We start from the raw sequence: 144,179 nt of genomic DNA on the forward strand, positions 1-144,179 counted from the left end.
CAGTAATAATAGCCCCCATAGATGCCCCCCAATCATGTGCCAGTAATAAGAGCCCCCGCTATCATGTGCCAGTAGCCCCCCTATCATGTGCCAGTAGCCTCCTATCATGTGCCAGTAGCCTCCTATCATGTGCCAGTAGCCTCCTATCATGTGCCAGTAGCCTCCTATCATGTGCCAGTAGCCCCCCTTATGTGCCAGCAGCCCCCCTTATGTCTGTGCCAGCAGCCCCCCTTATGTCTGTGCCAGCAGCCCCCCTTATGTCTGTGCCAGCAGCCCCCCTTATGTCTGTGCCAGTAGCCCCCCTTATGTGCCAGTAGCCTATCATGTGCCAATAGCCCCCCTTATGTGCCAGTAACCCCCCTTATGTGTAAGTAGCCCCCCCTTATATGCCAGTAGCCTATCATGTGCCAGCAGCCCCCCTTATGTCTGTGCCAGCAGCCCCCCTTATGTCTGTGCCAGCAGCCCCCCTTATGTCTGTGCCAGCAGCCCCCTTTATGTCTGTGCCAGCAGCCCCCTTTATGTCTGTGCCAGTATTGTAATTTTTACATATAAAAAAAATATAAACTTATACTTACCTCCTCCAGGATGCGATGCAGGCCTCTTCCGGCCTGTGTCCCTCGCTGGCTCAGGTGCAGGCCCGGTGCTATAATAAGGCAGACCAAGTGGCCGCCTTAGGGCGCTGAGAAGGGAGGGGCGGAAAAATTTAACTTTTACATTTTTTTTTTTTTCATTAATCACTTGCATGCCGCCGGCCTCCTGCGGCTGTTCTCCTCTGTGTGCTGGTCCTCATATACCGTATTCTCTCTGGGCTCCCGAGTCCTGACAAGTTGTTTAAGGACCTTTCCCACTCTGCCAATCAGTGGCCGCAGCTGTGTCACGTGTCAGCCAGGGCAGTGATTTCCCGCTGAGCCAATCACTGGTCTGACACATGACACAGCTGCAGCCACTGATTGGCTGAGTGGGAAAGGTCCTCAAACAACTTGTGTTGGGAGCACAGAGAGAAGATACCAGGACCACACAGAGGAGAAGGGGAGCTGCTGCAGACGGGAACAGGCCCAGGTGAGGAGCATAATTATATTTTTTTTACACAACATTAATAGAGGGGGGAAATGTGCCATGGAGGGGAAAGGGGGGTGATGTGACATGGGGGGGGGGAGAAATGTGCCATGGAGGGGGTTGAAATGTGACATGGGGGGGGAGAAATGTGACACAAAGAGGGTGATGTAAAAAACAGGGGGTGATGTGACATGGAGGGGGAGAAATGTGACATGGAGGGGGAGAAATGTCACATTTCTCCCCCTCCATGTCACATCACCCCCCTATGTCACATTTCTCCCCCTCGATGTCACATCACCCCCCTATGTCACATTTCTCCCCTCCTCCATGCCACATTTCTCATCCCCCTCCATGTCACATTTCAACCCCCTCCATGTCACATTTCAACCCCCTCCATGTCACATTTCTCATCCCCCTCCATGTCACATTTCTCATCTCCCTCCATGTCACATTTCTCATCCCCCTCCATGTCACATTTCTCATCTCCCTCCATGTCACATTTCTCAACCCCCTCCATGTCACATTTCTCAACCCCCTCCATGTCATATTTCTCAACCCCCTCCATGTCACATTTCTCCCCCCTCCATGTCACATTTCAACCCCATCCATGTCACATTTCAACCCCCTCCATGTCACATTTCAACCCCCTCCATGTCACATTTCAACCCCCTCCATGTCACATTTCTCATCCCCCTCCATGTCACATTTCTCATCTCCCTCCATGTCACATTTCTCATCCCCCTCCATGTCACATTTCTCATCTCCCTCCATGTCACATTTCTCAACCCCCTCCATGTCACATTTCTCAACCCCCTCCATGTCACATTTCTCAACCCCCTCCATGTCACATTTCTCCCCCCTCCATGTCACATTTCAACCCCATCCATGTCACATTTCAACCCCCTCCATGTCACATTTCAACCCCCTCCATGTCACATTTCAACCCCCTCCATGTCACATTTCAACCCCCTCCATGTCACATTTCAACCCCCTCCATGTCACATTTCATTCCCCCCATGTCACATTTCAACCCCCTCAACCCCCCTCCTTTTTACATCACCCCCACCGAGTTGGGGGGGGCGCCAAAATGTAGCTTCGCTTGTGTGTGCAAAAATCCTTGCAAAAATCCTTGCACCGGCCCTGCTCAGGTGGCGCGATGACGTCATTGCGCCGCCTGCACCGGCCTCTGATAGGCTGCCAGCACTAGGCCGGCAGCCTATCAGAGGAACAGGGAGGGGACACGCCTCTCCCTGCCCTGCCGCAGCACAGACATTTGTATCGCCGTCCTGAGGAAGGCGATACAGATGAGATGACTATGGAGATGAGCGCTGCGCTTTCACAATGTCTCCCATGCAGAAATAAATGTAGACAATTTTTAATTTATCCAACATCATACACTAAACCTAACTGCTGCTATACACAGGGCCCACCTGACGTTGCCATACACAGGGCCCACCTGACGTTGCCATACACAGGGCCCACCTGACGTTGCCATACACAGGGCCCACCTGACGTTGCCATACACAGCGCCCACCTGACGCTGCCATACACAGCGCCCACCTGAGGCTGCCATACACAGCGCCCACCTGAGGCTGCCATACACAGCGCCCACCTGAGGCTGCCATACACAGCGCCCACCTGAGGCTGCCATACACAGGGCCCACCTGAGGCTGCCATACACAGGGCCCACCTGAGGCTGCCCTACACAGGGCCCACCTGAGGCTGCCCTACACAGGGCCCACCTGACGCTGCCATACACAGACACTACTATATACATATAACATACACACACCTTACTCCTCCCACACACATGGCTGATCACATGACTGTGACATCACCACAGGTCCTGTAACCCCAATAAAGTGCTCCTAGTGAGAGAGATGTCCGTCAGGGGCGAGGCTTCTCGGGAGAGGGGCGGGGCTTCAACTAGGCAGGGGCCCAACGAGGATTTCCCCGTCTCCCCGGTGGGCCAGTCCGAGCCTGGGTACAGGTAAATCCCACGGAAGGCCCCTAGTCTTCCACACCCTGCACAAGTGACACATAAAACAGTAGACTTACTGCACTACATACATATATTCAATGTACAGCACCTCAACCAGCCGATGTTGATATAAAAATCTTGATAGATTATTAAAGAAACTCCCCAGTTTATTATTATAGACATGATCAGAGCTGAGATGACTTCTATGTATAGAGGAAAGCTGCCAGTATCCTCTTTTGCCCAGGACCTATTTTCTCAAAGTTGCTGCAGGGACCCCCGTATTCAATCATCTGGTAGCATCTTGCTGCTGTGTGAGCGGGTAATATTTGAATGTATCCGTATGGTGGGCCCCAAAAATAAATTTTAACTGGTGGCCCCTATGCACCCCAGTCCGACACAGTCTGAGAGAGCAGTCTTAAATATCCAGGAGTGAGGGTTGCAAGGGAGGAGGAAGATGTGAAGAAGCGGGCGGGGGGGGGGGTGCATTAAAAAATGTGGGGCCCAGTGATTTCTAGTTACGTCACTGGCCAGGACAGAGAGAGCGAGAGGGGTTACCATTTATTTTGTCAATGAGGCGTCGTCACGTCGCACTGGCTGGATTCACTTGTTGCAGTAGTGTGCCTCACATGCAAAAAACATGCCGCAAATCTGCACCTGTTTTATCACAAATCGCCATTGTTTTGAGATGTGGTTATTGGCAACTCAGTTTTACAGGTGACATGTTGAAAAGACGTTTCACCTGTAAAAAATCCAAGCGTCTATTACTGCATCTTAAAATATTGCTGCTATTTTTTGTGCCTGCAGCACGCTAGCGCTGGCCCGCCGCCCGTCAGTGCAGTCCCCTGCACAAAGTACTCGCAATCTGTGCTTGAGGAGAGAGGCAATACATGGCTGCTGGAGGTAGAAGACCCACAGATGAAAATAACATATCTGTGGGTTTTACTGCATTACTTATGTTTGTGGTCAATTACATGTTTCCCTTTATATACTGTTTGAATGAAGATCAAATGCTGATATTTCTACAGATGTAGAAATCGGATGCGGACCGAACATATGGTCGCGTGCATCAGTCCTAAGGCATAATGGAAAGATTTGCTCAGGTTCTGTGTTTTGGTCCCAATCTGGACCTCTGTTTGCAAAGGTGCCTGTACACGGTACAGCTCGTATTGCTGATTGCTGGCTTGCCATAGTGATGGGGTGCAGCGGTGGGATGTTTGTTTACATGCAGAAATGAAGGGGCATTAACCACTTCAGGACCCTGCCAGTTTTCACCTTCAGGATACAGCCTAATTTTGCAAATCTGACAAGTGTCACTTGATGTGGCAATAACTTTCAAATGCTTTTATTTATCCAAGCGATTTTGAGAGAGTTGTATTGTGACACTTCACACTGCGAAATTTGGGTCGATATGTTTTACCTTTATTTATTTATAAATAAAAAAAACAGGACATAGGCAACAGGAAATAAATCAATAACAAAAATGAAAGTTGTAATGTGTGATTATTATAGTTGGTTTCGAATGTATTGAAGGTGCTAGCTCCCCCATGTGTCCATTTTATGAATAGACAGGGCTTAAAAGCTTTATGCTCACTTCTGATTGTTTTGTAGGGTTTATTATTCACTTGCGGTCAGGCCAGGATTTGCATCCGTAATACATTCTCTGCTCTGATGATCTTAGCGCTCGACCCTGTGGACTGAAGCATCCATGTTGATAAACTAAGGCTTCAGTCATGGGCGTCCGCAGAAATTTTTCCAGGGGGGGGCATAATTTTATTGACATCCATGCTCTGCTTGTTTCTGAGAATGTAATGAAGGGGAGGGGCAAATTCATTATCACAAAGTACACTGCTCAAAAAAATAAAGGGAACACAAAAATAACACATCCTAGATCTGAGTTAATTAAATATTCTTCTGAAATACTTTGTTCTTTACATAGTTGAATGTGCTGACAACAAAATCACACTAAAATAAAAAAAATGGAAATCAAATTTTTCAACCCATGGAGGTCTGGATTTGGAGTCACACTCAAAATTAAAGTGGAAAAAGACACTACAGGCTGATCCAACTTTGATGTAATGTCCTTAAAACAAGTCAAAATGAGGCTCAGTAGTGTGTGTGGCCTCCACGTGCCTGTATGACCTCCCTACAACGCCTGTGCATGCTCCTGATGAGGTGGCGGACGGTCTCTTGAGGGATCTCCTCCCAGACCTGGACTAAAGCATCTGCCAACTCCTGGACAGTCTGTGGTGCAACGTGACGTTGGTGGATAGAGCGAGACATGATGTCCCAGATGTGCTCAATTGGATTCAGGTCTGGGGAACGGGCGGGCCAGTCCATAGCATAAATGCCTTCGTCTTGCAGGAACTGCTGACACACTCCAGCCACATGAGGTCTAGCATTGTCTTGCATTAGGAGGAACCCAGGGCCAACCGCACCAGCATATGGTCTCACAAGGGGTCTGAGGATCTCATCTCGGTACCTAATGGCAGTCAGGCTACCTCTGGCGAGCACATGGAGGGCTGTGCGGCCCTCCAAAGAAATGCAACCCCACACCATTACTGACCCAATGCCAAACCGGTCATGCTGGAGGATGTTGCAGGCAGCAGAACGTTCTCCACGGCGTCTCCAGACTCTGTCACGTCTGTCACATGTGCTCAGTGTGAACCTGCTTTCATCTGTGAAGAGCACAGGGCGCCAGTGGCGAATTTGCCAGTCTTGGTGTTCTCTGGCAAATGCCAAACATCCTGCACGGTTTTGGGCTGTAAGCACAACCCCCACCTGTGGATGTCGGGCCCTCATATCACCCTCATGGAGTCTGTTTCTGACCATTTGAGCAGACACATGCACATTTGTGGCCTGCTGGAGGTCATTTTGCAGGGCTCTGGCAGTGCTCCTCCTGTTCCTCCTTGCACAAAGGCGGAGGTAGCGGTCCTGCTGCTGGGTTGTTGCCCTCCTACGGCCTCCTCCACATCTCCTGATGTACTGGCCTGTCTCCTGGTAGTGCCTCCATGCTCTGGACACTACGCTGACAGACACAGCAAACCTTCTTGCCACAGCTCGCATTGATGTGCCATCCTGGATAAGCTGCACTACCTGAGCCACTTGTGTGGGTTGTAGACTCCGTCTCATGCTACCACTAGAGTGAAAGCACCGCCAGCATTCAAAAGTGACCAAAACATTAGCCAAGAAGCATAGGAACTGAGAAGTGGTCTGTGATGACCACCTGCAGAACCACTCCTTTATTGGGGGTGTCTTGCTAATTGCCTATAATTTCCACCTGTTGTCTATCCCATTTGCACAACAGCATGTGAAATTGATTGTCACTCAGTGTTGCTTCCTAAGTGGACAGTTTGATTTCACAGAAGTGTGATTGACTTGGAGTTACATTGTGTTGTTTAAGTGTTCCCAGATTATTTTCTGTCCGCCGCCACAAAACAATGGTGCTTATAGAACAGACTACACAGTGTAGCGGTATACTCTATATTGTGTGGCACAGTGTAGGCTATATGTGTATAATATAAACATATTTCACATGAAAACTTACAATTACTTGGCTTGGCCCTTGGGGATCTCGGACACCACTTCAACACTTGGCTGGGGGGCTCAGCGGAGCTGATGTGTTTTATCCTAATGAGAAAGATTTCATAATAAGGATTTGTAGAAGGGGCAGAGGAATAGCAGAGCAGGGAGAGGATGGTGCTGCTACTAGGGGTTCATACTATGTGGGAGTAATAAAGCCCACCATAATGCCCCCCAGTAGAAATAATTCTCCTTATAATGTGACAGTGCAAAAAATACCCACTTGTAATGCCCCCAGTTGAGCTAATGTCCCCCTAGTGCCCCCATAATGTGCCAGTATAAAATACCCCTATATAGTGCCCCCCAGTAAATGCCTCCATAGTGCTCCTCTCCCCCTCCCTCCTAGTGCCCCCCATAATGTACCAGTATAAAATGCCCCAGTAGATGCCCTCAGTGTCCCCCATAATTTGCAAGTATAAAATACCCCTTCTTAGTGCCCCCGTAGATGACCCCATAGTACTCCTCTCCCCCCTTCCTCATAGTACCCACCATAATGTGTCCCAGTATAAAATTCTACTCTACAGAGCCCCCCATATAAAACACCCCTTCTTTGTGGCCTCAGTAGATGCCCCTATAGTGCCCCCAATAATGTGCCAGTAATAACAGCCCCCCTATCATGTGCCAGTAATAACAGCCCCCCCATCATGTGCCAGTAATGACAGCCCCCCATCATGTGCCAGTAATGACAGCCCCCCATCATGTGCCAGTAATGACAGCCCCCCATCATGTGCCAGTAATGACAGCCCCCCATTATGTGCCAGTAATGACAGCCCCCCATTATGTGCCAGTAATGACAGCCCCCATTATGTGCCAGTAGCCAGAGCCCCCATTATGTGCCAGTAGCCACCAGTATTGTACACAAAAAAAAATAAACACTTATACTTACCTCCTTGGCAGCGATGCGATGCAGGCCTCTTCCGGCCTGTGTCCCGCTCTGTACGGCTCAGGCGGGCAGCCTATCAGAGGAAGGGAAAGGGACACACCTCTCCCTCCCCTGCCTCAGCACAGTCATCTGTATCGCTGTCCTGAGGACGGCGATACAGAGGACTATGGAGATGAACACTTCCACAATGGAAGCGTTTATCTCCCTGTGCCCCGCCATCACCTCCCCACTTCTGAGCAGCGGGGGGGGGGAATTGCCCCGTTGCCCCGTTGCCCCCCCTGGATCCGCAAGTGCTGCTGGCCCAGGGGGGGGGGGCACTTGCCCCCCCTTGCCCCTCCCTGCGGACGCCCATGGCTTCAGTGATCTACTCAGGACCTGTCAGAGATCTAGTTGCATGCCTGTCTCTACCATAGGAATTTACATTTATTTCATTCTGTATGCTGCAGTAATACAAATTTTTATTTCAAAATGTACTTTTAAATAATTCAAAATTGCAATAAAATGTATTAGTTTTTCCTAAAATTGTACTTTGTGACGCGAGTGCATCACACCTCCCAACTTTTGAAACTCGCAAAGTGGGACAATATGTGCGGCACACATCTCAGCAGTTTATTTCATACTAGGCAACGCCTCTAACTCCGCCCAAAGCATAATTACTGACCCCCGTCACAACTACAGCTGCTGGGGATCGGTTAGGTAAGTGTAAGTTCCTTTATTTTTTACAGCATGTGGAGCCTCTGGGACAATATGCACCATACCTCCCGGGGGTGCCGGCTGCCCACTGACTTCAGAACGTCCTATCATGATGGCTGAAGACACATAAAATTTAGCATCCTGTCTGAGCCCTGTTAATACATTTGGTGCATCTTCACACTGTCCAGTGAGTGTACACCATCTAAATGTTACATAGGGGTAATACATCTGGCCTAATGTTTCTGCCAGGTGAGCCCTACAATCATAGTGACACACTGTGGCGTACCTTCAAATGTGGCAGACCACGCAACTGCTAATGGGTCAGGGCTGAACCCCTTCATTCTCTGATATGAAAACACTGCATTTTCCATCAGCCACCACTAGAGGAAGCTCAGTGCAATCAGGTGATTACAGTAATTGTATGAACTCCTGTGCACTGAGCTCCCCCTAGTGGTGGCTTTAGGCTGCCAGCTTTGTAGTAGAAGGGAAGCCGGAGATCTTTAAGTGTATTTATACCAGCTGTCTGACATTGAGAAATATGATGTTTAGCATCTGTTCCACGTCTTCTTACACAGAAGTCAGATAAAGTGGATGAGGCCAGGTGTGTCTTTTTTATGTATTTAATATTAATTACAGGTTCTTCAGTTTAATAATAATAAAAATTAACCTAAATTAACCCTTTCAGGACCAAGCCATTTTTCACCTTTCTGCCCAGGCCATTTTTAGCAAATCTGACATGTGTCACTTTATGTGGTAAGAACTTTAAAACGCTTTTACTTATCCAGGCCATTCTGAGACTGTTTTCTCATCTCATATTGTACTTCATGACAGTGGTAAAATTGATTAAAAAAATGTAATCTTTATTTATAAAAAAATACCAAATTTACAAAAAATTTTGAAAAATTAGCAAATTTACAAATTTCAATTTCTCTACTTTTATAATAGATAGTAGTACCTCCAAAAATAGTTACTACTTTACATTCCCCATATGTCTACTTCATGTTGGGATCATTTTGTGAATGCCATTTTATTTTTTGGGGACGTTAGAAGGCTTAGAAGTTTAGAAGCAAATCTTGAAATTCTTCCGAAAATTTCCAAAACCCACTTTTTGAGGAGCAGTTTAGGTCTGAAGTCACTTTGTGAGGATTACATATAGGAAACCACCCATTTTACAAACTACACCCCTCAAGGTATTCAAAACTGATTTTACAAACTTTGTTAACCCTTTAGGTGTTCCACAAGAAATAATGTAAAATGGAGATGACATTTCAGAATTTCACTTTTTTGGCAGATTTTCTATTTTAATCAATTTTTTTCCACTAACAAAGCAAGGGTTAACAACCAAACAAATCTCAATATTTATTGCCCTGTTTCTGTAGTTTACATAAACACCCCATATGTAGTTGTAAACTGTTGAACGGGCACACGGAAGGGTGCAGAATGAAAGGAACGCCACATAGTTTTTGGAAGGCAGATTTCACTAGGATAATTTTAAGCTGCCATGTCACATTTGAAGCCCCCCTAGAGTAGAAACTCCAAACAAATAACCTAATTTTGGAAACTACGGGATAAGGTGTCAGTTTTGTTGGTACTATTTTAGGGTAAATATGATTTTTTTGTTGCTCTATATTACACTTTTTGTGAAGCAAGAAAACAAATAATTGCTGTTTTGGCACCGTTTTTATTATTTGTTATTTACAATGTTCATCTGACAGATTAGATCATGTGGTATTTTTTTAGAGCAGGTTGTTACGGAAACGGTGATACCTAATATGTATACTTTTTTTTATTTATTTATGTTTTACACAATAACAGCATTTTTGAATTTAAAAAAAATCATGTTTCAGTGTCTCCATATTCTTAGAGCCCTAGTTTTTTTTTTTGCCCGATTGTCTTAGGTAGGGGTCTCATATTTTGCGGGATGAGATGACGGCTTGATTGGTACTATTTTGGGTGCGTATGACTTTTTGATCGCTTGGTATTACACTTTTTTGATGTAAGGTGACAAAAGATTGCTTTTTTGACACCGTTTTTATTTTTATTTTTTTACGGTGTTCACCTGAGGGGTTAGGTCATGTATTATTTTTATAGAGCAGGTCGTTAGGGACGTGTAAATACCTAATATGTATCCTTTTTAAATTTATGTAAGTTTTACACAATGATATAATTTTTGAAACAAGAAATCATGTTTAATTGTCTCCATAGTCTGAGAGCCATAGTTTTTTCAGTTTTTGGGCAATTTTTTTTCCAGTTTTTGGGCTATTGTCTTAGGTAGAGTCTCATTTATGCACTATATCAAATATGCACTATTTTGGGGTGCATATGACTTTTTGATCACTTGCTATTACTCTTTTTGTGATGTAAGGTGACAAAAAATTGCTTTTTTGACATCGTTTTTATTCCATGTAGGGTTAGGTCATGTGATATTTTTATAGAGCAGGTCGTTACGGACGTGGCAATACCTAATATGTATACTTTTTTTTATTTATTTAACTTTTACGCAATATCTTTTTTGAAACAAACAAAAAAATCAAGTTTTAGTTTCTCCATAGCCTGAGAGCCTTATTTTTTGAGCGATTGTCTTAGGTAGGGTATCATTTTTGTGGGATGAGATGACGGTTTGATTGGCACTATTTTGGGTGCGTATGACTTATCGCTTGCTATTACACTTTTTGTGATGTAAAGTGACAAAATGGCTTTTTTTACGGTGTTCACCTGGGGGGGTAGGTCATGTGGTATTTTTATAGAGCCGGTTCGATACGGCATGGCGATACCTAATATATCTACTTTTACTTTATTTTGGGAAAAAGACGCTTTTTTTATTTTTTTATCTGAAACTGAAAAAAAAAACTTTACATTTTTTTTTTTTTTTTTCACTTTCTTTTTTTGTCCCACTCTGGGGCTTGAACTTTTGGGGGTCTGATCCCCTTTACAATGCATTACAATACTTCTGTATTGTCATGCATTGGCTGTGAGTGTATTACACACTGTAATACACTTAGGCCTCTTTCATACGGGCGAGATTTCCACGCGGGTGCAATGCGTGAGGTGAACGCATTGCACCCGCACTTAATCCGGACCCATTCATTTCTATGGGGCTGTGCACATGAGCGGTGATTTCCACGCATCACTTGTGCGTTGCGTAAAAAAAAAATCGCAGCAAGCTCTATATTGTGTGCGTTTTTCATGCAACACAGGCCCCATAGAAGTGAATGGGGCTGCGTGAAAATCGCAAGCATCCGCAAGCAAGTGCAGATGCGGTGCGATTTTCACGCATGGTTGCTAGGTGACGATCGGGATGGGTACCCGATCTTTATTATTTTCCCTTATAACATGGTTATAAGGGAAAATAATAGCATTCTTAATACAGAATGCTTAGTAAAATAGGGATGGAGGGGTTAAAAAAATTAAAATAATAATTAAACTCACCTCATCCACTTGTTCGCGCAGCCAAGCTCGTCTTCTTTCTTCTTCTTTGACCTAGGAGGAAAAGGACCTTTGGTGACGTCACTGCGCTCATCACATGGTCCATCCATGTTATAAGGGAAAATAATAAAATCTACACCACACCTAAACCAAACCTTCTGTGAAGAAGTCCGGGTTCAGGTATGGGTACCAAACATGCCGATTTTTCCCACGCGCGTGCAAAACGTATTAAAACGCTTTGCACTCGCATGGAAATATCGCACATTTTCCTGCAACGCACCCGCATCTTTTCCCGCACGTCACCCGCAACGCCCGTGTGAAAGAGGCCTTACAGCCTTCCTGCCTGTGAGATCCAGCGGGCTGGATCTCACAGGCTTTCCCGGAAGGCAGCCACGAAGCCTAAGGAAGGCATCGGGCTGCCTTCAAGTACCCGTCACAGCAATGCAGGGACCCGATGGCTGCTTCCTCCTTGCACGGACATCGCACGTGCCGCGGTCAGTGCTGACCGCAGCCGTGCAGGGGTTAATGCGCTGGCATCAGTGATTTCACCAATGCCGGCGCATACAGCAGGCGTCCGGCTATCAGTGACTGCTGGACCCCTGCTGCGGATCGTTAAGTCACGTCCAGTTGCGCCGTACATGTATGGTGCTGGACGTTAAGGGGTTAATCAGAAATCTGGTGTTCCATTTTGCATTCTGCATTGCTTGGGAGAGCCTGACAGACACTTAGGCCTCTTGCACACGACCGTGCCCGTGCTGCAGGCCGCATACGGCGGTTCTGCAATACACGGGTCACCAGCCGTGTGCATTCCGCATCACGGATGCGGACCCATTCACTTGAATAATTCCGCAAATCCGGAGATGCGGTGTGGAACGGAAGCACGGAATGGAACCCCACGGAAGCACTATGGAGTGCTTCTGTGGTGTTCCGTTCCATGCTTCCATTCCGCAAAAAGATAGAACTTGTTCTATCTTTTTGTGGAACTGACGGATCGCAGCCCCCGATCAAGTGAATGGGTCTGCAATCCGCATGCGGCTGTCCCACGGTCGGTGCCCATGCATTGCGGACCGCAATTTGCGGTCCGCAGCACAGGCACGGAGCCCTTACGTTTGTGTGAAAGAGGCCTTACTCAAAAACTGGGTGGGGCAGAGGGGTCATACTAAGTTTTGCTATGAGATCTATGCATAGCACCCAACTTTTGAAAATTGCAGAGGGACAATATGTGCGGCACGCATCATGGCGTTTTTTTATTTATTTTTTCATATTAGACCACGGCTCTAACTTTGTCCAAAACATAATTACTGACTCCGTCACAACTGCAGAAGCTGGGGATCAGGTGAGGGTAAGGTCCTTTATGTGGAGCCTCTGGAACTTTTTTTTTCCTTGTGCTTCAATATCCATTTAAAGGGAGTCTGTCACCAGCATTTCACTTTTTTAACCTTTACCACTGCTCTCTAGCATGCTTACAGTTAATCAAAACGTTACCTCTTGCATCTTTCCTGCTCTTATAAATCCATCAAAAACGATCTTTATAGATATGCAGATATTGTTGTGTTTTCGCGTCGACAGCCGGCCATGCGCAATAGTTACTGTGATGCCATACAAGGTATGGGCATCGCAGTGCGCATGCGCCGGCCAAAGGAATGAGTGCGCAGACGCGGGATCTCGGCGGAATAACAAGTTGGTAGATAGGCGGTCAGAGGGAAAGGATGGGCGGGCGGAGGGTAGGAAGGGGCGGGGGGAGGCAATGAAAAGGCTGAGCAAGCAGGGCACCTAATAGAGTAACGCTGCCCCTGGGCACTTGCGAGCCCTCATTTGCATATCTTATAAAAATCGTTTTTGATGGATTTATAAGAGCAGGAAAGATGCCAGAGATAACGTTTTGATTAACTGTAAGCATGCTAGGGAGCTGTGGGGAGGGTTAAAAAAGTGAAATGCTGGTGACAGACTCCCTTTAAATATTAGCTCATCGGATTATAGATATTTTAAGGTCCAAATTGCACCAAATAATGAAGTTATGGTCTAATGTACAGGTAGAAACCATGCACATAGTTTAGTAAGGAGGAATTTAGTAAATTAATGCACATTTATGCATTAATTTACCAGGTCAAAAAGAGGGACATTTAAAGGGGTATTCCCATCTCATACTGCAGTGCGCCAGTCCCGCAGGGTGAGCGAATGTGAGGTCACAGGGGTAGTTAACAAACCGAGGGTTGCTCTTGGTACTCACAGTTTTTATTTAACCTGGGCAGGCGTACAGCAGTGATGGAGAGGCTGGCACATGAATCCTCTGGGGCACTCTCTGTGTATAGGGACCAGGCCAGGTGGTAGGTGTGGTGCCCTGGGTGTTGGAAGTTTAATGTGCCGGTGGCAAGATCCCTTATAGTTTGTGACGCCTGTGCCGGTAACGGTGGCACACCGATTTGTTGTAGGAATAATTGAGGTACACGAAGTTGCAGTGAACCAGAACTTCTTTTTACTGAACAGTTCAACTATTTACAGGTTTCAGTTAGTTCCTCATGCACAATGTTGGTCACAGGCAGGCTTTACATAAGTGGCAGGCAAAGTCTTTGCAAGATACTCAGAGGGAATAACACTTACAGATCAGGCTGTACTTTCCTCAGATCCTGTCTGGCTTTCTCCAAAGCCCGTATGCCCTATTGCTGGCTTTATCCTTGGGTAGAGAAAACTTCCTCTGGTATAAATCCTCTTGCTGTAAATATCCTTCTGCCCTTCAGCTTTCTACTTAGCTGGATAAAAGTGGCTCTGCACTGTACTTGATAAGGTGCTAGTTATCTTCAGGAGGAAACCTCTTCTCCTGGGTTAACTTCTGAGCTTTGCTTACTCAGGAACCTCAGGCAGGCTAGACTGAGCTACTTAGCCTCCTGGACTGGACTGAACTACCCTTTCCTTTCTGGGCCTAACTATATATATTAGGGGGTTCCCTAGCTCCCTCTACAGCTTAGGAGGAGAAACTACACCGCTAGCAGGCCTGGTACAGGAGATAATCATGAAATTATACATTACAATGCAATATAAAATACAATAGCAATTTCCCACAGGAGGTGGGGCAACATGACCCTTAGTAGTGCCCACCCTTACGTAGTGGGACAATACAATACAATGGGGGCATATCACTGGGATATGCCCCCATTGTCCACCTCTGGGACCAGCACCTACAAGGAGAATGGAGTGGGGAGAGCTGTGGCTGAAGGACCCCCGGGGTCCGTCCACCACCAAGCGCTGCACCCATACAAGTGAATGGGAGTGCACCGCGCACGCGTGGCCCCTGCTCCCATTCATTCCTATGGGGCAGACGGAAATAGCCGAGCCAGCGCTTGGCTATTTTTGGCGTCTCCATAGAAATGAATGGAGGGCGGCTGCGCATGTGCAGTTCTCCCTCCATTTATTTCCCCACTCCGTTCTCGTTGTAGGAGGGACCCGCACCGATCAGACAATGGGGGCATATCCTAGCGATACATCCCCATTGTATATGATGAAAAAAAACACTTTAAAGAGGGACAGATGGGCTTGGGTCAAAAAGAGGGACTGTCCGGCCAAAAGAGGGGCACATGGCAGGCATGTCTATGTGCGCCCCTGGTGACACATATTTAAATAAATGACAATACTGAAACTCGCTTTAGAACATCAGATATAAGGGCGAGTCCTTGGATGGATTCTACACTCAGATCTATGAGAATGGAAACGAGAACATCGCGGAACTACCGAAGCAGGGGGCCCGTGAGAGTCCGGTACTTGTTTCCGGCCGGACCTATGACTCCTGTGCACGCCTCTAGAGGCCGCTGTTGCGCAGCTGCTGTGCAGGGATGCGATGGAGCGCTGGTCCTGATGTTCGATGCTGTTCAGGATCCCCCTGGACTGGGATTTCGGGGTTCTCTCTAGTGCAGGTTGGCAGGGCGGATCCGGATATCTTTGTGGTAATAATGAGGGGGCGCAGGAGGTATTTGGGGTCCTCTCAGTACAGTAGTCCCGTGCAGCATACTGAGGCTGAACTTCATAGCCAATCACAACTTGTGTACCAGTTCGCCGTGCATCCCATAGACAATGCCACGGTGTAAGCAGCCTGTCACTGGCCAGCTTTTGTGAGACTACAACTCCCAGAATGCCTTGAGCTTTCATTGTCTTCTGGGAGTTGTAGTTACACAGCAGGGATTGCCTTCAGGATGTGTGTGGATGCAGTGCACCCTCCTAGTTGAGGAAAGGTAAGTGCTGGCATGTCATTAGAGCACTGGGGGTACAGTAAGTGTGCGCCAGGGCTTCTGAATGGCTCCTACATCTGCGCCAGGGGTGTTCTCAGGGCTGCGCAAATTCCGGGAGCCTCGGCTCTTAGATACTTATGGCAGGCGGCAATTTTTGTGGATTGTTTTTTTTTTTTTTTTTCTTGTTTTCTATGACGCTTAGGTACCCTAGGTGTCTGTGTCTAGTGGCGGCTCTCTGAACTTTTGCTGATTGTTGAGAGATTGGGAATAATTGATTATATATGTGCAGGTCTATAACTTCTAAAGTTTAGGAATTGCACCCTTAGGGCTCATACACACAACCGTAGCCTGTTTTGTGGTCTGCAGATTGGCAAAACACGGATACCGGCTGTGTGCGTTCCGCAGTTTTCAGAATGGAACATCCTGGCCTCAAGTGTCCACTCACACGTCTGTAAGTGTTTTGCAGATCCGCAAAACACTGACACCAATCATGTGCACATGGCTGACACTATAATAGAAAATGCCTATTCTTGTCCGCTGTTGCGGACACGAATAGGATGGGTTCTATTATTTTTGCGGAGCCGAGGACAGAAAGTTTGTGGCTGCGGAACGGAAGTGCGGATGCGGACAGCACACTGTGTGCTTTCTGCATCTTTTCCAGCCCCATTGCAAATGAATGGGTCCACACCAGTTCCTCATAATTGTGGAACGGATCCGGACCATTCAAACGAACGTCTGAATGGAGCCTTATAGAACTGTCCTATCCCCTTGTCCGTAAAATGGACAATAATAGGCCATGTTCTATCTTTTTGTGGCTGCCACAGAATGGACATATGGATGCGGACAGAACACAGTGTCCATAGAGATTACTACCACCAAGATGCATAACTTTACATTTATCCACATTAAACCTCATTTGCCAAGTTGGTGCCCAATCAGTCAGAGTGTTCAAGTCAGCTTGTAGTTTATGCAGTCTATAAAAGATGTCCACATACTACAAGCTGACGAACACTGAGTGATTGGGCATTAACTTGGCAAATGAGGTTTTAATGTGAATAAATGTAAAGTTATGCATCTTGGTGGTAATAATCTCTGTGCTTCATATGTCCTAGGTGATGTAACACTGGGAGAGTCACTTATAGAGAAGGATTTGGGTGTCCTTGTAGATCGTAGATTAAATAACAGCATGCAATGCCAATCAGCTGCTTCTAAGGCCACCAGGATATTGTCATGCATTAAACAAGGCATGGACTCGCGGGGCAGGGATGTAATATTACCACTGTACAAAGCGTTGGTGCTGCCTCATCTGGAATATTGTTGAGTTCTGGGCACCAGTCCATAGAAAGGACGCACTGCAGCTGGAAAAAGTACAGAGGAGAGCGACTAAACAGATCAGGGGCATGGAGGGTCTTAGTTATGAAGAAAGATTAAAATAATTAAATTTGTTTAGTCTTGAGAAGAGACGTCTAAGGGGGGACATGATTAAAGAGGACCTTTCATGGGTCCAGACATTATAAAATAACTAGCAGGATATGTAGGGCATAGTGCAGGGATGTATTATTGCTTACTAGTTTGTCTGGGCGCCGCTCCGTTCGCCCGCTGTGCCCCCCTGCAGTTTACCCGGCTGGTATGCTAATGAATAGCATCGGTACAGGGAGGAGGAGACTGCCCTGTTTCTCAATGGGCATCTCCTCCCTGGCTGTAGCGCGGTCCTATCACAAAGGAGAGCGTCACAGCCAGGGAGGAAAAAAAACTGCAGGGGGGCACAGTGGGCGAACAGAGCTGCGGACAGACACACTAGTAAGCAATATTACATCCGTGCACCTTGCCCTACATAAACTGCTAGTTATTTCATAATGTCTTGACCCATGGAAGGTCCTCTTTAACCTATAGAAATATATAAATGGGCCATACAAAAAATATGGTGAAAACCTGTTCCATGTAAAATGCCCTCAGAAGACAAGGGGGCACTGCCTCCGACTGGAGAAGAAAAAGTTCAGTCTCTAGAAGCGTCAAAGCTTCTTTACTGTAAGAACTGTGAATCTGTGGAATAGACTTCCTCAGGACGTGGTCACTGCAGGAACAGTGGACAGTTTTAAAAAGAGTGTCGAAATCTGAACCTCACTTCCTTCTGAGATTCACGTCCCCACCTATCCCTTGGTTGAACTTGATGGACTTATGGGGGTCCAATTGGTATGCTCAGACCACCTACCTCTCACTAGAGCAGGGGTCCCATGTCCACTGTTTGAATGGGTCATGTAAAGGCATGAGCGAACCCCTGTTTTAAAGTTCAGCATACAAGGTTCGGGTTATCTAAGAATTCCGTTATGGATTCCACTACCACGGTACGGACCATAACTTTATGGTCCGTGGTAGCGAAATACACAACGGAATTCTTAGATAACCCGAACCTTGTACACAGAACTTGAAAACAGAAGTTTGCTCAACGCTAGTCATGTACACAGCCACCATTCAAACTATATGGGACTACCAGAGCTAGCCAAGCATTGTTCTCCAGTAGCCTTACAGAGATGAATAAAACGAGTCTGAAGGACTCCTGCTTCTCTGTCCTGCTGGAAACTGCAGGAAAAGCTGAAACCACACTAAAGCTTCCTTCACACATATTCTTTATATATATATATATATATATATCTTTTTTTTTTTTTTCTTTATGGGGGTTGTTCCATAATGAAAACTCATACCCTATCCACAGAATAGGTGATGTGTGTCTGATTGGTGGAGGTGTGACTGCTGCGACCCAAGCTCTCCGCTTGACCGGAGTGGCAGACACACATGCACACTGCTGCTCCAGATAGTGTCCTGCTGGTCTGCGATGCCGCTCCACTCCCCACGGGGGCTGTAGTGATCACATGACTGCGGCAGGCAATAACTGGCATCAATGTTCACATGCCGTTCATGTACACATGACTGTTAAAGGGGTTGTATCATCATGTACAATGAGGGCATATCGCTAGGTGGGACCCGCACTTATATCGAGAACGGAGCCTCGCAAGTGAAGGAGGGTGCACTGCGCATGCGCAGCTGCCCTCCATTCATTTTCTATGGGGCCGGCGAAAATAGCTGAGCGCTGGCTCGGCTGTTTCCGTCGGCCCCATAGAAATGAATGGGAGCGGGGGCCGCGCATGTGCGGGAGTTGGCACCCGCTTCTATAAGACAATAGGGACATATCCTAGCGATATGCCCCCATTGTCCTTGATGAGACAACCCCTTTAAGGCCACTGATTGGCTGCAGCAGTCACGTGACCAATGACTAGCACATGACCAGTGCAAGTCCACTGCACCCCAAAATGGTGCCATTACAAACTACAACTTGACCTACAAAATCAAGCCCTCATACAGTTACATTGACGACAAAATAATAAAAAAAAAAGTTACAGCTCTTTGAATACGTTGATGCAAAAAAAAAAAAAATTTAAAAAAAATTTGCCTATAACGGGCATTAAATAACATCTGGCTGCCAAAAAAAAAAAGAAAGCTAACTGTAAAAAAAACATAGTGAAAGACCCCAGAAATGCCCCCTCTCCCCCCAAAAAAGTGTGAAACAATCAGAAAGGGGCAAAACGGGATTGTCTAACTTTGTCTAACTTAGCACACACCTCTATCTAGGCTAATGTGAAACCACTGAAGTGATTGGGCATTTATTGATTTCATTGGGTGCTGGTGGTCCGCCGGGATCAGAAGCTGCCCTCGATATGGCTCTAGCTAATAGATTGGGTGAGAACTTTAATATCATAAAGGTTCTCTGTGACTTCTTCATAGTATCTTTAGGATGTAGATTACTCTCACTAGTCTGTATCACATTTGGTTTTCCTTTTCCACAGATCGGGTGCTCATGGGTCCCAAACCTCAGCATGTTCGTGCAGAAGAGACTGCCGTGTGTGTGGCAGTCAGGGTCCGGCCACTGCTGCCAAAGGAGGTTCTGCACGGTCAGCAGTCCTGCGTCCGTATTGACCCTGATCAGAAGACACTGACGCTTGGCACCAATAGACATTTTCAGTTTCAGGATGTGCTGGATGAAGCCTGCAGCCAGGAGAGTGCTTACAATCGCTGTGTACAGTCATTGCTTGAATCGTTTTTTCAGGGCTTCCATGTTACTGTGGTTGCCTATGGGCAGACTGGGTCAGGGAAGACCTATGCCATTGGAGAAGCGAGTATATGTGAGTATGAAAAGCACTGGTGTAAGGCCTCTTTCACACGAACGATACGGATTGGCTCTGGGTGCGTTCAGTGAAACTCGCACAATTTTGCAAGCAAGTTCAGTCAGTTTTGTCTGCAACTGTGTTCAGTTTTCTTCTGCGCGGGTGCAATGCGCATCAGTATTGTGTTGCGTGAAAAACTCAGCATGTTCTATATTCTGTGTTTTTCACGCAGCCCGGGCCTCATAGAAGTGAATGGGGCTTCAGTGAAAAGCGCATTGCATCCGCAAGCAGGTGCGGATGCGATGCTGCGTTTTTTACTGCTGGTTGCTAAGAGATGTTGTTTGTAAACATTCAGTTTTTTATCACGCGCGTTGCACCCGTGCTGAAAAAACGGACTGAACTTGCTTGCAAAATGGTGAGAGTTTCACTGAACTCATCTGGAGCCAATCCGTATCGTTCGTGTGAAAGAGGCCTAAAGGTTTTGTTCCTACTGGGCATATACATAATTGCTGGTGGAAATTCTGCACCGTTTTACAGCAGCAAAGTGAATGAGACTTAAACCTCATTCACATACAGTACAGGATGAAATCCACAGCATAGCCATTTTATGTGGCTTTATTGCAGATTTGTAAAAACAATATGAGATCCGCTCACCTCTGTCCCCCTCAGAATAGGTGCTCCAATCCAAATTTTGAGTCACCCCTCAAAGAATTTTGGATAAATGTTAAAATAAATGGATTGGTCACTCTTATATGGAAATACAGGATGTTTTATTCATTATACAATTTAAAAAGGAATAAAAATGAATGGATAAAATACATATAATATTCTTTACATAAATATGAATATGAAAGACTGTTGTGCATATATTCAGAGTACTGACCTGTGTCTACTCTTTACCTGGCTATCAATATGTCGCTAAACAGTAGCTCCAGAATGAGTACCAACAGTGTCAAAAAATCTCTCTCTATTTTCACACAGACCACTCAGCCTTAATTGTGCTATGGGCAGACTGGATTGACGAGAGACGTTGGCACAGACAGTATCCTTCTGATAGACTCAAAACAGCAAATATTGCTTCAGTACCATAACATCCAATATTTATAATATAAAGCACACATATGGTGGGACAAAACGTCTTCTTATTCTTTTATAAGTCTGTCCAAAATCCGTTTTTGATACAGAAAACTTTCAAGTCTTGAGGTAAATGATTGGGTATGTAAACTTTTTCACAATAGTTTTTCCAGCAACTTGGCGTGTAGCCAAGGTGACTGATACAGTGTTTTATATCCCCAACAAGCAATATTGAAAGAAACAATTTGGCCGCCACAAATGAATGTTGAATTGTATCCAGCTGCTGTGGTTGTGACCGTAGTACAGGCTGATACTTCAATGGAGGAAGCAGTTCATTCAATTGCTACTTTGAATAGGTAATTCTGTTTGTAATACCCACTGGTTTGTGGGCTTACCTTTGTTCGTGCCGTCGGATGAAATAGGACTTGACTTCGAGCTATTGCTCCGATGCGGTAGCCGGCGTCCCGGCTGTGGAGTCGCTTGCGTCCCACGTGTTCTTCCGCAGATGCTTCGGATTGAATGTCAGAGTCACTAGCTTCTCTCCGTTGGCGCTGGTCAATGACGTATTCGTAGCAGTTTAACACTGGATCCGGAAGGTTTCTTTTCTTTATAGTGCACTTTATAAGAAACGGGGTATTTGTCCAAGGGTATGACGCCAACCATATGTGTGCTTTATATTATAAATATTGGATGTTATGGTACTGAAGCAATATTTGCTGTTTTGAGTCTATCAGAAGGATACTGTCTGTGCCAACGTCTCTCGTCAATCCAGTCTGCCCATAGCACAATTAAGGCTGAGTGGTCTGTGTGAAAATAGAGAGAGATTTTTTGACACTGTTGGTACTCATTCTGGAGCTACTGTTTAGCGACATATTGATAGCCAGGTAAAGAGTAGACACAGGTCAGTACTCTGAATATATGCACAACAGTCTTTCATATTCATATTTGTGTAAAGAATATTATATGTATTTTATCCATTCATTTTTATTCCTTTTTAAATTTTATTGCAGATTTATCGTAGTCCCCGGCAAAATGCTCTGTGGATTTTCTCCACCAAAATGCATCCCATGTGGACGTACCCAGAAAGACTACTTTAGCCTTGTATCACCTAGGTGCTTTTTATTGTCGCTACTAGTTATGTGGGCTGTCACTTACCTACTGCCCATTTCAGCTTCTATCTCAGATGATGAGCAAGGCATTATTCCACGTGCCATGGCGGAAATCTTTAAACTGGTTGATGAAAATGATCTGATTGACTACACAATTCGAGTGTCTTACCTGGAGGTGTATAAAGAGGAGTTCCGAGATCTCCTGGAAGTGCAGACATCTAGTAAAGACATTCTGATAAGAGAGGATGATAAAGGCAATGTTGGTAAGTTGTGACACTCTGATGCACATGATGCCTTTCTTCTGAATATCCAGCTTCCGCCAGCCTCACATCCTTTACCAGGTGTCCGATCGATGGAAGGAGATGTCACTTCCGCAGCCCAGGACCGGGGAGGTGCTGTGGATGGGGCCAGGGCTGGACTGGCCCACCAGAGTACCAGAGGATGAACCCAAGCTCTGACAGTATTGGACCCCTAATAAAACAGGGCCCTTAAGGTCCTATATAAACAGAGGGTGGGCCATCAGAATAATTTCCTCTGGTCGGACTTTAGTCTAACGCTGGATGGGGCCAGGACTATTCCTCTCTCTGGCACATGTGTCAGGGAAATGAATGGTTCTGGCCCTATCCACTGCACCTCCCCCGTCCTGGGCTGCAGAAGTGATGCACACATGAAGCCACATAAAATGTTTGACCAGACTGGAAACCTGGTAAAGGACGTGGTTACCATGAGTAAATAAAAGTTGCGCTATATTTCCGGTGCCACACTTCACTCCCTAATTCATCTCCAGTCTCCCTGATATTCATTTTGTGTCCTGTTCCTAATTTCAGACTTTTCTCATGTGCTCTTGTCCCTCCCAGCATTACATGCTGGATCTATGTGTCCAGGATTCTGCTGTCCACACTAGCTCTCATAGCTTCATTCCAGCACTGATTTCTCATTCTGCTGCTTATGACGGATCTCCCCTGGAGGGAGGCGGGACCAGGGGTAAGGAGCAGGGCGGTGCCACTCTTCACAGGGCAGGAGGGGGAAGTCAGTTAAGAGTGGAACGTTCCTCTGGTGAGAGAGAAAGGAAGACCAGGCAGATGGGCTGGGCGTGGTTTGTCATCAGTGGGCGTCTCTAATTTATCACAAAAGCCTTTAGGCCTCTTTCACACGGGCGAGTATTCCGTGCGGATGCGTTGCGTGAGTTGAACGCATTGCACCGGCACTGAATACCGACCCATTCATTTCTATGGGGCTGTTCACATGAGCGGTGATTTTCACGCATCACTTGTGCGTTGAGTGAAAATTGCAGCATGCTCTATATTCTGCGTTTTTCACGCAACGCAGGCCCCATAGAAGTGAATGGGGTTGCGTGAAAATCGCAAGCATCCGCAAGCAAGTGCGATTTTCACGCACGGTTGCTAGGAGACGATCAGGATGTAGACCCGATCATTATCATTTTCCCTTTATAACTTGGTTATAAGGGAAAATAATAGCATTCTGAATACAGAATGCATAGTAAAATAGCGCTGGAGGGGTTAAAAAAAAAAGAAAAATAATTTAACTCACCTTAGTCCACTTGATCGCGATGCCCGGCATCTCCTTCTGTCTCCTTTACTGAACAGGACCTGTGGTGATCATTCATTACAGGTCAAGGACCTGTGGTGACGTCACTCCGGTCATCACATGATCCATCACATGATCTTTTACCATGGTGATGGATCATGTGATGACCGAAGTGACGTCACCACAGGCAAATGGCTTAAGTCACCAGCTAGATGAAGGACTTAAGGCTGTATCACACCTACCAATTTTTCGGCAGATCATCGCTAACGAGTGTTCGTATGGACGTTTGTAGCGATTATCTTGCAGTATAATACTGACGCTGATTGCACAATGAACGAGCCTTGTTCATCGGGCAATTGTGATTATTATTTTTTTTTTTAAGCACGCTTAAAAATCATTGTTTGCTGGCGGTAAGTCAAGCTGTCTAATCGCGATCTGCTGCCGGCAAACCACTAGACAGCATGGGGACGAGTGATGGCATAACGATCGCTCCTCCCCATGTTGCGGGAAATATCGCTGCATGTAATAACAGAAGTCTCCTCCGCTAGCTAGCAGGCGATTGCTTGCTCAATCCACCTGTGTAATACAGGCTTTACACACAATCTGCAGAAGCACAATAGTAGAAACCTTTATAAAGAATAGAAAGCAAATGAACAATAAAACTTTCAGTACAAGGGTGCCCATAGCCCTAAACTGCACAGATAGGTTGTAGCAAGTAGTGACTAGACATTTAAAGGCATTGTCCTGGCTGCAGTTGTTGACTGACGTTTCCTCACAATAGGTCATCAAAATCAGATCGGTGGGGGTCCGACTCTCAGCCCACCCGCCAGTCAGCTGTTTGTAAGTGTTCCTTCCACTTCTTGTTCACCTGTATGCTGTCTACTTTGCAGTGGCGGTGCAGTGGGATTACAGCTGTTCTCCAACATTCTAGTGAATTGGAGAGGAAGCCGTAATCACAGTGCACTGCCACCACATCGACATGCAGGTAAAATTTGATGATGATGCAGCATGCACATGAGCACCTCGGGCTCTTCAGCTGATTGGTTGAAGTGCACAGAGACAGATCCCCACTGATCTAATATTGATGACCTATCCTTTTAATGATCTTATTGATTACTTATTATTTTAATGATCTTATTATCTTTTGTCATTTGGGAAGCTGTTTGGCACTTTTGCCACTCAGTGCCTGATATCAGACATGTTGGAAAATTTCTTATGATATACCTGGTCATTGTCATCTTTTCACGTTTCTATCAGATATGCATGGGCAGTGTTAAATGACTTTTCTATTTCTTTACCATTGATGGTCCATTCTCAGGATAGGCCATCAATATCGGTCCAACCGATGATCTGTTTCAGAGCATCTCCGGTGCTAGAACAGCACAGCTCCGTCCATTGTGAGTTGGATGCGCCCTTTCACTTTCAGTGGGAGCAGCTTTGCAGTAAAAAGCTCCGTCTACTATGCAATGGACAGAGCTGAGTAGTTTGGGCGCTTACTTCTGACACCCGAGCTACTCTGAAACAGCTGTTCAGCAGGGATACAGGATGTCAGACCCTGGCCAATCAGATATTGAAGACTTATCTTGAGGATAGGCCATCAGTAGTAAAGGAGTGGACAACCTCTTTGATATTGTATGACAAAAAGGATGGGAAACACTATTGGAAGCGGTCAACTCTGCAGCAATACAGCACTGGATTCCTGATGTTGAATTCCTACCTGGGTAACATCTGTAGATATTTGTAGGCTTTCGTTATATTCAATGGGGTTTTATCACAATTGACGTTTACCTATCCACAGGAGAGCTATACTCAACTGTCCCGTCACTCCCATATACGTTGATTGGAGGAGCATTGTGCATAATCCTCGCTATAGTCATGCCTGAACAGGGGGCTCAGGACCTTCCTTCTAGCGGTGTGGAGGGTATCTAGCAATTATATCACCTGTCCTGTGGATAGAGGGTAACATTCAATTGTGGGAAACCCTTTTAAAGTGGTCTTCATGCACTTTCTGTCCCACACTTGAAAAACATGCTGAGGTTATTTATTTGGTTTCTGGAAGTGAATCATCAGTGTGGAAATATATAAAGAAAATGTTGGCCAACACAACTTCTCAGTGGCTAGACCTGCTGAATCAAGGGGCCTGGGTTTCCAGTGTGACCAAAGGCAAGGAGTTTGTGTGTGCCTTCCATATACTGCTAGTCAAAAGTGGTTGTATAACTTTCATTGGGACTTTCACCTTTTTAAAGTCCCCTAAATTCAGTGGAGCAGCTCCCATCCCTTATGTTTCTGGTTCCCACTGGAAGCAGTGACGTTCTGTTCTCCTTGACCACTGCAGCCAATCACTGGCCTCAGTTGGCATGTGTGCAAAAATGGCATGTGGCCACTGAGCCTCTGGATGCTGTTGTAAAAATGACTAATTAAAACAGCATGTGTCAGTGGTTTTCTACAAACTCCTGTGATCTACCAGCACTGGGATCCTTACTGGATGTGGATTTACACCCGGCCCTCTCCCCATTACCATGTTATTATCAGTCATACAACAAGTGGTTATCTAAATACTAGCGACATTTTCTAAGTATAGTTTCATCCCATATTTTGTGTTTCTTTTCTCTAGTGTTGTCTGGAGTGAAGGAGACAGAAGTGGAAGGACTTGATGAAGTGCTTAGTCTACTAGAAATGGGCAACACTGCTAAACATACAGGAGCTACTCAAGTCAATACTCAGTCGAGCCGCTCGCATACAATCTTCACTGTCACAATGGAACAGAGGAGAGTAGTTGGCCGAGTCACCAGAATGACCCTTGGTGAGGATGGTCCTGGTCTAGCAATTGGCCAGGTCCTGTCTTCCAAGTTCCACTTTGTAGACTTGGCTGGTTCTGAACGTATTCTGAAAACGGGCAATACTGGAGAGAGGCTAAAGGAAAGTATTCAGATCAACTCCGGATTGCTAGCCCTGGGTAATGTAATCAGTGCTCTTGGGGACCCCAAGAGGAAGGGGAGCCATATCCCATACAGAGATTCCAAGATCACCAGGTAATAGCAAATGGCTTAATGGTTACAATGTGTGCATGTTTTTTTTTTTTTTTTTTATAATGTTCCTGTATAGCTGGAAAACCTTATCTTTTTTAGAAATCTTTTTTTTTTTTTTTTTTAAATCATTTTTATTGAACATTTTACAGTGTAAATACACGTTTTATCACATTACGTACAAGGATGACATAGAGACATACTGTCCATAGGGCTAATAACAAAAAGGACACCAAACTGTGTGTAGTAAACAAGTTTCAATCCCACCCCCCCCCCACCCCACCCTAACCTGCAAAATACAAAGGCACATTGTTAAACATTTCTATTTAGACGTCGAAACGACAGCCATGGATCCCACAATTTTTCAAATTTCGCTGGGCATCCACGCTTCTGGTACACCATCCGTTCATAACTCAGCATCGTGTCAACGGCACTTAGGAATTCGCCTAGGGTTGGCGGCGCTGTCTGTATCCAATGTAGGGCGATTAACTTCCTAGCGACATATAACATTCTACCTATAGCTATTTTTTGCACCTGACCGGTGGCCAATTCAGAGACACATCCTAACACACACACTTTCGGGTCAGAGGGTATTCGTACTTTGTAAACTTCCTGTGTTGTCTGACGTACCAACTCCCAGTATCTCCCTAACCTCTCGCACGTCCACATCATATGCAACAAATCTGCAGACACCACAGAGCATCTTGGACATTCATCCGTGGGTCTAAACCCTATACGGAACCAAAAAACCGGTGTTTTGTAGACTCTATGGACAATAAACAGCTGCGAGAGTTTACGTCCTTCACTCAAGGAAGAGAGAGGTATCGCCTCCAGTATGTCAGACCATTGGTCATCAGTTAATTCGCCAACATCTTTCTCCCATTTACTTTTAGCCGCAAGCGGATGTGACATTAGAAACTTATCAAGCAACAGCTTGTATATACAGGAAATCATACCTCTCCTCGCCCCCCTGGACAGAATCTGGTGCAATGCAGCATCTCTCCCAGCCACCATAGTCGTACCTTTAAATGTGGAGTTGTATGCGTGTCTCACCTGAAGGTACTTATAAAAGTGAGTTCTAGGCAGTTCATACTTCTCTTGAAATCTGGTAAATGACATGCACTTCTTTTCCTCCAAAAGATGGCCCAACCTTAGAATACCCTTCCTTTTCCATGCCCCAAACTCAGACAGGGAGAGGAATTCCGGCAGCACGGGATTGTCCCACAGTGGAGTGTATTCCGTATTGCCGAAAACCCCCCTCAGGAGCTTGACCTTATTCCACACGGACTGCATCAAGTGTCCCAAATCACCCATCGGACCACTCTTCCCAGCCCCCTTAGTGTCAAGGATCAGCAGTAGGTCATTAGAGGACAAGCAATGCTTAAACAACTGACACGACATCTCACTCGACTCCAGTTCCATCCACCCCTTAAAATGTTGGCATTGTGCAGCCAGGAAGTACACCCAGGGGTTTGGCACTGCAAGGCCCCCTTCTGTTTTAGGATATTGCAACGTTTCAAGCTTAATTCTCGGTTGCCCCTTCCGCCATATGAGCTCCCTGAAAGTAGCATTGATTGGAACAAATTTGGACTTTGACAGCCAGACCGGGGAGTTATGTAGAACATACAGTAGCTGGGGCATCAACACCATTTTAATGAGGTTAGCTCTTCCCGCCACTGACAGGTATAGTTTACACCATGCCTTAGTTTTATTACGAAATTTAATAACCAGCGGGTCAAAGTTAAGGCGCCCAAAGTCTTGGATTCTCGGGGATATATGGATACCCAAATACTTAAAGGTCGCTACACATGGGATACTTCTGTCTCGCACTGTCTGTGATTGCACTTGCCCGTCAAGCAGCATAATCGCCGACTTACTCCAGTTAATAGTCAGACCCGACAGATCCCTGAAGCAATCAATGATTTTCATAGCCGCTTCCAACGATGGACCAGTATCCCCCAGAAAAAGCAAAGTGTCATCTGCATACATCGCCACTTTATTATTAACTGTCCCATATTGGAACCCCCGAATGTCCGTTGATTTACGAATCGCTGCGGCTAATGGCTCAATCGCAACTGCAAATAGCAGAGGCGACAACGGGCACCCCTGTCTAGTACCCCGGCCCAGACTTAACTTGGGGGACACCCCTCCATTCGCCCTGATACATGCTTCGGGTTTAGAGTATAGCACCCGGACCCTGGATATATACTCATCTCCAAATCCCATATACGCCATAACTCTCCACAGGAATCGCCACTCAATGCTGTCAAAGGCCTTGGCCGCATCTAAAGAAAGGATAGCCCTATCTCCAACATTATCAGCTGGAAGTTGAATACTGGCAAACACTCTTCTAATATTAATTGACGTTGATTTCTGAGGCATGAAGCCAGTCTGGTCAGAGTGTATGATAGACAGAATTACTTTAGACAGACGCATGGCCAAGACCTTTGCAAGCAACTTAACATCAGTGGAGAGTAACGATATCGGTCTATATGAGTCAGGGAGAGAGTGATCCTTGTCCGGCTTAGGAATGACTACTATTACCGCCTCCTGCATGGACGGAGGTAGCTCCCCCCTCTCCTTGGAATAATTGAATACCTTCAGAAGTTCCGGGAGCAGCACTTCCGCAAAGGACTTATATACTTCCGCCGGAAGCCCATCCAAACCTGGAGCCTTGTCGTTAGCCATAGCAGCCAATGCCGCCCTCAATTCTTCCAATTCAATCGGCTCCTCTAACCGCATACTGACTTCCCTGGAAAGCTTAGGGAGATTTAATGTGGCTAAAAAGGCGTCAATCTCCTCATCCGAACATGTCACCTTGGAAGCATACAGAGAGGAATAAAAATTATTCAGTATATTCAAAATGTTATCCGTATCACGCCTGAGGACGCCGCCAGCATCTAACAGGCCAGATATACATTGTGACCCTTGCTGCGCTTTTGCGATAACAGAGAGCATATGGCCTACACTCTCACCTTCAGTAAAAAATTGCTGCTTGTAAAACAGTCGTTTCCTCTCTGCTACCTCCAAGAGGTGACACCTCATATCCTCCTGCCTAGTCTTTAAGGTATTGCTTGTTATGATAGAAGGATTTAACACAAAAGCTTCCTCCGCTATCTTCATATTATCATGTTTCTGCCGATCAAGCTCTTTAGATTTAATCCGACTGACTGTTTTAATAAAGGATCCTCTGAGGAAGGCCTTCATCGCTTCCCAGACGACTAACGGAGACGCAGTCCCTTCATTTATACAAAAATATTCCCTAAGGGATTGAAGCATATCGGACGGGTCACCCATCAGTTTTAACCAAAAGGCATTTAGTCGCCAGTATCTAACCCCCGGCCTGGCTGTCACAGAGATATCAAGGGCGATGCTAAATAAGGAGTGGTCAGATAGGGTCCTAGGGAGATATTCTGAGTTCTGTACAAACGGGAACATATGAGCATTTACCAGACCCAGATCTATACGCGACAGGGAGCCATAGGTCGAGGAGCAACACGAGTATTTCCTGTCCAGGGGGTGGGTCTCTCTCCATACATCCATCAGACCTATTTCCCTCAGTATTCTTGCAAACGAGGTTTCACCTGTATTACTACCGCTAGGTGTGATCTGGCATCTATCAAGCGAACTGTCAAGTACATTATTAAAATCTCCCACTATTAACATTGGAAGTTCAGAAAATTCTGCCATAAACTTCATAAGCTTCCTTAAAGGCACCGAGGAAAATGGTGGGGGTATATAGATTGTCGCTAACACCATTCTCATCCCTTGGACCACACAATGCACTCCTATAAACCTTCCCTCCTCATCCACACATACCCTCAGGCATTCAAATATGATATTCTTATGAACTAGGATACTAACCCCCCTGGAATGCGAGGAGAAGACTGAATGCACCGAATAACCCAGCCACGGCTTTTGCATGACATGTATAGATTGTTTGGTCATATGCGTTTCTTGCAAGCATATTATTGCCGGCTGATATCTAGATAGGTAACGGAACAGACCGTGTCTCTTTGTAGCATCCGCCATTCCCCTCACATTCCAGCTAAGTATTCTCGTAACAGGTCCCATAAGAATGCATACATACATAAAAGTACAATTGAGATCCACACCTCTCCACCTCCCAACAGCTGCAAGGAAAAACAATGTTAATCACCAGATTACAGACTCCCATCTCTTCTCTATTTCCCCCGACAAAATATACAAGGACTGTACGTTTCAGCATTTTAAAATTGCCCTCAATAGCACCTTTGACGGTAATAACCCCCGCTAATCCCTTCCCCCCTCCCTCCCCAGACAATAAACATATGCAGCATAATTAGATTCAGTAATGAACTTGGGGCCAACATTGTGAACCCGGCCCAACCGCGCCTGAAGCAGCACAGCCTCCAGCACGATACCGTACGCAGGCACATTAGGAAGGTGGGGAGCAACCTCGGGCGTATGCTCTACCCACAAAATGTCTCCAGCAACCGGCTAAAGACAAAAGAAAATGTCCACAACGGTGGGTGGACAGTCCAGGGGACATCAAAACTTCAATCAGGAGCAGGAATGTCCATCAGTCTCAGGTGTCTGTTGATGGAATCCTAAGGCGACGCTCATTTTGATCCAGCCACTTGACCGCAGCATCCGAGTCCTCAAAGAACACCGCGGATCCAAACGCCACCACCCTGAGCCTGGCCGGGAACATCATGGAGTACTGTACTTGCAAATCTCTCAGCCTCCGTTTAATCTCCACAAAGCGAGCTCTTTTTTTCTGTACATCCGACGAATAGTCAGGGAACAGAGACACCTGAACCCCATTGATTTTTAAATCTGGATGAGACCCTGCAGCCCTCAGTATAGTGTCCCTGTCTCGATAGTGCAGGATTTTAGCCAGTATTGGCCGTGGCGGACGTCCTGGCGGCAAAGGCCTGGTGGGGACCCTATGTGCTCGTTCAACAGCGTAAAGTGCAGAGAGTCCTCTATCACGGAATTTTTCCGCGAGCCATTTCTCAATAAAATCAGTAGCCTCTGGGCCCTCAGATTTCTCAGGAATGCCCACCAGCCTTATATTATTGCGGCGAGAGCGGTTTTCGAGGTCGTCGGTTTTAGCATAGAGCGCCACTATATCCTTTGACGCAGCCCGGCTCTCTCTCTGTAGGGTAACAGCCCCATCTTCCAGATCCGAGACCCTCCTCTCTACTTCTGAGGTGCGTTCAGCCACCTTATGCAGGTCATGACGGATAATGGACATGTCCGCTTTTAGACTTCCAATATTAATATTCATATTCTGGAGGGTGGCGTTACAGCTAGCAATAGCTGCCATCACATCTTTCAAGGTGGGCTCAGGGGCATTGACCACTGGCAGACACTTTTCAGTGCTGCACAGGTTAGCACTCACCCCCCCCCCCCCCTCATGCTGAACTGGGGATTGCTGGTCATCATTACAGGGGCTATCTTGCTCCCCTAAGCCTTCCTCCACTTGTGCCAGGGTGCCCTCTCCTTCTCCCCATACATGGCTGGGGGACTGGTGTGACTTGTGAGCGAAGCGCTCTAGCCGCGCTGCCGCTCCCTGACTCACTGCCGCCCTCAGGTCAGGCCACTCTTCCTCCTCAGCGCCATCTTGGGATCGTGCCTCTCTGTCCTGCCGGCTCTGCGTTTTGCCTCTCTTTGCAGGCATGATGATATTTATTTTCACCGGACCGCTTCCTGGCTATGTCCCCCGCTCCTACGGATGTTTTAAAGGTATATCGCCACCGTTGTAGATGTTTTAGACAGAATTCTTGCCGGAGCTAGTGCGGCGTGCGTCCTACTCCATGCGCCGCTAGGCTCCGCCCCTTTAGAAATCTTTTACCTTATAAAGCTTCATGACTGGAGCTTAATCAGCTTATACTATAATTGGTTCCTTCCTATGAGCATTTTACCTTATAATCTTCCTGGAGAGACTACTTTATGTTGTTATTCCAGAACTCCAGCTATTCCTTCTCTGTGCATCATGACTTTTTACCCTAACCTTTACTGTACGATAATACCCTGTTGTCCTCATCCTTGTGGGCATGCACTGGAGGGCGTGATGAGGAAGGTGATTAACCAGTGCTCGCTTCTGTCTTCAGCCACTTGCCAATCGGAGTGGGTGTATCGTTCAACACATGGCTACCTATTGCTCTCCTTTTTTAAAGGGTCTTCCGGCCCTGAAACTGAAAATCCCCAGACCCCAGGTCCTATTCTGTGCCCCTTAAAATGTTTCCCCCACTGTCTCTGAGGCTACTTTTGGTTAGCGTACCTCTTGGTGAGAGAACGTTATCTGCTAGACATGCCCTTATGGTGCACTGAAAGACATTTTGTCCAGTCAACAGACTTTAAGAGGGGATGTATCATTAGACTGAGAGAAACGGGACATTACATGCCCTGCCATTGTTGTCACCGTGTATGGCAGTGTCAACTGCGGCTTGGAATCATACCTTCTTTAGCGATGTATACAGGTTCTGTTTGGGATTTCACAATAGTTGGGTTCCATAATGGAATCGTCATGGTGAGCGCTTCAATCCTGCCTTTCCTGTGAGGTGACACACTACACCAACTGCTGGTGTGATAATCTGGGGAGCCATGGCATGCGACTGTCACCCCTAGTAGTAATATGAGGGACACTAACAGATCAGCGATGTGGCCACCGGATGTCCTGCACATACAGTACAGACCAAAAGTTTGGACACACCTTCTCATTCAAAGAGTTTTCTTTATTTTCATGACTATGAAGGCATCAAAACTATGAATTGACACATGTGGAATTATATACATAACAAACAAGTGTGAAACAACTGAAAATATGTCATATTCTAGGTTCTTCAAAGTAGCCACCTTTTGCTTTGATTACTGCTTTGCACACTCTTGGCATTCTCTTGATGAGCTTCAAGAGGTAGTCCCCTGAAATGGTTTTCACTTCACAGGTGTGCCCTGTCAGGTTTAATAAGTGGGATTTCTTGCCTTTTATAAATGGGGTTGGGACCATCAGTTGCGTTGAGGAGAAGTCAGGTGGATACGCAGCTGATAGTCCTACTGAATAGACTGTTAGAATTTGTATTATGGCAAGAAAAAAGCAGCTAAGTAAAGAAAAACGAGTGGCCATCATTACTTTAAGAAATGAAGGTCAGTCAGTCAGTCAGCCGAAAAATTGGGAAAACTTTGAAAGTAAGGGCTATTTGACCATGAAGGAGAGTGATGGGGTGCTGGGCCAGATGACCTGGCCTCCACAGTCACCGGACCTGAACCCAATCGAGATGGTTTGGGGTAAGCTGGACCGCAGAGTGAAGGCAAAAAGGCCAACAAGTGCTAAGCATCTCTGGGAACTCCTTCAAGACTGTTGGAAGACCATTTCAGGGGACTACCTCTTGAAGCTCATCAAGAGAATGCCAAGAGTGTGCAAAGCAGTAATCAAAGCAAAATGTGGCTACTTTGAAGAACCTAGAATATGACATATTTTCTGTTGTTTCACACTTGTTTGTTATGTATATAATTCCACATGTGTTAATTCATAGTTTTGATGCCTTCATAGTCATGAAAATAAAGAAAACTCTTTGAATGAGAAGGTGTGTCCAAACTTTTGGTCTGTACTGTATGTGTTGCCTCTCATGGCAAGGTTTCCAGCTGGCATTTTTAGCAGGATAATGCTCACCCACAGATGGCAAGGGTTTCCCAGGAATGTCTCCACCAGATAGCAAAGCTTCCTTGGCCTGCCTGGTCATCAGATTTATCCTCAATTGAGCATTTATGGGCCCAGCTGGGATGTCAGTCTCAGCAACCTATGAGTGTTAAGGATCTAAATACCCAGCAGCAAACATCTATGGGCAAATTTGCTACGGGATACCATACGAAACCTCCATGTCCAACCGTATCTCATCTTGTATCCAGGCTAGAGGCGACACAACAGTGTACTAGAACATCAATTGTAATTTTCCCCAATAAACTTAGCCCTTTGCTCTAATATTGTAATCACTTACATATATTATTACATTCACACACATACAGTTTCATTCCAACAACTCATTTGTGCATTATTATTGTCAATGAATGTACTTACCATCTTGAAGTTGCATGAATTGGCCACTTTGGAACCTAGTCATGTGTATGGCTGAAACGATTACTCGATTGAATCGAGTAATTCGACACAAAAAAATCCTTGATGTGAGGATTCGTTTGTGTCATTTGACCACGGAGAGGGAGTGAAGCGCTTACATGCACTATGACCCAACTCTGTGTGACGGCAATGCAGTGCGCGGAGAAGAAGACGGAGGAGCTGTGGAACGGAGTCCCTACAGGAAAGATAAGTACTGGCTACTCCATGTCCACAACCTCACTGCAAGAAACAGCAAAGTAGGAGTGAGGACGCTGCCATGAGCACACTACAGAGATCTGGGTGACATGGTGTGTGCAAGGGGGATCCGGGCGGCCGGGGACTGCAGGCTATGCGCATTTGCGAGCTTCATTACTGCTGAGCTCAGGGCTTCCAGAGCCCGGACAGAAAAGCATCCTGACTGGGCAGCGGGATTGCGAACTAGCGGCACTAATACTCCGCAGTCATTGGGACGATTAGCAAGAAGCTCAAGAGTCTGGGAAAGGGCACAGTCAGCATGGAGGGGGCGTATGTAATAAACACCGGGGTGTGAGCTGAAGGCTCAGCAATAATAGGAATGGAAACTACTATAGGGAGCCCCTCATAAATCAGTGCTCAGGGGTGAAGTCCTCATCACAGGCGTATTGTGACTGAACCTGAAAGAGAGTGCCTTCATGAACAGAATGCCGGAACTACAGTAAAGACTGACACATGTCAGTGTGACGGTCCCACAGGTGACTGATGTCAGGATATCAAGGAGACTGGCTGAGCGTGGAGGAATCTAACAGCCTCCTTGATTCAGTGTTGATAGGGTTAATGACCACTTCCTTTGTCTCAGCTGTTGCTCAGTGGTCATCACTTCTACCCTTTATAGTCTGACACCACCCTTCTTACTATGCGGTAGATTGCTGCATTTGGTTTTAGAAAGAGCTGGAGTGTGGTTCTCCCTGAGTTCCTGCTCATCCTTCTACAACAGAAGCTAAGTGTCTCACTTTGTTGTATTTTGTCTTTTCCCCTTGGTTATGGTTACTAGCAGTGATGGCCAGTTCGCCGTGTTCGCCCGCGAACACATGCGGGCTGCCATCTTAACTCACAAGTCCGGCGATGCACAGGTAAGCCCTTACCTGTAAGCCCTTACCTGTGCCGCGAGCCAGTCTGAAACAAATGCGGTCACCAGGAGCAGGCAGTTCCGAGAACAGCCCGATGAAGGCCCCCGGCAGTTGTTCTCGGAACTGCCTGCTCCCGGTGACCGCATTTGTTTCAGACCGACTCGCGGCACAGGTAAGGGGTCTTACCTGTGCATCGCTGGACTTGTGAGTTAAGATGGCAGCCCGCATGTGTACGCGGGCGAACGCGGCGAACTGGCCATCACTGGTTACTAGGCCTTAGGGAGACACTTGTTCCTTCATCTCAGCCCTGCCAATATCTTTAGGGCTCCTCAGGGTCTCCAGGGCTTCCAGGTTCCTGTGTATGGGCATTTCTACCTTCAAGGGGTGCCCATACAGGGCCAGGAGTAGGGTTCTTTAGGTGGTGACGCTTTCCCTTCCGTAGCGTTGAGGCCTAGTGGCTTTTCCCTTCCCGCCTGGTTGTTGGTGTGGTGTTTACTCCTTTACTTCATCCATAACATAATCTACCGCCATTTTTTGTTCAGGTCAGTGCAGCTATGGATTCTATGTCTGCACTCGTCAAACAGATGCAGGGGCTGTCTTTTGAGGTAGCAGACCTCCGCGCGACAGTCTTACAGATTCAGAAACCACAGGCGGCTGGTTCCGGTGGTGGGTACCAGGGCTGGTTCCGGTGGTGGGTACCAGGGCTGGTTCCGGTGGTGGGTACCAGGCCTGCCCTGATCCGAAGGTGGCTCTCCTGGACAGATTTTCTGGAGGTAGGGACAATTTCATCCGGTTCAGGGAGTCATGTAAATTATACTTTAAGCTGCAGCCATACTCTTCTGGGACCGAGAGTCAACATGTGGGTATGATAATTTCTTTGCTTAAAGATGACGCGAAGTCGTGGGCTTTTTCTCTGCCGACTGGATCACCGTCCCTCCAGTCGGTAGATGAATTTTTTAGAGCCTTGGGTCTTATTTACGATGATCCGGATCGGATCTTTCAGGCTGAGACCAAGTTGCGTGGTTTACAGCAGGGTGTGCGCTCCGCGGAGATCTATTGCTCTGAATTTAGGAGATGGACTACGGATACGGAGTGGAATGATCCTGCTCTCCGTAGCCAGTTCTGTCAGGGTCTATCTGAGAGGCTGCAGGACGCGTTGGCCTTTCATGAAAAACCTGAGACATTGGAAGCGGCTATGTCTCTTTGCTGTACATCTTGATAGACGCCTGAGGGGGAGATATAGGGGTCCTCACCCTCAAGACGTACTGTCAAACAAGGTGGCAGCTTCCTTTGACACTTATGGTAAAGAGACACCTGTGGTTGTGCCTTGTGATGTGCCTTTGCAGTTGGGGGAAGCTACTCCTGAGACTGCTGGCAAGAGCTTTGGTCCTATGAATGGAGTCTGTTTTTGTTGTGGAAAGAAGGGACATTTTGTAAATATTTGCCCTTACATTCAGCGTCAAGGTGTAAACAAAAAAAAAAAAAAAAGTTTACTATTGGTGGTGTGGGTGGGGAGCCAGAAAACTTACTTTTGTTATTTACTGGTAGTACCCGATTTCTGCCTGCCAAGGTGGCGCTAGAGTCCAAAACGGTGGAAATCAAGGTATTTATCGATAGTGGGGCTGGGGTTAACCTGATTGATGGACAGTTTGTTCGCTTTCATGGGTTAACTACTAGTGCACTAGAGAAAAGCATTTGTCTCTTCAAATGATTCTGCACCTCTTACCCAAAAATGCCTAAAGCTAAGTGTCTTGCTTGTTTGTATTTTGTCTTTTCCCCTTGGTTGTGGTTACTAGGCTTCAAGGAGACGCTTGTTCCTTCATCTTGGAAGGAACGGGTTGTCTCAGCCCTGCCAATATCTTTAGGGCTCCTCAGGGTCTCCAGGAGTTCCAGGTTCCTGTGTATGGGAATTTCTACCTTCAAGGGGAGCCCATACGGTTAGGAGTCAGGGCCCAGGAGTAGGGTTCTTTAGGTGGTGACCTTTTCTGTTCCCTAGCGTTGAGGTCTAGTGGCCCCCCCCCCGATTGTCAGTGTGGTGTTTACTCCTTTACCTCATCCGTGACAATCAGGGTCACCGCTTCTTCTCTGTAATATATGTCACCAAGTCATGCTCTATGGCTGGATGACTTAACTCCTGCTGTCCGGGGCACTCTGGTTCATCACTCGGACTGGCACTTAGGGGGGCAAGCTGATGGCACTTAGGGGGGCAAGCTGATGGCACTTAGGGGGGCAAGGTGATAGCACTAGGGGAACAGAGCTGATGGCACTGGGCTGATCACTCCGGGAACGAAGGGTGTTGGGGACTGATGGCAGGGGGTCTGAGTTTTTATAAAGGAAAACTGTCTTTTAATTTTTTTATTTTTATTAGAGTACTCAATTGTAGAAATAATCGGTAGAATACTCGATTACTAAAATAATAAAATAGTTTACTGCAGCCCTAGTCATGTGACTCTCCTCTTCTGAAAATCTTGTATCCTTTTACACCACATTCTTTACCAGTTTTCCAGCCTGGGCTATAGATGGGATGTCACTTCTGCAGCACAGAGAAGGTGTTATGGATGGGGCCAGAATTTGCACATGCACCAGTGAGATAACTAGTTCTTGCCCCATCCACAGCAAAAGTGAGTTCCTGTCCATATCCCTGGCCGAAGTGGCTAGTCACTGCAGTCACCTGCTGCTTAGGGGACATGTCACCACTGCAGACAGTCATTGACTGCAATAGTGTACATGACCCCTGTCCATGCCGACAGTCTACATGCAGGGGCCGAGGTGCAGTGAAGACAGCAGTATACCTACAACCAAGCATTTGGGAGCAGGTAAGTATGCTTCTCTTCATAGGTCATAGTGGGTGGGTTTTGGGAGGTGGAATATTTAATAAAGGTATCTGAAGTTGGACAGCCCCTTTAAGATGGGTTTGTCGGGGCCCATCAGGTCCCTTAAAAACGTATTTTGCCCTTATTTATTATATCGGTAAGGCCCCTTTCACACGGGCGAGAATTCTGCGCGGGTGCAATGCGTGAGGTGAACGCATTGCACCCGCACTGAATCCAGACCCATTCACTTCAATGGGGCTGTGCAGATCACTTGTGCGTTGCGTGAAAATCGCAGCATGTTCTATAGTCTGCGTTTTTTCATGCAACGCAGGTCCCATAGAAATGAATGGGGCTGTGTTAAAATCGCATAGCATCCACAAGCAAGTGTGGATGTAATGCAATTTTCACGCATGGTTGCTAGGAGATGATGTTAGTAAATTGATCAAAGTCAATTTACTGTATTATTTTGCCTTATAACATGGTTATAAAGGAAAATAATAGCATTCTTAATACAGAATGCTTAGTAAAATGTTGCTTGAGGGGTTAAAAAATAAAAAACATTAACTCACCTCATCCACTTGATCGCGCAGCCGCCATCGTCTTCTTTCTTCTTCTTTGAGGACCTGCTAAAGGACTTTTGACGTAATCGCGCTCACCACATGATGATCGCGGTGACGTCAGTGCAGGTCCTGCTGAATGATCTTCATTCAGCAGGACCTGCGCTGACGTCACCACGCTCACCACGTGATGAGCGAGATTACGTCATCCAAGGTCCTTTGGCACGTCCTGAAAGAAGAAGAAGAAAGAAGACGATGGCGGCTGCGCGATCAAGTGGATGAGGTGAGTTAATGTTTTTTATTTTTTAACCCCTCAAGCAACATTTTACTAAGCATTCTGTATTAAGAATGCGGTTATAAGGGAAAATATTAACATCTACACAACCCCAAATCTGAACTTCAGTGAAGAAGTTCGGGTCTGGGTACCACATTCAGCTCTTTCCACGCGAATGCAATGCATTTTGCACGCGCGTGATAAGAAACCGAACAACGCAATCGCAGTCAAAACTGACTGAAATAGTGTGCGCCCTCGCGCGGGTTTCCTGCAATGCACCCGGGACGCATCCAGAGCAAATCCGGGACACCCGTGTGAAAGAGGCCTAAGGGTTGTCTGTTGTCGTACTCCTCTTTTTCTTTGGCCAAGGTTTCCCTACTTGTAGATATTAGGATCCGTTCAGTTTCTGGTAACAAAGATCTAAAAAAAATATACAGAAATGCAGCAGTGTGAACACATAAACGTAGTCCTGGGTCAATTTTTGACAGCTATGTATATGAATATGTATTAGTGTTCAGTCCCCACATTTACTACACATTCCTGCTTTCATCTCTGTAATCGTTTAATTTCAGAATTTTTGTGTTATACAGTACATTTGGAATTTGAAATGAATGGATCGCATCTCATTTCTCCATAGGATCTTGAAGGATTCCCTTGGAGGAAATGCCAAGACTGTTATGATCTGTTGCATAAGTCCTTCAGCATCAGACTTTGACGAGACTTTGAACACTCTAAACTATGCCAACCGCGCGCAGAATATTAAGAACAAAGCAACGGTCAACTGCAAGAAAGATGCCGAGCGAGTGGAAGACCTGCAGCATCAGATAAAGTCACTGCAACGTGTGCTCGAGCAGAGACACAGATCAGAAACGCGAATACTGAATAGATTTGACCCTTCCAAGTGTGCAGCCCGAAGGTCTACAGAAGATCACGTGTCCCGGCTAATGGCAGAGTGTGCACATTACAGGACTTGTACAGACACAGGTTACCTCCTTCTTATGGAGCTTCTGTCAGAGCGAGGGCTGTCTCCCTCTCAGGCCCAGAGGGTGAGGGACTGGATGTGTTCTGTAGAAGAGGAAAGGAGTGAAGTGACATCAGCTTCAGGTCTAGACAGTGGAATCGAGAGCTCTTCTGTGGAGGAACCCACAAAAGAAACCAGAAGATCAACCAAAGGCAAGGTATGAGTCCAATTATAGTGTCGTCACTAGCATTCATTTTCTAAGCAGTGTGCAACATGTTGACCAACCCAGCACAGCGACAGGTCTCCCTGTTCTCCTACACAGCCGAATATGCTTGTGTTCTCAAGGGCGAGAGGGGAGTCACTGTCAAACACCTGTGGCAGCGATTTATCACCCGTGAGAACAGATGATTGGACATGATGATTCCTTTCCCCGCCATTTGCCATTGATTTAGTTGGGTCACCCATATAGACATTAGATGGTCGGTCCTGCTGAAATTGGTGGGTTTAACCTGTGCTAAAGGGGTTGTCTCACTTCAGCAAATGGCATTGATCATGTAGTCAAAGTTAAAATACAAGGCAGTTACTAACGTATTGTGATTGTCCATATTGCTTCTTTTGCTGGCTAGATTCAATTTTCCATCACATTTACTTCTCGTTTCCACGGTTTACGACCACCGTGCAATTGATCAGTGGTGGCCGTGCTTGAGCACTATACAAAAAAGCGGCAGCCTCTTTGGTGCCCGGAACTGTGAGAACGCACATAGGCGCGCATGCGCAGCAGGTCCTTTTCTAGCCACCCTGAATCTTCGCTGCAGCGGTGGTCATAACCCCTGGAAAGAGCAGTGTATAATGTGATAGCAAAATGTATCCAGCCAGCAAGGAAGGCAATATGGACAATCGCAATACATTAGTAAGTGCCTTCTATTAACTTTCTCTACATGATAAATGCCGTTTGATGGAGTCAGACAACCCCTTTAATCTTATAACCACCAATATCTGGCTGGCTGAGCATTTCTGACTGCACTGCATACCGCTATAAAACCTTGCCCTTTTATTTCACTTTGCAAGTGTTGGAAAAATGTTTGTGGCCTTCTTCACATATGGCAGTTGTGCCCAGTCAGTTGTATTAGGCTAGGAGCCGAACACAAGTGATATTTGTGCACTTCAGTGTACAGGTTTGGCGTCCAGACATAAAAATCTAGCATGCAGGTTTTTTCCGTTATTTGACATCTGATGTGCCGGATGTATGTGAACGAACCCTCCTTTGTTTTCTGCATCACTCTGGAGGGGAACTGAGACGATCTCTTGTTTAAGATGTTAAAATAAGCCTTAGGAACATTTCTGTGTCTGCAGTAATGAGAATTCACAACGAGCACATTTCTAAAATCCAGAAAGCAGGCTGAGCTGATCATTCTGCAGACAGGGTCCCAACCTGAACCTTCTACAGGCCTTAAAATAGAGCTAAATGTTGAATCGGCCACATTCCAACATAGCCTTATCCCCCTTGTAATTGTTAGTATGAAGACCCAGTGAAGTGACTTGGTGTCATGATAACTGCTGTATTAGTATGGGAGCGAGAAGAATGTATATGAAAGCTGCATGCAAGTCATTAGCATCTATAATGTTAGACATCTGTATTCCATTTAAGCGGCTTCCAGCTTAGGCTGGGTACTGGGTCTCCTTAAAGAGACCAGTCCTGTATGGAGACTTACTGGGAGTGCCCCATGTTATGGAGACTTATTGTCAATGGTCCATGGGAAAACGATATGCAAAGAGGTGTCTCTTGAGAGAGAACCATCTCGCTAGTTAAAATCGGACTTTTTTTTTAACAAGTCTTTGGACATGACAAATAGCCAGGCCAGATATCCACCTGTAGACGGCTTGTTTCGGGGTGCTTGCCCTACTCCCTTATTAGTACGGAGTAGGATTCTGGCTGGCTGGGACCCACTTCCAAGTGGTGGCGGAAGTGAGATGAAGATGACACATTACAAATAAGCAGTTTAGTTAACATCCTGATTCCTCTAATTTTGGAACATTTGTCTACCTTGCAGTTATATATGTAGCCTAGTCCTAAAAATGGTAATTCCTTAGTGGGAGAGGCAGGCTGGCTGACCTTATTTCTGAGATTTCGTGACCAGACCATGGGTTTAATGTGATCTGAAAACACTGGATCATAGATCCCTTTGAGGCTGTGAGTTCAGGTCAGTTGAACCTGTGGTCGGGCCGTGACACATCGGAGGAATGTGGATGTATAGTGTGTCCAGAGTCCGGCCTACAGGAGAGGAGAAGGTTGTAAGCAGAAGAGAGATTGCTCTAGGGGCAGGATTGTGAGAATAATGGAGAAATATGTAGAGTAACTAGGTTGTCGTGGACTTTGTAGACGCGTTTTAATACTTTTAACCATTTCTTAAGTAGATTGTAGTCACAATGGCATCTAACAAATCAGATAGATATGTTTGTAGCAGCACAACACAAAGAAAAAAGTCCTTTTTAGTGGTGGTGCCAGCAGTGTTGGGCGCCAGTCTGAAGCTGCCCCTACATCACATGAATTTTGTCAGGAAACCGCAGCACTCACTTGTCTTCAGTTCTTCACAATTTAATCACCAACACAATGCGACGTTTCGACCGGTATGGTCTTTCTTTATGCTTGAGAAAGACCATACTGGTCAAAACGTCGTATTGTGTTGGTGATTAAATTGTGAAGAACTAAAGACAGGTGAGTGCTGCGGTTTTCTGACAAAATTAATGTGATCTAACAGATCAGCTGATGGACGGTAGGAATGGACCTTGAAATGATCATTAAAGGGGTTATCCAACCCCTATAATGCCCGGGCCCCTCATATTAGTCATACTTGCCCCTCTACCCGGCCCCCGCGTCACTTCTGATGCCCGCACGACAGCCAATAGCAGGCCGTGACGAGAACTAGCCTCCCGAGCATCTCATTGCCTTGTTGTAAAGTCTTACTGTAAGGCCTCATGCACACGCCCGTTGTTTTGGTCCGCATCTGAGCCGCCGTTTTGGCGGTTTGGATGCAGACCAATTCACTTCACTGGGGCCGCAAAAGATGTGGACAGCACTCCGTGTGCTGTCCGCATCCGTTGCTCAGTTCCGTGGCCCCGCAAAAAATATATAACATGTCCTATTCTTGTCCGTGCTTGGCGGACAAGAATAGGCATTTATATTAAAGGTGGTCTGTGCTGTTCCGCAAATTGCGGAAGGCACACGGACACCATCCGTGCTTTGTGGATCCGCGATTTGCGGACCGCAAAACACACCACGGTCGCGTGCATGAGGCCTAAGGCGTAGTTCACACTTCAGTGATTGTGAGCCGAAAACAGGAGTGGAAGCTACAGAGAGATGAGATACAATTGTAAGATCTGCACCCGTTCTGTGTTTTGGCTCAGAATAACTGATGAAGACCACTGACTGAATAACTGAAGTAAATGGGGTTCACTAGAACTTGCAGTTGGTTTCAGACTTTCTCCTATGGAGTTAATTCCCATCTCGCCCTGTTGTCTTTGGCTGTTGCAGGAAACCTTACGTTTTGAAAGTGACACCGAGAAGGACAAATGCATTGAAACGTTGAAGAATAAAATCCAGAGGTTGGAGGATGAGAATAGAGACTTCTTGGCTGCTTTGGAAGATGCCATGGAGCAGTACAAAATTCAGGTATCTAGTAGTAACTCATTGCTTGTGCTGCATTAAAGGGGCATTTGTGGCATGTATCGATTTTTGGGGTCCTACTGGCACCAATCCTCCCATTCACACTGTCACTAGAGAGTGTATTTTGAGCACTGTGTACCCCGGTTTCCTACCAGTATATGCTATTCATGTCTGTCAAGAGTAACCCATTTAAAGGGGTTGCCAGAGTTTGGGGAAACCATTTGTGAAGGAAGTGTGAGATTAATCCATTACTTACCTGTTCATTCCCCTGCCTTTCCAGAGTCACCGCTCCATTCTGCCAGCCAGTCTCTGTTTATATGTTTGCAGCAGTGATGTGCCCACAGGACCTCTTCGGGCATCTGCATACTGCTAGGATCAGTCATGTGGGTATATGGCCATGTCACTTCTGCAGTCAAGTAAAGGGAGACCGGGCTGGAAGACAAGAGTAGGAGCAGGAGAATAAACAGGTAAATAATGGTATTTTATCATATCCCCATCCCCTTGGACAACCCCTTTAGGGTACATCCACAAATTTCTGGTACAAAAACCTGCAACAAATCCGTGGCAAAACCGTTGCGGTGTGCAGATTTGGGAGGGGGGGGGATCCGGACAGGCTGTAAATTTAAAATCCACATCGCAGGTCGGTTTAGGCTGTGGACCTTTTTTAGCAGTTTGGGGATTTCCTTAAAATCTGATCCACTTTGCTGGTACTGTAAAACTCTGCAGATTTGCCTTGCTCTCTTCCACCTGGTCTCTTTTGGAGGATTCGATATGATATTATACTGCACCAGTCACTCCAGGTACTGGGTTAAGCATAGTAGAAAATATGAATTTATCCTATGCGCCAAGGGTTTGCCCAGCGGCATTACCTTAAATAGGACATCTATATCGAAATTATGAGCAGACAGTAGAAACACATATAACTTCTATTTTCAGCTTTGTTTTATCAAATGATAAAAATGATATTTGTTTTAATGGCAGCCCATGGAACTGTAGGCTGACCGTGGTATCTGACCGTGGTATGCATTGGGAAATCCTCCCACTGATACCTTCTGGATATGTAAATCCCTGAACTAGGTCATCAGTCCGTTTCCTCTCCTGTGAGTTATAGGAGTGGATAAGTGTGTGGTGTTTTTTCACAGTGCTGACAGTAGTTTTGTTTTTTAGAGTGATAAACTGCAAGAAAGACAAGATGAAATTGCCCAGTTGCAGTCCCATCTGGAGCAGTTGAGGCCTGGTCTATCCGTCACGGCTCTGCTGAAAGATGTACATTTACTGCAGATGGGGGCAAGGCCGAGTACGGCTCCTTTGGTTGCAAAGCCTTCACTCACAACGGGTCAGCATAGATTTCTATACGGCAACTGTTTACCAGCCACGCAGAAGAAGGTATGAAAGAACATTTTCATTTCTTAACACACATTATATGGCAGTTACCTCCTGGAAGAGTCATCAGTTAGTCTTACATGTGCCGCGTTCATATTTTTTGTATGTTTTTAAAGGGGTATTTCCATTTCAAACATTGGTGGCATATCATTAGGATACGTCACCAGACATAGCCGCCATCTCCATAATGGGCCCCCAAAATCAAGGAGAGCACGCCGTGCAAGTGCAGCCACCCTTCATTAACCTCTATGGGAGTTAGAAAACGGCTGAGTGCCGGCTCGGCTATTTACTGTAGTCAAGACCTTATTCACATGTGTGATGACATCTGTGACAAGATGGCCATTTCAGTACATCATTGGGACCATTCCTTTAATTTCTGTTTCTTATTTTTTTATTTTATCAAAGACTTTAAAATATGCATAACAATGTTTCTGTTAAGAAAACCTTAGTCCTTGCCAATTGTCCATATGTCTTGTAAGCCGCCATTTTCATGCATTCTCCATGCACTCTGCTCGGCGTCTTTTTCCTCAGGGCATATTCTCACCAGGGAGCTCCAGCATCCATGACAAGATGGCCAGTGGTTCATCCGTGAAGGATCTGCGTTTGGTCCGGGTGTCCATTTTTCCCTTCAGTGTGTATCCGTATTCCACTGAAAATCGATTTCCAGATCATCTCCTACCAATGATCCATAAGAAACCTCTGACAGAACACTGATGCCATCAGTGGTGTGTCAGTGGTTTTCTCAGACCCATAGACTTCAATGGGTTTGTTTGGTCCGCACCATTAACCAAAATAGTGCACTGACCGTGAATAAACACATTAAAATCAATGGATACATGTGCTGTCCGTGGAGAACACAGGCAACACATGTCCGTGATTTACTGATGTGTGAATAAGGCCTAAGGTAGGATTATTAGACTTTTGATAAAAAGGGCCATGAAGCACAATTTTGGGCAAAGTGCTGTGTTCTCTGAGCTATTTATTTTTATTTTTTTAATTCTCTGGCTCCAGAAACATTTTTGATAAATAAAGCTTTTTTCTATTCAGTCCCCGAATGCACATCAGTACATGGACTGATGTGTCGAGTGTTGTCACTATATTGGTATAGCGGTAGGAGCCACATCTTTCAGACATTAACTGCTTAGTGTCTAAGATGTGAATACCCGGTTAATGATCAAGTAATTGCTGTCTACCTACCAGTAGGGGAAGCTCTGCAGAATTATCCATAGGACTTTGCGCTGAGTTTAAGGCTGGGATCACACCTGAGCGTATTCGATAAGCGCTGTTTACAGGCGTTTTTATTGGACATTTTGGGGCGTTTTTGTATTTTGGAAACGCGCGTCGTACGCGCATTCTTGCTATTGGCCGCAGAGGTGTTACGCGCAACAATACGCCCCAAAGAAGCTCCTGTACTTCTTGGGGCGTAGGGCGTTTTACAGCGCGTTCGTACGCGCTGTAAAACACTCAGATGAGAACCATGCCCATAGGGAAACATTGGTTTTTGCCTGTTGAGCGTTTTACAGCACGTAGGAACGCACTGTAAAACGCTCAGGTGTGAACGCGCTGTAAAATGCCCTACGCCCCAAGAAGTACAGGAGCTTCTTTGGGGCGTATTGTCGCGCGTAACATCTCAGGCAGTTTTTCATTGGATTAATCACACAAACGCGCGTACTACGCGCGTTTCCAAAATACGCCTCAAAACGCCCGATAAAAACGCCTGTAAAAAGCGCTTATTCAATACGCTCAGGTGTGAACCCAGCCTTACTTAAAGGGGTTCTCCAAGAGTATGAAATGTGCCCACATGGAATATACTTATCCCGGTCCCTGCACTGCCACTGCTGCTTCTCCCTGCACATGGATGAAAACATCCGAGGAAAGTTGGAGCAGCCAATGGCAGGCGGGGACGGGGACGAGCCTCCCTAGCATCGCGGGTGACGCTACGAAGGCTTGTCCCCGCCTGCCATTGGCTGCTCAACCCATCCACCCGACCCCGGATTTTTTTCATCTGTGTTCAGGGAGAAGCAGCAGCGGCAGTGCGGGGACCAGGAGCGGAGTCGGGAGCAGGGGGGTAAGTATATTCCATGTGGGGTCCCGGCACATGAGGGGACATTGTATACACCCCTTTAATGTAGGTATCAACCTCTGGCACTCCAGCTGTTCTGAAAATACAACTCCCAGAATGCTCTTTTCACTTCTATGGGAGTTAAAAGAACAGCCAAGCAAGTGTGCATGCTGGGAGTTGTAGTCTCACACAGTGGCAGCTGCAGTCAACTAGAGTATATCATTATGAAGTGTGAAGGGAATTTGAAATTCTGTATGATAGAAACTAAGCTCTGTCCAGTGTAAAGTAATATGAAACATATCAGCACCAGCTCTACGACCCAAACACAACATGATAATAAATGTTGGGTATTCATTTGGTCAGTGTAGACTCCGCTCATGGCAAACAGCTCTTTAGAAAATAAAGAGAGATTACCAGTATTCCAGGACCAGTACGAAAATCTGGCTACTGTCGGGTATTGCGGCCTAGCTCTATTGAAGCGAATGGGGCTTAGCTGCAATACCACACACAACCTGTGGACAGATTGGATAATCACTAGTGTTGAGCGAACTTGTGTTTAAAGTTCGGCATCTAACGTTCGGGTTATCGAAGAATCGCGTTATGGATTCCGCTACCACGGACCATAACGGAATTTAGAATCCATAACGCGATTCTTCAATAACCCGAACTTTAGACGCCGAGCTTAAAACACAAGTTCGCTCAACTCTAATAATCACCTTTACCAGAACGGGATAAATGAAAGGGGTTGTTTGAACTTAGAAAATATGTCGAATGATGTTGATCAACAATACAAGGCAAATCCGTTGGCTGAGAGTTGTACACGTTCTACAGGAAAGCAGCCATGTTTTTCTAATATTTTACAATGATTAGCCATCATGAATCTTTTGCATGGTGACTTAGAAACATAGAATGTGTCGGCAGATAAGAACCATTTGGCCCATCTAGTCTGCCATTTTTTTTCAAGCAGTGCCTCTCACAGGTCTTATTCACTATCTATGTGAATTCTAGTGCCTGGTATTCGTTATGTTTATTCCAGATTTCAGAAAGTGTTGCTTCTTTGTCTAAGGAGCTTACAAGGAATTTTCAATCTGGAACCCAGAAACTGGTGTCCAGCATGGAGGAGGCAGACACAGTGCTGTGCAGACACTTCAGTGAGGACTCTGATCCATCAGGAGAGTCAGAGGAAGAGTCAAAGGAGAATGAGGAGTTTGAGAGGGAAGCTAACAAGTCTCTCCCTTCAAACAGGTAAGCTTTTCCATTTCACGTTTCTTAAGTTTATTTAGGGATATATGTATAAAAGGGGTCTGTCAGCAGTTTTGTTGATGCAAAACTGCTGAAATACATAGGTGCTACAGACAGGAGGCAATACATGCCTCCATCCCTGATTTTAATCACTGTAGTGCTGCAAAAATAAGCTTTATATGCATTAACTCATGTCACCTGCCCCTGCATATGTCAGCAGTTTAGCATAGACAAAACTACTGATGGACTCCCTTTAAAGGGGTCATTTCATTGGATCCTCCAGAAGGCTGTAATGCAGCTCAGATCCATTCCAGGGAATTCAGCTTTTGCTTATATATTATGTGGTGATGTACAGTGATTGCTATTACTTACTTCAGGGCCTGTACTTGGTGGAGGCCTTAACCCCTTAAGGACTCAGCCCTATTTCACCTTAAGGACCAGGTCATTTTTTGCAAATCTGACCAGTGTCACTTTAAGTGCTGATAACATTAAAACGCTTTGACTTATCCAGGCCATTCTGAGACAGTTTTTTCGTCACATATTGTACTTCATGACACTAGTAAAATGAAGTCCAAAAAATCTATTTTTGTTTATAAAAAAATACCAAATTTACCCAAAATTTGTAAATTGCAAATTTCCAAGTTTAAATTTCTCTACTTCTATAATACATAGTAATACCTCCAAAAATAGTTATTACTTTACATTCCCCATATGTCTACTTCATGTTTTGGATCATTTTGGGAATTTATATTTTATTTTTTGGGGATGTTACAAGGCTTAGAAGTTTAGAAGCAAATCTTGAAATTTTTCTGAAAGTTTCAAAAACCCAATTTTTAGGGACCAGTTCAGATCTGAAGTCACTTTGCGAGGCTTACATAATAGAAACCACCCAAAACTGACCCCATTCTAGAAACTACACCCCTCAAGGTATTCAAAACTGATTTTACAAACGTCGTTAACCCTTTAGGTGTTCCACAAGAATAATGGAAAATAGAGATACAATTTCAAAATTTCACTATTTTTGGCAGATTTTCCATTTTAATTTTTTCCAGTTACAAAGCAAGGGTTACTTTAGTTTACAGAAACACCCCATATGTGGTCGTAAACCGCTGTACGGGCACACGGCAGGGCGCAGAAGGAAATGAATGCCATACGTTTTTTGGAAGGCAGGTTTTGCTGGACTGTTTTTTTTGGCACCATGTCCCATTTGAAGCCCCCCTTATGCACCCCTAGAGTAGAAACTCCAAAAAAAAGTTACCCCATTTTAGAAACTACGGGATAGGGTGGCAGTATTGTTGGTACTAGTTTAGGGTACATATGATTTTTGGTTGCTCTATATTACACTTTTTGTGAGGCAAGGTAACAAGAAATAGCTGTTTTGGCACCGTTTTTATTTTTTGTTATTTACAACATTCGTCTGACAGGTTAGATCATGTGATATTTTTATAGACCAGGTTGTCACGGACGCTGCGATACTTAATATGTATACTTTTTTATTTATTTATGTAAGTTTTACACAATGATTTCATTTTTGAAGCAAAAAAATCATGTTTTAGTGTTTCCATAGTCTGAGAGCCATAATTTTTTCAGTTTTTGGGCGATTACCTTGGGTAGGGTATGATTTTTGCGGGATGAGATGACTGTTTTATAGGCACTATTTTGGGGTGCGTTTGACTTTTTGATTGCTTGCTATTACACTTTTTGTGATGTAAGGTGACAAAAAATGGTTTATTTTAGCACAGTTTTTATTTTTTACGGTGTTCATCTGAGGGGTTAGGTCATGTGATATTTTTATAGAGCCGGTCGATAGGGACGCGGCGATACCTAATATGTATACTTTTTTTTAAATTTATGTAAGTTTTACACAATAACAGCTTTTTTAAAACAAAAAAAATTATGTTTTAGTGTCTCCATATTCTGAGCCATGTTTTTTTTATTTTTTGTGCGATTGTCTCAGGTAGGGGCTCATTTTTTGCAGGATGAGGTGACTGTTAGATTGGTACTATTTTGGTGGGCAAACGCCTTTTTGATCGCTTGCTGTTGTACTTTTTGTGATGTAAGGTGACAATTTTTTAATTTTTTATTTAGCACAGTTTTTATTTTATATTTTTTACGGTGTTCATCTGAGGGGTTAGGTCATGTGATATGTTTATAGAGCCGGTCGATACGGACACGGCGATACCTAATATGTATATAACAAAAAATTCCCTATTTTTTACCTTTTTTTTTTTTTTTTAACTTTATTTGGGGAAAATGAAGTTTTTGTTTATTTTTACTTGAAACTTTACATTTCTCGCCCATTCCATTGGGGGACACAGACCATGGGTATAGCTTAGGCCATTACTAGGAGGAGACACTATGCAAATAATAAAAAACAGCTCCTCCTCCACTGGCTATACCCCCATGCTCCAACAGGAGGACCTCAGTTTTAGCTTGGTGTCGGATAAGGAGGTGATACTCCTGCTCATGCAGGGTTGCCCCTGTAGTTTTTTCTTCTCCTGTTTGTTTTTTTTCTAAACAGAGGACGCAGGGTCGCATGGTGCGTCCCTGGTCTCTCAGCGGAGCGAGCGCCGGGGTCGAATGGCCGTCCCCGGCTACCTCCCTTTTCCCCCAGAAGATAAGTGGAACCGGGCTCGACCTGCAGCTCCGGTGGCCTACCAGATCCGGGGTCACCTAGTCCTGCCCTCTATCCAGTGCACTGCCACTTCTTGTGCCAGATGACTGAAGAGGTGACCCCCTGCTGGTCCGGTACAGAGGGTGAAGACTGCAGGACTCAGATAAGTACATCGGCTCTCCTGCAAGCTCCCCCTCCCCCCGTGCGCAAACTGTCACACGGTTCTTTAGGGCTTACCTGTGGATCTGGGAGGGCCGGCTGGTTGAGAGGGAGGAGGGATTCCTTCTTGTTCACTGCATTCTGGCGGTGGGCGCCATTTTCGGAGCCGGGGTCTGCCTTTTTTCATAGTTCCCGCGCACACACGATTTTTTTCCGCACAATTTTTTCCGCGCGATCCGTGACGTGACTGGGGGGCAAAGCCTATCACGTCAGCTCCGGCACTTCCTCTTTGCCTCAGCGCTTCTCTACTCTTGAATGCTACTCCAGCTCCTCACAGGTCACGGTAGGACAGATAGTGTTTCGCAAAGCTGTAGGAGACCCTGACTCCGGGATTGCCGCCATCATGCCGCCAAGACCTGGGGCCCCCAAAAATCTAAAGCGACACCTCAGGTCCCACTGGGATCCTGTAAGGTCTGCTGCTTGCCACTATCGGTTACAGGCTCCTGTGACTCTTGCCTTGCCTTGGGACAGGATCATCCACCTCCTCCTCCCCCTCCACTAAACCAGCCCAGTCCCTCCTCCGCCCCTTCGGAGCCCTCCTGGGCCTCTGCCATAGCTAGGGCGGCCGCGGACTTGGCCCAAGTCTCGCGCGCGGCCATTGGCTTTATAGAACGCATGGCGGCCACTGATCCACCGCCTGTGGTGCCTGTGGTTAGCACCGTTCCACCTCCCGGTGCCCCCCACAGAGGACGCTTGACCGTTAAGAGGCAGCGCACGCAGCAGCATCCCTCCTCGGGTGACTCTGCTTCCCCCCTCTCGCCTGGAGGCGTGTTCAGCCTCTCCCTCTCGCAGGGATTACAGGTCTGAAGGGGAAAGGTCCGGCTCGGACGAGGACACGGACCCGGAACCCTCACCTAAGCTCTCCACCATGGTGGCAGACTTGGTCACGGCGGTACGTGACACCTTTGACATCCAGGGGGAACCTTCTTCTACTAGTAGCCAGGAATTCCCCCTCTTCCATTCCAGAAAACCGGAGGCAGTCACATTCCCCATTCATGGCGAGTTCGCCAAGGTCCTTTCTAAGGCTTGGGAACGCCCTAATCACCGTTTTATTCTGCTACGAGGCGTATGGATACTCTTTATCCTTTCCCGGCAGATAATGTGCAGCAGTGGTCTTCTCCTCCTAAGGTCGACCCGCCGGTGGCCAGATTGGCTAAGAATACGGCAATACCAGTCCTGGACGGGTCCTCCCTACAGGACTCCGTTGACAGACGTTTGGACTCTCTTTCCAAAGCCATATTCTCTCTGGCGGGCACAGGTCTGCGGCCCGCGTTCGCCTCGGCCTGGGTAGCCAGGGCGCTTTCGGTGTGGTTGCAGCGCCATCATCAGGACCTCGCGGAGACACCCTAAACTTCATCCTCCAGATGTCCCAGGCGACAACATTCCTCTGTGAAGCCTCATTGGACGTCAGCACTCTCTTTGCGCGGATTTCGGCCCTCTCGGTCACGCAGCGCAGGGATGTCTGGTTGAAGGTCTGGGACGCCGACGCTTCCTCCAAGCGCTCCCTCACTAACCTCCCCTTTGCAGGCTCCAGGCTCTTCGGTGCTAAGCTGGATGAGATTATCTCTGACGCTATGTGGGGGCAAGAGTACACGCCTGCCCCAATCTAGATCCAAGCGCGCCTTCAGAGCTCGCCCCTCTGGCTCTAGAAACCCGTCCTTTCGACGCTTCTCCTCCTCCAGGTCTGCGACAGCCCCCTCCTCTGGCAGCGCTCAGGACTCAAAAAGCCTTCCTTTAAGCCTCAACCTTCCTGGCGCCCGCGGGCACAATTCCAGGGGAATTCTGCCCGCCCCGCGGTTCCCAAGCAGTCCTCCGCCTGAAGTGGCGCCCCCACCGCTCTGCTCTCCTTTCAGCATGTCTGGAGGGCTCACGTTCAAGACGCCTGGGCCCTGGAAATTGTAACTTCCGGTTGCAAGATAGAATTCGTTTCCAGACCTCTGGAACGTTTCTTTCCTCAAAGAAGGAGGGATCAGTGCGTCCGGTCCTGGACCTAAAGCTGTTAAACAAGTCCCTGTGGGTGCGGAGGTTGCGGATGGAATCCCTCTGCTCAGTTATTGCTTCTCTTCTTCCAGGGGAGTTCCTCGCGTCGGTGGACATCTGGGACGCCTATCTGCATGTCCCTATCGCAGAATCTCACCACAGGTTCCTGCGCTTCGCCATTAGCGACTGTCATTATCAGTTCGTCGCCCTTCCCTTTGGGCTGGCGACAGCCCAGCGGGTATTCACAAAGATCTTGGCGCCGATCATGGCGCTTCTTCGTATCAGGGGCATATCTCTGCTGCCCTACCTGGACGACATTCTCATAAAGGCTCCCTCTCGTCCCCAGGCCGAAGACAGCGTCAGGATCACTGTTCAGACTCTGCAACAGTTCGGCTGGCTGATCAACTTCCCGAAGTCCTCTCTCCAACCTTCCGAGAGGGTGACCTTCCTGGGGATGATTATGGACACTACTGCAGCCCGGGTATTCCTCCCGGATTGCAAGTTTTCACGGATACGGGAGTCGGTGTCTCGCCTTCTGCATTCCCCGTGTCTCTCCATCCGGGAGTGCATGCAGGTTCTGGAGCAGTCCCCTTTGCCATGTTTCACACTCGGCCTCTGCAGCAGGCGATCCTGTCTTTCTGGGACAGGACATCGAAGGGTCTGGACTCTCGGATCCGCCTTCCTTCTCGGGTTCGCATGAACCTCCCGTGGTGGCTGTCTCCTCAGAATCTGACTTCGGGGAAATCCTTCCTCCCAATCTCCTGGACAGTCGTCGCCACCGATACCAGTCTCCTGGGTTAGGGCGGCGTTCTCCGAGCTCGGACGGTTCAGGGGGTGTGGTCAGAAATGGAAGCCCGCCTTCCGATCAACATATTGGAGCTCAGAGCAATTTTCCTCTCTGTCTCATTGGACCCCCCGCCTAACGGGTCTCCCGGTAAGGATCCAGTCGGACAATGCCACAGCCGTGGCCTACATCAATCATCAGGGCGGAACCCGCAGCCGGTGTGTATTACTCATACAGCTTCCGGCCTGTGAGATCCAGGGGGCTGGATCTCACAGGCTCATCACCGGAAGGCAGCGCTGATGCCTAAGGAAGGCATCGCGCTGCCTTCCATGCCATCGGGTCCCCCCACAGCCGCATGGGGACCCGATGGCACCGCCTATCGCCGCCGCAAACCTCAGGTAAAGCCGCAAACCGCAGGTCTGAATTGACCTGCGGTTTGCTGCGATCGCCGATGCAGGGGGGGTCACATGACCCCCCGACGTTGACAGGATGCCTGCTGAATGATTTCAGTGGACATCCTGTTCCGATTAACCCCTGCCGCGCCGCAATGTAGTTTTAAAGTTAGGACGTACCGGTACGTCATGGGTCCTTAAGGACTCGGCAAACATGGCGTACCGGTACGTCCTAAGTCCTTAAGGGGTTAAGGTGACCACCGTCTAAGGCTACTTTCACACTGGCGTTTTGGGCTCTCACAAGCTGTCCAAAACTGATCAGTTTTGCCCTAATGCATTCTGAATGGAAAAGGATCCGCTCAGAATGCATCGGTTTGCCTCCGTTCCGTCTCCATTCCGCTTTGGAGGCAAGCAGCGTTTTGGTGTCCATCTGACGAAACTGAGCCAAGCGGATCCATTCTGACACACAATGTAAGTCAATGGGGACGGATCCGTTTTCTATGACACAATCTGACACAATAGAAAACTGATCCGTCGTCCATTGACTTTCAATGGTGTTCAAGACTGATCCGTCTTGGCTATGTTAAAGATAATACAAACGGATCCATAACTGATCCGCTCCAAACGCGAGTGTGAAAGTAGCCTTAGGCTACTTTCACACTTGCGTTTTGTGCGGATCAGTCTTGGACAAATCAGTTCAGATAATACAACTGTCTGCATCCGTTCAGAACGGATCCGTTTGTATTATTTTTAACATAGCCATGACGGATCCTTCTTGAACACCATTGAAAGTCAATGGAGGACGGATCCGTTTTCGATTGTGTCAGTTTGGCTCAGTTTAATCAGACTGACACCAAAATGCTGCAGGCAGCGTTTTGGTGTCTGTCTCCAAAGTGGAATGGAGACTGATCGGAGGCAAACTGATGCATTCTGAGCGGATCCTTTTCCATTCATCATGCATTAGGGCAAAGCTGATCCGTTTTGGCCCTGAACGGATCTCGCAAACGGAAAGCAAAAACGCCAGTGTGAAAGTAAACTTATGTGTATGAGGGTGTCCTGAATTTTCCCTATGACAGATGTTTGGGAGGCGGGATCAGGATCCAATCCTTTTGTTAGGGGATTTGAGCCGCCGCTAATGTTGTCTGGTCGCATCTTAAAGCTCTATTAACCTGCCCAGTGTTCAGGCAGATGCTTGTTTGCATTGGCCTATTACACTCGTTTATCATGTGATCGGCAGCATGTGGCCCAATTATTGATAACGAGCATCCCCATGCTCGCAAAATAATAACAATATTTATTTATATAGAGGCACCATATTCCGCAGGGCTTTACAATTAATAGGGTTAATGTACAAACCAAAAGACATCACAACATAAGTGGCTAAGGTTACATTCACAATAACGTATTTTTGTTTCCGTGTCCGCTCAGTTTTTTTCTTTTGCGAATAGGATGCAGACCCATTCATTTCAACGGGTCCGCAAAAAATGTAGACCGCACACACGGTTGTGTGAATGTAGCCTAAGAGTCAGGGCCCTGCTTGCAAGAGCTTACAATCTATGAGGTAGTGGGGATGACACAAAAGATAGTTGATTGATATGTGGTAAAGCCATTATTGTACTGAAAGCAGTGGAGTAGGCCGATCTGCTTCGGGTGTGTGGACCGCCAATCAGCTGTCTGAAGAGAAAGCACTTTGTTCTCTTTAAACAGCTGATCGGCTGGGCTGCCATTTGATATTGATGACCTGTCCACAGATCAGCAATCAAAAACACGGTCACGGCAGCATTTCCGGATCCATCTTTATTACTTCCACAATGTGTACTCTTTTTAGTACAAGTAATAAAGATGGAACCGGAGATGCTGCCGCGACCGTGTTTGGACCGCTGAGGATCTGCGGCTGTGGTTGGGCTTGTGCATTTCGGTGAGGTCCGTGGGTGCTACTCTTCAACTTTTTATCTTATACTTTTCTCAGGATAGGTCATCAATGGTGCTGAGCGAAGCGAGCTTCGGATGCGTCATCCAAAGTTGCTTCGTTCAAAACTTCGGAATAATACTGTACAGAGATTCATCTCTGTACAGTATTAGAATGTATGGGCTCCAATGAGCCGAAGTAAGTTATTCACAAAGTTGCGCGTGACTTTGTTGAATAACTTCGGTAATTGAATTTATAAGTGGAAACCACTTTAAACTTTAAACCGAACTCTGCTTCGGTTCCGACTAGTTTTTAATGATATTAGCTGTAGTTTGGGGCCATTGTACTGCTGCAGAATAAATTTGGAGCCAAGATGTTTGGAACAAACTTCCTGCTAAGTTCACTGTTGTTTAGGCTTGAGCGAATCGAGCTTCAGATCATAGATCATAGATCCGAAGTCAATTCGTTCAAAAACTTTGATGTTAATGCTGTTTCTGTACAGCATTAAAATGCATTGGCTGCGTGTAGCCAAACTTTGTCTTGCACAAAGTCACGAAGTGGGCTTTGGTACCGAGGTACCAGCCAGTACCAAAGCCCACTTCGGATTACTATTTTAAAATGTTTTTAAATACGCAAATTGGAATACCGTAGTAATTCACCGAAGTATAGCGCGACTTTGGCCAAGACTAAGTTAGCTCCACGGAGCCAATATATTTTAATACTGTACGGAAATAGCATTAACACTGAAGTTTTTGAACGAATCAACTTTGGATCTATGATCCGAAGCTCTATTCTCTACTGTTGTTTGTTTAATTTTTTTATTTATTTTTATCTTTTGCTTTCACTGTAGGTCTAAAAGGCTGTCCAAAGGGGATGTAAAAAATGTAGCTCGGAGGTATCAAACACCTGCTCAAGACAGTGAGGATGAAGAGGATACCTTGCTAGACAGAAACTCGTCTGGATGTAAGTTAAATTATAGCATTTGCATTAATAACCCTAGTCAAATAAATTGACTATAGACCTACATTTGTCACCAGACACGCACAGGTCCATACGGAGCAGTTCTTCGTTCAGGGGACTCTTTAATAGCATTGGCACAATACAAATTGTCAGCACTTGATGTACTGAACATACGGTAACTAGCTCTTTTCTGACAAACTGTAACATAAATATGGCACTGCATAGGATCTGATCCAGTGATAGGCTCAGCTTGAGAAAGACTCAATCACCTTAAAGGGGTTGTCTCAACTCCAACTTTGATGGCACTACCTACCTGTCCCACCTACCTGCGCTCATCTCGAGAACAAGCTCACTGAAGTGAAGGAGAGTACAGTGCGCTCTCCATTCACTTCTGTGGGACTCTCTAAAACAGCAAAGCGAGCTTGCTTGGCCAATTTTGCAAATCCCATGGAAGTCAGTGGAGAGGGCCTCTCCTTCACTTCTGGGGGCCCCAGAGGTGGGATGCACACCTATCTGACTCTGATGGCATATCCTAGTGATAGACCAACACTTGTAAAGGATTGGTTAACCCCTTTAAAGGGGTAATCTGGTTGTTTGAAGTTAGGAGATAACTATTAGATCGGTGAGGGTCCTACCACTGGGACCCACACCGATCATGAAAATGCCCCCCTACCCTCTGCAGCCCCTGAAATGAACAAAGCAGCCGTTTGTACATGGCCTCTCCATTTATTTCTATAGGAGTTCTGGAAATATCCGAGTCCAGCCCTCGGCTATCTCTGGAACTCCTATAAAAATAAATGGAGCAGCCGCTCTGTTCATTTCAGGGAGCTGCAGTGGGTACGGGGCCCCCGTTCTTGTTATCAGTGGGAGTCCCAGCGGTAGGACCCCCGCCGATCTTATAGTTATTCCCTATCCTGCCGCCTGCTCAAATCATTGAGCAGGCACCTTGGCTGGCACCCCCCCGTGTAGGCGATCGCAGCAAACCGCAGGTCAATTCAGACCTGCGGTTTGATGCGTTTCCAGATTATTCGGGTCTCTGGGAACTCGATAACCAGGAACAGAATGGTCATCGGTGGTGTGGTAATACACCACCAATCACCATCCTTAGATCCTGAGAGGTGATGGTGACATCACCTCTCAGGATCGCTCTCATTGGTCGGCTGGTCGGGCGGTTTATTCAAATTATCGCAGCGCTCCTCTCCTCCTCCTTTTCAGTCCGGAGCCCGAGGAGAGAGGAGCGCTGCATCGTGTCTCAGAGCCAGCACCCCTTCATCTGTTCACAGCCCAGGATCCAGCACCCCATCTGTGCCCCAGCACCCCCAGGTATTTAGGGAAAGGCTAGGGAGAAGTTAGATTAGGCAGGGATATTTAGGAAAAGTTAGTTGAAGAAAAAAAAACTGTTTTGGTTGCATCACCCTAAATTGGGTGTCTGGGGTCTACAGCACAGCAGCACAACTTTTTTGGGGTGCAGGCAGTTTTTTTTTTTTTGGTGTGCGTATGCTGACTGTGGCCCGCACTCTTAGCGTCTGGCCACTGTTAGCGCATCGCACACCCCACCGCTGATAAACTTTTACAGTTGATTAGCGATTTTTTTTTTTTTTAATTCACATTTTTTCCCCTTTTTTAGTTTTTTCTTTTTCTTTTATTTTTTTATCTGTTAGGTTTAGGGTGAGTTCGCGAACACCCGTGCCCCCACACACACCAAAAATAAAGATTTACTTGCACGCACGCACACACACACACACGCAGACACACACTCCCCTATGGCCCACCGGATGTTCTCGGCCGAGGAGGCATACGCCCAGCTTGTCTCCGAGTCCGAGAGTCCCAGTGAGGACGAGGATGACCCCACTTTCCTGTTGTCATCCGCGTCATCATCTAGCGATGATGAGCCCCCAAGGCGGCGGAGCAAGGGGACCGCCATGCTAGGGACCCTGTGGCCCACCCTAGTACGAGCAGCTCTGGGGCTCGTACTAGTTTTCTGGCCCACCAGTTAAATCCACCGGAGCCCCCTGCCGGTGAACTTGTCTGGTGTACCCCAGAGCGTTATGAGCCCGTGATTCCTGATTTTGAAGGCCAACCAGGAATCCAGATTTCCACAGTGGGCTTTACTGAATATGACTTTTTTAGTCTTTTTTTCAGTGACCACTTTGTAAATCTAATGGTGGAGCAAACAAACCTGTATGCCCAACAGTTCGTTGCTCAACACCCGGGCTCCTTTTTGGCTAGGGCCGGTGGCTGGACGCCGGTCAGTGCAGCTGAGATGAGGACGTTTTGGGGCCTCGTGCTGCACATGGGCCTAGTCAAGAAACCTAGTATCAGGCATTACTGGAGTGGGGACGTCCTCTACCAGACCCCACTTTACAGTACGGCCATGACACACTCCCGGTTTGAGGCCATCCAGAAATGCCTGCATTATTCAGATAATGCAGCATGTCCCCCCCCCCCCCCCCCCCTCCCCCTCCCCAAGGTGATCCTGCCTATGACCGCCTGTACAAAATCAAGCCGGTCATCGATCACTTTGGGACCAAATTTGTACAGGCCTATGTACCTGGAAGGGAGGTCGTGGTTGATGAGTCTATCATTGCGTTCAAGGGGACACTCCTTTTCCGCCAGTATGTTCCCTTTAAGCGGGCGAGGTATGGCGTGAAGCTGTACCAACTTTGTGAGAGTACCTCAGGGTACCCTCACAAGTTTCGTGTGTACGAGGGGCGAGATTCCCGTATTCAACCCCCAGAATGTCCCCCCACTCTGGGTGTTAGCGGGAAACTTGTGTGGGACCTTATGTACCCACTGCTAGATAAGGGTTACCACCTGTACGTGGATAACTTTTATACTAGTATCCCCTTGTTCCAGTCCCTGGCCGCCAGATCCACGTCCGCTTGTGGGACCGTGCAGAAAAATCAACGCAGCCTTCCTACCTACCCCTTCCAGGTACCTATCCCCAGGGGTGAGACCTGTGCCCTTACCACTGGAAACCTGTTGCTGGTCAGTTATAAGGACAAGAGGGATGTCCTTTGTACTGTCCACAATTCATGGTAACTGCATCACCCCTGTCCCTGTGCGAGGTACCGCGGCAATGGTCCTCAAGCCCGATTGTATCGTCGACTACAATCGGTATATGGGAGGAGTTTATCTCTGTGATCAAGTCCTCAAGCCATATAACGCTATGCGCAAAACCCGGGCATGGTACAAAAAAGTTGCGGTCTACTTGGTGCAGGTTGCCATGTACAACTCTTTTGTGCTGTCCCGGACCGCTGGCAACACAGGGACATTCCTTCAGTTCTATGAGGCAGTCCTCAAGGCCCTGATCTTTTCTGACCGGGAAAGAGCAGGTCGGAGTACCTCGGGAACTGTAGGCGCCCGGATCGTCTGTGGCCAACCCTTTCCAGGTGTGGTCCCCCATACTGGAAAGAAGGGACGGACCCAAAAAAAGTGCAGAGTGTGTCATAGGAGGGGGATACGGAAGGACACCACTACTCAATGTGACACGTGCCCCGATCATCCGGGCCTCTGCATTATTGGTTGCTTCAGGGAGTACCACACTTCCATGGAGTACTAAATTTATATCCCAATTTAGCCACTGACAATCGGATAAAAAACAGGTTCTCAGACTTAAGACACTAAAACAAAAAAATAAAAAAAAATTTAAAATATTATTTTGTAAAACTAAAATAAAAAAAGTAGACATATTAGGTATCGCCGCGTCCGTAATAATCTGCTCTATAAAAATACCCCCCCAACCCCTCAGATGAACACGGTCAAAAAAATAAAATAAAAACGGTGCAAAAAAAAGGTGTTTTTTTTTTTTTGTCACCTTACATCACAAAAATTGTAATAGCAAGCGATCAAAAAGTCATATGCCCCCCAAAATAGTGCCAATAAAACCGTCCTCTCATCCCGCAAAAAACGAGCCCCTACCTAAGATAATCGGCTAAAAACAAACAAAAAAAATGACACTTAGTCTATGGAGATACTAAAATGTTTTTTTTGTTTATAAAAAGATAATGGTGTAAAACATAATTTTTTTTTTTTTAAAAGACATATTAGGTATCGCCGCGTCCGTAAGAATCTGCTCTATCAAAATACCCCCCCCCTAACCCCTCAGATGAACACGGTAAAAAATAAAAACGGTGCCAAAAAAACAATTTTTGGGCAAATTTTCAATTTAAATCCGTTTTTTTCCAATAACAAAGTAAGGGTTAACAGCCAAACAAAACTTAATATTTATTACCCTGATTCTGCAGTTTACAGAAACACCCCATATGTGGTCATACAGCAGTTTACGACCAAACGGCAGGGTGCAGAAGGAAAGGAATGACGTATGGTTTCTGGAAGGCAGATTTTGATGGCCTTTTTTTTTTTTGCCACCATGTCCCATTTGAAGCCCTGCTGATGCACCCCTAGAGTAAAAACTCCATAAAAGCGACCCCATCTAAGAAACTACACCCCTCAAGGTATCCAAAACTGATTTTACAAACGTCGTTAACCCTTTAGGTGTTCCACAAGAGTTATTGGCAAATGGAGATGAAATTTAAGAATTTCTATTTCTGGTAATCTTGCCTCACAAAAATGTTATATAGATAAACCAAAACTCATATGTACCCTAAAAATAGTCACAACAAAACTGACACCTTATCCCGTAGTTTCCAAAATGGGGTCACTTTTATGGAGTTTCTACTCTTGTGGTGCATCGGGGGGCTTCAAATGGGACATGGTGTAAATAAACCAGTCCAGCAAAATCTGCCTTCCAAAAACCACACGGCGCACCTTTCCCTCTACGCCCTACTGTGTGCCCGTACAGTAGTTTACGGCCACATATGGGGTGTTTCTGCAAACTACAGAATCGGGGCAATAAATATAGCATTTTGTTTGGCTGTTAACCCTTGCTTTGTTACTGGAAAAAATGGATTAAAATGGAACATTTGCCAAAAAAATCTAAATTCTCAAAATGTATCTCCATTTGCCAGTAACTCTTGTGCAACACCTAAAGGGTTAACAAAGTTTGTAAAATCAGTTTTGAATACCTTGAGGGGTGTCGTTTCTAGAATGGCGTCAGTTTTGGGTGGTTTCTATTATATAAGCCTCACAAAGTGACTTCAGACCTGAACTGGTCCCTAAAAATTGGGTTTTTGAATATTTCTGAAAAATGTAAAGATTTGCTTCTAAACTTCTAAGCCTTGTAACGTCCCCAAAAACTAAAGTCATTCCCAAAATGATCCAAACATGAAGTAGAAATATGGGAAATGTAAAGTAATAACTATTTTTGGAGGTATTATTATGTATTATAGAAGTAGAGAAATTGAAACTTGGAAATTTGCAATTTTTTTTCAATTTTTTGTAAATTTGGTATTTTTTTATAAATAAAAATTATTTTTTTTTACTCCATTTTACCAGTGTCATGAAGTACAATATGTAATGAAAAAACAATCTCAGAATGGCCTGGATAAGTCAAAGCGTTTTAAAGTGACACTGGTCAGATTTGCAAAAAATGGCCTGGTCCTTAAGGTGAAATAAGGAGTTAAGCCACATTCTTATCAGTAAGATGAGAACTAAGTTTTAATGTGTGCTTATATTGTCAGAGAGCAGAGATGAGGAGCCCTTCAGCTCCCCAAATGACGGAAAAGACAGAAAATCCACAGGCAGCTGGTAGAGCATCTCAGCTATGTACATAAAAAAGGATTCCATATTTTTAACAAAATTGAAAAAATGACTTTTTAGCTCAAAATTTAGCTCAAGTACAATGCAATAATAAATAAATAAGTCCCCAATAGGGCTGAAGTAAACGATTATTTTAGAAATAGAGTATTCTATCGATAATTTTTTACAATTAATCGAGTAATCTAATAAGAAAAAATTAATTGACTGTTCACCTTTATAAAAACTCATCAGATACCCTGCCATCAGTACCCAACACCCTTTGTTCCCCCCTGTGCGATCAGCTCAAGTGCATCATTTCCCAGTGCCATCAGCTCTGTTCCCCCAGTCCCATCAGCACCACTATCCCTCTGTGCCATTAGCTCTGTTCCCCCAGTGCCTTCAGCTCTCCCACACCCCAGTGCCACCAGCTTGCACTCCCAGTGCCACCATCTCCCCCTCCTAGCCATGACACCAGTGACTACTTGCCTTTCCTGCAGGGACGCCGCTCCACAGTTCCTCCATCTTCTTCTCTGCGTGCTGCACTGACGTCACACAGCATCTGGTCATAGTGCACGCTTACGTGCACTATAACCTGACGATGTGTCAGGAAGAAGGTGCGGGCCAGCGGGTAACCACGGAGCGGTAAGTAGTAGCAAGCGCTTCACTCCAGCTCCGTGGTCACATGACAAACGAATCCTCGATGCAAATCATGGAGGATTTTTTTGTGTCGAATTACTCCATTCAATCAAGTAATCGTTTCAGCCCTAGTCCCCAAAGGTGTACATAGCCATTAAGGGTTGAAATGTTGCTTGCCTGTATGCTTTTCAGGGGAAACATAAAGAAGGAAATGGAAGTTGTCGGTGTAACTTTTTTCTTTTACAATACTGTACTGATAGACAAGATGTTACTTGCAAATTGAAGCGAATAGTTGTGTCAACCTCTTTGTGATTCACAGCTCAAGCTAAGATAGAACACTATGTACCAAGAGAGAGTTCTAGTCCAGGAAAGGACTCCAAGTGGAGACTGCGTCAAGCTGAGCAGAAGATCCGGGAGCTGGCTATCAACATCCGCATGAAAGAAGAGCTTATTAAAGAGCTGGTAAAAACTGGTGAGATTTGGACTGCTTTGATCTCAGTTGTTAAACACTTTTTAAATGCACTCAGGCAAGAACAGCACGTCCCTCTAATATTGAGCTGTCAATTCTGTATATTCTTAAATGCAAGATTGACTATGCATTTCATATTTAACTTGCAGATATCCGTCCAAAAAGTAGTCACTCTATGGAATTACACCTTATGGCTAGGTCTGCTGGGTTTCTGTGTAGCGCAAGCGGCTCAACTAATCCTCTGTTGCTATTGTTTGTCCTGATAAGTGCTCAATTTCTACACATTTGGAAAGGAATGAAATTGATATCTGTTAAAAAAAGATGCTTTTGCTCTCAAAGCACAGATTAATACTGCATTCAGTGCCAGGTTTTACATGGGGGGATGTATTGTTCCTGTCCTCCAGTCAGGGGGGGCTCAGGTTCTTCAATAATCCTTTAAACAGCTTCTCCAGGATTTTTATATTGATGGCCCCTGCTTAAGATAAGCCATCAATGTCTGATCGGCAGGGTCCAACTCCCAGCATCCCTGGTGATCAGCTGTTCTGTAGTAGCTCCGGCATCAGAACTACACAGCTACGTCCATTGTGTTATGGATGAAGCTGGTTACTGCAGCATTCAAGTGAATGGGAGGAGGACTGCAGTAAACAGCTCTGATGCCAATTTCCAGAGCCGGAGCTATTGCATAACAGCTAAGTGGGGGTTCTGGGAGTCGGACCCCCGGCAGATAGATGTGGATGATCTATCCTAAAGATAGACCAGGAATATAAATATCCTGTGTTAACCCTTTAAACGGCTTGTGCAGTGATTTGTATTGATGACCTATCCTCAGGATTGGTCATCAATATCTGCTCGGCGGGAGTCCGGCACCCCCACTGATCAGTTGTTTTGAAGAGTTGGTGACGCTCCATGTGAGCACTGCTGCCTGTTCATTACACTGCACATCATCTCAGAAGTGTAGTGTAATGACAAAAACTCGCTCCATTCACTTGAATTCGCTCCACAGGAGACAGCTTGCAATGTAATGACCAGGATGTGGCCCTCACAGAGAGCGCCGCCTCCTCTTCAAACAGCTGATCGGCGGGGTGCCGGGTATTGGACCCCCGCCAGCCTGATATTGATGAACTATCCTTAGAATGGGTTATCATTATGTATGGCCTGCACTGTTCCATGGCCCTGCAAAAAAGATTTAACATGTCCTATTCTTGTCCGCAGTTGTGGACAAGAATGGGCATTTCTATCATAGGGCTGGCCGTTCCATTCCGCAAAATACGGCACACACACGGCTGGTATCTGTGTTTTGCGGACTGCAAAAACGGATACGGTTGTCTGAATGAGCCCTTTAATAGTAAGAACCAAAAAAGAGTGAGTTCGCACTTTCAGTATTTACATGTTGCAACATTACTTACTGCCTTAGTTGTAAATTATTTAATGTGTGTATGTATGTATCAGAATGATGGAATTGATTGTCGGAGGTGGTGAGTTTATAGATAGAGGAGGTGCTATATGAATAGACTCAGGCTGGGGTACAGAGGAGCACACCAATGGAATTAATTTGAGTTACTAATCAATTTATGCAGAACATGTGCTATTACCTCTTTAAATCATAAAGGGATTGTCCCATCTCAACTTTTATGGCATATTGCAAGGATATGCCATAAGCGTCGGATAAGAGCGGGTCCTATCTCCATAACAGGGCCCCTGAAGTGAAAGGGGAGCAGCTGCCTATGCACGGCCACCCTTTTTTCACCACTGTTCGAGTTTTGAGAATAGGAGATTGATCGCTCGCTCGCTCGCTCGCTCGCTCAGAAATCACTTGGGGAGAGGGTGCTGCGCATGTGTAACTGCTCTCCCTGCACTTTGGGGGGCCCCATTCTGGAGGAGCAGGTCCCAGAGGCGGGACCCAGAACTGTCTGACACTTCTGTGATATGCTATAAAAGTTGAAATAAGACAACCCCTTTTAACCACTTCGGTACCGGAGAGTTTACTTCATTACCAAGCGTATTTTTTTGTTCTTCAAAATAGTTGATAGCATGTTTTTGTGAGAGCGTATTTTTCAGAGGCTCCATTTTGAGGCACATATTGCAAATATCTTTATTTTTTTATGGGGGTAAGGACTGTCGGGAAAAAAAACTGCAATTCCGCTATTCTTCTGTTTTAAATTATGCCTTCCACTGCGAAACAGAAATAACAAATTACCTTAATTCTATGGGTTGATACAATAACGGCAATATTAAATATGCATAGTTTTGTTATGTTTTACCACTTTTCCACCATAGCAAGACATTTTATGGAAAAAAAATAGTTCTTATTTTGCTGCATTTAAAGAGCCATCTTTTTCTTTTTCTTTTCTCCATTGATGTAGCCGTATGTGGGCTTCTTTTTTGCAGGATTAATCATATATTCTTTTAATAAAACCAAACTAGATGTTTTAAAATGTTTTGATTGACATTACGTTTGGTTACAGGTAGAGAAGCTCAAGCTATGAATAAGCAGTACTGTATGAAGATATCTGAGCTGGAGGCTGAGGCAGAACAGGCGCGGATGGAAGTTAGCGAGAACCAGCGCCAGCTGCAGGAGCTCGAAGGGAAAGAGACTCGAGATCCAGTTGAAAAATGCAAGGTGCAAGAGTGCCGCAAGAAGATAGCAGCTGCTGAGAGCAAAGTGCAAGTGCGTGTCATTGACATAATGTACAGATTGGGTTGTCAAAACCCTATTTAACCACCTCAGCCCCCAGTGCTTAAACACCCTGAAAGACCAGGCCACTTTTTACACTTCTGACCTACACTACTTTCACCGTTTATTGCTCGGTCATGCAACTTACCACCCAAATGAATTTTACCTCCTTTTCTTCTCACTAATAGAGCTTTCATTTGGTGGTATTTCATTGCTGCTGACATTTTTACTTTTTTTGTTATTAATTGAAATTTAACGATTTTTTTGCAAAAAAATGACATTTTTCACTTTCAGTTGTAAAATTTTGCAAAAAAAACGAGATCCATATATAAATTTTGCGCTAAATTTATTGTTCTACATGTCTTTGATAAAAAAAAAAATGTTTGGGTAAAAAAAAAAATGCTTTGGGTAAAAGTTATAGCGTTTACAAACTATGGTACAAAAATGTGAATTTCCGCTTTTTGAAGCAGCTCTGACTTTCGGAGCACCTGTCATGTTTCCTGAGGTTCTACAATGGCCAGACAGTACAAACATCCCACAAATGACCCCATTTCGGAAAGTACACACCCTAAGGTATTCGCTGATGGGCATAGTGAGTTCATAGAACTTTTTATTTTTTGTCACAAGTTAGCGGAAAATGATGTTTTTTTTTTTTTTTTTTTTTTTTTTTTTTTTTCTTGCAAAGTCTCATATTCCACTAACTTGTGACAAAAAATAAAAACTTCTATGAACTCACTATGCCCATCACGAAATACCTTGGGGTCTCTTCTTTCCAAAATGGGGTCACTTGTGGGGTAGTTATACTGCCCTGGCATTCTAGGGGCCCAAATGTGTGGTAAGTAGGTAAATGACCTGTGAAATCCGAAAGGTGCTCTTTGGAATATGGGCCCCTTTGCCCACCTAGGCTGCAAAAAAGTGTCACACATCTGGTATCTCTGTATTCAGGAGAAGTTGAGGAATGTGTTTTGGGGTGTCATTTTACATATACCCATGCTGGGTGAGATAAATATCTTGGTCAAATGCCAACTTTGTATAAAAAAAAAAGAGATGTTGTCTTTTGCCAAGATATTTCTCTCACCCAGCATGGGTATATGTAAAATGACACCCCAAAACACATTCCCCAACTTCTCCTGAGTACGGAGATACCAGATGTGTGACACTTTTTTGCAGCCTAGGTGGGCAAAGGGGCCCATATTCCAAAGAGCACCTTTCGGATTTCACAGGTCATTTTTTACAGAATTAGATTTTAAACTCCTTACCACACATTTGGGCCCCTAGAATGCCAGGGCAGTATAACTACCCCACAAGTGACCCCATTTTGGAAAGAAGAGACCCCAAGGTATTTCGTGATGGGCATAGTGAGTTCATGGAAGTTTTTATTTTTTGTCACAAGTTAGTGGAATATGAGACTTTGTATGAAAAAAAAAAAAAAAAATAAAAAATCAGCATTTTCCACTAACTTGTGACAAAAAATAAAAAATTCTAGGAACTCGCCATGCCCCTCACGGAATACCTTGGGGTGTCTGTCTTCTTTCCAAAATGGGGTCACTTGTGGGGTAGTTATACTGCCCTGGCATTTTCCAGGGGCCCTAATGTGTGGTAAGTAGGTAAATGACCTGTGAAATCCTAAAGGTGCTCTTTGGAATATGGGCCCCTTTGCCCACCTAGGCTGCAAAAAAGTGTCACACATGTGGTATCGCCGTATTCAGGAGAAGTTGGGGAATGTGTTTTGGGGTGTCATTTTACATATACCCTTGCTGGGTGAGAGAAATATCTTGGCAAAAGACAACTTTTCCCATTTTTTTTATACAAAGTTGGCATTTGACCAAGATATTTCTCTCACCCAGCATGGGTATATGTAAAATGACACCCCAAAACACATTCCCCAACTTCTCCTGAGTACGGCGATACCAGATGTGTGACACTTTTTTGCAGCCTAGATGCGCAAAGGTCCCCAAAGTCCTTTTAGGAGGGCATTTTTAGACATTTGGATACCAGACTTCTTCTCACGCTTTGGGGCCCCTAGAATGCCAGGGCAGTATAAATACCCCACATGTGACCCCATTTTGGAAAGAAGACACCCCAAGGTATTCAATGAGGGGCATGGCGAGTTCATATAAAAAAAAAATTTTTGGCACAAGTTAGCGGAAATTTATATTTTTAATTTTTTTCTCACAAAGTCTCCCGTTCCGCTAACTTGGGACAAAAATTTCAATCTTTCATAGACTCAATATGCCCCTCACGGAATACGTGGGGGTGTCTTCTTTCCGAAATGGGGTCACATGTGGGGTCACTGCCCTGGCATTCTAGGGGCCCTAAAGCGTGAGAAGAAGTCTGGAATATAAATGTCTAAAAAATTTTACGCATTTGGATTCCGTAAGGGGTATGGTGAGTTCATGTGAGATTTTATTTTTTGACACAAGTTAGTGGAATATGAGACTTTGTAAGAAAAAAAAAAAATAATTCCGCTAACTTGGGCCAAAAAAATGTCTGAATGGAGCCTTACAGGGGGGTGATCAATGACAGGGGGGGTGATCAATGACAGGGGGGGTGATCAATGACAGGGGGGTGATCAGGGAGTCTATATGGGGTGATCACCACAGTCATTGATCACCCCCCCTGGAAGGCTCCAGGGAGACGCCTGTATGTGTTTTGCAGATCCGATCCATCTATCAGTGGATCCGTAAAAATCATGCGGACATCTGAATGGAGCTTTACAGGGGGTTGATCAATGACAGGGGGGTAATCAATGACAGGGGGGTGATCAGGGAGTCTATATGGGGTGATAACCACAGTCATTGATCATGCCCCTGTAAGGCTTCATTCAGACGTCCGGATGCGTTTTGCGGATCCGATCCATCTATCAGTGGATCCGTAAAAATCATGCGGACGTCTGAATGGAGCTTTACAGGGGGTTGATCAATGACAGGGGGGTAATCAATGACAGGGGGGTGATCAGGGAGTCTATATGGGGTGATCAGGGGCTAATAAGGGGTTAATAAGTGACGGGGGGGGGGGTGTAGTGTAGTGGTGCTTGGTGCTACTTTACTGAGCTACCTGTGTCCTCTGGTGGTCGATCCAAACAAAGGGGACCACCAGAGGACCAGGTAGCAGGTATATTAGACGCTGTTATCAAAACGGCGTCTAATATACCTGTTAGGGGTTAAAAAAAACACATCTCCAGCCTGCCAGCGAACGATCGCCGCTGGCAGGCTGGAGATCAACTCTCTTACCTTCCGTTCCTGTGAGCGCGCGCGCCTGTGTGCGCGCGTTCACAGGAAATCTCGCGTCTCGCGAGATGACGCATATATGCGTGACTGTGCGCAGAGCTGCCACCTCCGGAACGCGATCCTGCGTTAGGCGGTCCGGAGGTGGTTAAATGTAGTGTAAAAAATGATCATGGAAATTGAAGCTAGTGGATTTCCGGATTGGCATTCCTACTCATTCTTGTGTAGAAAGGCCACATATTTTCACAGCAGACTTCATCTTTTGCAGTGCCTAGGATGAAATCCATGGTGAAGCTTATGCAAAATCTGCATGTTAACACTTCCGGATATTGCAGCACAATAGCCATTAGATCCGCAATTTGATTACATTGCCGCCTCTGAAGTTACCCTAATTGAGAGTGACGGCCTGCCCTTTTGTGGTTACCTCTGCTCTGAGAATGGGGGAGGGCCAGGACCCTGAGATGGGTACTTATGCACTGATAGTTGGAATTAACATGCACGCTAAATGCACTTTCTATTCTTCTCATCCGCACAGGTTCTTAAAGAGAAGAAACGAGCAACAGAAAAATTGGCTTCACTCCCTGTCCAGAGCGTGAGACGTGTTCAAGAACTTGAGAAAAACATCTTGCAAATGAAACAGCAGCAAGGACAGCTACAAAAGAAGCTGAAAGAAGAGACCGATCAGAAGCGGCGTCTGCAGAGTGAGATGCAGAAAAGAAGACACAGGGTGAAGGTGACTGCGTTCGTTTGTACAGCGACATATATACACACACTTTTAGTACAGTCATTTAGACAAGAACCTATATTAATAAAGGGTTTAAAAAGCATCCTTAATCTGCAAGACATACTGAAGACATCTGCAGGGCAAACATGATGTACAGTTAATCACTACAGAACGCAAAGTTATCCTTTTGTCTTTTTTTTTTTAAAAGGGTCCAGTTTCCTTGTTGTGGTAAGAAATGCAAAGTGGGCCTAGAATAGCCCAGCGGGTGGTTAGGTAGGAAGGAGTCCAATTAACAAAAGATCGCCTGCCTTGTCTTTAGGAGCTGGAGTTGAAGCATGAACAACAACAAAAGATACTGAGGATCAAAACGGAGGAAATTGCAGCTTTTCAAAGGAAGAGAAGAAGTGGGAGCAATGGATCAGTTATCAGTCTGGAGCAGCAGCAGGTAGGCTGAGCGGATTTCATGCTCTCTGCTAGAACAGAGCTGGCCTCATCCCAGGGGGCTAGGTAATTGTTCACTACTCACTGTACTTATCTGTTGTGCATTCTTCTTCTTCTTTTTTTCTTTTTTGTGAATCGGAGGCAAAATAATTTTTTTTATTTTTTTTACTTCAATACATTAACCATTCTTAAAACTGCTCTGAGAAATCTTGCTTTTTAGCATCCACATCTTCCTGGACATATGTCATCTATGTCTTATGTGTTGATAGAAAATTGAAGAGCAGAAAAAATGGCTGGATGGTGAAATTGATAAGGTACTTGAGCAGCGCCGTGCCTTGGATGAGTTAGAAGAGGAGCTCAAGAAAAAGGAAGGTATATTGTTTAAAAGAGAAGCACTCCTACAGGAGAAGAATGATTTGGAGATCAAAAGGCTTCGATCCAGCCAGGTGAGATTTGGGATTATTAGGATCGGGACATTCATCATCTTTGTTCATTGAACAGAACTGATATGTCGGCTTAATTCTTGACATTAACAAAGAAGTGAACTCTCGCTTATCAACTATGCTAATGAGTAACTGTCAACACTAAGAAATTGGATCAGTAAGAATGGGCTCTTAAGAACCTTTATAAATATAAAAGTGAAGTTCTTAAGAAAGAAGTAGATGCTACAGAGCACTTAATTATGGTTGATTATAAAAAAAAAATGTTTCTAATGTATAAGGAAGATGAGATTTTTATTTCTTTTTTCATTATCACAACTTATTACATCGCTAAAGGCCCCCATACACATTAGACTCAGCCAAACCCATCATTTTCTGTCGGACCAGCTGACAGTCTTATAGAAGCTCATGACCTAATCTGTCCAAGTAGAGAAGGATCGAGTGCATTGAATTTCAGCACCTGATCTGTGTTTTTCTTGGGAGATAAGCCGCAGCCAGAAGTCTCTGGCAACACTTTTCTCCTCTCTTTCTATTGCAGACATATACACACTTGTTCAAACCATGTTTATGGGGAGGTCTGAAGTTGTAACTTCAGTCACCAGTTAATGTGTTTGGACACCTTAGGACTTCTCTTGAGATCCATTTGTGTACTACCAGATTCAATCGGTCAATGAAAAATGTTTTGTAATTCCATGTGCTAACTAATATGTCATATATCTTCTATATAAAAAGAATCTTCATATAAAAGAGAGGATAAAAAAAAACCATAAAATTAGATTATCCTTCGGGCAGACATAAACACTCCTCTAAGTTCTTTTTATCAAGTATCTTAATTTGATTTGTGCAAGCAGTGAAACAAAGGGACAATTGTATATGCAAAATATATAATCGTTTATTATTTTAACAAACAGACTCGTATACCAAGAGAAACTTAGGATCTTCTGTTATCAAACAGGCTATAGCAATAAAACACGGATTATACAGGAAAATAACTGTTATCCCTTGACTCTGTTTTCCTATGACCAATCAAAAATATATGATATTAATATGATAAAATATGCAGCTCGGCAATCAGACTAAGGAAAATAACTTTCCAAGGGTTTAGTCCTCTTTTCAAATAATGTCAGATCTTCCATTAACAATATGCATCTTTGCTAAGAGAATAATCAGCATTATGGAGACGCCTAACACTATATATTCCCACAGTATGGGAACTCTTGGCTATATACCGAGAGAAATATCTTATTAATATCACGAGTAGTAAACACAAATATACGTTACCGGGTCAAAGGTAGACAGAGTTCAGATGGGACCAGTTCTGAAGAACTTTCCTAGTAATCCAAAAAATCATCTAAGTTTCTTCTGGTAAAGTTTTCTTTTTGATTGAATGGATGGATGGATCTATGGCTTAATATGGATCTATCTGGATCTCCCTTGCTGCTCCGCACACGAGTAATTATTCCCCCCTTTATCTAAGAATCATCCCCTTTAGATTAGGGATTCCCAATCAGGTAAGGTGGGTGTATTCGCATGCTAATAACACCATGATGTCATATTAACTCCTAATATGGTAAAGAACAAATAATGAAATATAATATTGTCCATCTGCCTCCAGATGGCACTGCGGTACTGCAGATGAACATCACAACTTTTAAGCATTAAAACTAAATATCTAATAATACGTTCACATGACTTCCTTGACCTTAATATACATCATTGAGTAAGGTCTTTTCCTGACACTTTTAATTACCTATATCCTGGACTTGTTGGAGTTGGCTGTCTTCTATTTTTTTAATATATATTGGTTGACTTGATGAAAATTTTATATAACGGCTTTAATGCTTGGCATCGGAATTTGTACATTTCACTTATCTACATCCATGAATAACTATTGTTTTGAAATAACATTTACTCTTCTCAGAAATCCAATTAACATAAACTTACTTCAATGTTTCTGTACCTTCTACAATACCTTCTAAATGATAAATACATGGTATAACATATATATAAATCGATACATTGTTACACATAGATAACACATTATATGAATTAATGATTGAAATATGTTATAAACTAAATATACCATACAGAGATATATATATATATAATATAATTATGAATATATAAATTGAACCTCATACAGCAGGTGTGCCTCAAGAATATGAATCCTTATCACGTCATGGCTTATCCATGAAACAACCTTGTTCCCTCCAGACAGACATGTCTTAGGAAGTTGGTATACTCCCCATAGATAAACCCATAACCTTAGCAATAACTTTTAAATACAATGTCTGTTTATGTTCACAATTATTTTTATATAAACTGAACTTGCCATGAACTCATCTTGGCTTCATCAGCCACATAATAGAACTTTGGTTCAGGCTGATTTTATTCTTAAAGGCAATGAGATGAGCATTCATTTTGGTTATTGTATACGTATGAAAATGCACAACAAATAACAATCTGCCGCTGGCAAACCACTATACAGCATAGGGATGACATAGCGATGCATGTAATAGCAGCGGTCTCCTCCGCTAGCAAGCAGGCGATTGCTGGGAGGGACTGCTTCCCTCCCGACAGTCGTCTGCCACATTGGGCTGTGTAATACAGTCTTAAGCCACTGCCAGATATCTCAGGCAGGGGCTTATCTCCTGTAGGAACAAAGATGCTGGCGTGATAAAGTCCATCAGGATCCTTCTTTCCTCCAGCATTTGCTGTCCATAAGACAGGGTTCGGCCATTTTTTCTTCTGTGCATTGGATCCCACATGAAGTACCAGCCACAATATCCACTTATAAATCTAAAAGATTCAGCGGCTCACCCTCTCACCGTATGGATAAGGTGGACACCATCAGGTCCCACCCTCAGGACCAAAATCACCACGTAAATGCCAAACAGAAAAGAAGGGGCACACTCAAAAGGGGTACACTTGATGAAAATGATGCACACTTTATTATTACTAAAACACAACCCCTAAAATCTATAAAACATACAAAGGGCTCAAATGACATACATGCCCTCTAATACTCTGAGGAAATATTCCCATATATCAAAACACCTTTGGTGTTTTGGTACACCTCGGTGTAAAGCCGCACAATTCTGTGTAATGCACAAGTCCCATATACAGATACTCCTATCCCAAAATGATGATGGCTACACCTTCAATGCTGGCACTTGCCACGTTCGTTCACAAAGCCATTAGTCCATCCACATCAATGGTTGGCAATATCCACTTATACAGTACACACTACTTATAGATAATCATTCATCTCCTCTCTGATTTATTTGTAGCTACATTTCTCCTTACGGTCATTACTTGTGAGCAGACAGTTTGTACAAGAAGATGCTACTTACCAGGGGAGAGCTTCACCCCAATTATGTACACACAAGTCCTTGGTGAAAAATGCATGTATTATAATAATTTGCTATTGTACATTTCCCACCCTTGCATGAAAATGGCAGAAAATGATTTATTCATGTCAAACTAATAGTGTCATTCTTAGGGCTCTTTCACACTTGCGTTCTTTTCTTCCAGCATAGAGTTGCGTCGTCGGGGCTCTATGCCGGAAGAATCCTGATCAGTTTTATCCTAATGCATTCTGAATGGAGAGAAATCCGTTCAGGATGCATCAGGATGTCTTCAGTTCCGGACCGGAACGTTTTTTGGCCGGAGAAAATACCGCAGCATGCTGCGCTTTTTGCTCCGGCCAAAATCCTGAACACTTGCCGCAAGGCCGGATCCGGAATTAATGCCCATTGAAAGGCATTAATCCGGATCCGGCCTTAAGCTAAACGTTGTTTCGGCGCATTGCCGGATCCAACGTTTAGCTTTTTCTGAATGGTTACCATGGCTGCCGGGACGCTAAAGTCCTGGCAGCCATGGTAAAGTGTAGTGGGGAGCGGAGGAGCAGTATACTTACCGTCCGTGCGGCTCCCCGGGCGCTCCAGAGTGACGTCAGGGCGCCCCACGCGCATGGATGACGGGATCGCATGGGCACGTCATCCATGCGCATGGGGCGCTCTGATGTCATTCTGGAGCGCCCCGGGAGCCGCACGGACGGTAAGTATACTGCTCCCCACTACTACTATGGCAACCAGGACTTTAATAGCGTCCTGGCTGCGATAGTAACACTGAACGCATTTGATCCGGACAACGCAAGTGTGAAAGAGCCTTTATAATGCAGTGTGTGTGTGTGTGTGTGTGTTTTGTTTTTTTCTAGTATATTATATGACTTGTGAATATATATATTTTTTGCCTCATTTGAAAGAGCTGTCTATTGACAATGATCACGATGTCATGTGTTCTGCTTCTAATTCAATGACAGACAATGTATCTCTGTTCAAACATTATACAATTGTGTTGGCACTGTGTTTTTCTGTAAAACAAATTGTTCTTATTTTTGATTGGTCTTTTCTGCAACGTTTAGGCTTTGAGCAACGATATTGTCAGGGTGTCTAGCCGCATTGAAGATTTAGAGAAGGAGTTGTCAGAAAAAAATGGTCAGCTTCGCCAGGGCAGCGCTTGTGACCAGCAACGTATACGAGATGAAATCAACAATCTGAGACACGAGAAGGAGCTGCTGTTAAAGCAGAGGGTGGACATAGATGATAAGCTACGCCAAGGCAACCTACTTTCGGCTGAGGTGGTTTTCTTTAGTATATGTTCTGTGGGGTTTGATGCCATTAATAACAAGTCTTCACACTATAGTCTAATCTGTTTTATGGGATTACAATATTGATTGCCTACCTGTAGGATAGGCTATCCATATCATATTGGTAGGGGTCGGATTCTTGGAAACCGACGATCGGCTGTTGGAAGGGTCCACAGTGTTTGGGTGAGTGCTGTAGTCCTCACACCTGCAGACCCTACACTAGTAACAGATGTGCTGCATATTGTATTGAATGGGACTAGCGGCAAGTGTCTGACCCCACTGATCTGATATTGATAACCTATACTAAGGATTGACCATCAGTACTGTACTCCTGGAAAACTCCTTTATGCACATGATCGTATGTATTTTGCGGTCCACAAAATGTGGATCTGCAAAATACGGATGACATTCATGTTGCATTTGCTTTATTTTATAGCAAAATATATCCAGCTCACCTGTTCCACTCCATAGGCGTGCAAGGAACCTGGATCAGGGAAACACTTTCACAAAAAAAACACATTCACTATGGATAAAATCCATTCTCTTTATTATAATCCTTTAAAATTCCATGAGCTGATCAGAAAGCTTTACGGTCTACACGTTTCAACAATCTGTCTTAGGCCCCTTTCACACGGGTGAGTATTCTGCGCGGGTTGAACGCATTGCACCCGCACTGAATCCTGACCCATTAATTTCTATGGGGCTGTGCACACGAGCTGTGATTTTCACGCATCACTTGTGCGTTGCGTGAAAATCGCAGCATGCTCCTCTTTGTGCGTTTTTCACGTAACGCAGGCCCCATACAAATGAATAGGGTTGCGTGAAAATCGCAAGCATCCGCAAGCAAGTGCGGATGCGGTGCGATTTTTACTCATGGTTGCTAGGTGACGATCGGGATGGGGACCCGATCATCATTATTATTTCCCCTTATAACATGGTTATAAGGGAAAATAATAGCTTTCTGAATACAGAATGCATAGTAAAATAGGGCTGGAGGGGTTAAAAAATAAAATGTAACTCGCCTTAATCCACTTGTTCGCGCAGCCGGCATCTCTTCTGTCTTCATCTGTGAGAAATAGGACCTTTGATGACGTCACTACGCTCATGACATGATCCATCACCATGGTGATGGACCATGTGATGAACGCAGTGACGTCATCAAAGGTCCTATTTCTCACAGATGAAGACAGAAGAGAAGCTGGGCTGCGCGAACAAGTGGATTAAGGTGAGTTACATTTTATTTTTTAACCCCTCCAGCCCTATTTTACTATGCATTCTGTATTCAGAAAGCTATTATTTTCCCTTATAACCATGTTATAAGGGGAAATAATAATGATGATCGGGTCCCCATCCCGATCGTCACCTAGCAACCATGAGCTATTATTTTCCCTTATAACCATGTTATAACAGGAAATAATACAATCTACACTACAACTAACCCAAACCTGAACTTCTGTGAAGAAGTTCGGATCTGGGTACCACAGTCGGTTTTTTATCACGCGCGTGCAAAACACATTGCACCCGCGCGATAAAAACTGAACATCGGAACGCAATCGCAGTCAAAACTCACTGCAATTGCGTTCCTACTCGCGCGGGTTTGCCGCAATACATCGGGACGCATCCGGACCTAATCCAGACACGCCCGTGTGAAAGAGGCCTTGGGGTACTTTCGCACTAGCGTTTAAGTTTTCCGGTATTAAGTTCCGTCATAGGGGCTCAGTACCGGGAAAAAAAACGCTTCAGTTTTGTCCCCATTCAGTGTCTATGGGGACAAAACTGAACAAAACGCTCCAAAATGCATTTCATTCTGTTTAGTTGCGTTCCCAGACCGGAGAGCAAACCGCAACATGTTGTATTTTGCTTTCCGTCCTGGGATGCAGAGCAAGACGGATCCAGCATTACCCCCAATGCAACTCAATGGGGACGGATCAGTTTTCTCTGCCACAATAGACTTTCTGATAATCTGACTTTCAATGGGGGTAATGTCGGATCCGTCTTGGCAATTTTAAAGATAATACAACCGGATCCGTTCATAACGGATGCAGACGGTTGCATTATCAGTAACGGAAGCGTTTTTGCTGGACCCTGCCGGATCTAGCAAAAACGCTAGTGTGAAAGTAGCCTTATTCATGACCACACTGTGTAGCCAAATTTTCTGGTTTAACAAAACTCTTCACCCACCTCAGACACTCCTCCATTACCATGTGTGAATAATCACCAAATTGGAATTGGGGGGGGGGGGGGGGGGGCAGGAGGGGATTGGTGACATCATAAAATACAAAACTCCTTGCAAAGACAAGCTTCTACAAAAGGAAAAATGAATCAACACTCACATACAGTCGTACAGAATACAGATCAATATTCAAAGATGAGATTGTGTCTATTATTCATGCCCTTTGGAATCCTGGTATGCAATAAGAAGATCCAAAAAGACTCCCCATTATAAAGCAGTCTCTTTAGATCTCCTCCTTGCAATGTTTTTTAAACCCTTTCAATACCAGTGACTTCAAGATCTGCTGTGTTACCTCTATGTACGTCTCTAAAATTTCGAGACTACCTTCAAGTTTGAGATGTCTGAAAGGTGTTTCCTTACTCTGGTTTTCAAACTGTTTGAAGTGCAGCACACACATTGAACGTTACAGCTGCTGCAGGTGGCTAAATAAATCACATTGCTTGTGTTAGGCTGAGTTCACACGAGCATGTCCGGATGCGTTGCGGCAAACCCACGCGAGTAGGTACCCAATTGCAGTCAGTTTTGACTGCGATTGCGTTCCGTTGTTCAGTTTTTATCGCACGGGTGCAATGCGTTTTGCACGCGCGTGATAAAAAACAGACTGTGGTACCCAGACCCGAACTTCTTCACTGAAGTTCAGGTTTGGGTTCTGTGTTGTGTAGATGTTATTATTTTCCCTTATAACATGGTTATAAGGGAAAATAATAGCATTCTTTAATACAGAATGCATAGTATGTGGTCAATTGAGGGTTAAAAAATAATTAACTCACCTTCTTCTCTTGATCACGTAGCTGCCGGTCTCTTCTTACTTCTTTAATCATGAGCTGCCGGCTAAAGGACCTGTGGGACGTCACTGAGCTCATCACATGGTCCAATCACATGATCCATCACCACAGTGTGCCTAATGTGATTTACCGTATTTAGCCACCTGCAGCAGCTGTAACGTTCAATATGTGGGTTGCACTTCAAACAGTTTGAAAACCAGAGTAAGGCTACTTTCACACTGGTGTTTCTGGGTCCGCCTGTGAGATCCGTTTCAGGGCTCTCGCAAGCGGCCCAAAACGGATCAGTTCAGCCCCAATGCATTCTGAATGGATAAAGATCCGCTCAGAATGCGTCTGTTTGGCTCCGTTCAGCCTCCATTCCGCTCTGGAGGCGGACACCAAAACGCTGCTTGCAGTGTTTTGATGTCCGTCTGACGATGCGGAGCCAAACAGATCCGTCCTGACTTACAATGTAAGTCTATGGGGACGGATCAGTTTTTTTTTTTCATGGTAATGCAAACGGATCCGTTCTGAACGGATCTAAGCGTTTGCATTATAGGTGCGGATCCGTCTGTGCAGATACCAAACGGATCCGCAGCTAACGCAGGTGTGAAAGTAGCCTTAGGAAACACCTTTCAGACATCTCAAACTTGAAGGTAGTCTCGACATTTTAGAGACGTACATAGAGGTTGGAGTCACTGGTATTGAAAGGGTTTAAAAAAACATTGCAAGGAGGAGGTCTAGAGACTGCTTTATAATGGGGAATCTTTTTGGATCTTCTTATTGCATACCAGGATTCCAAAGGGCATGAATAATAGACACAATCTCATCTTTGAATATTGATCTGTATTCTGTACGACTGTATGTGAGTGTTGATTCATTTTTCCTTTTGTAGAAGCTTGTCTTTGCAAGGAGTTTTGTATTTTATGATGTCACCAAACCCCTCCCCCCCCCCCCCCCAATTCCAATTTGGTGATTATTCACACATGGTAATGGAGGAGTGTCTGAGGTGGGTGAAGGGTTTTTTAAACCAGAAGATTTGGCTACACAGTGTGGTCATGAATAAAACAGATTGTCGAAGCGCTTAGACCGTAAAACTTTTCTGATCAGCTCATGGAGTTTTAAAGGGTTATAATAAAGAGAATGGATTTTTTCCGTAGTTCATGTGCTGGATTTTTCCGTATTTTATTTATTTATTTTTTTCCAAGAATCCGTTTTATTTTGTTATGGCCCATTGACTTCAGTGGGTCTGTGGTCTGCATTTTGCAGTCCAGTATAAGACATGTTCTATCTTTTGCGGACTGCACATATGGATGCGGAAAGAACATGGATGATCCGTGTTTTATCCGTATGTTCATTCCACAAAAAGTTAGAACATGTCCTATTCTTGACCGCAAAATGTGAACCACAGACCCACTGAAGTCAATGGGTCCGCAAAAGAAAGCAGATGCAACACGGACGTAATACGTATCTTTGCGGATCTGCATTTTGAAGACTGCAAAATACATACAGTTGTGTGCATGAGGTCTTAGCCAGAGAGCAGAATGGTTACACAGAGTGTATATCCCTCTGGACATCCCGTTCCATTGTCATGCTTAATTTTACCTATTGTCGTGCTGCAGGGGGGGTACTGAATATTTGCTGCTGGGTTAGCCCACAGATTTGTAGCTGCTCGCTAGGGGTCCAAACTGGTGATCAGCTTATCAACGGACAAAGGTATTGTCCTAAGCGGACAACCACCTATCTTTTGTCTTGTGCCCATAAGCACCTATGGCTATTTGATTCACTTTTTATTCTACTGTAAACTCCATTCTCCTTCATGTTTTTATAGTTTACGTGGTTTAGTAAAAAAATGTAAATGGAACAATGATATTTCTTGTGTGATCTTGAACACCTGAGTCGACGATGATAATAATGACAGTTTTTATTCAGTGTCATGTTCTGTGTAGTCACTCCTTTCTCTTCTCCCTGTTTAGGAAGAGAGGATCCTGTTCCAGTTGGATGAGGCCATAGAAGCGCTCGATGCTGCAATTGAATACAAGAATGAATCCATTACTCGCAGACAGCGGGTTGTCCGTGCCTCCGCCAGCCTGCTTTCCCAGTGTGAGATGAACCTCATGGCAAAGCTTAGTTATCTGTCGTCTTCGGAAACTCGGGCTCTGCTCTGCAAATATTTTGACAAGGTATGCATCCATGTGTCTGGAAGAAATGTTTGAATGTGTTATTGCAAATGGAATATACATATTCAGATTCTAGAATCCAGGTGTCAGATTTTGCCATTCAGACTGAAGCTATACAGTGAGGGCCTATCTTTAGGATAGACTATTATTATGTTATTGGTGAGGGCCTGGATAAAATGGATATGAGTAGATTGTCTTGAGAATCCTGTTGGGGGGTCCCAGAACCAAGACATCTTACGTTTGTGTCTTCTCTTAAAGGGAATCTGTCACCAGAATCATCACCATTAAACTAAAACTATTGTCTTGCAGCACTTACTACCTCCTTTCCAGATGTGCTTTTCTTTCCTTGCTGCTTGGTTTCTATCTTGCAAAAATCCACTTTATTCCTTATGCAAATGAGCCAGTTAGGTGCCCAGAGGAGCGTTATTTTTGTTCAAAGGCGCTCAGGAACACCCCCATTGAGTGCCCAGGCCCGCCCTCCAGCAGAGCCCAAGCACGCCTCTCCTCGGCTCATACTCTACACCCCCAGCAGCGCCGTTGTCCCCCCCTCTATATCACTAACAGCAGAGAACCCCGCCCACCCTTGCCTTCATTGTCACTGACAAATCTCGCCGCGCTCTTCCAGCAGAGGATGAAACCGTCACTGGGTTGGGTGCATGCCCAGTGAAACATTTGAGGCTGATGCCCTCAGTTCCGAACACTGCCTGCGCCTCCATTTTTCCGGTTCAACTGAGGAAATCAGCCTCAAATGTTTCACTGGGCATGTGCCGAGCCCAGTGACTGTTTCATCCTCTGCTGGAAGATCACGGCGAGATTTGTCAGTGACGCTGAAGGCATGGGTGGACGAGGTTCTCTGCTGTTAGTGATACAGAGGGGGGGACAACGGCGCTGCCGGGGGTGTCGAGTATGAGCCGAGGAGAGGCGTGCTTGGGCTCTGCTGGAGGGCGGGCCTGGGCACTCAATGGGCGTGTTCCTGAGCGCCTTTGAACAAAAATAACGCTCCTCTGGGCACCTAACTAGCTCATTTGCATAAGGAATAAAGAGAATTTTTGCAAGATAAAAGCCAAGAAGCAAGGAAAGAAAAGCGCATCTGGAAAGGAGGTAGTAAGTGCTGCAAGACAATAGTTTTAGTTTAATGGTGATGATTCTGGTGACAGATTCCCTTTAAATCTATAGCTGACCATAGATAAAAAAAAACTTATCATGGATATTCCAAATGATCTTACAATCTTTATGGTTTATTCATCAAAAATTTGTCTGACTTCTTAAAAATGCTTGTTATATTATGGACCTCTTAAGCCAGTTTAAATCACTTGTTATAAGTTACATTTAAGAGTCACAGCTTATGCCAGTGATGGCAACCTCTGGCTCTCCAGCTGTGGTGAAACTACGACTCCCAGCATGCTCCATTCATTTCTATGGAGTTCTGAGTACAGCCAAGTAAGTGTACATCTTGGGAGTTGTGGTTTTACCACGGCTGGAGTGCCGGAGGTTAGCCATCACAGGCTTAGGCCAACCAAATGACTGTAGTTTAGCAAACTACCGGTATTCAAAATTGATGGGCCCATTCTTAAGACACCTTGAGGCAAATATACTGAGATTGAATGTACAAAATCCAGTCTTACTATAATGTTGGCACAGAATGCGCCATATCGATTAAGACGAACGGGCCTCTTAATAAATTTGGAGCATCCCCTGGCAGTCTGTGCATCAGAAATTCCAATCTACTCCATGAGATGACATAGATTTGAACTATAATTTACGCTGATTTCTGCCATTTGTAAATCAGTAGCTCGGTCGCTAAGTCCTGCCCACTATTCTCGCCTTTTTTTTTTTTTTAAAGCAGCAAGAGAAGATAACAGAGAAGTCACAGATTATGCCACAAATATGGCATGTGCCACAATAGTGGCATACAACATTAGATAAATGTACCTTTTATTGTTTTCTGCAGGTAGTTACACTGCGTGAGGAGGAGCACAAATTACAGATTTCCTTCTCAGAGCTGGAAATGAAGTTGGAGGAGCAGCACCAGCTGGTATGCTGGCTTGAGGTTGCGTTGGAACGGCAACGCCTAGAAATGGATCGTCAGCTTACCTTGCAGCAAAAGGATCATGAACGCAACATACAACTCCTGCTGAAACAGTGTCAAGGTGCCAAGTTGTAGACACTGCTTAGTACAGAACCATAGCAAAACGTTACATGGAGTTATTTTCTGTAAACCTAAGGCCACTGTCATTACAAATGTGCAAACATTTGTCCCCATACTCCTCAACTATTTTTATTATGTGCTCTAATTCTGCAATCACATTGTCATAGATTATGACTGGCATGGTGGCTCAGTGGTTAGCACTGGTGCCTTGCCAGGGGAGGACCGGGAACTTAAAGTTGCCCTGGAAAAAAAACTAAAAATGGCCCTGTGTTTGTGTTGGTTGTCTTCGGGTACTCCGGTTTCCTCCAACACTCCAAAGACATAGCGATAGGGAATTTAGATTGTGAGCCCCATTGGGGACAACAAGTGATGATGATGTCTGTAAAGTGCTGCGGAATATGTCAGCACTATGTAAGGAAAATAAACAGGTAAACCCAATTTTCCAGCATAAATACCATGCAGATCTTGAGGTCTCTTTACACAGGACTCTTATCGGGCTGATTATCGGAATTGAATATTTGTACAAACACTCATTCCCATTAGTTGCCCCCCGTAAGTAAATGCGTGTTCATCGGGCAAAATAATCTTTATGCTGACACCAAAATTATTATTTGTGGGCATTAGATTGTGCTGTGTAAACACTGATCTTCTTCCCAGAATCAATTGATCTGTCTCAGGACAAGCGATTGCAGTACTGATCGCTGATCCCCATACAGTGGAAGTGACTGTGCATGTGAATGCAGTTCTTGGCAGTTATCAGGAAAGGACTGTTCCTTCACAATCATTGCCTGCTCAGACTGCGCATGGAAGGCTTCTTTCACACTAGTGCTAAAATCTTTCGGCTGTTCTGGCAGAGGAACAACCTGACGGAGTTCATCGTATCTGGCATAGCCAGATAATACCTTTCTCCTTCGGAGCCCATGGACTCTAATGGTACTTGGCCTTTTTGCTGCAAGAATAGGTTATTGTCTGGATCAGGGATGCTCAACCTGTGGCCCTCCAGCTGTTGCAAAACTACAACTCCCACCATGCCCTGATGTAGGCTGATAGCTATAGGCTGTCTGGGCATGCTGGGAGTTATAGTTTTGCAACAGCTGGAGGGCCGGCAGGTTGGGCATCCCTGGTCTAGATGAATCCTGGCACTAATGCTGGAAACAGGCTGGATCTCCACCGGGTTCCATTCTAGTCAATAGGGTTCGTCAGAGAAAGATTTTAGCGCCAAAATGTGCCATCTTCTTCACATGTACCCTTTATAGGAAGTATCTCAGGAATGTCAAATGGTTCAGTGATAAAGTGTGATATTGAGTTTTTCAATACTTTTCTTACCTAAGGTAAGATGATATATATGATTTTATTTTTGTCTTTTCAGACCAAATGGGTGAGGGGCTGGCTGGTAGCAAGAGACAGTATGAAGGTAGAATACAGATGCTTGAGAAGGAACTTGGCTGGTATATGTGGGCACATCAGGAGCTGAGTCAAAGACTAAATAAAATGGCTGTTAATCCTCAAGGAACCCATGGGAAAGGTAAGAGATTACTTAAAGCTTGACATGACACTTGATGTTAATAGTATGCAAACTCATCTTCTGCTGTTTTCTTCAGTGACTGTAGGTGATGGAAGAACTCTTCCCAGCAGCACAGATAGACGAGTCTCCTTAGTTGGTTCAACAGAAGAGCAAAACAATGTTGCTGTAGACCTAAATATTCAGGCTCCTGACCGAAACCTGAGGCCAAGGGAAGATTTGATACGTGTCCCTTTACCACCCACATGGAGACGTTCCTCACTGCCTTCTGAAGAACAGACTGCTCTAGAGGATCTTAGGCACCGAGAAACTGTCATTGAAACACTGAATCCCAGAGTGGTACAGCCAAGCGAAGCTGTTTGTCAGAGAACTCCTATGTACCATCCCAAAGCTCGGAGAGATGTTCGTAGATGTAACATAGGTGTCATGCCTTTCATGTCTAATGTTGAGATGATTGATGTGCGGAAAAACCCACTTTAGCCCTGTACAAGTGTGAAGGTACTCACTGCAGTAGAGGGCTACAGACTGCATAAAACCACTGAGTATTTGTTGGGAGTGTTTAGGGTTAAGTAAAATATAGTTATCCAGTGTTCAAAGTTGCAGATGCAGTTCATATAATGTGATTGATTATTATGGACTTCTCATCGCATGTATGGATTCCCGGTGGTTGCAGGGTACTGATGCTTTGGATTTTTTTGCATTTGTATTCTCTTTACTTAGCACTTTCCTGACATTTGACGTACATTTACGACGTGGAGCGTGGAGTTGGGTCGGCAGCTGAACTCGTTCCTTACACTCAGTGCTGGCTGTGTTGTACAGCTGACACACGCCTGCAGCGATGAGGATCAGAGATAACTCTGATCCCAGTTATTTAACCCATGGGACGCCACCTTGAGACCGGCATTTTAGCAGAGGGAGCTCCCTCTATACGCCACTGAATGGCTTCCCCCCCAAGCAGCGAAATCGCAGCATGCCAACCGGTTGTCATGGCAGACTGGGGCCTTATGAAAGCTCCCAGGCCATTATGGTAATCCTCCTTCTGACAGGGATTCAGCTGGTTCTCTTTTTGCAAACACTTATCCCCTTATCCACAGGATAGAGGATAAGTGTCTGATCAGTGAGGGTCCGACCACTGGGACCCCACACTGATCACAAGAATGTGGGGGGGAGGGGGTGCTTGTGTTTTCCAGTTTGAATGGAGCAGTGGTCACACTTGCACAGTGCCACTCCATTTAAAGGGGTTGTCTCACTTCAGCAAATGGTATTTATTATGTAGAGAAAGTTAATACAAGGCACTTATTAATGTATTGTGATTGTCAGTATTGCCTGCTTTGGCTTGATTAATTTTTCCATCATATTATACACTGCTCATATCTAGGGGTTATGGCCACCCTACATTCCAGCAGATGTGGCCATGCTTGTACACTGTAGGAAAAAGCACTGGCCTCTTTGGTTGCTGGGACCATGGGAGTACATATAGGCACGCATGCACAGCAACTGCCAACCTGGCCACCTTGTATCTGCGCTGCAGCATGGCTGTAACCCCCGGGAAACGAGCAATGTATAATGTGATGGAAAAATGAATCAAGCCAAAGGAGGATATATGGACAATCACATTACATTAGTACCGTATTTTTCGCTTTATAAGATGCACCTAGGTTTTTGAGGAGGAAAATAATAATAAAAAAAAAAACATTTTAAACCAAATGGTGTTCTTTTGGTGGGTTTTGAACTAATGGTGGTCTGTGGATGACACTATTATGGGGGATCTGTGCATGACAGTTATGGAGGGGATCTGTGGATGACGCACTGTTATGGGGGATCTGTGGATGATGCACTGTTATGGGGGGGATCTGTGGATGACGCACTGTTATGGGGGCATCTGTGGATGACGCACTGTTATGGGGGCATCTGTGGATGACGCACTGTTATGGGGGCATCTGTGGATGACGCACTGTTATGGGGGCATCTGTGGATGACGCACTGTTATGGGGGCATCTGTGGATGACGCACTGTTATGGGGGCATCTGTGGATGACGCACTGTTATGGGGGCATCTGTGGATGACGCACTGTTATGGGGGCATCTGTGGATGACGCACTGTTATGGGGGCATCTGTGGATGACGCACTGTTATGGGGGCATCTGTGGATGACGCACTGTTAGGGGGGCATCTGTGGATGACGCACTGTTATGGGGGCATCTGTGGATGACGCACTGTTATGGGGGCATCTGTGGATGACGCACTGTTATGGGGGCATCTGTGGATGACGCACTGTTATGGGGGCATCTGTGGATGACGCACTGTTATGGGGGCATCTGTGGATGACAGTGTTATAGGGGGGGATATGTGGATGACAGTGTTATAGGGGGGGATATGTGGATGACAGTGTTATAGGGGGGGATATGTGGATGACAGTGTTATAGGGGGGGATATGTGGATGACAGTGTTATAGGGGGGGATATGTGGATGACAGTGTTATAGGGGGGGATATGTGGATGACAGTGTTAAAGGGGGGGATATGTGGATGACAGTGTTATAGGGGGGGATATGTGGATGACAGTGTTATAGGGGGGGATATGTGGATGACAGTGTTATAGGGGGGGATATGTGGATGACAGTGTTATAGGGGGGGATATGTGGATGACAGTGTTATAGGGGGGGATATGTGGATGACAGTGTTATAGGGGGGGATATGTGGATGACAGTGTTATAGGGGGGGATATGCTGATGACACACTGTTATAGGGGGGGATATGTGGATGACACAGAGGGTATATAGCATCTTATGCTGGTCCCCTCTGTGTCTTGTCATGTCCCTGTGACCCCCATTACACTGGGCCCGCTCACAGCAGTCTTCATCTGTAAAGATTAGTCATGTAACCCTTGGCCCTGCTTTGTTAAAGTACTGTAATCGTCCGTAGTAGTACGCACTATCAAGCTAGCAGGCAGGCCGGCAGCGTCACGTCACTCAGTCAGTCACGCTCCTGCTCCGCCAGCTTCATTAATGAAGTGGGAGGAGCGTGACTGACAGTGACTTGACGCTGCCGGTCTGCCTGCTAGCTTGATAGTGCTTACTACTAAAAATCAGGGCCACTTGTTGAGGGTTACATGACTAATCTTTACATATAAAAACTGCTGTGAGTGGGGCCCAGTGTAATGCAGTACAGTGACTGCACCTGGCCCCGCCGCAAGCAAAACCGCAGCTACCGGCCTCCAGCCTCTCCTTCCACCCCGCGCGATAGAGCTCTGATACATCGCCAGCCGTGCTGTGCAGCATAGCGGCCGGCGATGTATTTATGTCAGCCATGTAAAAATGGCAACCTTCTCTTTATAAGACGCACTGCCATTTCCCTCCCAGTTTTTTGGGGGGAAAAGTGTGTCTTATAAAGGGAAAAATATGGTACGTGCCTTGTATTAACTTTCTGTACATGATAAATGCCATTTGCTGAAGTGAGACAACACCGCAGGAGATAGCCAAGCAATTGTACACGGCCATCTCCTGCAGTTCCAAAGAGTTGAACGGAGCAGCATTGCATACATGCACCCATATTACTGCCATGTGAAAGCAGCCTTACTTTAGATTGCTTCTGCCTGCAGTAGGTGAGAATGTATTAGGTACCTGTAGACATGCAGGTCTTTAATATCTTAGCCCCTCAACCTGTCTACCACAGGTACAGTATCATGTAAATGTGCTGTCTGTATTTTCCCGGCTGAGACATTATTATTATTATTATTTTGTTATGATTTTACCACAACTTCTTACAAAATCTTGGTTCATGCATTGGCTTCTTTATGGTTCAGTTAAAGGGATTTTCGGGAATTTTGTCTGTTTGGTGGGGATCCACCCAGGACCCCCGCCAATCAGCTATTTGAGATGGCATTGGTGTCCCTGTGATCGCCATAGCCTTCTCTGTGCTTACCAAGAACAGCGCCGTACATTGTATAGTGGCTGTGCTTGGTATTGCGCTCAGCCCCATTGAAGTGAATGAGACTGACCTGTGATACCAAGCACAGCCACTATACAATGTATGGCTCTGATAGGTGTTGTCAGCCCCCCACCCATCAGATATTGATAACCTATCCTGAAGACAGGTCATCCAGTATCAAAATCCCAGAAAACCCCTTTTAACTCATAGGCTACCTCCAGTTTGTATAGTGGACACTTACACTTGAAAATCCACTTTGTGAATAACACTTAAAATATACATAATACATTGTATAAATCTTTTCTGGCTGTGCAGCAGTTGTAGTTTGTGTACATATGTATTTTTACTTTTGTACATACATTTTCTATTTTTTGTATCTTTGTAATACATTAAACTACAGTTTAAAAAATATTTTTGTTATTTTGCTAATCTAGTTGCAAATAAGAGATGTTCTGGTAAAGCTGAACTTTAACTTTTAGTTCAGTGAATTGTGCAGATAAATGTAGCAGAGAAGGGACCTGCACAATTGTAATACAGTTTGCATTTTTGTTTTCCTACACTATTATTATTTATTATTAAAGCGCCATTCATTCTGTAGCGCTGTACATATGAAAAGGGGTATACATACATAATACAGACAATTGCACTAGGCATGAACAAGACGAATTACAAACTGGTACAGAAGGAGAGAGGGCCCTGCCCGTGAGGGCTTACAATCTACATGGTATGGGAGAAGGACACAGTAGGTGAGAGTGAAGCTGGTCATGGCGGTATAGGGGCAGCAGGGTCACTGGTTGTAGGCTTGTCTAAAGAGGTGGATTTTTAGCTTTCTTTTGAAGGATTCCACTGTAGGTAAGAGTCTGATATGTTGGGGTAGCGAGTTCCGGAGCGTGTTGGATGCACGGGAAAAATTTTGGAGGCGATTGTGGGAAGAGGTGATAAGAGGATAGGAGAGAAGGAGGTCTAGTGAGGATCGGAGATTGCATGTAGGAATGTATCGGGAAAGTAGCTCAGAGATGTAGGGAGGGGACAGGTTGTGGATGGCCTTGTATGTATTTGTTAGTATTTTGAACTGGATTTGTTGGGCAATGGGGAGCCAGTGAAGGGATTGGCAGAGGGGAGAGGCAGAGGAGTAACAGGGTGAGAGGTGGATCAGTCACGCAGCAGAGTAGAGGATAGATTAAAGGGGTGCTAGATGGAAGGCCACAGAGGAGAATGTTGCAGTAGTCTAGGTGGGAGATGATGAGGGCATGTACAATTAGTTGCAAGATGGGGGAAAGATGATGAATTCTGTTTTATCCATGTTAATTTTTAGAAAATGAGAGGAGAAGGAGGAAGATGGGCATTGTGGGATTCTGGATAGTAGGATGGTGATGTCAGGGCCAGAGAGGTAGATTTGTGTGTCAGCATAAAAGTGATACTGAAAGCCATGGGACTCTATGAGCTGTCCCAGGCCAAAAGTGTAGATAGAGAAGAGCAGGGGTCCTAGGACAGAGCCTTGCGGGACACCAACAGAGGGAATGAGACGAGGAGGTGGTGTGAGTGGGAGACTCAAAATGTCCGTTCTGTGAGGTATGATGTGATCCAGGAGAGGGCCAGGTCAGTGATGCCAAGAGATGAGTTTGTAACAGAAGGGAGTGGTCGACAGTGTCAAAGGCAGAGGACAGGTCAAGGAGAAGGAGGACAGAGTAATGTTTTTTGGTTTTGGCTGTTAGTAGGTCATTGGTGACTTTGGTAAGGGCAGTCTGTTGAGTGGTGGGGTCGAAAGCCAGATTGTAGCCGGTCAAAGAGGGAGCAGGAGTAGAGGTGAGAGGGCCGTTCAGAATGGACATGTTGTTCAAGTAGCTTTGAGGCAAATGGAAGAAGTGATATGGGGCGATAATTGGACAAAGCAGGTCAAGTGAAGGCTTTTTGAGGATGGGTGTAATGGTAGCATGTTTAAAAGCAGAGGGGAAGACACCAGAGGTTAGTGATAGGTTGAAGAGATGAGTTAGGGCTGGGATAAACACTGGTGAGGTTAGGGATGAGGTGGGATGGGATTGGGTCAAGTGCACAGGTGGTAAGATGTGATCTAGAGGGTAGAGTGGAGAGTTTTTCTTCTGTAATGGTGGAGAAGCGGGTTTTGGGAGAAGAGGACTGAGCAGTTGTGTAGAGGGTCTGTAGGGACTGCACAGAAGCTTTCTCTTATGTTGACGATCTTTTGTTTGAAGTATGTGGCAAAGTCCTCAGCTGAGATGAGAGGGTGGGGGCGCTGGGGGACGGAGAAGGGAATTAAGTGTTGAAAAGTTGTTTAGGGCTGTGGAACAGGGAAGATATGAGAGATGAGAAGTAGGCCTGTTTTGCATCAGCGAGTGAGGACCTACTTACTACCAACTTATGTACACCCACAGATGGCAGGAGCCTAAAGGTGGTGTCACAGACAGCTTTTTTGTTGAAGCTTATCATGGAGTTTTTTTTAGCCAAAGCCAAAAGTGGTTTGGGAGGGAATGAGAAATCTAAAGGGCGGACTTATACTTTTTCTTCCTGCTGGATTCACTACTGGGTTTGGGTCAAAAAACTATCAAAAACTGCCACTAAAAGCTGTCTGTCACGCCAACAAAACAGAAGACTCCAAACAATTGAGTTTTCTAATCCAAGAGAGACATTCATTCGTCTGGAGAACGACTGGAAATAGTGGCTTCTCCTATGGAGGACTTCACATGACCATGTACCGGTAATGCATTATTGTCCATTCATTTTAATTGTGCCACATATAGCTGTGTTTGTACACCCAATGATAATTATTGGGGATGTTATCTGTTAAAGGGGTTGTCCAGCCTTTATTAAGTGATTGCTTATCTTCCGGAAAGGCCAACACTAGCTGATCAGTGGGGGTCTGACACCCTGCACCCCATTGCTCTGTTGTTGATCTGTAGCTCCTTCGCCGGAAGTTTGTGCTGGAACTACACAGCTCTGTGAACCTTCTATTGGACACAGATAGTCAGTGCAGCTCTGCTCCCATTGACTTTAGTGGGAGTGGTGCTTTAGTAACCAGCTGCCTCCACCACAAGGTTGGCAAAGCTGTGTAGTTCTGTCAGTGACTTCCAGCAATGGAGCTACAGCTGATTGGCAGGGTGTCCAAGACCCTGCCAATCATCTAGTGTTGGTCTATTCTGAGGATAGGCAGGACAACCCCTTTAAGGCCTCTTTCATACGGGCATCGCGTGTGAGGGCCGGATAGGATGCGGGTGCGTTGCGGGAAAATGCAAGATTTTTCAGCGCGAGTGCAAAACGTTTTAATGCGTTTTGCACGCGCGTGAGAAAAATCGGCATGTTTGGTACCCGGACTTCTTCACAGAAGTTCGGGTTTGGGTTAGGTGTTCTGTAGATTTTATTATTTTCCCTTATAACATTGTTATAAGAGAAAATAATAGCATTCTTAATACAGAATGCTTAGTAAAATAGTGATTGAGGGGTTAAAAAAAACAAAAAAAAATGATTAAACTCGCCTTAATCCACTTGGTGATGGATCATGTTACGGACCATGTGATTACATCATTTTTATTTATTAATCATATCTCAAAAAGGCCATTTCAGTAAGAACTGATACTAAAGTGAGTATGCGACCTTCCCCAGTGGACTGCTTGTGTTAAGGTAAGCGGCCCAGTAGGGATAGTTGCCCTCTTATGCAATCTCTTGTCAGTGCTAATTCCCAGCTTCCAACCAGCCCTTTCATATTGACAGGAATTTGTTTGGACATCTTCTCTTGACATAAACCCCTCTTTCGAGGCGTAAAACTGTATTCAACCTATTTATATATTCCTGGGTGTTGGGTGGATTTCCCCGTAACCAATGTTTAGCAATTAAAACCCTCTCCTGAAACAGCATTCTGTGAATACATAGAGACGTTTTATCGTCTATTCCTGGAGAATTCAGTATACCCAATACACAGACTCTGGGATCATTGACGGACCATGTGATGAGCGCAGTGACGTCACCACAGGTCCTTTTCCTCAACGAAGAAGACAGAAGAGAAGCCGGGGCTGCGCGAACAAGTGGATTAAGGTGAGTTTGATTTTTATATACTAAGCATTCTGTATTAAGAATGCTATTATTTTCCCTTATAACGATGTTATAAGGGAAAATAATAATGATCGGGTCCCCATCCCAATCGTCTCCTAGCAACCGTGCGTATTTTCAATGGGGCCGGAATGTGCTGTCCACATTTGAGGATCCGCACTTCCGTTTCTGCAATTGCGGACAAGATTAGGCATTTTCTATTATAGTGCCGGCGATGTGCGGTCAGCAGATTGCGTATTGCACATTGCCAGTGTCCCGTGTTTTGCGGATCCGCAAAACACTTACGGACGTGTGAATGGACCCTTAGGATGGGTAATCTTCATCCGATATTTAGTATTCCACACATATCTATATCCACGCTTTTTAATTCAAAAGTTATTTAAAGTGGTTGTTCGCTTTCATACATATCATACTTGTTGGAAAGGACCCTTGACCAATCAGAATTAGGTCTCATGCACAAGAACTAGGGATGAGCGAACCCGAACTGTATAGTTCGGGTTCGTACCGAATTTTGGGGTGTCCGTGACACGGACCCGAACATTTTCGTAAAAGTCCGGGTTCGGTGTTCGGCGCTTTCTTGGTGCTTTTTGAAAGGCTGCAAAGCAGCCAATCAACAAGCGTCATACTACTTGCCCCAAGAGGCCATCACAGCCTTGCCTACTATTGGCATGGCTGTGATTGGCCAGTGCAGCATGTGACCCAGCCTCTATATAAGCTTGGGTCACGTTGCGCTGCACGTCAACCTGCTGATTGAAGCATAGGGAGAGGTTGCAGCTGCGACGTTAGGGCGAGATTAGGCAGTGATTAACTCCTCCAAAAGACTTCATTCTGTGATCGATCTGCAGCTGTGGATCATTGAAGTGCTAATATTGACTTGCTCACTTTTTTGAGGCTGCCCAGAGCGTTTTTAGATCACTTTTTTTCTGGGGTGATCGGCGGCCATTTTGTGACTTGTGGTGCGCCAGCACAAGCTATCACCAAGTGTATTTAACCATCAATAATGTGGTTATTTTGTGCTATATCCTACATCAGCTGCAGGCTGAGCCTGTGTCACTGAAGTGCATTTAACCATCAACAGTCTGGTTATTTTTTGGCCATATACTACATCAGCTGCAGGCTGAGCCTGTGTCACCGAAGTGCATTTAACCATCAACAGTCTGATTATTTTTTGGCCATATACTACATCTGGTGCAGGCTGAGCCTGTGTCACCCAAGTACATTTAACCATCAACAGTGTGGTTATTTTTTGGCCATATACTACATCAGGGGCAAGTTGAGCCTGTCACCCAGCGCCTAAAAAAATAGACCTGACATTTCTATTCAACCAAATCTGTACTGTTTTAGCTGGTCAAGTTATTTGTAGTGACCGTAAAAGCACACTTTTTGTTCTGGGTTGAAAAACTATTCCCAAATTTGCAATTCTCAAAATAACTAGTTTCTGGTATATGAGGCCTACTTGAAATCTATCCCAAAAAGGATATCTTACATTGAAGGTAGTGATAGTGTCATTCAGAAAAACCTAAGACACACGCTACCGTGCAGATAGAAGTCTGATTCTGAGATTAAACCTTAACCTGTCACACAGTGCAAAAAAAAACAGGTCTCACATTTCTATTCAAGCAAATCTGTACTGTTTTAGCTGGTCAAGTTATTTGTAGTGACCGTAAAAGCACATTTTTTTTTCTGGGTTGAAAAACTATTCCCAAATTTGTGGTGAACGGGAACAATGAGGAAAACATCTAATAAGGGACGCGGACGTGGACATGGTCGTGGTGGTGTTAGTGGACCCTCTGGTGCTGGGAGAGGACTTGCCGTTCTGCCACAGCCACACGTCCTAGTGTACCAACTACCTCAGGTCCCAGTAGCCGTCAGAATTTACAGGGATATTTGGTGGGGCCCAATGCCGTTCTAAGGATGGTAAGGCCTGAGCAGGTACAGGCATTAGTCAATTGGGTGGCCGACAGTGCATCCAGCACGTTCACATTATCTCCCACCCAGTCTTCTGCAGAAAGCGCACAGATGGCGCATGAAAACCAAGCCCATCAGTCTGTCACATCACCCCCATGCATATCAGGGAAACTGTCTGAGCCTCAAGTTATGCAGCAGTCTCTTATGCTGTTTGAAGACTCTGCTGCCAGGGTTTCCCAAGGGCATCCACCTAGCTCTTCACCAGGGGTGGAAGAGATAGAATGCACTAACGCACAACCACTTATGTTTCCTGATGATGAGGACATGCGAATACCACCTCAGCACGTCTCTGATGATGACGAAACACAGGTGCCAACTGCTGCGTCTTTCTGCAGTGTGCAGACTGAACAGGAGGTCAGGGATCAAGACTGGGTGGAAGACGATGCAGGGGACGATGAGGTCCTAGACCCCACATGGAATGAAGGTCATGCCACTGACTTTCACAGTTCGGAGGAAGAGGCAGTGGTGAGACCGAGCCAACAGCGTAGCAAAAGAGGGAGCAGTGGGCAAAATCAGAACACCCGCCGCCAAGAGACTCCGCCTGCTCCTGACCGCCGCCATCTGGGACCGAGCACCCCAAAGGCAGCTTCAAGGAGTTCCCTGGCATGGCACTTCTTCAAACAATGTGCTGACGACAAGACCCGAGTGGTTTGCATGCTGTGCCATCAGAGCCTGAAGCGAGGCATTAACGTTCTGAACCTTAGCACAACCTGCATGACCAGGCACCTGCATGCAAAGCATGAACTGCAGTGGAGTAAACACCTTAAAAACAAGGAAGTCACTCAGGCTCCCCCTGCTGCCTCTTCTGCTGCTGCCGCCGCCTCGGCCTCTTCTGCTGCTGCTGCCGCCGCCTCGGCCTCTTCTGCTGCTGCCGCTGCCGCCGCCTCGGCCTCTTCTGCTGCTGCTGCCGCTGCCGCCGCCTCGGCCTCTTCTGCTGCCGCCGCTGCCTCTGCCTCTTCTGCTGCTGCTGCCGCTGCCGCCGCCGCCTCTGCCTCTTCTGCTGCTGCTGCCGCCGCCTCCTCGGCCTCTTCTGCTGCTGCTGCCGCCGCCTCGGCCTCTTCCTCCGCCTCTGGAGGAACGTTGGCACCTGCCGCCCAGCAAACATGGGATGTACCACCAACACCACCACCTGCGTCACCAAGCATCTCAACCATGTCACACGGCAGCGTTCAGCTCTCCATCTCACAAACATTTGAGAGAAAGTGTAAATTCCCACCTAGCCACCCTCGATCCCTGGCCCTGAATGCCAGCATTTCTAAACTACTGGCCTATGAAATGCTGTCATTTAGGCTGGTGGACACACACAGCTTCAAACAGCTCATGTCGCTTGCTGTCCCACAGTATGTTGTTCCCAGCCGCCACTACTTCTCCGAGAGCCGTGCCTTCCCTGCACAAACAAGTGTCCGATAAAATCAAGTGTGCACTGCGCAACGCCATCTGTGGCAAGGTCCACCTAACCACAGATACGTGGACCAGTAAGCACGGCCAGGGACGCTATATCTCCCTAACTGCACACTGGGTAAATGTAGTGGCGGCTGGGCCCCAGGCGGAGAGCTGTTTGGCGCACGTCCTTCCGCCGCCAAGGATCGCAGGGCAACATTCTTTGCCTCCTGTCTCCTCCTCCTCCTACTCAGCTTCCTCCTCCTCTTCTTCCACCTGCTCATCCAGTCAGCCACACACCTTCACCACCAACTTCAGCACAGCCCGGGGTAAACGTCAGCAGGCCATTCTGAAACTCATATGTTTGGGGGACAGGCCCCACACCGCACAGGAGTTGTGGCGGGGTATAGAACAGCAGACCGACGAGTGGTTGCTGCCGGTGAGCCTCAAGCCCGGCCTGGTGGTGTGCGATAATGGGCGAAATCTCGTTGCAGCTCTGGGACTAGCCGGTTTGACGCACATCCCTTGCCTGGCGCATGTGCTGAATTTGGTGGTGCAGAAGTTCATTCGCAACTACCCCGACATGTCAGAGCTGCTGCATAAAGTGCGGGCCGTCTGTTCGCGCTTCCGGCGTTCACACCCTGCCGCTGCTCGCCTGTCTGCGCTACAGCGTAACTTCGGCCTTCCCGCTCACCGCCTCATATGCGACGTATCCACCAGGTGGAACTCCACCTTGCATATGCTGGACAGACTGTGCGAGCAGCAGGCCATAGTGGAGTTTCAGCTGCAGCACGCACGGGTCAGTCGCACTGTGGATCAGACACACTTCACCACCAATGACTGGGCCTCCATGCGAGACCTGTGTGCCCTGTTGCGCTGCTTCGAGTACTCCACCAACATGGCCAGTGGCGATGACGCCGTTATCAGCGTTACAATACCACTTCTATGTCTCCTTGAGAAAACACTTAGGGCGATGATGGAAGAGGAGGTGGCCCAGGAGGAAGAGGGGTCAATTTTAGCACTTTCAGGCCAGTCTCTTCGAAGTGACTCAGAGGGAGGTTTTTTGCAACACCAGAGGCCAGGTACAAATGTGGCCAGACAGGGCCCACTACTGGAGGACGAGGTGGAGGAGGATAAGGGTGAAGCATGTTCACAGCGGGGTGGCACCCAAAGCAGCTCGGGCCCATCACTGGTGCGTGGCTGGGGGGGAAACACAGGACGATGACGATACGCCTCCCACAGAGGACAGCTTGTCCTTACCTCTGGGCAGCCTGGCACACATGAGCAACTACATGCTGCAGTGCCTGCGCAATGACAGCAGAGTTGCCCACATTTTAACGTGTGCGGACTACTGGGTTGCCACCCTGCTGGATCCCCGGTACAAAGACAATGTGCCCACCTTACTTCCTACACTGGAGCGTGATAGGAAGATGCGCGAGTACAAGCGCATGTTGGTAGACGCGCTACTGAGAGCATTCCCAAATGTCACAGGGGAACCAGTGGAAGCCCAAGGCGAAGGCAGAGGAGGAGCAAGAGGTCGCCAACGCAGCTGTGTCACGGCCAGCTCCTCTGAGGGCAGGGTTAGCATGGCAGAGATGTGGAAAAGTTTTGTCACCACGCCACAGCTAACTGCACCACCACCTGATACGGAACGTGTTAGCAGGAGGCAACATTTCACTAACATGGTGGAACAGTACCTGTGCACACCCCTCCACGTACTGACTGATGGTTCGGCCCCATTCAACTTCTGGGTCTCCAAATTGTCCACGTGGCCAGAGCTAGCCTTTTATGCCTTGGAGGTGCTGGCCTGCCCGATGGCCAGCGTTTTGTCTGAACGTGTATTCAGCACGGCAGGGGGCGTCATTACAGACAAACGCAGCCGCCTGTCTACAGCCAATGTGGACAAGCTGACGTTCATAAAAATGAACCAGGCATGGATCCCACAGGACCTGTCCATCCCTTGTGCAGATTAGATATTAACTACCTCCCCTTAACAATATATTATTCTACTCCAGGGCACTTCCTCATTCAATACTATTTTTAATTTCATTTTACCATTATATTGCGGGGCAACCCAAAGTTGAATGAACCTCTCCTCTGTCTGGGTGCCGGGGCCTAAATGTGTGACAGTGGCCTGTTCCAGTGGTGGGTGACGTGAAGCCTGATTCTCTGCTATGACATGAAGACTTATTCTGTGCTGACATGAAGCCAGATTCTCTGTTACGCGACCTCTCTCCTCTGCCTGGGTGCCTGGGCCTAAATATGTGACAGTGGCCTGTTCCAGTGGTGGGTGACGTGAAGCCTGATTCTCTGCTATGACATGAAGACAGATTCTGCGCTGACATAAGGCCAGATTCTCTGTTACGGGACCGCTCTCCTCTGTCTGGGTGCCGGGGCCTAAATGTGTGACAGTGGTCTGTTCCAGTGGTGGGTGACGTGAAGCCTGATTCTCTGCTATGACATGAAGACAGATTCTGCGCTGACATAGGGCCAGATTCTCTGTTACGGGACCGCTCTCCTCTGTCTGGGTGCCGGGGCCTAAATGTGTGACAGTGGCCTGTTCCAGTGGTGGGTGACGTGAAGCCTGATTCTCTGCTATGACATGAAGACAGATTCTGTGCTGACATAAGGCCAGATTCTCTGTTACGGGACCGCTCTCCTCTGTCTGGGTCCTGGGGCCTAAATGTGTGACAGTGGCCTGTTCCAGTGGTGGGTGACGTGAAGCCTGATTCTCTGCTATGACATGAAGACAGATTCTGCGCTGACATAAGGCCAGATTCTCTGTTACGGGACCGCTCTCCTCTGTCTGGGTGCCGGGGCCTAAATGTGTGACAGTGGCCTGTTCCAGTGGTGGGTGACGTGAAGCCTGATTCTCTGCTATGACATGAAGACAGATTCTGTGCTGACATAAGGCCAGATTCTCTGTTACGCGACCTCTCTCCTCTGCCTGGGCCTAAATATGTGACAGTGGCCTGTTCCAGTGGTGGGTGATGTGAAGCCTTATTCTCTGCTGTGACATGAAGACAGATTCTGCGCTGACATAAGGCCAGATTCTCTGTTACGGGACCGCTCTCCTCTGTCTGGGTGCCGGGGCCTAAATGTGTGACAGTGGCCTGTTCCAGTGGTGGGTGACGTGAAGCCTGATTCTCTGCTATGACATGAAGACAGATTCTGTGCTGACATAAGGCCAGATTCTCTGTTACGCGACCTCTCTCCTCTGCCTGGGTGCCTGGGCCTAAATGTGTGACAGTGGCCTGTTCCAGTGGTGGGTGACGTGAAGCCTGATTCTCTGCTATGACATGAAGACAGATTCTGCGCTGACATAAGGCCAGATTCTCTGTTACGGGACCGCTCTCCTCTGTCTGGGTGCCGGGGCCTAAATGTGTGACAGTGGCCTGTTCCAGTGGTGGGTGACGTGAAGCCTGATTCTCTGCTATGACATGAAGACAGATTCTGTGCTGACATAAGGCCAGATTCTCTGTTACGGGACCGCTCTCCTCTGTCTGGGTGCCGGGGCCTAAATGTGTGACAGTGGCCTGTTCCAGTGGTGTGTGACGTGAAGCCTGATTTTCTGCTATGACATGAAGACAGATTCTGTGCTGACATAAGGCCAGATTCTCTGTTACGCGACCTCTCTCCTCTGCCTGGGCCTAAATATGTGACAGTGGCCTGTTCCAGTGGTGGGTGACGTGAAGCCTGATTCTCTGCTATGACATGAAGACAGATTCTGCGCTGACATAAGGCCAGATTCTCTGTTACGGGACCGCTCTCCTCTGTCTGGGTGCCGGGGCCTAAATGTGTGACAGTGGCCTGTTCCAGTGGTGGGTGACGTGAAGCCTGATTCTCTGCTATGACATGAAGACAGATTCTGTGCTGACATAAGGCCAGATTCTCTGTTACTCTCTGTTACGGGACCGCTCTCCTCTGTCTGGGTGCCGGGGCCTAAATGTGTGACAGTGGCCTGTTCCAGTGGTGGGTGACGTGAAGCCTGATTCTCTGCTATGACATGAAGACTGATTCTCTGCTATGGCATGAAGAGACTGATTCTGTGCTGACATGAAGCCAGATTCTTTGCTATGGCATGAAGAGACTGATTCTCTGCTGACGTGAAGCCAGATTCTCTGCTATGGGACCTCTGTCCAATTGATATTGGTTCATTTTAATTTTTTTAATTTTTATTTTAATTCATTTCCCTATCCACATTTGTTTGCAGGGGATTTACCTACATGTTGCTGCCTTTTGCAGCCCTCTAGCTCTTTCCTGGGCTGTTTTACAGCCTTTTTAGTGCCCAAAAGTTCGGGTCCCCATTGACTTCAATGGGGTTCGGGTTCGGGACGAAGTTCGGTTCGGGTTCGGATCCCGAACCCGAACATCCAGGTGTTCGCTCAACTCTAACAAGAACGTGTGTGCCCCGTGGCCATATTTAGCATTGGCGTGAATGGATCCGCAAAATATAGTGCAGAGCAGAGCCACTGATCAGATGCCCATGGAAGCACTAGTAATCACTTCCATGGGATTTCGGTTTGTGTCTTTGCACTGCAAAAAAATAGAACATGTTCTATTTTTTTGTGGTGCGGACCGTGTCTGGCGGATTGTGGACCCATTCAAGGGAATCGTCCACAAACAGTGTGCACACGGACGGTGCCTGTCCATTGTTTGCCGTCCACAGCATGGGCACAGGACACACATGTTCCTGTGCATGAGCCATTAATCTGAGGAAAATCCTGGCAGCTAGTGTTGAACTTTCCTGCAGCGACCCTACAAGGGAAATTGAAGGGGTTATCCAGGAAATAATAATGATGAACTATCTCCAGCATGAGCACAGGTCATCATCACATCGCCTGGGGTCCAAGTCCCAGCACTCCCACCAATCAGCTGTTTCAGGGAGCCGCTGTGCTCACCGGAGCTCTGGTGAGTGCAGCAGGGTCTTGGCAACTTTCCAAGCACAGCACTGTATGTTGTATAGCGGCAGTGCTTGGTGTCACAGTTCAGCCCCATTAACTTCAATGGGGCTGAGCTGCAACTAGGCCATGTGATTGATGTAAAGTGATGTCACATGGCCTAGGAAAAGTGCCCAATCTCCCTCTAACAGCTGATTGGCTTCCTGCTGAGTCAGACCCCTGCTGATTTGATATTGATGACCTATCCTGAGGATAAGTCATCTATATTAATTCCCAGATAACTCCTTACCGCATAATGCCATACATGTAGGGCATTATGCGCCCGCATTTGTATGGAACGGGCTGCTGCAGTGAACCCGCTCCATACGCAGCAGGTGCTGGCCGTATCATATAGCAGGCACCCGGCCACAATGATGGGGAACGGCGCTCACGGCATCTCTGAAGCAAGGCAAAGGGAATGTGGCTCCCTCTGCTTTCCAATCAAAACCCCCGCAGTGAAATCGCAGGGCTACGATCTATTACCATGGCAACCTGGATGCTTCTGAAGCCATCCAGGCCTGCCGTGATGAACTCCATGCTGCGCTGTGCACGAGACACAGCTCAGCAGGGACAGTGTAAGAATCCTATTCACCATAATATATCTCTATTAGGGTGCATAGGACAAGGGATCAAAAGATCCCAGGTCCTAGCGCTAAGGGGGCTAATGGTTAATAAATAAAAAGTATAAAAAAAATATTAAAAGTTGAAATCATCCCCCTTTGCCAATTTTACATATAAAAATATATAAACAATAAAAAAAAACAATATTAGGTATCGCTGCGTCTGAAAATGCCTGAACCATTAAAATATTAAAAAAAAACTTCCTGTGCAGTGAACGCAGTAACGGGAAAAACATTTAAAACAGGCGATCCACCATTTATTTTGTCATCTTGTCCTCCCAAAAAATTGAATAACAGCGATCAAAAAGTCATGCTTACCACAAAAATGGTACCAATAAAGACAACAGGTCGTTACGCAAAAATCAAGCCCTCATACAGCTGTGTAGATAGAAATATAAAAAAAAAGTTGTTTGTCAGCGGAGGCACAGATCGGAAGGCAACGAAAACACTCCGAAGCACTTCCGTGGGCTTTCGGGACCATGCTTCCACACCGCAAAAGATAGGGCATGTCATATGTTTTGGGCTCATTCACGCGACCGTATGGTCGCCATGCCTGTATTGCGGACCACAAATAGCGGTCTGCAATGCACAGGCCATTTGAATCCCGTATTGCGGTTCGGACCTATTGTCTTGAATGGGTCCACAATTCGCAAACGATGCAGCAGGGAGTGCACACGGCCAGTGCCGTATATATTGTGGACCTGCCGTTTGCTGTCCGCAATATGGGCACTGAGCCCCTACGGTTGTGTGAATGAGCCCTTTGCCGTATTTTGCAGATCGCAGACCAATTCAAGAGAACGGGTGCGCGACACAATACAGGATTCACACAGCCAGACTTCTAATTATCTCAGCTAACCCCTTTAAGGCTCTTTTATATAGGCCTATGCACAGGCCATTATTGAGAACAACCCTTCATTCCTGATAATTGCCTGCTCATTCTGGGCATCAGATCGCTGACAATGGGGATGAGCTGCAATACCAGATACAGCCCATTAACAAAGTGGCGCTGTTTCCAGGAGGCAAGCATATGCTTTCCTAATTCTGGTCATACCCTTTCACTTGACTGTCAAGCAAAATATAGGACTTTGACCTCTGTAATAGAAATGACAAATGAAACAATAAAAAAGGGTGTTTCCAGCACTTCATAACCTCCGCTCATCTGAGTGACCCTATCTGAAAAACACCTTTCTAATGTACACCAACCATGATGGATCTTCTGCTTTCTGAACTGGTCATGTAACTTGCCTCTCCAGAAGATCTCCACTTAATAGGGTTGTCCGGGTTCAGAGTTGAACCCGAACATAAGCTCCCCTTTCCTCATTTAGCCTGTATGAGTGGAGCATCAGAGCATTTCTTGCTCCGCTACTCCCCCTTGCCCTGCGCTGCGCTGCATAGTGTAGGACAAGGGCTTTTTCTTCACTACCAGTGACGTATCGGGCTTCTCATGGGTATGCTAGGAGGCGGTTTCTGCCAAGCAGTGAGCCCGGTGACGTCACCGGCACAAATGGGCTGTTTTTAGGGCTCCCCTATGCTGTTTTACAGGCGGAAGCCTCTGCCTAGCATACTGAGAAAAAGCCGAGTACGTCACCTGCACTTTTAGGGCAAGGGGAGCATTGGAGCTAGAAATGCCCTGATGCTCCACTCAGACATGGTAAATCACTGAAGGGGAGCTTATGCCCCTCCATCTTCTTACTGCTGAAGTTTCTTGTCCCTGGAATAGACAGGAACGTATTTTCCAGGACCAGCATAGTTGCAGTGCAGTGTATGGGCTGTAATCCTTTGGGATAAAAATCTTCCCTTATCTTTAGGCCTCATGCACACGCCCGTAAGCAGGTACATGCCATATTACGGCCTGCAAACAGTGGGTCTGCACTATACGGGCACTGGCCGTGTACGCACCGTATCACGGATGCGGACCCTTTCACTTGTATGGGTCCGCAATCCGGAAGATATGGTGTGGTGTGGAACAGAGGCATGGATTGGAAGCATTATGCAAGCGTGTGCATGAGGTCTGCGCTGATGCAGTGAGTCTGTGCATGCGCAGATAGAGGAAGCTGTAACCTAACCTGATTTCCAAAACGAAGGCACACCTCACCATTCAGAATGTCCCTTAGGCCAGTTTAACACAACCATATTATGGGCACATTTCTGTGCTCGTATAGATACGTGAAAAAAAACTTTGTGGGGGGCATTTATCAGGGCTGGTACGCCATTTTTCTGGGGTGGAAATGTCGCAAATGCTGTCATAAACAGGCATTTATGCAAACTTTTGTGCGTTTTTGAGAGCTGCGCCTTCCAACACCACTTTCAGAAGTGGAGGGGAAAGTTGGTCAGGATTTCAGAGTAGATCACTTTAAGGCTCCATTCACACATCCGCAATTCCGCTCCGCATTTTGCGGAACGGAATTGTGGACCCATTAATTTCTATTTGGCCGCACGATGTGTGGCCCGGATCTGGAATTGCGGACCCCCACTTCCAGGTCCGCAATTCCGATTCTGAAAAAAATAGAACATGTAACTGCACCGCTGAATGGCTAACAGGCGCTTATTTTTTACACTTATAGGGCTTCTGTTACCCCCAAAAACTCATTTTTCATTTTTGGGCATATTAAAATCCTTATTGTACGACTATTCAATATATAGGGCTCTTACCTTGTTCTGTGGCTTCGTTTCATTAAAAATCGAGCTTTTAAAATATGCAAATGACTTCACTACCATCAAGTAAGGCGTCTACTTGCTGGAAGCCGCCGCATCCTCCTTTTAAAAAAACACCCCCTCCTCCAGTTGATTGACAGGGCCAGCGAGCGCTCTCCTCCTCCGGCTGGCCCTGTCAGCATTTCAAATCCCGCGCCTGCGCCTTACATGTCTTCATTCGGCGCAGGCGCTCTGAGAGAAGGACGCTCGATTCCTCAGCACTCCCTCAGTGCGCCTGCGCCGATGACGTCACCTCTAAACCCGAAAGAGAAGACGTCATCGGCGCAGGCGCACTGAGGGAGTGCTGAGGAAGCGAGCGTCCTTCTCTCAGAGCGCCTGAATGAAGACACGTAAGGCACAGGCGCGGGATTTGAAATGCTGACAGGGCCAGCCGGAGGAGGAGAGCGCTCGCTGGCCCTGTCAATCAACTGGAGGAGGGGGCGTTTTTTTAAAAGGAGGATGCGGCAGCTACCAGCAAGTAACCGCCCTACTTGCTGGTAGTGAAGTCATTTGCATATTTTAAAAGCTAGATTTTTAATGAAACAAAGCCAAAGAACAAGGTAAGAGCCCTATATATTGAATAGTCGTACAATAAGGATTTTAATATGCCCAAAAATGAAAAATGAGTTTTGGGGGGTGACAGAAGCCCTTTATACACTCCACAAAATGCTTTAGAATATATAACTGCACCGCTGAACGGCAAATATATTTTTCTTTTTTCCACTTATACACTCCACAAAAGGCTTTAGAACATATAACTGCACCGCTGAATGGCAAATATATTTTTCTTTTTTCCACTTATACACTCCACAAAAGGCTTTAGAACATATAACTGCACCGCTGAATGGCAAATATATTTTTCTTTTTTCCACTTATACACGACAAAAATCTTTATTCATTACATAGTGGAATGCGTCTGGATTTGGAATGATAAATCAAAGTGGAAAATCAAATTTCAGGCTGATCCAACTTCAGTGGAAATGCCTCAAGACAAGGAAATAAGGCTCGGTAGTGTGTGTGGCTTCCACGTGCCTGTATAACCTCCCTATAATGCCTGGGCATGCTACTGATGAGGCGGCGGATGTTCTTTTGAGGGATCTCCTCCCAGACCTGGATTAAAGCACCAGTCAACGCCTGGACAGTCTGTGGTGCAATGTGACATTAGTGGATGGAATGTGACATGATGTCCCAGATGTGCTCGATTCGATTCAGGTCTGGGGAACTAGCATCAATGCCTTCATCATGCAGGAACTGCTGACACACTTCAGGCACATGAGGCCTAGGATTGTAATGCATTAAAAGGAACCCAGGGCCCACTGCACCTGCATATGGTCTCAACATTGGGTCTGAGGATCTCATCCGGGGACCCAGTGGCAGTCAGAGTACCTCTGGCTAGCAGATGGAGGGCTGTACGGCCCTCCAAAGAAACTCCTCCCCACACCATTACTGACCCACTGCCAAACCGGTCATGCTGGAGGATGATGCAGGCAGCACAGCGTTCTCCACGGTGTCTTCAGACTCTGTCACGTCTGTCACATGTGCTCAATGTGAACCTGCTGTCATCCGTGAAGAGCACCAATGTTGAATCTCCCAATCTTGGTGTTATCTGGCAAATGCTAATCGCCCTGCACGGTGGACATCGGGCCTTCATACCACCCTCATGGAGTCTGTTTTTGACAGTTTGAGCAGACACATGGATATTAGGCCTCGTTCACATTTCTGTGTCAGTGACTCGTCTGTGAAAAGAAGCATAAGTGTTTCACCTGTGAAGATGTCCGTGAAGGATCCGTGGTAGATTCCTCAATGGGCCCCTGGTCTCCTGTGCCCAGAGATAAGACGGAGGAGTAATTATTTATTTTGTTTCTCAGGAGAGATAATTATTGTAGCCACTAGGTGGCAGTATCGCACAGCGATGCAGCCTCCTACTGGTGTAAATTGTACAGGAGGTCCCGCAGTATCTTCTAAACTTCCCGGGCTGCTGGCAGTGAAGGAGGAGAGAACATGTCTGGCCATCCTCCTGCCCTCCCTGCTGTCAGAAGTCAGAAAACTGGCTGCTGGAGAGAAGGACTCCTCTGCGGTGCTGGGTTGATTTCTCAGGTGTGTGACAGTTGTGAGCTGTAGGAGACTGTAAGGGGGAAAGAGGGGATTTGTTTATAGCAGACACAGATCTATGAATGTGTGCTGCTCTCTGCAGAGTTCAGAGTGGCATTGGGGGGAGTGGGGACTCTGCCCTAGGTCCCCCCAATGCCTCTGCTTTAGGTGTACCCTCATAAGTGCCCCAGCTCCAGATGCCCCCACTGTAAATGCACCCCTAATATTACATCTTTTCCAGTTGCCCCCTAATACTGTCATGAGGGTGTCAAGAGCCACGTCTGACTCTGTTATACCCGGGGTCAGGAAGTAGCAGCGGGTGGCTGCGCGCTCCTTGTTTAAAGATAGTGCTGTTTCTTAATGGTAGCTTTCTGGGTTTGCCTTGCAATCCTTTTTGTCTCACTCAGGGATCCGTAGCTTCTTCTCCTCAGCTGTTTCTTGTCCAGCACTCCCAACCTCCTTATATTCCCCTCTCCCACTTCTCTGGTTGCCAGATATAGAGCTTCCTGCCTGGACTTCTATACTGACCCACTGGAGCTGAGTTGCTGTTATCCCTGGTTGTCGTACCAGAGCGTTACCCTCCGGATCCCTGTTGGTTGGTTGTTGTCGCCCACCTGAGATTATATGTTTTGTCTGTATTGTCTGTCTTCTCCCTAGTGTTTCCCTTTAGTGTTAGTGGTGCGGACTAGTGTTCCCACCGCCCTATTCACTACGTAGGGCTCATCTTAGGGAAAGCCAGGGTTTTAGGAACGTGATCGGCGTACCGGTGAGAAACCCGTCTAGGGACGTCAGGGCAGTCAGGTGCCAGCCTCTAGGTGAGTCAGGGGTCACCATCTTTCCCTCTCCCTTGGACAGGGCCTTCCTTTTCCCTCCCTTTGCGTCACGTATGTGATCGGCACGCCGGTCGTGATAAATACCTCTGCTCCAGGATCACCACTATTACCCAGCCTCAGGCGACCCTAATGCCTCTGCTTTAGGTGCACCCCCATTAGTGCCCCAGCTCCAGATGCCCCCACTCTAAATGCACCGCTAATATTGCCTCTTCTCCAGTTACCCCTGCTCCAGGATCCCTACTATTACCCTGCCTCACGTGACCCTAATGCCTCTGTTTCAGTTATGACCCTTCGTTTGTGCCCTTTGCTCGCGTTGCTCCTCTAGCACATTTGCTTGGGCTTTGTTAAAAGTTATGACTTGCAAAGGGGGTTGGACTTATGACTGAAATATTCTGCACAGTGCGTCATATTCTCCAGTATTGACACGTATGGCTTACATGGCGGCAGTGATGATATTCCGTATTTACAGGCATCACTGCTGCCATGTAAAGAGATACTGGTGGAGGATTTAAAGGGGTTGTCCAGGTTTTCAAGTTATCCTCTCCACACCATAGGGCATAACTATATGATTAGTGCGGTCCGATTCTGCGACCTCCCACTGATTCCAGGAACGGGTCCTGTTCCCCCTTTTTGATGGTGTGGCGGGCCACACATATGCCCTGCTGCTCCATTTATTCTCTTTGGGACCACTGGAAATAGCCAGCGCTATACTCTGCCATCTCCAGCGACCCCATAGATAATGGATGGAGAGGCAGGGCATATGCTCGACCTGCCACTCAATCAAGAACGGGGATCAGTGGGGGCCAGGGGCGTAACTAGAAGTGACTGGGCCCCACAGCAAATATTTGTAAGGGCCCCCCCCAGCGCGCTTCGCACCTTCCTCCTCCTGTGTAAACCCCACTCCGTTGGCACAGTGTAGCGGTATACTGTATATTGTGGGGCACAGTGTAGCGGTATACTGTATATTGTGGGGCACAGTGTAGCGGTATACTGTATATTGTGGGGCACAGTGGATGCTATATGTGTATAACAAACATATTTCACATGAAAACTTACAGTTACTTGACCCTTGGGGATCTCGGACACCACTTCAACACTTTGGCCGGGGGCTCGGCGGAGCTGATGTTGTGCTTTATCCTAATGAGAAAGATTTCATAATAAGGATTTGGAGAAGGGGCAGAGGGATAGCTGAGTAGGGAGAGGCTGGTGCTGCTACTAGGGGGTCATACCATGGGGGAGTAATAAAGCCCACCATAATCCCCCCCCCCCCAGTAGTAATAATTCTCCTTATAATGTGACAGTGCAAAAATACCCCCCTTGTAATGCCCCCAGTTGAGCTAATGTCCCCATAGTGCCCCCATAATGTCCCAGTATAAAATACCCCTATATAGTGCCCCCAGTAAATGCCTCCATAGTGCTCCTCTCCCCCCTTCCTGCTAGTGCCCCCCATAATGTACCAGTATAAAATGGCCCATATATAGTGCCCCAGTAGATGCCCCTCAGTGTCCGGCCTCTAATAGGCTGCCGGCCTAGTGTCCCCCATAATGCCCCCCCATCATGTGCCAGTATCAAGTGCCTCTCTCCCCCCCCCCCCCCACATGTCCCAGTATCAAGTGCCTCTCTCCTCCCCCCCCCCCCACATGTCCCAGTATCATAGTGCCACCCCCCCCCCACAAAAAAAGTGCCAGTATCAAGTGCCTCTCCCCCCCCCCATGTGCCAGTATCAGGTGCCAACCCCCCCTCCCCCCCAGGTGCCAGTATCAGGTGCCAACCCCTCTCCCCCCCATGTGCCAGTATCAGATGCCTCTCTCCCCCCCCCCATGTGCCAGTATCAGGTGCCAACCCCCCCCTGACCCCCCAGGTGCCAGTATCAGGTGCCTCCCCCCATGTGCCAGCATCAGGTGCATCCCCCCCATGTGCCAGTATCAGGTGCCAACCCCCCTCCCCCCCCCCCCCCAGGTGCCAGTATCAGGTGCCAACCCCTCTCCCCCCCAGGTGCCAGTATCAGGTGCCTCTCTCTCCCCCCCCCATGTGCCAGTATCAGGTGCCAACCCCTCTCTCCCCCCCCCCAATGTGCCAGTATCAGGTGCCAACCCCCCCTCCCCCCCAGGTGCCAGTATCAGGTGCCTCCCCCCATGTGCCAGTATCAAGTGCCCCCCGCTCCCCCCATGGCAGTAACAGTCCGGTATTAAAAAAAAATATATAAACACTTCTGCAGCCTCTTTCTGTGTCCCGCCCTGTATGTCCATATATGGAGTCAGTGCTTATATTTCAGAAAAGGTTTCTGCTGGGATTCGAACCCACGACCTTCTGTATCAGAGGCAAAGCATCTAACCACTAGACCATAGGAGACACCTTGCTGCTGACTGAAAAAATTTGAGACTTCTACTGTTATAGCTGGCTAAGTGTACATCTATACACATAACAGCTGCTCATATATAGAGATATAGCAGAGCGGAGTGTGCTGGGATAGCTGTCATATAGAGATATAGCAGTGCTGGGTGTGTTGGGGCAGCTGTCATGTGTATAGCTGTACACTTAGCCAGCTATAACAGTAGAAGTCTCATTTTTTTTCAGTCAGTTGTAATGCAGCCTTTATGGTTGTGAGGGTTAATGCTTTGCCTCTGATACACTTAGACCTTTGGAGGTTGTGGGTTCGAATCCCAGACACATCAGAAGACTTTAGGAGACAAGAAAGATTAGATTATATTAGCGAGGGGGCCTGGTCAGCTGCTGTGAAGGGGTCCTGAACAGTTAATACATCGATAGAACTTGAAAATAAACTGTCACACACGCTGCCGACGCCGGGCCCCCTTGGCAGCCCGGGGCCCGAAGCAGCTGCTTCCCCGTTAGTAACGCCACTGGTGGGGGCTCCAGTGTTCAGACCCCCACGGATCACTAGAAAAGTGGACACACATCCTTTAACAGGCGAGCATTTCTATTTTAGTTTGACACATATTTTGAGCCAGATTTTTTTTAATTAATTTTTTTACACCCAAAGAAAACCTTTAAAGATAGGGAATGTGAAAAGGTACAACAGCTATGACACGACAGGTGATAAGTGTCTGATTGATGGGGGTCTGACTGCTGGGACCCCCATGATCAAGGGAACATGGTCTTAAGACTCTTGTGTACATAGACTGGCGGTAATGTAATTGAATGTCTCAGGACCCGTTTTTTCATGATCAGTGGGTGTTCCAGCAGACAGACCCCCAGCAATCTGATATTTATCATCTATCCTGTAGATAGGCAATAGGTCATTATGGTAGGTCAACCATTTTAAATATACTGTAGATTATGTGCAATCTGAGGAGGTTACGATTAAGCATTTATGCTTAAAGGGGTTTAAAGGGTTTCTGTCACCCCACAAAACTCATTATTTTTTTTTTGGATAGTTAGATTCCTTATAGGGCGATATAGGAGAATATAATAGTCTTACTTACTTTCATGCGGCCGATTCTTTATAAAACAAAGTTTTATAATATGTAAATGAGGGCTCTACCAGCAAGTAGGGCGTCTACTTGCTGGTAGCCGCAGCAGCAATCCGCCCCCTCGCCGTGTTGATTGACAGGGCCAGCCGGGATCTCCTCCTCCGGCCGGCCCTGTCAGTAATTCAAAAATCGCGCGCCTCTGGTCATTCGGCGCAGGCGCTCTGAGATGAGGAGGCTCGTCTCCTCAGCACTCCCTCAGTGCGCCTGCGCCGATGATGTCTTCTCTTTCGGTGATGTCATCGGCGCAGGCGCACTGAGGAGACGAGCCTCCTCATCTCAGAGCGCCTGCGCCGAATGACCAGAGGCGCGCGATTTTTGAATTACTGACAGGGCCGGCCGGAGGAGGAGATCCCGGCTGGCCCTGTCAATCAACACGGCGAGGGGGCGGATTGCTGCTGCAGCTACCAGCAAGTAGCCGCCCTACTTGCTGGTAGAGCCCTCATTTACATATTATAAAACTTCGTTTTATAAAGAATCGGCCGCATGAAAGTAAGTAAGACTATTATATTCTCCTATATCGCCCTATAAGGAATCTAACTATCCAAAAAAAAAAAAAAGAGTTTTGTGGGGTGACAGAAACCCTTTCAGGGTTTGTCTCACCTCCAGTAAATGGTATTTATCATGCAGTTAATACAAGGCACTTACTAATGTATTGTGATTGTCCATATTGCCTCCTTTCCATCACATTATACACAGCACGTATCTGTCGTTATTACCACCATGTAATCCAGCAGTGGTGGCCGTGCTTACACACTATAGGGAAAGGCTGGAAGTGCGCATAGGCCAACATTACCTATAGTGTGCAAGCATGGCCACTGCTGCTGGATTACACGGTGGTAATAACCACGGATGCGTGCTGTGTATAATGTGATGGAAAGGAGGTAATATGGACAATCATAATATATTGTAGTATTAACTTCCTCTACATGATAAATGCCAATTGCTGAAGTGAGACAACCCCTTTAACCCTTTTAAGTGAGCTACACTTAATAGGGTTAGACATAAATGTCTTGGTGTGTGCATTGCGTGTTTCCTATGTGTGATCGGTGTGTGCTGTATATGTTCTATGTATCAGTGGTGTATGTGCGGTATGTGGCATATGCATCAGTGGCATGTGAGCCGTGTATAAGTGTCTTGTGTCCAATGAGTGATTGGTATGCGCTGCATGTGTCTTGTTTCTGACTGACTTAAAGGGCTTCTGTCAGCCCACTAAACCGTTTAGTTTTTTTTTTTGTTTATTAATAACCCCTACACTGCGATCTCTGCATACATAAGTAAAATAATAATTTTCGTTCAGTAGAATTTGATAAAACGCTATTTTTATAATATGTAAATTACCTTGCTACCAGCAAGTAGGGCGGCTACTTGCTGGTAGCAGCCGCATCCTCCGATCCTAATGACGCCCCCTCCGCATTGTGATTGACAGGGCCAGGGAACGGGATCTTTCTCCGCTGGCCCTGCCTGTTTTCATTCAATATCTGGCGCCTGCGCCGCGGCCGTACCTATCTTCAATCTGCGTAGGCGCACTGAGAGGCGGCCACTCACTCGGCCGCTCCATCCTCAATGCGCCTGCGCCGATGACGTCACATCTACACCCGGCGCAGGCGCATTGAGGAGCGAGCGGCCGAGTGAGTGGCCGCCTCTCAGAGCGCCTGCGCAGATTAAAGATAGGTACGGCCGCGGCGCAGGCGCCAGATATTGAATGAAAACAGGCAGGGCCAGCAGAGGACGATTCCGTTCCCTGGCCCTGTCAATCACAATGCGGAGGGGGCGTCATTAGGATCGGAGGATGCGGCTGCTACCAGCAAGTAGCCGCACTACTTGCTGGTAGCAAGGTAATTTACATATTATAAAAATAGCGTTTTATCAAATTCTACTGAACGAAAATTATTATTTTACTTATGTATGCAGAGATCGCAGTGTAGGGATTATTAATAAAAAAAAACGGTTTAGTGGGCTGACAGAAGCCCTTTAAGTGCAGGATATCCATATATGTGTAAATTCTGCCACATGTATGTTTCTGCATTTTGCTGTGAACGTCTGCCATCATACTTTATCTTTAATATTTCTGTCCTCACTGTAAGTGCTCATGAACACGACCGTTAGATGTTTTGCAGTACGCAAATTGCGGATCCGCAAAACATGGATACCGGGTGTGTGCATTCCACATTATGCGGAACAGAATAGCCGGCCTCTAATTGAACAGTCCTATCCTTGTCTGTAATGCCGACAATATTAGGACATGTTCTATCATTTTGCAGAACGGCCATGCAGACACGGAATGCACACAGAGTAATTTTATTTTTTTTGCGGCCCTATTTAAGTGAGGGGGACATGGAAAAGAAAATATGTTTGTGTGCAGGAGCCCTAAGGTGGACACCCAGAATCAGTTACACTGGTGGGCCCTAAGTACCCCAGTCCGACACTGGTGGTTGATCCGTGGGTCCATTTTTATCATCCGTGTGTCCTCTATAATTCAATGACGTTGCTCAGCTGAAAATTTAATTCCAAAGAATCCATCTGTCTTTAGTGAAAAACAGACATCCATAGACTTTAATCGCGTGATTGGTCCGAATCACAGACCAAAGTAGTGCAAGTCTCTTACCCACAGTCAGTAAAAAAAAAAATACAGAAATTTGAACAGACACCTTTAAATCAATGGGTACGTGTGCTGGCTGTGTAAAATGCGGACAGCACACGTCAGTGGAAAACTGAAATGTGGCCTGCTGGAGGTAGTTTTGCAGGGCTCTGGAACTGCTCCTCCTGTTCCTCCTTGCACAAAGGCAGAGGTAGCGGTCCTGCTGCTGGGTTGTTGCCCTCCTACGGCCTCCTCCACGTCTCCTGATGTACTGGCCTGTCTCCTGGTAGCGCCTCCATGCTCTGGACACTACGCTGACAGACACAGCAAACCTTCTTGCCTTCTTGCCACAGCTCGCATTGATGTGCCATCCTGGATGAGCTGCACTATCTGAGCAACTTCTGTGGGTTGTAGACACTGCCTCATGCTACCTCTAGGGGCTCATGCCCACGAACGTAGGGGCTCCGTTCCCGTGCTGTGGACTGCAAATTGCGGTCCGCAATGCACGGGCACCAACCATGGGGCATCTGCAGCGGATCGCAGACCCATTCACTTGAACGGGGTCCGCGATCCGCACCGCAAAAGGTTCCCACTTGAGGAGGTAACCTTGTCGTGGTGAGTGGGCTTATGCTTTTTGATCAAAATGTGTACTAATGCCTCATGTAAGCATGCAACAGCAGTGTATATTGGTCATACATTTAGTTTGATCTTTACTGGTATTTGTCTAGTCCCGCGTGTTTCTGCTGTGGTCTAATGTTGGCCATGTTGAAAAAAACAAGAGTATAATTATTTGGAAGAACACACTGAGCTTCTGTACTTTGTGTGATGGCTCAGACTTCCCCTTCCCCCAGGAATGTATTGAAGAGAGTGCTGTCAAGCTAGGGCTCTGTGTATGTTGAGGGGGGAGGGGGGGGGGAGCCAAAGCAATGTTACTTATTTAGATACTACTGCTACAGAACAACGTACATGAATACATACATTAGGGGGAAAATGTAAAACATCCAAGTAACTGTCTGCCACAATGGCTGCAGGACCACAATGCACACACTTCATAACCATGTGCTTTGAAAACTTGGTTGTAGTCCATATCCACCATCTAGTGCTAGGGGATGGCACTATGGTGCCTTTTAGTAGCACCTTTTAAAATACATGTTCATTTTTGTACTTTTCTATGAATTTAACTTTCAAAATGTGATCTTAAGGATTTAACCTTTTATATTATGATCTTAAGAAGTATTCAAAAAAATTTCGAGCCAGCCAGGAGTCGAACCTAGAATCTTCTGATCCGTAGTCAGACGCGTTATCCATTGCGCCACTGGCCCTACTGTGAGACCCCCAAAAGGGATGTTATGCCTTCATTAACTAGCCCACCTTACTATTTCTAGCTAGATTTCAGATCCAGCCATTTATAACTAACTCCCAGCGGGTCAATGGGGGTCTCTGTGTACCACTAAAAACAAGCATTCATGTATAGATTAATGTCAGACTAAACACCTAATGGGGCTGAGATGCGCCCAGGCCACGTGACCTATAGTCATGACGTCCCTGGCCTGCAGGAAGCTGTGAGAAGGCAGCGGTGCTACTGTGAGAAGTGCTGCCTTCTCAAACAGCTGATCAGCAGGGGCCCAACACCCGGGATCAGATGCTGATGACCTATCCAAAGGATAGATCATAAGTGAGAAAAAGGCAGACAACCCCTTTAAGTTACATCAAAACTGGTGTAAAGAAGAAATGGCTTAGCTGCCCATAACAGCTCTGAAAAATGAAAGGTGGAATCTGATTGTCAGTTTTTCTTTGCACCAGTTTTGATAAATCTCCCCCACTATATCTTCACACAATTTTATTCCATTTAATAGAGAATGGTGTAAAAAAAAATCTAAATCACTTCATTTAAAAAATATGCCTGCATCCACAGGCACATGCTTCATGAGCTACGAGCTACTGACGTCAAATGTAGGAAGTGGTCATAATAACGTCACTCGACTCTGTATATTAATTGTTGGGTTATTTTTGCAGTATCGATCAACTCCTTGGTTACCACCAATACACCTTTTCACAGTGTTCACTAAGATGCCTTAGGCTGGGCTAACGGCACGGACCGGCAGGAGCGCCTATCCGGGCCGTTTAACCCCTTTACATGCCGCGGGCAATAGCACCTACAGCATGTAAGCTGTTACAGAGGGAGCGGGGTGCAGATGTAAGTGCAGGCTGGTCAGGGCCTAGTGAAGGCCCCAGGCCTGCCTCTAGCGTGTCCCAGCAGACCATGCCTCTCTGTCGCAGCTCCTAGTGGTGAATGTCAGTATAGCACTGACATTAAAATACATTGCACCATAGGAAAAGTGCAAAGTATTTCGAAAGCAAGTTAAATAGTAAAAAAATACACATTTTTTCCATTTAAAAAACATCCAGAATTGCTGTTTTTTGGTTATTCGTCACTTTTGTAGCCAATTTCCATCCTATTTATATTAGTGTACTTTATTTTTGCGCCAGATTTTGTCGTAAAAACAGTCTAATTTCTACGCCACCCCAGGGCTGGCTTTTTTCTCCTGTCTCTGTTTTGAGTGGCGAGTTGCACCATAATTTACCTACTTTCATGGACATGCACATGCAAAAAGTCATGTTACAAAAAGAACTCTATTTCTACCTGTGTATTGTACCGGTGTATACTGACCAAATGAACTGTGTAATGGCTCTCCAGCAGACAGGGCTCTTTATGAGGTCATCTCCCCTGGCTTCTGAGGAGCTTCATTGTGACACGCTCAGTGTTCTGTCTATGTAAATACCCACTTGTCCTCATCCACAACTGTCTTTTTCAGCTTACAAGGGAGAAAAAAAGAGGGTGATAAAACAGTAATGATGCATCCTCAGGAGTTGTTGACCTCTTCCATATTATCCAATGTGCCTAGATGTGCATGTAGTAAAAAAAGTATGTCAGCCCTGGAATGGAGTAGAAATTAGATTGTTTTTGCGACAAATTCAGGAGCAAAAAAAGGCACACCTACAAAAAAATAGGTCAGAAAAAATCACAAAAGTTAGAGAACTTCTCAAAAGGCAAAAAAAAAACAAAATAGGCGAACGAGACGCAAAAGCCTCTGAAACAGGCACAATTTAGTAAATGAGTCCAAAAAAATAAGACAGTCTAAAACAGCATTTTTTTGACTAAAAACAGGCTCAGACACTATAGTACAGTGCATCCATTGACATCTCCTCTGATTTAGACGTTCTCCTTTCTCTCTTCCTGCCTGTAGCCTGAGTTTCCGCGTCCCCTTGCAGGCAATCTTGATGACATCACTGTGACCTTCTGCACCATGTCAGAGGTGGCGCAATGACATGACCACGTCATCACACCGCCTGTGACCTGGCGCAGGAAGTCATGACAATGTCATTGTGACCTCCTGCGCCGTTCTACCGCATCATAGCGGCCTGAGACCTTTGAGTCTGAACAGCGGAGACAGGAGCCAGAGGCTCCCCTGCCCCGCTATAAACTGCCTCCTCCCTCATAGGCAGGTCAGCAAACTGACAGAGCTTTTGTAATAAAGATGATTAGACTTTAGGCTGAAAAATTCCTAGGTATTTCACAAAAGGCGAACAACATTTTGTAAATTTGTCGCAAAAATGGCTTGAAACTGAGACTCCAAAAAAGGCCCAAATAGATGATACATTAGCCCCTAAAATTGATGGTGTAGCCTAAGGACAATGTGAAGGCTGAAGTGTTACATTGAAGTGTGCTGTTTCTTGCTCCAGTTTGGGTACTGCAGTCTTTTATGTGTACCACATTGTATTTGACTTTTTAAAGCACTGATGATTGGATGTGCTATATGATGTGTGGTCTTTTATTTTATTTTTTTCCTTAATGAAATTTTTGAAATTCCATAAAAATTTAGAGGTTTTAAAATATTTTTGAGCTAGCCAGGAGTCGAACCTAGAATCTTCTGATCCGTAGTCAGACGCGTTATCCATTGCGCCACTAGCCCTACTGGTGGGGTTGCTTGAACACCGAAATAGTGTCACTGTGTGAGTACATAACCTCAGAAGAAAATGTTCCAGGGAAGGGGGGTTCCTTGGAGTTTGGCTTTTTTTTTTTTTTTGGGTCGGGGTCAGTTAGTAGGCATTTGCAAAAAATTTGTTAAAAAGTTCCACCATTTGGTGGTTTGCTCCATGCCTAGCAGTTTGCATTAACTAAGGGGGATGGCACTTAGAAAATAAAAAAAATAGACATATTTTGTATCGCTGCATCCATAATGATCTGCTCTATAAAAAATAGTATATGATCTACCCTGTCAAATGAACGTCATTAAAAAAAAAAAAAAAAAAAACCCGGCAAAATAGCCATTTTTTGGTCACTTTGCCTTACAAAAAGTGTAGTAGCAAGCGATCAAAAAGTACAATGGTACCACTAAAAACGTCACCTCATCCCACAAAAAATGAGCCCACAGACAAGACGATCAGCATAAAAAAAGTAACATAAATTAAAGATTAGACATATTAGGTATTGCTGAGTCTGTAATGATCTGTTCTATAAAAATATCTAATGGTCTACCCCTTCAGGTGAATGCTGTAAAAAAAAATAATTTAAAGACACTATGTCAAAACAAACAAAAGTCATTTTTTGCCACCTTGCCTTACAAAAAGCGTAATAGCAAGCAGTCAAAAAGCACTATGTACCCCAAAATGGTATCAATGAAAACGTCAACTTATCCAACAAAGAATGAGCTCTCAGAAAATGGTAACAAAAAAATATAGATTTTTTGTTTTCAAAAATGCTTAGTGTAAAATTAGTATCTCTGTAATTGTACTGACCAACAGAATAAAGATAATGTATTATTTTTCCTGCATAGTATTTGCCCCAATAACAAATCTGAAAAAGCAATGGCAGAGTTGCCGTCTTATCTTTATCCAGCATCTTTATTCTGCATCCCAAAAAGCTAAATAAAAATTGATCACAAAGTTGTATGTCATGTACCCCATTATAGAACCAATGATAAAGCTCCATTAAAATAAAAATAAAATGGTTGTCAGAAAATGGCTAGAATGGTCTCCAGAGGCTGATCAATAGCAACATGGAGTCTGTAAACCATTCCACAAAAATCTGCCCTCCAAAAACCATATGGCACTCCTCTTCTGATCCCTGCCATGTGCCCACACAGCAATTTACGACTACATATGGGGTGTTGCCATGTTCAGGAGAAAATGCTTAACAAAATTTGTGTTGCTTTTTCTTTTCTTACCCCTTGTGAAAATAAAGAAAATAGGAAGCTTATGCTAAATTTTATTGGAAGAAATGAAAAGTTTCATTTCCACACCCAAGTGTTTTTAAATTATATTATAATCCTGTTGGGTCAAAGTGGTCAGTACACCCATCAATAATTTCCTTGAGGTGTCTAATTTCTAAAATGGAATCACTTTTGGGGGGATTCTACTATGGGGGTACCTTAGTGTGCCTTCAAATGTAACATGGCACCCAAAAACCATTCCAGCAAAATCTGTCCTCCAAAAACCATATCGTGCTCTATTCCTTCTGAGCCCTGCTGTGTGTCCATACAGTAGTTTATGACCACACATGGGGTGTTTCTGTAAACTGCAGAATCAGGGTAATACATTTTGAGGTTTGTTTGGCTGTTAACCCTTTCTGCCTTACAGGAAAAAATGTAGTAAAATGTAAAATCTGAAAAAAGTGAAATTTTTGAAATTTCACCTCCAATTTCCTTTAAATCTTGGGAAACATATAAAGGGTTAACCACCTTTGTAAAATCAGTTTTCAATAACTTGAGGGATGTATTTTCTAAAATGGTCATTTATGGGTGATTTCTACTATGTCAGTCCCACAAAGTGACTTTAAAACTCAATTGGTCCTTAAAATAGTGGATTTTGAAAATCTTCTTAAAAATTTGCTTCTAAAAGTCTTCTAACATCCTAAAAAAATAAAATGACATTCACAAAATGATGAAAACTTAAAGGGGTTGTCCATGTTATATTTATTGATGACCTATCCTCAGGATGGTACGGATCGCTTCTATACACTTGTATACACAACTGTTCAGTCCCAATCCCAATTAAACATAGCCCTGAGTTCTACTGTTATTTTTCTTTGATTTGATTTCACCAAACGTTTAATAGATCGCCGATCACGATCATTCAGGATTTTTTTCCCACCATATTTCTTCCTTGAATACGATGGATCCCCACTATCCTTCCAGTTTTTAATAATGCGTTGGACAGTTCTTAACCCAATTTTAGTAGTTTCTGCAATCTCCTTTTTTCTCTACTTGATGCATGCCAATGATTTGACCCTCCTCAAACAGACTAACATCTTTTTCACGACCACGAGATGTGTCTTTCGACATGGTTGTTTAAGAAATGAGAAGCAACTCATTGCACTAGTTGGGGTTAAATAACTTATAGAGAAACCACTGGCGCTATATACTAAGCAAAGCTGCAGAGCGGGTGACATCACCACTTTGAGCGGGTGACATCACCACTTTAGAGCTACAGATTGCCTGCCGCTAGTCCCACAATACCATCCTGGTATTGTGGGACTGATGGCAATCCGTAGCTCTAAAGTGGTGACGTCACCCGCTCATCAGTGAGCATGAGCGAAGGAACTTTGGAAGTTCTGCCACCGGCCAGGCCGGACTCCAGGACAAACAGCTTACTATAGACAAAGATCCCCTGCGCAGAGAGAACAGCAGTGCCTACATTCGCGTGAGAAACACGCCGGACCACTAAGATTTTCAAGCACAGCGTTGACAGTACCCAGATCAAGGTAGGCTTGAATGGTATATGATACATTGCGGTGTCTTGTATCTGTGGATAGTAGTAAAGGGGGTTGTTTGTGAGGTTAGCTGAGCGCGGTGTCTTTAGTATTTGGTGAATAACTTATTGCCAGATGAAAGATAATCGCCCATGCAGTAATTATCCAATAAAAGGCTCATAACTATTTGCTTAGTTAAATCCAGGTGGTGACTTTTTTTGGGACAGGCAGTGTAGTTATAGGAGGCTGTTGCATATCTCTGGATCCTCACACCAATAGTATAGGAGTGGGTATGATCAGCAAGTAAAATAAATAATCTGGTTCCTACAATTGTGCTGCTAGAGAAGTAGTCATCATGCCAGGAGCTGGTGATGAACGTTCACATTTTTAGGACTATGCAATTCAGGAGCGGAATGCTCCCTACGTCAGGTCCAATCACAATCACTGATAGTCAAAATAAGTGATACATCTGGTGTAGATCTAGACAGCCTGTCTAAGGGGGTATATACACTCACCTAAAGAATTATTAGGAACACCATGCTAATACGGTGTTGGACCCCCTTTTTGCCTTCAGAACTGCCTTGATTCTACGTGGCATTGATTCAACAAGGTGCTGATAGCATTCTTTAGAAATGTTGGCCCATATTAATAGGATAGCATCTTGCAGTTGATGGAGATTTGAGGGATGCACATCCAGGGCACAAAGCTCCCGTTCCACCACATCCCAAAGATGCTCTATTGGGTTGAGATCTGGTGACTGTGGGGGCCATTTTAGTACAGTGAACTCATTGTCATGTTCAAGAAACCAATTTGAAATGATTCGAGCTTTGTGACTTGGTGCATTATCCTGCTGGAAGTAGCCATCAGAGGATGGATACATGTTCTCATTCTGTTTACGCCAAATTCGGACTCTGCCATTTGAATGTCTCAACAGAAATCGAGACTCATCAGACCAGGCAACATTTTTCCAGTCTTCAACAGTCCAATTTTGGTGAGCTCATGCAAATTGTAGCCTCTTAGTCCTATTTGTAGCGGAGATGAGTGGTACCCGGTGGGGTCTTCTGCTGTTGTAGCCCATCCGCCTCAAGGTTGTGCGTGTTGTGGCTTCACAAATGCTTTGCTGCATACCTCAGTTGTAACGAGTGGTTATTTCAGTCAACGTTGCTCTTCTGTCAGCTTGAATCAGTCGTCCCATTCTCCTCTGACCTCTAGCATCCACAAGGCATTTTTGCCCACAGGACTGCCGCATACTGGATGTTTTCCCCTTTTCACACCATTCTTTGTAAACCCTAGAAATGGTTGTGCGTGAAAATCGCAGTAACTGAGCAGATTGTGAAATACTCAGACCGGCCCGTCTGGCACCAACAACCATGCCACGCTCAAAATTGCTTAAATCACCTTTCTTTCCCATTCTGACATTCAGTTTGGAGTTCAGGAGATTGTCTTGACCAGGACCACACCCCTAAATGCATTGAAGCAACTGCCATGTGATTGGTTGACTAGATAATTGCATTAATGAGAATTAGAACAGGTGTTCCTAATAATTCTTTAGGTGAGTGTGTGTATATATATATATATATATATATATACAGAACAGACCAAAAGTTTGGACACACCTTCTCATTCAAAGAGTTCTTTATTTTCATGACTATGAAGGCATCAAAACTATGAATTAACACATGTGGAATTATATACATAACAAACAAGTGTGAAACAACTGAAAATATGTCATATTCTAGGTTCTTCAAAGTAGCCACCTTTTGCTTTGATTACTGCTTTGCACACTCTTGGCATTCTCTTGATGAGCTTCAAGAGGTAGTCCCCTGAAATGGTCTTCCAACAGTCTTGAAGGAGTTCCCAGAGATGCTTAGCACTTGTTGGCCCTTTTGCCTTCACTCTGCGGTCCAGCTCACCCCAAACCATCTCGATTGGGTTCAGGTCCGGTGACTGTGGAGGCCAGGTCATCTGGCGCAGCACCCCATCACTCTTCTTCATGGTCAAATAGCCCTTACTTTCAAAGTTTTCCCAATTTTTCGGCTGACTGACTGACCTTCATTTCTTAAAGTAATGATGGCCACTCGTTTTTCTTTACTTAGCTGCTTTTTTCTTGCCATAATACAAATTCTAACAGTCTATTCAGTAGGACTATCAGCTGTGTATCCACCTGACTTCTCAACGCAACTGATGGTCCCAACCCCATTTATAAGGCAAGAAATCCCACTTATTAAACCTGACAGGGCACACCTGTGAAGTGAAAACCATTTCAGGGGACTACCTCTTGAAGCTCATCAAGAGAATGCCAAGAGTGTGCAAAGCAGTAATCAAAGCAAAAGGTGGCTACTTTGAAAAACCTAGAATATGACATATTTTCAGTTGTTTCACACTTGTTTGTTATGTATATACACTGCTCAAAAAAATAAAGGGAACACTTAAACAACACAATGTAACTCCAAGTCAATCACACTTCTGTGAAATCAAACTGTCCACTTAGGAAGCAACACTGAGGGACAATCAATTTCACATGCTGTTGTGCAAATGGGATAGACAATAGGTGGAAATTATAGGCAATTAGCAAGACACCCCCAATAAAGGAGTGGTTCTGCAGGTGGTGACAACAGACCACTTCTCAGTTCCTATGCTTCCTTGCTGATGTTTTGGTCACTTTTGAATGCTGGCGGTGCTTTCACTCTAGTGGTAGCATGAGACGGAGTCTACAACCCACACAAGTGGCTCAGGTAGTGCAGCTTATCCAGGATGGCACATCAATGCGAGCTGTGGCAAGAAGGTTTGCTGTGTCTGTCAGCGTAGTGTCCAGAGCATGGAGGCGCTACCAGGAGACAGGCCAGTACATCAGGAGACGTGGAGGAGGCCGTAGGAGGGCAACAACCCAGCAGCAGGACCGCTACCTCCGCCTTTGTGCAAGGAGGAACAGGAGGAGCACTGCCAGAGCCCTGCAAAATGACCTCCAGCAGGCCACAAATTTTCATGTGTCTGCTCAAACAGTCAGAAACAGACTCCATGAGGGTGATATGAGGGCCCGACGTCCACAGGTGGGGTTTGTGCTTACAGCCCAACACCGTGCAGAACGTTTGGCATTTGCCAGAGAACACCAATATTGGCAAATTCGCCACTGGCGCCCTGTGCTCTTCACAGATGAAAGCAGGTTCACACTGAGCACATGTGACAGACGTGACAGAGTCTTGAGACGCCGTGGAGAACGTTCTGCTGCCTGCAACATCCTCCAGCATGACCGGTTTGGCATTGGGTCAGTAATGGTGTGGGGTGGCATTTCTTTGGAGGGCCGCACAGCCCTCCATGTGCTCGCCAGAGGTAGCCTGACTGCCATTAGGTACTGAGATGAGATCCTCAGACCCCTTGTGAGACCATATGCTGGTGGCCCTGGAGAAAACTTCATGACGGCCCATAACTCCACAGACGTGAAACTTCCTTGTGCCTCTGCCATCTCAGGTTCTACCTGAAATTAAAAATAGTTATAACAATCGTAAACATTTGCACAAAAATGTGTGAAGTTACACCATTTTAGCGTGGTTTGCGCATTGCCTGGCAGTTTGCATTAGCTAATGGGGTGGGCAGATGTTTTGTGGGCAGAGCTACATTTTTTGCCAGATTTTTCAATGAGACAATGTGGCAAAAAAGTTGTGTTCTCCAATTCACAAGTAGAGCATAAACTGATGAAATCTTTGTAATAAATATGATTAGACTTTAGACAGAAAAATTATATTTGTATATAATTGTATTTTGTGTGACAAATTTAACAAATGGCAAACATTTTGTAAATTTGTTGCAAAATGGCTTAAAAAAAGCCCAAAAAGGACTGGTACATCTGCCCTAGTGTTGTAGATTTTGTAGTGGCTGTGTGTGGTACTGCAACACCACCTTTTTCAAGTGAATGGGACAGAGCTATCTGGAGTATCACGCCCACTGCTACAGAATGTATGGCCCTGTGCCTGGTAATGAGACGGCAGATAGTGGGGATACGGACTCTCAGCACCCACTGAACTGATGTTGATTGCGTATCCTAAGGGCAATGAGAAGGCTGAAGTGTTACATAGAGATGTACTGTTCCTTGCTCCCGTTTGGCCACTGCAGTATTTTATGTGTACCACACTGTCCTCTTAAAAACACTGATCATTGGATGTTTTATATGAAGCATAGTCTTTTATTTATTTTAGTCCTTATTGACATTTTTGGAATTCCATTTAAATATGGATTTTTTAAAATATTTTCGAGCTAGCCAGGAGTCGAACCTAGAATCTTCTGATCCGTAGTCAGACGCGTTATCCATTGCGCCACTAGCCCTACTGGTGAGACTACTTTAACACCGACATAGTGTCACTGTGTCAGTACATAACCTCAGAAGAAAATGTTCCAGAATGTTTTGAATATATTGTCCCAACTACAGTGGCGTAGCGTGGGTTGCCAGCACCAGGGGCAAGCCATGTATTGTGCCCCCTCCCCCCCCAACCTGTGGCCACGCCCCTTTTACAGATAATGTAGCAGTCCTATATAACACCACAGATAACATGGTGGTAACTCTCTAAGGGTACTTTCACACTAGTGTTTTTCTTTTCCGGCACAGAGTTCTGTCACAGGGGCTCTATACCGGAAAAGAACTGATCAGTTTTATCCCCATGCATTCTGAATGGAGAGTAATCCGTTCAGGCTGCATCAGGATGTCTTCAGTTCAGTCGTTTTGACTGATCAGGCAAAAGAGAAAACCGTAGCATGCTACGGTTTTATCTCCGGCGAAAAAAAAAACAAAAAAAAAAAAAACTGAAGACTTTGCCCATAGGAATGTATTAGTGCCGGAATCCGTCCTTCCGGTCTGCGCATGCGCAGACTGAAAAAAGGGTGAAAAAAATAAATGCCGGATCCGTTTTGCTGGATGACACCGGAAAGACGGATCCGGCATTTCAATGCATTTTTTCGACTGATCAGGCATTTTTAAGACTGATCAGGATCCTGATCAGTCTTACTAATGCCATCAGTTGGCATACGTTGACGGAACTGCTTGCCGGATCTCTCTGCCGCAAGTGTGAAAGTACCCTAAGTACAGATGATGTAGTAGATGGGTATAAGGCCCCAGCATTCAGAACACACACACAGTGTGACCTGACGTCTGGGGCCAGGATGCGGCAGGGTGGGCCATATTCTCAATCCACCCCCCAACCCTACCGTGAAACAAATATGTGTTTGGACATTACATACATCACTACAAAATATACAGGAGAATAGAGCAGCACATACCTCATCCATCCAGTGACATCTCCTGTCATATAGACTTTCCTCAGCGTCTTCATTCGGGTATATAAGACGTCCATGATACCTTCTTTCAGCTGCGTCTCATCTCTGAAGAGTTTTATTATTATTAGTTATTATTATATATAAAGGCCCCCTCTGTATAATATATAATGGCCCCTCTGTAATATTAGGATATATAATGGGCCATTATATATCCTAATAATACGGAGGGGGCCATTATATATTATAATAATACAGGGGGGTCATTATATATATAGTAATTATGCAGAGGGGCCATTATATATCCTAATATTACAGAGGGGCCATTATATATCCTAATATTACAGAGGGGTCATTATATATAATAATTATACAGAGGGGCCATTATATATAATAATAATAATAATAATAATAATAATAATAATACAGAGGGGGCCATTATATATCCTAATATTACAGAGGGGTCACTATATATAATATACAGGGGGGGCATTATATATTATAGTTATACAGAGGGGCCATAATATATAATAATTATACAAGGGGGCCATTATATATTATAGTTATACAGAGGGGCCATAATATATCACACGGAGGGGCCATTATATATAATTTTACAGGGGGGCCATTATATATAATAATTATACAGGGGGGCCATTATATATAATAATTATACAGAGGGCCATTATATATTAGAATTATACAGAGGGGAGATTATATATTATAGTTATACAGAGGGGCCATAATATATAATAATTATACAGGGGGGCCATTATATATAATAATTATACAGGGGGGCCATTATATATAATAATTATACAGGGGGCCATTATATATAATAATTATACAGAGGGCCATTATATATTAGAATTATACAGAGGGCCCATTATTAATAGCCTCTCTGTATAATTATAATATATAATGGCCCCTATGTATAATATATGATGGCCCCCTTGTATAATTATTATATATTATGGCCGCACTGTATAACTATAATATACACTGCTCAAAAAAATAAAGGGAACACAAAAATAACACATCCTAGATCTGAATTAATTAAATATTCTTCTGAAATACTTTGTTCTTTACATAGTTGAATGTGCTGACAACAAAATCACACAAAAATAAAAAAATGGAAATCAAATTTTTCAACCCATGGAGGTCTGGATTTGGAGTCACACTCAAAATTAAAGTGGAAAAACACACTACAGGCTGATCCAACTTTGATGTAATGTCCTTAAAACAAGTCAAAATGAGGCTCAGTAGTGTGTGTGGCCTCCACGTGCCTGTATGACCTCCCTACAACGCCTGTGCATGCTCCTGATGAGGTGGCGGACGGTCTCCTGAGGGATCTCCTCCCAGACCTGGATTAAAGCATCTGCCAACTCCTGGACAGTCTGTGGTGCAACATGACGTTGGTGGATAGAGCGAGACATGATGTCCCAGATGTGCTCAATTGGATTTAGGTCTGGGGAACAGGCGGGCCAGTCCATAGCATCAATGCCTTCGTCTTGCAGGAACTGCTGACACACTCCAGCCACATGAGGTATAGCATTCTCTTTCATTAGGAGGAACCCAGGGCCCACCGCACCAGCATATGGTCTCACAAGGGGTCTGAGGATCTCATCTCGGTACCTAATGGCAGTCAGGCTACCTCTGGCGAGCACATGGAGGGCTGTGCGGCCCTCCAAAGAAATGCCACCCCACACCATTACTGACCCAATGCCAAACCGGTCATGCTGGAGGATGTTGCAGGCAGCAGAACGTTCTCCACGGCGTCTCCAGACTCTGTCACGTCTGTCACATGTGCTCAGTGTGAACCTGCTTTCATCTGTGAAGAGCACAGGGCGCCAGTGGCGAATTTGCCAATCTTGGTGTTCTCTGACAAATGCCAAACGTCCTGCACGGTGTTGGGCTGTAAGCACAACCCCCACCTGTGGACGTCAGGCCCTCATATCACCCTCATGGAGTCTGTTTCTGACCGTTTGAGCAGACACATGCACATTTGTGGCCTGCTGGAGGTCATTTTGCAGGGCTCTGGCAGTGCTCCTCCTGTTCCTCCTTGCACAAAGGCGGAGGTAGCGGTCCTGCTGCTGGGTTGTTGCCCTCCTACGGCCTCCTCCACGTCTCCTGTTGTACTGGCCTGTCTCCTGGTAGCGCCTCCATGCTCTGGACACTACGCTGACAGACACAGCAAACCTTCTTGCCACAGCTCTCATTGATGTGCCATCCTGGATAAGCTGCACTACCTGAGCCACTTGTGTGGGTTATAGACTCCGTCTCATGCTACCACTAGAGTGAAAGCACCGCCAGCATTTAAAAGTGACCAAAACATCAGCCAGGAAGCATAGGAACTAAGAAATTGGTCTGTGGTCACCACTTGCAGAACCACTCCTTTATTGGGGGTGTCTTGCTAATTGCCTATAATTTCCACCTGTTGTCTATCCCATTTGCACAACAGCATGTGAAATTGATTGTCACTCAGTGTTGCTTCCTAAGTGGACGGTTTGATTTCACAGAATTGTGATTGACTTGGAGTTACATTGTGTTGTTTAAGTGTTCCCTTTATTTTTTTGAGCAGTGTATAATGGCGCCCTGTATAATATATCATGGCCCCTCTGTATAATATAAAACGGTGCCCATTCTTTCTAAATATACTGGCCTCCTTTGTATCTCTTCTGCGCACCTCCATAGTGCCCCCAGTACTTACATAAAAAAAAATATATAATACTCACCTCTCTTCATCACCTCTTGTAGTCTTTGCTTGGGTGTTGCGGCACAGGCAGTCAGGAACACATCACCGTGCCCTCCTGCTCCGCGTCATCTCGCGATACCCGGCGCAGGAGGTCACGGTGATATAATCGCGATCTCCTGCTTCTTAAAGCTTCAGGCCAGGCAGAACGGAGGGGATGGGAGCCATAGGCATCTATCACCCTCATTATACTGCCTTCTGCCTGGCGCCCCCTACAATTTGGCGCCCGGGGCAACGGCCCCCCTGGCCCCCCCCCTTGCTACGCCCCTGCCCAACTATACAAAGATATTGTGAGCGAGTATAAGCCACTGTTGTCCACAGCAAGACATAGGGGGTAATGTATCAAGTGCTCTGTGCCAGAAAAGTGTGGTAATATTGCCTGTTTTTGTTTGGTGGAGTAGGTATTTGTACCAAATTTATGACGCTTTTGCTTCATGCCTGACAGTTTGCATTAACAAAAGAGCGGCCAAATTTTATGTGGGTGGGGCTACATTTTTAGCCAGATTTATCATTGCAACTTTTTCACAGATGGACAAATTTATTAAGAGGCTTTTATGAAAATGAGGTTTTACAGGGATTGTCTTAACGGCTTCCCGACAGATCCTGCCGAGTTTTTATTTAACTTAGACAAGCCCTTTAATATACAATAAATGTTTTAAACGTTCAACTTGTGCCATGCTATTGGTTCATTTTGTTGGCAGAACGCAATTGTGGGGTGGCAATGTGTCAATATGGCAGCTGGGGGGCCTAATGAAAGCCCGTAGGTCTGCCTTTCGCGTGCATTAGGACCAATAGGATGCCTGTCAGTGTTATGATGATAGGTATAGTACAGAGCAATGCAGAAGTATTACAGTGATACTCCTTCCTATAGATAGCGATTGGCATTACACCCCTAATGTCACGTTTGGGTGTGGTAGGGAAACACCTGTCACGGCGGACAGGATATAAGATACACAGATAACCAAAGAAACAAGTTTCTAGGTGAGAAGCTGGGGATATGGTCACCTCCTAGCCAATCCCTAACAGCTCTCCCTATTCTGCTAAGCCCACATTCAGACCCTGAAGATGGGAATAATGTGTCCTCGTGCCTGGGCTGAAAATACCCTAGAATCCCTGAGATGGTGAAAGGAGAAAAGGGGCAGCCTGCTCCCTCAGAACCAGGAGGGGACAGACGTCACTCCAACAGCCTAGACAGCAAACCAAAGAAATAAGAAACCAACTTATCTTATCTGAGCAGGAACAGACACCTTCCTTCCTTGCTTCCACAGCCTGACAGAATCTATCACCCGCACAGCACACTGGGAGTGAGAGTAATTTAAACCAATGACCCCACCCAGTGCACCTGAAGGGAGGTGGATCTAGCACGACTCCAAAACAAAACAAATGACTAAACATGTGCTACCAATCTGGCAGACCTCCGCACAGAGTCTGAGCAGGGCATGACAACACCACACCGAACCTAGGAGGAAAAGGGGTGAGGGAATAAGGGAAAGGAGATGGACACCTCCTAGTAAAACCCAAATCAAAGTCCTGACTAACTATCAGTATAAAAAGACCCCAGTGGTAGGTGAGTTCATACACAGGAATACCTAATGTCCTAACTCACCCTATAGGACCCTGGTACTAATGTCAGGACTGAGACAACCTGTTACTCCAAAAGGAAGGACGAACAGGAGTCTCCCTCAGGCCTTAATACAAATGACAGGGAAATGCAACACACAAAATAACCCAAAAAATACAAAAGGGAAAGAAAACACTTAACTTCAAGTGGCTATGGCAGCACCAGGAACTCAGCCGAGATCCACACACCAGCAATCCACAACTCAAACTGAAGCTATAAACTACATAGCATAGTGGGAGAAACAACCATAAATAAAGAAGGTTAAATGATCATAATAGCCACACCTGGGGAAAGAAGATGTGGCAAGCACCAGAAACAACGCAGACGTCATTTGATCCAGACGGAAAACATGTCAGATCAAGCCACGTGTTGCCAGTCTCACTGATCTTCTGGCCCCTGTGTCTGTGACACCTATATAGCAGAACAACAGGTCCCAGGGCGGCCTTCTTCCGCTAGTGGTGCTCAGTGTATACACAAAGTCCAGTAATCAATATAATAGAGAAAAGCAAATAAAAGACACTGACCACCCAGATCTGGAAATGGGAGCCTATGCATGGTGTACTATATTATGTATTAATGTTTACTGAATAAAGATGCTGCGGAGGTGGTGAGTACCGTATATGTGCTCTTCTCTATTATATGGATTACCACAAATATTACAGTGTATTATACCGGTAATCAGAAGACTGCATAATATAGTCCTCTACTTCAGCTAAAAATCATGAAGAAAAATCAATAAAAAAAAAAGTTTTCCCTCATTTAAAAGTTTTTTTTTTTTGTAAAAATTAATAATCTATCCCACATGCCACAAAAAAATAATATCAGAAATTTTGTTATTTGGCCTCCTCACCTTTAAAAAATAAAAAAAGAAGTAAAAAAAGTATATACAGTATACCTCAATATGTTACCAATAAAAAACACAACAAGCCGAAAGACACAGGAGTCGGGTAAGGAAAAAAGTTATTGCTGCAGAATCTGGCGACGTAAAACAAATAATAAATAATTTTTTGTGCAAAATTTGTAAATAATAAAACCCTTAAGCCTCATTCACACGTCAGTGTTCCACGGACGTGTGCTGTACGTGTTCTCCACGGACAGCACACGCCCCATTCATTTTAATGTGTGTATTCAGACATCAGTGTTTTAGCACGGTCCGTGTTTTCAGCAAGGATGCATGCTCTATTTTGTCCGTGTTCACGGATCCATCACATCCACTATAGTCTATGGGTCCGTGAAATCCACGGATGCAGCACGAATGCCATCCGTGTTGCATCCGTGTTTCACGGATCATTAGGAAGAGATGCTTTGAAAATTATTTTTCAGCTGTTTAGTGTCAGTGAAATGCAACACGGACAGCAAAAAACGAGCACACGGACCCAACACGGATCCTTCACGGACAGATCACTGATCACCTGCTCACGGATTTGAGCACGGACACGGACGTGTCAATGAGGCTTTATACATACTTGGTATTGTCCTAATTGCACTGACCTGCAGAATAAGACAGGGGCTACAGTTGTCACGCAACAGCAATTTGCGCCACCAAAAACATTTGTACGATTTTTCTGCAACTAATAAGAAGAAAACAGCCAAATCACAAAAAGTCGCACATAAGTCCCACGGAAAGTGCTTTATGATCAAGATGGCAAAGTCACATGCTGCCGCAACAGTGTTAGATTTATTTTGTGACCGTTGCATTGCAGACTCAGTAGGTAGCATGTCACATTGTGACTCCATGGACAAACATCACATGTGATGTCGGTATATGACATCATGACCTTCAAGGTTGTCCACACTTTTACTATTGATGACTCAGGATAGGTTATCAATATCACATCGGCGGGGGCGGGGGGGGGGGGGGGGCAAAAACTGTAGACCGCAGCAGTGGACAGGAAGGGAGACATACACGGTATCTGATCGGTTATTTACTGGGAGATCTGCGTTCCCAGTGTCCGAAGGGTTCCCCCACAATAAGCCTGGCAGCCTGGGACCTTCTCAAGGCTCTGAGGCCTGTCATAGCAAAGTTCCTATCAAGTTTGGCCTGTGGCAGGGCTTGACAGGAACGCATAGACATAGACCACAATAGTAAGTCATTGCAATCTATAGTACAAGTGATCAAACAACCACATGTTGAAGCCTAGGGGGACTAAAAATAGATGTAGAATATAAAAAACCAAAAAGATATAAAAATTCTAATCATCCCCATTTTACAAATAAACAATAAAAGAAATAAAGATCATTGTCATCGCCACATCTGAAAATAGTTAAACTATTAAAATCTATGAATATTTAGGCTACATTCACACGACCGTTGTGTGTTTTGCGGAACGGCATGGACAGCCATTGATATAACTGCCAATTCTTGTCCGCAAAACGGACAAGAATAGGACAGGCTATATTTTTTTGCGGACCACGGAACGGAGCAACGGACGTGGACAGCACACGGAGTGCTGTCTGCATCTTTTGCGGCCCCATTGAAGTGATCGGGTCCGCATCCGAGCCGCAAAAACTGCGGACCAAAACAACGGTTGTGTGCATGAGGCCTTATCCTGTACACTGAATGGCACAAAGGAAAAAATAAAAATGACTAATTCGCCATTTTTGGTCTCTTCACCTCCCCAAAAACTGAATAAAATGACACAATCTAAAATGATATTAGTAAAAACAATATCAACCAGCCTGCACAAAAAAAAAAAGAGCCCCCAAACAACTCTGTAAATATACTGGTAAATATGAAAAAGTTATTGGGATCAAAATATAGCAATACAAAGAAAAACTATTTTAAGTATTAAAACAGAAGAAAAGAAACTGTTAAAATGTAGCATTGCTGTAATCGTACTGACCCACAGAATGAAGTTAACGTCATTTCCACAGCATAAGGAACGCTGTAAAAAAGAAACCCCAAAACAATGGCGGAATTGCGCTCCACCCCCCCCCCCAGCTTCTCACTACATTGTATGCAGTATTAAACGGTGCCATTAGAAAGTACATGTCCTGCAGAAAACAGAAAAACTTAAACGCGCTGCATCAGGAAGTGGTTAAAAATAATCCTGCAGAAACACAAGCCCTCATACAGCATACAAGCCTTCAGAATACAGTGACGCAAAAAAATATAAAAATTCATGTGGCCCTAAACAAGTCTGGTCTGGAGAGGGTTAAAGTGCTATGGGTTTTGTTGCAGTAACTAAAATTCATAATGAGAGAAAAAAATTCAGCCGAGCCAGCCAGGAGTCGAACCTAGAATCTTCTGATCCGTAGTCAGACGCGTTATCCATTGCGCCACTGGCCCCACATGTTAGGCAGCACAAGAATGCTGAATCTTATAGTAAAAGTCATTGCACAGGAATGCTGACTCTTATAGTAAAAGTCATTGCACAGCCCAGTTATTCAGGTTTCATTGAAACTCTGTCGATTATTGTAAACTGACTTTCATGAATAACAGCACAATAAAACTAAAATAAAAAATAAATGAATGAAATACAAAACAAATCCGAGCCAGCCAGGAGTCGAACCTAGAATCTTCTGATCCGTAGTCAGACGCGTTATCCATTGCGCCACTGGCCCGTACGAGTGCATAGCCCCCCTAGTGTTGTATTGCAACAGAACGTCACAGGTCGGGTTACATAATAGCGGAAATGACGTCAGGCGCGCCAGATTCAGAACCCGCGCTCTGGTATTAGGATCGCTAGGACTGGTCGCCGGTGCCCGGATTGGGGTGAGCGCACTGTGGACAGTTGTGAGGTGATGAAGTGCTCTGCACAGTATAGAACGGGGTGAACGGCGCCATAGAGAGCGCGGGGCAGAGGAGCCTCGTCTTCTGGGGACTTGCTCAGTGCCGCAGGGATGATGTCTAGTGTTCAGACCTGCAGATATATGCGGCAGCACAGGAGCTCCCTCACTGCCTTACACCAGTACACGGCAGTGATAGAAGGCATTATTACCTCACCTGCCCCGGCTCCCTCTGGAGGGCAATGGCTTATTCCCGGCGGTAGTAAGACCGAGCCATAGGGTTGTGTGACAGAGCGCCCCCTCTCACTGCCCGCTGTAATTGCCACCACTGAGGGGCGGTGGTGACAGTGACTGGCACATTGCCTTCTATCTGCCCATGTGCCGCCATACTGTGCCCAGGGGCTCTCATCTACAAAATGTCTGTCATATCTGAAAATACAAGGAGTCTGTGCACATCATGTCTGGAGTCAAAGGAAAGTTCCCAGCGTGTGCCCCAAACATATCCAGGGACCCCCATTCACATGACAGATGCCCCCTGGCCGTTCTGTATAAGTTTTGCGGTATAGAATAGCGCCATACACTACACACGATCCCATACAAAGGTAATACATGCAAAGAAAAACGTATCTGTGATGTCTCCTACCGGGCACACCACGGCCCAGCATCAGAGCTAGACATCGGGAGATCCTCGGCCAGCGTAGGCATGTGGTGTGAACAGCGCCATGCACATGTCTGCTGCAGCAGCGGTGACGTAGACGACACATGTCTGCTGCAGCGGCGGTGACGTAGACGACACATGTCTGCTGCTGCGGCGGTGACGTAGACGACACATGTCTGCTGCAGCGGCGGTGACGTAGACGACACATTGCTGCAGCGGCGGTGACGTAGACGACACATGGCTGCTGCTGCGGCGGTGACGTAGACGACACATGGCTGCTGCAGCGGCGGTGACGTAGACGACACATGGCTGCTGCAGCGGCGGTGACGTAGACGACACATGGCTGCTGCAGCGGCGGTGACGTAGACGACACATGGCTGCTGCACTCCTGAAGTCACTTGTGGTAAAGTGGCCTGGCCGAGTGCCGTCAAGTGCACCGTCTGCTCTCACGTGGATCCATGTGCTTCTGAGGGGGTGGTGCGGGGTGGTCTGTATGCCGCCTCCATACGTACATACATACATGTATCCCGATGGAAAGAGAGCTGTATATAAACACACTGGGGGAGATTTATCAAAACTGGTGTAAAGGAAAACTGGCTTAGGCTACTTTCACACTTGCGGCAGTGATCCGGCAAGCAGTTCCGTCTGCCGGATCCAGCAAAACGTATGCCAACTGATGGCATTTGTAAGACTGATCAGGATCCGGATCAGTGTTAAAAATGCCTGATCAGTCAGAAAAAATGCACTGAAATGCCGGATCCGTCTTTCCCGTGTCATTCGGAAAAAACGGATCCGGCATTTATTTTTTTCACCTTTTTTTTTGGTCTGCGCATGCCGGTATTTTGAATGCCGAATCCGGCACTAATACATTCCTTTGGGGAAAAAATGCCGGATCCGGCATTCAGGCAAGTGTTCAGTTTTTCTGCGACTGTCGCGTCGCAGTCGCAGCATGTCGCATTGCGACACCATAGACTACCATTACAAAAATTGTCATGCGACATTGTGCAACAAAATGTTGCGCAACAAATGTTGCAGTGTAGTTGTGCCCTATCTGTCGCGCAACTTATTGTTGTCGTGTAGACCTAGCCTTATTTCTGTCCTGAAAAGTCAAAATGACTGAACTGAAGGCATCCTGACGGATTGCTCTCCATTCAGAAGGCATGGGGATAAAACTGATCAGTTCTTTTCCGGTATAGAGCCTCTAGGACGGAACTCTATGCCGGAAAAGAAAAACGCAAGTGTGAAAGTACCCTTAGTCGCCCATAGCAACCAATCAGGTTCCACCTTTCATTTTTCAGAGCTCCCTTGTAAAAGGAAAGGTGGAATCTGATTGGTTGCTTTGGGCAGCTAGGCCAGTTTTCCTTTAGACCAGTTTTGATAAATCTCCATCTGCACTCGGTATAATATCGGATCACCCAGAGCCCGCGCTTCTTCTGTGGAGATCATTTCTAGTAAACGCAGTTATGTATTTTTTCCAGGCTATTTACCAGACAGTATGGACCAGAAAATACTGTCTTTATCCGCTGAGAAGAAAACTGATGGACTTCAGCGTTACCTCCAGAGCCTGAAAAATGCAGAGGTGAATTTGGGATACATCCAACCAGCGCCGCACTCCTTCTGCGTCCAGTTCTCAATACTGCCATACACTGTCACCAGGGATCTACCTATATAACTGGCTGCACAGACACATAGCCGTGGTCCACCTGATGAAAACGCTCTGGGCAGAGTTTGGGTGCAAGAAGGGCAATGATGACGCCTTCATTGCATTAAAGCCTAATTTGCATATTAAGAAAAAGTATAAGGCCTCTTGCACACGACCGTAAGGCTTTTTCAGTATTTTGCAGTCCGCAAAAAAATACGGATGACGTCCGTGTGCATTCCGTATTTTGCGGAACGGAACAGCTGGCCCCTGATAGAACAGTCCTATCCTTGTCCGTAATGCGGACAATAATAGGACATGTTCTATCTCTGAACGGAAATGGAAAGCATACCGAGTACCTTCCGTTTTTTTGCGGATCCTTTGAAATGAACGGTTCCGTATACAGAACGCAAAAAAACGGAATGTAAACGGGAAAAAAAAAAAACTTCTTGTGCAAGAGGTTTAACTCAGGAATGGAGCCTTTACAACAAAAGAAAAACTGTTTTTTTAATCAGGTGGACAAAAGCTATGTGTCTATGCCAGGGTTAGACAACCTCTAACGCTACAGCTGTTCGGAAACTACAACTCCCAGCATGTATACTTCCTCTGCTCGTCTCAGAACTGTCATAGAAATGAATAAAGCATGCTGGGAATTGTAGTTTCACAACAGCTGGAGTGCCGAAGGTTGCTCTCTGCATTGAGCTGCTCCATAGCTCCTCCCCCTGCTGTGAGTGACAGATGTAGCATCCAACCAGGAGACCACTACAGCCGTCACTCAGAGCAGAGGGGGTCTCGCTTCTACAGAAAATAAAAGCATCCATAAGACTACCTGCACGCTTGCAGATTTTTGGGGGGAAAATTGTGCGTCAATTGACCTGCAGAGCGGAGTTAGAAATCTGAAGCAGATCAGTTTGTATTGTGGAACCACAGCAGATTTCATGTGGATCTGCATCTAAATCCTGAAGTCCTAAATGAAAAAAAAACAAAAAACTTTTTTCCCTAAATTTTTTCTTAGCTCTCTAACCTGCTCCTGTTTTTGTCTCTGTATAATCCAGCCTCCTGTGATGTCTCGTCCCATATCTATATGGAGAGCCAGGGAGTGGTTTTCCTCCTCTAGTAGTTTTTTTTTTATTTTCTCATTTCATTTTTCATTTTCTCCTCTGCTCTCGTTTTGTCTTCATGTGGAATCAGCTGGAAAATGTACACAATTGGATTGACCGATGAATGAGGTAATCGGCGGTAGTATTACACTGCCAGATCATCGCTAATGAGGGCTACTACGAACGCTCATTACTGACGATTTGGCCGTCAGTTGGCCAGTCTAATACAGCCCTTAATCTGCTGACAAACTCCCTTTAAAGAGGGCTGTCCCATTACGACTTATCCCCTGACCACAGGATGGAGGATAAATGTCTGCAGAGCGAGCACAAGCACTCGGCTGTCTCCGGCACCCCCATAGAGCTGAATGGTGCAGCAGCGCACATCTGTCTTCAAATGGAGAAACACGGATCCCCGTTCTCGTGATCAGCAGAGGCCCCAGCGGTCGGACACCCACCGATCAGACTTATCCAATGGATAAGTTCTTGTAATGGGACAAATCCTGTTGTGTTCCTTGCAGAGAATAATAAATGTCAAAGGTGTTTTTAGGGACACAGCAGTGTCCCTCCGCTCTCGGGAGGAGTGGTATGTGGTATGCATAGGCATATATTTTATTATTTTCACTGTAAAGGAAAGCTTGCAGATTGCTTTTTCCTATATAGTCTGCCAACACACACGAAAAAGTACGTACAGGTGAAACTCGAAAAATTAGAATATTTAGCAAATGTCCATTTATTTCAGTAATGCAAATTAAAAGGAATTGCATTAGGGCAGTTTCACACAAGCGAGTCCATTGCGGGAATCGCGCTCTGTGTGTGAGTGTGATCCTCCGCTCTGGACTTGCAGGCGCGCACGGCATTATTATGATTTATAATGCTATGTGTCTCTGCTTGACCTTATTTCTACAGAATCATACTGACAGCTTTATGTCACTATGGTTCTGTGGAAAAAAGGCCATGCAGAGACACATAACATTATAAATCATGATAATGCCGTGCGCTCCTGCAAGTCCAGAGCGGAGGATCACACTCGCACACGGAGCGCGATTCCCGCAATGGACTCGCTTGTGTGAAACAGCCCTAATGCAGCTTAAAATTAGAATTTTGTGAAAAGGTTCACTATTCTAGGCTCAAAGTGTCACACTGTAGTCAGCTAATTAATCCATACCCCCTGAGCAAAGGGGACCTCAAAATTGTCACTTTGGGGTTTCATAAGCTGTAAGCCATAATCATCCAAATTATATCAAATAAAGGCTTAAAATATCTCGCTTTGCATGTAATGAGTCTATCTCGTATATTAGTTTCACCTTTTAGGTTGCATTACTGAAATAAATGAACTTTGCACAATATTCAAATTTTTCGAGTTTCACCTGTATGTCCTTTTTTTTTTTTTTTTTAACTTTCTGGTCAGTGGATGACATTTGTCACTATATGGCTACACTGTGGTGCGTGTAGCCTTCTACTGGAGCTATACATCTCTTCATAGTCCATATACTTTTTATGTAAGTCTCTGACACAATGTCAACAGTGCCGCAATTGTTCTTAGAAATAAAACAAGAGAAACCAATTTACCTACTAATACAGTGATCTAAAAAGTAGCCCTTCTCTCCTCTGCTGACACCTTTGTGATATGGTTTCCATGTTATGTAACTGGCGTAAAAGATCAATGTGCTGGGACAACCTTCCCCTAGTGAGGGCGGCATAGAAACTCCACTTGGCCTAGAGTTAAGTACAGTGGCGTTTAAAAGTTGCAAACACAAGGTTTGCGTAGAGGGAATGATACATTTCCCCCATATTTTTTTTATTTTTTATATCTTTATAAAGAAAAATCTTTGAAGCAGATCTCCTATTCAATGCCTTAAAAACATAGAAGAGTGACAACAGAAAACTCGCCGTTTTTCCCACTTAGGATAGTTTTATTTTTTTCCCAACTATGTGTAGACCAGGAGTGCGCTCTCCTCTACATATGCGGCTCGCAGGGGAGCGGGCCAACTATTTCTGTACTAGGGATGTCGCAGGTATCGAAATATCAGCAGCACAGGGGAGAAGGAAGCAGTCCCTCCTCCCCCCTGTGCTGCTGCCACCAATGAGAACACAGAGGGGAAGAGGAGGGGGCCTGTGGCCACTGCCACCAATGAAGTTAACTCACTAATTTTTTCAAATACAGGAGGCGGGTGCTGGCTGCAGAATCATATAGCCCCCACCCAACCTCTATGAGAGGTAGCTGAGATCCGCGGCAGTTAACCCCTTAGGTGCTGCACCTGAAGGGTTAACTGCCAGGGATCGCAGCGCCGTCATAGAGGCCAAGTGCCGGCTATGTGATTCTGCCGGCACCCGCCTCCTGTATATGTATTAAAGGTCAACGCTGTGCACGTCAGGTCACTGTGGAGAGGGCGCCACAGTCCTCAGAGCAGGGGTAGTATAAGCTTCCTACACAGTGTTTTTTATTTTTTTTATTAAAGTACTAATCATGGGGGTCTTATCTGACATGGGGGTAGTATGAGCTCAGATAAGACCCCCAAATCCTCATCAGACCCACAAAATAAGCCTCCCCAGTGCTCACTCAAGACACCAAAAATAAGACATCCCATGCTCACATCTCCCCTGTCATATCACCCCCCCCCCCCCCCACACACACACACATGATCTCAGAAAGGGGGTGGGGGCGGTCATCTGAGCATGAGGGGGTCATCTGAGAAATCTTGAAACACATTGTGAAAAACAAAGATTGCCAGAAGTCTCACTAAAGCTGTCTACATTACAGGTAGGAAAGGTGGTTTAAATGTTTGATAACTCAATTGCAGTAATACTGTTGTGTGCGCACATATTTGTGTTAATGTATAGCTTGTGGCTCCTGGCAGTAATACGTTTTAGTTTTTTTTTTTGGCTCTTTGTGTCTGTAAGGTTGGCCACCCCAGGTGTAGACTCATGAAGACTCTGAGCATGTGACCGTATCCGCTTTGTGGTCCATGTTGCATCCCCATTTTTACAGACAAGTATAGAACGTGTTTATCATTTTCCGGAATAAACTTAGTGTCGGTTCTGAAAAAACATAGACTAGGTCTACAAAATGCGGACCACAGACCCATTAAGAACAATGGGCCTGCAAATAAAATGTGGATGCAACACGGCCTGCATCCGTATTTTGCAGGCCCGCGATTTGTAGATTGCAAAACGGATCCAGACAGGTGCAGAAGGGTTAATTGTTAATTTTCCATTCACATCTACTACTTTTTCAGTAAAATAACATTTTCAGACATTGCTTCTGATCACACCCTGACTAATTTTCGGTTGTGGGGCCACAAGATGATTGAGTCAAGTGGCTAATAGTGATAACAGAATACAGTGGAGTCCATCTGGAGACCTTCATCAGTGCTGTATCTTTTATTTCAGCTGGTAAACGTCATCACTAAACATGCAGTGAATGGCAAAGAACTTGGCGCGCTATTACGTGGTATTTTTAAAGGTAAATGTCTATTTTCTAGCTGTGTTAATTGTCTATTTTATTTTCATTCGCTCATAACATTGCAAACAGTCTTCAGTAACTGAATAACTGATTTATTTCTGATATAAAACTCATTGGGGGTCATTTACTAAAGACCAATGTTTCGAGCAACAGTCGTAGGCTACTTTCACACTAGCGGCAGGACGGATCCGAGAGGCTGTTCACCCTGTTGGATCCGTCCTGCTGCTATTTCGCCGGACCGCCGCTCTGTCCCCATTGACTGTAATGGGGACAGGGGCGGAGCTCCGGCGCAGCACGGCAGTGCATGGCGAAAGATCGCCGGACTAAAAGTACTGCATGTCCGACTTTTTAGTCCGGCGGCCTCTCACAGCGAACTGCCATGCTGCGCCGGAGCTCCGCCCCTGTCCCCATTATAGTCAATGGGGACAGAGCGGCTGCACGGCGAAATAGCGGCAGGACGGATCTGACAGGGTGAACAGCCTGTCGGATCCGTCCTGCCGCTAGTGTGAAAGTAGCCTTAGTAAAAACCCTGCTGGAGGAAGATTCGAACAGTTTTGTAAGAGGCGCTCCTTCTGCTGTTCCTGCGCCGGAACTGAAATCTTCTCTAGCTAGGAGATAGAGTAGATTTTTGGTGTAATGCGCTCCAGTTTTCTGGCCCACATGTTGTTAAATGAGTCAGGCTGTGCAAGTGCGCTTGTGGCCCATTTACTCCTCCCCGGGATCTGCCCACTTTTTGGGAATGTGGGAGGGTGTCAGAAAAAACTACTCAAAATATGTGACTTTTTATGTCAGAAAACTGGTATAGAGCTATAAGGAATGACCCTCATTGTATCTGTGCAGGGTCTCCATGTTGTGAAGACACAGGGGTGTGCAGGAGGATTGCCATCTATAAGCACTGTATAGAACTCGTGGAGTCGGGAGATTTGCAGAAAGAAGTGGCAGCAGAGATGGTGGGCCTATTAATGCTTGAGGTAAATTTATTTGAAATGGTGAAAGCAATTATCTCAAATATTTTCAACGGGCTTATTCTAAGGCTTCTTTCACACGATTTTAAAAAATAAAGTTCCAGCACTCACGATTTCTTGGTAGCTAAAATCCTCGTCTTTATTCAGGCAGTAGAAAATAGTGTACAGGACATCCACCCACTAGTGCAGCAACATTGACGCGTTTCGATGGTAAATGCTCTTTAATTCTTTCCCGTTAAGTTAAACAAGTGCGGATGCGGTGTGATTTTCACGCATGGTTGCTAAGATGACAGTCTATTCACTGTATTATTTTCCCTTATAACATGGTTATAAGGGAAAATAATAGCATTCTTTAATACAGAATGCTTAGTAGAAGGTCAATTAAGGGTTAAAAAAAATAAAAAATTAACTCGCCTCCTCCTCTTGATCGCGTAGTTGCCAATCTCTTCTTGCTTCTTTAAACATGAGCTGCCGGCTAAAGGGCCTGTGGTGACGTCACATCACATGGTACAATGACATGGTCCATCACCGTGGTGATGGACCATGTGATTGGATCATGTGATGAGCTCAGTGACGTCACCACACGTCCTTTGACAGGTCCTGAAGAAAGAACAGGAGACCGGCAGCTACACGATCAATTGGAGGAGGTGAGTTAATTTAATTTAATTTAATTTTTTAACCCTCAATTGACCTTGTACTAAGCATTCTGTATTAAAGAATGCTATTATTTTCCCCTATAACCGTGTTATAAGGGAAAATAATTACGACTACACAACACCGAACCCAAACCTGAACTTCAGTGAAGAAGTTCGGGTCTGGGTACCACATTCAGTTTTTTATCACGCGCGTGCAAAACGCATTGCACCCGCGCAATAAAAACTGAACAACGGAACGCAATCGCAGTCAAAACTGACTGCAATTGGGTACCTACTCGCGCGGGTTTGCTGCAATGCACCCGGGACGCATCCTGAGCCAAAACGTGACGCCCGTGTGAACCCAGTCTAAGAGTGGCAATACACATTAGTCTCTTGTCAGCTGAATGCACTGAGAATGGTGGGTTCAGCTGACACTCTAATGCAGTGATGGTGAACCTTGTAGAGACCGAGTGCCCAAACTGCAACCGAAAACCCACATATTTATCACAAAGTGCCAACACGGCAATTTAACCTGAATACTACAGCCTAGTATAGTATATCTTCCATGTACTTTATCACTCAGCTATAACATCCTGCCTGCATGCAGTGTGCTGCCTGTGCTGTTCATAGTGTGCCCTGTGCTGATGAATGGCAGGAAAAGTCTAAGGCATATTGGTAACTTTTTCCAGGGTGCGGGTGCCCACAGAGAGGGCCCTGAGTGCTGCCTCTGCTCTAATGTGTGTGAGGAGCTACTGACTCCACCCAACAAAAGATGATGGTGGGTGGGGAGGACACACAAGGGTTTGGCAAAATGAATATTTTCACCTGATTCTTTTGATCTCCTGGGAGATAAGAAGTGTCTGGCAGCAGCTTTCTCCACTCTCCTCATAGAATACACATACACATTCCGCTGAGCCGAACATTTACGTGTATGGGGAAGCTGGGAGGAAGTCAGGAAAGATAGCTCAGGGTAGGTTATTAATATCAGATCTGACACCCGGCACTTCCGCTTATCAGCTGTTTGAATATAAAATGTGCGCTGTGCCAGCACTGCCTTCCCTTCATTGTTTACCTGCTTGCAGTCGACATCGCAGCGGCAAGCAGGTGTAATTACAAGCCATCCCATTCACTTTAATAGGACGGCTACTTCATATTCAAGTGTATAGGAAGAAGTCCCATGCCATAGAGGTGATTGGGACGGCTTATATTTACACCTGCTCACCGCTGTGATGTCGGTGGCGAGCAGGTAAACAATGAAGGGAAGGCAGCGCTCACATGCAGCGCAGCTTCTCTTCAAACAGATGATTGGTGCTGGGTGTCGGATCCCCGCCGATCTGATATTTGCAATTTTCTGTAACTGTAACTGGGGCTTCTGTTACAGAAGAGAACTGGCTCCTGTCGTGACATTAGTCACTGGCATCATGCTGGAGGGCACACAGTGATCATCTGTCATCATGTTAGACTGCAAGAGCTTTAAAACCATGCTGTGCATTCACGGTG

The 144,179-nt window shown here is 45.6% G+C and overlaps 2 protein-coding genes and 5 non-coding genes across 8 annotated transcripts in view; 2 read left to right on the forward strand and 5 right to left on the reverse strand.

Annotated features, from left to right (window-relative positions):
* The first annotated feature begins 15,425 nt into the window (after positions 1 to 15,425).
* KIF7 (kinesin family member 7) lies at positions 15,426 to 86,691 on the forward strand. 2 transcript variants are annotated; one of them, XM_040414153.1, is made up of 19 exons: positions 15,426 to 15,526; positions 19,681 to 20,016; positions 22,244 to 22,444; positions 26,344 to 26,761; positions 40,241 to 40,781; positions 44,097 to 44,234; positions 45,396 to 45,614; positions 48,710 to 48,918; positions 57,664 to 57,776; positions 64,369 to 64,521; positions 66,984 to 67,186; positions 70,955 to 71,152; positions 71,463 to 71,588; positions 71,854 to 72,030; positions 76,451 to 76,666; positions 81,649 to 81,855; positions 83,804 to 84,002; positions 85,371 to 85,526; positions 85,603 to 86,691. In XM_040414153.1, exons 1-19 carry the CDS (start codon positions 15,475 to 15,477, stop codon positions 86,001 to 86,003), a joined length of 4,263 nt encoding a protein of 1,420 aa, XP_040270087.1. In that variant the 5' UTR covers positions 15,426 to 15,474; the 3' UTR covers positions 86,004 to 86,691. The 2 variants fall into 2 exon arrangements, with proteins under 2 accessions (XP_040270087.1, XP_040270088.1); XM_040414154.1 differs by having other exon boundaries at positions 85,612 to 86,691.
* Positions 86,692 to 115,353: 28,662 nt separating this feature from the next.
* On the reverse strand, positions 115,354 to 115,426 carry TRNAR-ACG. The gene has a single exon. It is a non-coding gene; the product is annotated as a tRNA-Arg (tRNA).
* A 2,579-nt stretch (positions 115,427 to 118,005) lies between these two features.
* Positions 118,006 to 118,078, reverse strand: TRNAR-ACG. Its single transcript has one exon. It is a non-coding gene; the product is annotated as a tRNA-Arg (tRNA).
* A 7,024-nt stretch (positions 118,079 to 125,102) lies between these two features.
* TRNAR-ACG lies at positions 125,103 to 125,175 on the reverse strand. The gene has a single exon. It is a non-coding gene; the product is annotated as a tRNA-Arg (tRNA).
* An 8,531-nt stretch (positions 125,176 to 133,706) lies between these two features.
* TRNAR-ACG lies at positions 133,707 to 133,779 on the reverse strand. The gene has a single exon. It is a non-coding gene; the product is annotated as a tRNA-Arg (tRNA).
* Positions 133,780 to 133,981: 202 nt separating this feature from the next.
* On the reverse strand, positions 133,982 to 134,054 carry TRNAR-ACG. The gene has a single exon. It is a non-coding gene; the product is annotated as a tRNA-Arg (tRNA).
* An 85-nt stretch (positions 134,055 to 134,139) lies between these two features.
* FANCI (FA complementation group I) overlaps positions 134,140 to 144,179 on the forward strand; it is a 111,587-nt gene continuing 101,547 nt past the window's right edge. Inside the window, exons 1-4 of the mRNA XM_040414155.1 lie at positions 134,140 to 134,205; positions 136,356 to 136,456; positions 141,007 to 141,079; positions 141,920 to 142,050. Of these exons, the coding sequence (XP_040270089.1) occupies positions 136,373 to 136,456; positions 141,007 to 141,079; positions 141,920 to 142,050 (288 nt within the window). The 5' untranslated portion in view covers positions 134,140 to 134,205; positions 136,356 to 136,372. The remainder of the gene's footprint in view (positions 134,206 to 136,355; positions 136,457 to 141,006; positions 141,080 to 141,919; positions 142,051 to 144,179) is intronic.

Source organism: Bufo bufo, chromosome 1, assembly GCF_905171765.1.
Source record: "Bufo bufo chromosome 1, aBufBuf1.1, whole genome shotgun sequence".
In the NCBI taxonomy this organism is placed as follows: domain Eukaryota; kingdom Metazoa; phylum Chordata; class Amphibia; order Anura; family Bufonidae; genus Bufo; species Bufo bufo.

Excerpts from the sequence above, each read along its gene's own strand:
- KIF7 (XM_040414153.1), top strand. The coding sequence starts at position 15,475 with ATGCTGTTCAGGATCCCCCTGGACTGGGATTTCGGGGTTCTCTCTAGT. Across the intron at positions 20,017-22,243 it reads CATTGGAGAAGCGAGTATAT|CTTCTATCTCAGATGATGAG; the intron begins GTGAGTATGAAA and ends TGCCCATTTCAG. Across the intron at positions 45,615-48,709 it reads TACCAGCCACGCAGAAGAAG|ATTTCAGAAAGTGTTGCTTC; the intron begins GTATGAAAGAAC and ends TGTTTATTCCAG.